The sequence below is a fragment of the Agelaius phoeniceus genome, chromosome 1 (genome assembly GCF_051311805.1).
Source record: "Agelaius phoeniceus isolate bAgePho1 chromosome 1, bAgePho1.hap1, whole genome shotgun sequence".
NCBI lineage: Eukaryota > Metazoa > Chordata > Aves > Passeriformes > Icteridae > Agelaius > Agelaius phoeniceus.
The window spans coordinates 116870218-117014396 of record NC_135265.1 but is presented as its reverse complement, the minus strand read 5'-3'; the positions used below and the strand labels follow the sequence as shown (position 1 = coordinate 117014396).

Sequence of the window (144179 nt, the reverse complement as noted above, 5' to 3'; positions counted from 1 at the left end):
ATGTCATCATAATTACTTAGCATAGAAAATGGTTGCAATTTGTGGCAGTGCCAAGCCCTCATCTCCATAAATCTTGTCTTGTATGTCGACAGTCCTCCCCTATTTACCTTTTTTTTTCCTTGCTATGTGTCTTGATCCTGTTTTCTTGATTTTCCTCAGAATGACTTTAATTTTGGTTCTGTAGTCAAAAATTACATGAAAATGGACAAAATGGCTTTCTGGGTAACAATTTCAGTCATGGTATTTTCTTCCCATGTTTTCAAAAGGTACAATTACCAGTCTTTTACAGAACTCAGAACTTCTTGGTGCTGTAGGAAAGAAGTGCACAGTATATCGTACTTTAGGAAGTATGAGCACAGAGTAGTCTACAGATTATGAAAAGTAATCTAGTGTTTCAGAAATAAACACCAAACCTCCTCCTTTTAGGAAATCAGCCATTTAACAACTGGCTAAGGCCATAAAACAATGGACTCAGCATGCTGCCTTATGTCCTGTAGGGATTGGGAGCCTACTCCTAGTACTCCTTGTAGTGGTTTTCTTTGACAGAGGCAGTAGGGGTATACAGGCAAGAGCCTAGATTAATTTTTCCACAATCAGCAGTTATGTGGAAATTTTCCATAGTTTTTCTTGCCATGCATATGAACCCAGCCACATGAAGGGGAAAAGCAGAGCTGTTCCTGACAAAAAGAGTGACCATGACCATACTTGATAAATTACTTCAGGAGTAGCAGTCAGGCCATAGCCATCCTCTCACCCCCTCTCATGTGTAACACAGAGTTAATTGGCTTTTATCTACTCAGTAAATGGGGTGCTGCCATGTTGCATCAGACTTACCATGCTGAAGGGATGCAATAAAATTCTGCCATGTCTTGGGAATGCAGCTTGTGTTGGCACAGAAAGGGATGAAACAGCCAACTTCCCCAGAAAGGTATGGCAGCACTAATCTAATTCGTGTGACTTGGACTTGGTAGAAATTAAAATATTTGTATCCTGATGACTCAAACCAAGGTATTAAAGCTGTTGCCTCAATTGAAAGCAATGAAAATGTGTAGTTCCTCTAATATAATGTCTGGTGAAGCAGAGAAAATGCATAGAAAGGCTTAGGACAATGATCATATTTATGGCAAATGTAAATGGAGAAAGTGATGCAATGCTCAGTTTAAGTATAATGTAATGTATAAAACAAAAACAACTGCTTTGGAAAAAAGATGTTGATTACACTAGACGCTGAAAGGAAGAAGAGAAGAAAAAGGAAAGGTAACTACAGATCAATTATACAAATGGGCTAGTTTCCAAAACAAAGGGGCCATACAGGGATTCACAGTCTTATTACCATTTCCCAGTAAATTATTGCCTAATTTGTCTGAATTAAGCCTGCTTCTTGTTCCACTTTTATTGGGAAAAAACTGTAATTGGGATCTTTTTGAACATTAACTGGATGGCTTACTGAATATTCCATTCATTCTGTGTCTCCTTCTTTCACATTTCATCTTAATAAGTTGATTTTTCTGTCAGTAATTTTCCTTCAAATTATGAAAAAATAATGAAGATTTTATCTGCATGTACTTTCTTAGATTAAAATTTTGCTGTAATAACAATGGGAAAGATTTATTTTATGTAAATCAGTTTGGAACATGGATTTGTCTCATTGTTTGGAATAGTTCAGTAGTTCAGCTTTACAAGCTCTAAGTTTGTGAATGTCTTAAACAGGCAAACATTTTATCCTACACCTCAGATACAGATCAAATAGGTTTGAACAGCAGATGTTTGACCTTATGTTCTGAGGTGAGTAGTTTCTATACATTTTTGTATAAAAAACTTGGGCTCTGCCTTTTCTGCAAAAGAGAATCACATGTCTAGCTGATGCTTAGTAATGTCTGTGACCTAGCTGAGATTTAGAGAAAAACAGACTTGAAGTGACAAACTGACCAGTAAGAAAGAGTACTTTGCTGAGCCTTACTTTAAAGTAATTACCCACAAATTCTCTACCCAACCTGTTTTGTGTAAATATATATGAAAATGCAACTCTTTGCAATTAAGGATCCATGACATGAGTTTTTCATGTTTATTATCTTTATTTATGGGAAAATATTTTCTTCCATCAGAAAAAAATAATATTCCTTATCCCACTCTTTTGAAAAAAACCCAGTTTTTTTGTTTCCATAAATCCTGAATCTAATTTTCAAACTATTTAATAACAGGTACTTTTTGCAGCATGTAATATTTGTACAATACTTTTTACAAACTGCTGCCTCTTCATGGAGGAAATAGTAAGTACTGCAGTAAAGATAAACTTAGCATCACAGAGGGTGCATTGAGGAGACCAAGGTGCGTGGACATTGTGAATTAAATGCCTTAAAAAGTAACCGAGGAGCATCAGCCCAAGGACTTCAGATTTCAGTTGCAGGTGATGAGCATGGCTCAGAGTGTATTTAGCATGTCTTGAACTTAGACTACTGACTAAGCATCTAAATCTGTCAAAGGAAATCAGGTAAGCCCATGGCAAATTTCCCCAGATGCTGAAGCAAAACCAGATTTTAGACTTGAGTAAAGCTGTTTGACTTCTTCACCAAACAATGGTCTTTACATTTGACTTTGACTAGGGATCCAGTGCTGAAAGAAAGGAGGTACAAGGGCAAACATAATCCCTCATCAGAGAAGGCTAACTTGTGGAAGCGCTGAATTAAAGGGGGAGTGAGCTCTCCAGAGCCCTCCTCCAGCAGTGGAACAAGGTCAGTGAGAGCTTCTCAGTCTTTTTTCCTCAAGACAGAACTGTGGAAGGGGAATGGAAGCCTGGTACAATACTTTTTGATATGAACGAGAAATGGAAAATAGGGAAGTAAGGAGGCTGTAAGAATCACTTAAGCTCATGAGAAATTGCAAATCCAAGAAAGAGCCTTTTTCTAGAGAGTTGCTAGTAACCACAGGAAAGAGGAGCTGCTGGAACCAGAGTGCAGAGGTCTGTTTTAGAGAATCTGCTTCTTAAGTAGCAGGCTTTAAGAAGATTTGAATATGGAAAAGATACTTCACTGAATAATTTATCTCCTTTAACCACATGGATTGTGGCAGCATGCAAACGCTTCCTAGAGCCGCAGTTACTCCAGGAAGGTTAAGAATAGGCTGTGGAGTAGTTTGCATATAGCAGCCTCCATTGAGAAACTGAGGATAAAAAGCTACTTAAAATTTACTAATAGTTCCTTTTTTTAAAATGGACTGAACATACCCTCAAGACTTCACTGATCCTGAAGGTTTACATGTCTTCTGTAATGACAGAACCATAAATTCTAAATGTTGGAACAGTCAAGTGTTCAGGGCAGCATAACACCTCTCTGAAGACACATTTTGGCTCATGTACTTTTCCTGGCATGTTAAGTGATCCTGGAGCTGGGAAGGAGGAATTCATGAGAGTTTAAATGGCAATAAACCTATCTGTGAACATCAGGGAAAAAACAGGCCTGTCTTTGCAAGTGCTGAAGAGTGATGTCTGTCTCCCAACTAACAGCTTCCTCGATGTATTGTTTTTTCAATTTGCAGTATCTTCTTTTCCAGTTAAATAATTTAAAAAATGTGTATTGAAGCACACATATATTCCCATAGTTATACTGCAAGGCATTTGAATTAAAAGAGACAAGAAATAGATAGTTTAGATTTATATAACTGAACTCAGGGATAAACATTGCAACTCCAACACCATTCAGGAAGCATGAATGTTTGAGAGGATCATATATGTGAATAATAGCTACATAAAATCTTTTAAGACTTTGTCTCTGTAAATAGCAGCTATAGTAACCCCGTCATTTAGTCTTCTGTGGAGATTATTCCTGCTTTACTGTAATTATTTTATTGCCAGTGAAAGTGATCTGAATAACATGATTGGCTTTTAAAACCTAACTTCACTGCTGTTGTTTCCTACCAGCTACCATTTCAGTCTTTGGATGCTCTTGCTAATGGCAAAAAGAAATTCTGAGATAACCATTAACAACGTCCCCAACACCACTACAATTAAATAACTATGGTGATTTGGTACTTCAGAACACAGATCTGCTTTTCCAAACCATGATTTACAGTTAATGTTGACAATGCCTCAGATAAGAAATCTTAAAACTGAAACAATTGATGTTTCATTTAACACAATATTGACATTTCATTGTTTCCATGGACCAACACTGACTGCTGACCACTGATTTTAAGGAGCTGTTTGTTTGTGTCCTCCTTCCCAAGTCCATAGAAATTATCAAGGTTATTTTGGTGCAGTTCTCTTTATAAATACAAGGACTGTTATGCATCTCAGAACAACAATGTTTAATCTTTGGTGCAGGTTAATTTAATTTCATCATACAAGTTGAAAGTTATTCTGAAGCACACTGTTTTGGCATTGTATTTCTGCTAGATATTTGGAGAATTTGCTTTGACTTATTTAGAAGAAACCTTGAGGAAGGTCAGCAGTCATGGCTGAACCATCACTTTCTTGAGTGACTGTCAAAATGAACAATTTAGGCTAGCATAGGTTATTGAAGTCAGTGTTTCTTTTGCAATATTCTATGCTCATTGAGAAGGCTACATTACAAAATCTGCTTTTATTATACAGAAAGAAGTGTCAAAATCATTCTTACCATGCCCCCAGTCACATCTTCTGGTTAAATAATGTAAAAACATTAAAGAAGCTTATAACTGACAGCCTGTCTTTCTCCAAAACTTCACATAAAAGTGGACTTATATTTATAGGATGGAGAGTTTAAATTCACTTAGGTCATATCATGGAAAGTTGTTTTAAGACCTGGGACATTAGCTTGTGATTTGAATTTACTGCTCTAACAGATCTGTTGTTTCCTTGGTAAAAATTATGGTTAGCACTTTCTTGCACACTTTCTCAAATATTGTCAAGATTATGGAAAACTCAGATATCGTCATGACAGGGGCAATACAAACATGTTAGCAACTTTAACCTCTTGCATCAATACTATGCCAATGAATCTCAAATCCCTTACATTAAGGGTGGATTTCAGGCCAGTTTCTGTTAAGCAGAGATTTCTTTGAAGAATCGCCAAGTTCCAGATGTTCTTATGATGGCTATAACACTTTTCTGACGTGTACCTCATAATAATCAGTTAAGGATAGGACAATAATAAAGCTGTTCCACACTGAAGTATGTATCTCAACCTGAAGTTTTGCATGCTATTTTTACCCACTGTTAGAATCTTCATGTATATTTACTCAACCAAACAGGACTTTTTTGCCTAAAGAAGATGGTGTTTTGTTCAACCATTAACCCTTAATCATAGGCTTTTTCTGGGTCTAAGGATGAGAAGCAAGATTTAGCTGCTGAAAGGCCTGTATTTGAGACATCTATTGCAGACTCTTATGTTTTTCTGCAGCTTCTGAGAGTCTGATTTTGGTATACTTTATCATTCTTTTTTGTTTTCCTTGATAATTTCATATATTAGGTAAGACATTATTAAGTCTTCTCTACTGGTTTGACAGGCCACTAGTCAAATTTCTCACATGCAGACTAGGGATCCATTTGTATCCATAGGGATCCACTTGAACATTCAAAAATGTTCGAGTACTCCCCTGTGACTATTTTCCAAGCCATTTTTCCATACATCTCCAATAAGTCTTCATCTTCAAAGCAGCTATTCTCTGTGTTGGTAATCCAAGACACAAATTCTTACTTTTTCCAGATAGATTCAATCTATATATGCTGAGTGTCCAGTAGAATTTTATATCTGTAAACTTGCCAGCAGTATTGCCTTTTTAAAGTAACAACCACATAATATTCAAAATCTTTAGGTTATTATGTTTAATTTTCTCTTCTTGAGTCAGGGAGCAGTAGCATTCCTCCAAAATATCGCTGTTAAATTTTCAGTAACCATGTCCAGTCCCTGCCACACTAGGGACTATTTCTGGGGAGACTTTTCTCTTTCCTTTTCAGTCTGTCTAAATTATCAGAATGTAATAATGTCCACAAGTGCTGGACTGATGAAGAACACATTCCACACTCTTAGGAAACTCAATTTTGATACAGTCATAGTACTTGCTGTTCTTTACTGTACTTTGTTTATAATTTCAGGAACATTGTAGCTATTGATCTAGTGCCAAGCCCAGTTGGGAACAACTATTTGCCAGCTCAGTAGCCATGGTGCTTAATTAAAATAAGATTTCCCTCTATACTTTTTTTTTAATATTTATGTCCCCTGACAGTCTGACACAGTTTCTTTACTCTCCAAACTTTCAAGGCATATCCATATAAAATAATCTTCCCATGGGCTCCAGTATCCCACAAACCCTCATCTTTCCCTCTTATATTTCCAACTAAATTAGTAATCCTAATTTATTCACAGTATTTTATGTGTCAGTGTTTTCTGCTTTGTGTCTGTTCACATGTTATTCTTCTTCATGGCATTTGGAATTAAACTACTCTGTAACCCAGTATCTCATGCACTGGTCCCAAATCCACCTTTCACAGAATTAACACTCACATTTTTTGGTTATCCAGGATACCCTGATCAAATCCAACCTTTATTAGGATAAACCAAACTGACTTATTTGTCCTTTTACAAGGAGCTGTAATTTTATAGTTGTTTATTTTATTTGATCTGGTTTTGACTGGTGACGGGCTTTCTTGGAACAGTACGTAAATTTTAGTTTTTCAATTTATTGTTTCTGAATTCTACCTTCTCTTTTTTACTCATATTGTAGTCAATTCCATTTTCTAGCTCTTCTTTAAGTAATTTAACATTTGATCATGTGAAAATATATTTTTGCTGTAATTCTATGCCACTTCTTTTCAGACTTCTCTAAATATTCATTCTTTAGCTAAGAGTTCTCCTATCCCTATGCAAAAATCTTTCCCTTAGTTACTTGCAAGTTTATACTTGCAAGTATCTAAGTCTTCTAGAGTAACTTCTCCTGGAGCAATTTGCAGCAAGTAAATGAGACTCTTAATAGTTCAGCTTCTCCTGCCAGGCCTGTTAAATGTTTCAAGTGTCAATTTAAAAAATAGAGGTATATTAACTTGAGGTGTGTAAAAACCCTTATACCATTGCTTGCATGGTACCTGTCTTGCCTGTCACATTTCCAAAATAAACCATGACTGCTTGCTCTCATTTATCTCTTTCTTTCAGTTCAAATTCTAAATAAAATATAATATTTGTAAATATAATTTAGTTTCCCCTTAGAACAGAAAGAATAGACTGGACTACTTCAGTTGGAAGTGGATCATCTTCAGTTGGAATCATTCCATCATTCCACTCATCTAGTCCAAATGCCTAAACAATTCAGGGCTGACCAAATTTTAAAGCATGATGTTATGGGCACTGTCCAAATGCCTCTTGCACACTGACAGGCTGGGGTCATCAACCACCTGTCTAGGAAGCCTCTTCTGGGGCTTGACCACCCTCTCAGTAAAGAAATGTTTCTTGATGTTCAGTCTAAACCTCTCCCAGCACAGCTTTGAACCATTCCCACATGTTCTATCACTGGATACCAAAACTGGAAGAGATCAGCACCTCCTTCTCCACTTCCCATCATCAGGAAGCTGGAGAGAATAAAGAGGTCACCCCTCAGCCTTGGTTCTCTCCAAACTAAACAATCTCAAAGTCTTCATTTGCTCCTTACAGGAAGTGTCTTCCAGCCCTCTCACCAGCTTTGCTGCTGTCCTCTGGATGCATCCAAAGATCTTCCACATTCTTCTTAAGCTGTGAGGCTCAGAACTGCACATAGCACTCAAGTTGAAACCGCATCAACACTGAATACAGCAGGGTAATTGCCTCTTTGGAGTGGCTGGTGATGCTGTGTTTGATGCACCCCAGAATGGCTTGGCTGCCAGGGCACACACACTGCTGGCTCCTGGTGAGCATCTTGTCAACCTGCATCCCCAGATCCCTTTCTGTAGGGTGTTTCCAGCCAGTCCTCTTCCAATTCATACTTGTGCCCAGTGTTACTCTGTTTTGGGTGCAGAATCCAGTGTTACAACTTGTTAAATTTTATCCCATTAATCAATGCCCAATGCTATAATCCATCTGCAAGGCCTCTTGTTTTTTAACAGAGTCAGCAGCATTTCCCGAATTGGAATCATCAAACTTGCTAATGCTGCATTCAGGTTCTAACTCCATGCTGTTGGTGAGTGTATTGAACAGACCTGGCCCTAAAATTGAGCCCCAAGGAACACCAGAGGTGAGCAGTCACTAGCCAGATGTAGCCTCATTCATACAACACTGTGAGCTCTGCCTTTCAGCCAGTTCTTCACCCTGTGAATCTCTCATCCTGCAGTTGGACAACTTGTCCAGAGGGATGTTGTGAAGACCTGTAGCTACTCCACTAGCCTCTTACAACATGGAACCTTTAAAATAAAATTGCATAGAAATGACTGAGGGAGCTGGGATTGTTTATCCTGGAGAAAAGGAGACTCAGAGGTGACCTTGTCAGAAGTGACTTCTACAACTCCCTGAAAGGTGTCTGTAGTCATGTGGGGGTGGGTCTCTTTCTCCAGACAGCAACTGACAGAACCAGAGGACACAGTCTTAAGCTGGACCAAAGGAAATTTAGGTTGGATGTTAGGAAAAAGTTTTTTACAGAAAGAGTGATAAAGTACTAGAACGGCCTGCCCGGGGAGGTGGTGGAGCCACCACACCTGGATGTGTTTAAAAAAAGGTTGGATGTGGCACTGGGTGCCATGGTTTGGTTGAGGTATTAGGGCTGGGTTGGACTCTATGATCTTGAAAGTCTCTTCCAACCTAGTCATTCTGTGATTCTTTGATGCCTCTTTTTCAAAAATTCTTGTTCTAAATTGGTCAGGACTTCACAGTGAGCCTACTGGCTGGGGACTTGACCCCTAAAGGGGGCTTGACCCCTAAAGGCCAAATTAAGGACCAGTAATTTGCTGCAACTGCAGTTCAGACATTGAAAATATAAATTTATTAGAAATTTCTCTCCAAATGGCATCCTCCTTTTCCTGCTTGCTATAATTCCATATACTATAAAGGCCATGTTTAAAAGGGAAGGACTGAATCAGGCTTTGTGCTAGTTTCTGGAAAAATACCCAAGACTGACCGAGTTATGTGGGGCAAAGTGACAGCAACAGTGACATCTGCAGAGCTAGTGCTGTCACTATCAGCAGCACAAATGTGTTCTTGCATCTTTTATGAGTTTAATTCATCAGAGGATAGAATGGATCTTTTGACAAATTCTGTGCTACAATTACAAGTCTGTTGCTCAAAGAAAAGACTTTCTCAACTGAGAAATCTGAGACTTTGGTCATCTGTAGTCTGAATTGCTACAGTAATTTAACACAGAAGCAAGAAACATATAATCCAATTATGGGGAGTAATATCTAAATCACTCTTATTTCTTTTTTTAATGGTTTGCTTTGGAATCCATTAGGACAAAAGGGTCTTTATGTACTTAAAATATTAATAAAGTGAAAAATTGAAGTGATCATACTTAGTTGTAAGTGAACAAAGTGCATTCATTTGTGTTCCCTCTAAGTCCTGTCATTCTTCTGCAGAATATGTTGTCATGGTATCCAATATGGCCATGTCAAAAAGTGGTAATGACAAACAATGATGGTTAGCAACATGTGGCAGATTACTTTTCCTGTTTGGTACCTAGCACGGGTAGAATGGGTAAAGATAAAGGTCTGTTTCAGATTCAGAGGTAACAGCATTCTGAGGCTAAACTCTGAAAAAGTGGGACCTAGCAATGGTGAACCCACATGATGTAGAACAAATGTTAGAAGGGATTTTGAGTATTTTTTTTGAGAAATGAAGAGGATTTAACTTATTGTTTAACCTTCCCTACATCTCAGCTTCTATAAAGCAGGTTGACATCTTTGAATTAATAACAGTTATTTAGTCAGATTATACAGGGCAAGATTCTGAGTCCCTCTCACTTAAGAAGGCCTTCAGATAAGGCCTTTGTTGTGTTTGAGGTCAAAAGAAAGCCCTTTGCAGCCTCTGACCAGAAACAGGCTGCTGTCCCAAGTTTGCCAACATGCAAAAGTACACTGATTTAATTTCAAATGTTACATTAAATTGGGTTAGTTCAGACTGTGATAAAGGACATGTTTATCAGAGCCTCCCAGTCTTTGCCTGGCCTGAGCCTCAAGACCAAATATTCTAGCCAATATTAAGGGTGTAGAATTTGAATGACATGAATGGAGAGATTAGTTGTCTTGAAAGAGTTATTTTTCTGTCCCAGACCTTTAGAAATGTTTTCTAGGGTGCTGGGAAATCAGTGGCTAGTCCAAAAGCAAGACAAAGGAACAGTTATAAATATCCTTCTCCTTCCAAATCCAGCAGAAAAGATGGCAAGATTAACATATATGTGCCTCCATAATTTTTTTCTGCTGTCAGTCACCCTTAATCCCTTCCTATCTTTGGGAGGCAGGAAAACACATGGATTTGAAGGGCCAATTCAAAGGGCAGGATGGCAATCCATTTTCCTTAACTGTACCACTGCAACTGTGAATGGAAAGAACATTCCAAAAATCTGCATATCACAATCTTAACATCATGACAATAGCAACCACCCCCTTGCCCAACTGACTCTTCCCTTGCTGTTTTCACAAGAAAGAAATCTCTGCCTTGTATATAAAAATGTTTAGCTGTTGTTGCCCCAATAACAAACTCAGATTTTAGCATAGTTACCTTGAGGCTATCCTAATTTGCATCAGAATCTTCCCCAAAACATGGAGCTTTTCCTTCTGTAGGTTTAGCCATCAGCTCTTCTAACTTCCCACTCTAGTCAAACAGACATCTTCAGAAAGCAAATCAGAGAGCTCCTTCTGATACCAGTTTAACCTGTCATGCTCTGTAAACTACATACAGAACCACAGTTTTTAGTTTGGGCAATGTGAAATCAACGTCCTTGTGTCTTGGCCTTTATTTTTGCAAGTAATAAGCAAATAATGGATCTGTGGTACTATCCAATAAAAGCTGAAAGTTTAATTTTTCTAAAACTTCTCCTGTAAATCTTCAATTATGGATTATGTTGAAGATGAAAGGAAAGGACCAAGTCTCATACACATAAATAGGCTGCATGTCTCCAACAATATCCACAATCATAACTCTGAATATAATCCTTGCCAACAAACAATGCCTGTCTGTGAAAGGCATTTTAGAATTTCTGAAGTAAATGGTCAATTCATAAAAGAACAATGTGATGGATTTTGTCCATGTACCCTAGATAAAAAAGGAACAACAGCTACTTAAAATGTTTTGCATTTATCATTTTTAGGAAGAAAAAAAAAAAGGAATTTGGAATCACTGTCCAATCCCAAGGGATACTTTTTCTGTGTCTAGTATGACCCTAATTATAATGATAATATAATGAAGAAATGTTCCCTCTCTTCCTGTAGCTGCACAGTGGCAATCTGCAGAAAATTGCCTTCAGCTGTAGATATATGAATATGTGTTTTCAAACAGTGAACTGTGTTCTGTGTTCTTGTAATAGCACTTTATTTTTTAAGGGATCACCTCATGAGCTACAATTAAAAAAGGAGAATGTTCATGTTATTAAAAAAGTACCAAGTAGCTCAAAGTCAAAACCAGATGGCAGCCTAATTTAATATAGCTGAATAAAAAAACCCAAACAAAAAAGCCCCACGAAATACAAGAGGGCACCAACACGGATAATAGTGTGAATTATAGATAATTGTGACTTTATTCCAAAGTAAAATATATAGCAAGCTTGCATACGCTGGTGCAGCAAGTCTGACTAACAATGCTTAAATATTTCCCCTGCTGGAAATATTTCCATGTATTAATCATTTCTAGAAACTTCCACTTGCCCCAGTTGCATTTTCTGATTCATAGGGGATTCTTTTGCACAAATTTCACAGAAGACTTCAGCTTTTTTTGTGTGTGTGTGTTTTTGTTTGTTTTTTTTTAGTCATGACTACTAAAGAAAGTTTCTTCCCATGATAATATACTTCAGGATGTGCTACAATCCCAGCACCAAAGCAGTAGGTAGTAAACAAGATGAAATTTGGCAAGGTAGGAGCTCTGTGCCCCCAAAAGTCATTTTGATTCCTTTGGTTTGCCTTTCTGTATATTGAAAACATCACAGAATTCCATAAGGGATTTTGAAAAAAACCCCAAACAACCCAGAGCCATGCAATTATATTAGTTCTTACTCTTGAAGCAGTGCTTTGTAGCTACAACCTTATAAATGACTAGCTGCTCAGTATGGTGAGATTTCTTAGCAACCCTTGTGTGAACAAGTATAAAAATCAAGGCTTGCTCCTCAATTAAAGGTATTTTTTTCAAATGCCTGAGAATATATTTTTCTACTTCTGGTTATCTGTGTTCTGGCAAAGAACATGAGGTCAGTTTTCATTCAGGTAACAAGCTCATTTTGTTTGGACTACAAAAGTTTAGGACCTATTTGAATATAAGCATATAGCACATGAAGTCCCTCCTTTGTGGACAGCAGGATGGAAGAGTATTGCAGATGTTTTCTCGCTCATTACCAGAAGCCTTGTTGTCAAAATCTCAGTGAAAGGAACCTGGCAAGCAGAGAAAATCATTATTCAGTCTATCTTCCTGTCTCTGAAGGACTGTAATATTTTTTGATTCTCAGGAAGAAATAAAGGCAATTTATAACCAAGAGTAGCAGATTAAATCAGTAGAGTATTGTCACCGAAGAATAAAAACTGGAAAGCAATATGTTGGCACAAGGCCAGCATAGCTACAACTGAAGAGCAGAAGACATATTTCCAGGCAGAAGAACAGGGAAGAGGGGTTATAAATTTTGCCCTCCTGTTTCAGCCACATTCATATGTCTAAGTCTGATGTTCCCTTGTCATTGTACTTGGGGTATTGGCACACCAGTATTTGTTATACAATATTCTTCGACTTCAACCATGCAAATGACAACTGGAATGCACCAAGGGCCAGCAGATTCCTTAGGGTACACACACTAGCTGAGCATGCTGTCAGACAGCCCCAAAATTTACCCCTTGTACACTGAAAACCAGGTGAAAAGTGTACAGTGAGGGTTGCTGAGGAGGTCAAGACCTTTCAAAGCTCAGTCATTGGGAGCCTGGGAGCCACTCCCTGCCTTTGCTGCCTACTTTTATTCCTTGTGGCTCCAGTTAGGGAGCTGTTGGTAGATTCTGCAATTTCACAGAATCATATAATGGACCAGGATGGAGGGGTACACCTCTGGTCCAACCTTCCTGTTCAAGGAGGGTTGTCCTAGAGCACATGGCAGAGAATTGTGTTCAGAAAATTCTTGAATATCTGCAGGGAGGGAGACTCCACAACTTCTCTGGACAAACTCTTCCAGTGCTTGGTCACCAGCACAGTAAAGAAGATTTCCTCATATTCCCACAGAGCTTCCTGTGTACCAGTTTCTCCCTAATGCCTCTTGTCCTATTGCTTAGCACCACTAAGGAGAGCCTGGATCCATCCTCTTGGCAGCCTCCCTTCAGATACTTACAGATATTGGGAAGGTTCCCTTTCAGGTATCTTTTGAGGCTGAACAGGCCCAAGTCCCTCAGCCTTTCCTCATTAAGAGAGATGATCCTGCCCTTTAATAATCTTTGTAGCCCCCTACTGGGCCAAATCCAGGAGCTCCATGTCTCTCTTGTTCTGAGGAGCTCAGAACTGACACAGCACTCCAGATATTACCTCACCAGGGCTGAGGAGAGGGGCAGGATCACCTCCCTCAACCTGCTGGCAATGTCCTTCCTAATGCAGGCCAGGACATCTTTGGCCTCTTGGCCACCAGGGAACTGCTGGCTCATGGACAGATGTTGTCCACCAGGACCCCCAGGTCTTTTTCCTCAAGGCTGCTTTCCAGCAGGTCAGCCCTCAGCCTGTGATGGTGTTCTTCTGCAGGTGCAGGACCTGGCATTTGCCTTTTCTGAACTTCAGACAGTTCTTCTCTACCCATCTCTCCAAAGGGTTGAGGTTCTTCTGAAGGGCTGGACAGCACTACGAGGTCATTTAACCCATTTCTTTCCAGTCAAGAGCTGCTGGACTATTAAAGCCTGCACTCTAATCTCCAGAAATGAGGAAAAGTGATTTGCTCTTGGTGATGGATCAGAAAGTAGAATCACAGTAATAAGTGTACTAAAGTTGCTGTGAGTGTTCCATGCTTCTGACTGGCCAAAATTTGATGGAAGCTTAGGGACATCAGTAACATAAAAATGAAAGCTCTACAGTTTCATAATTTATGTAATTTGCCTGTATTTTAGTTTTTCTGTAAGGAAGACTAAATACAAAAAAATGCATGTGCTAAGGTTTGTGCCACAGTTGACACTCGGGCACTGTAGAAGACAGTATTATATATATATATATATATATGTATATGTCCCATGATCACAAGGAAACTGTCTGGTCTGTCTTGAGTCTTACCTTGCAGGATGCTGTGTTTAGGTTGCCTAATCTAGCATTAAGAAATCTTTTGTGTGGATTAAGTACTATCCTTCTGCTTGGAAATATAATGCACTTTATAATACAGCTTTTGAAGGCTGTATGTTATCGGCATACAGGAAAAGATCTCCGTTAAGTCTCTTTCCTCCACTGCTGCTTGTTTGCTATCTGTTTAAGATAAGTCTTAGCCTCCTGCTGCTGTCTCAGTTTCCCCTCTGTGCAGCAGGGACGTGTCCCTGGTGCTGCTGTGGAGGCAGGGCAGTGTGCACGTGAGATGGTGTGCTGACTCAGAGATAGGGTACCCAAGTGAATCTACCTGCGTCTGCAGGGCTGGGTGCTGGGAGAGTCAGCCGGTACAGTGAGAAAATTAAACTGCAACTTCATCAGCAAAAGGGAATGTGATCTCCAATACTGGCAAATTGAGTTCTGGTAAGTGCACTGAACAAGTCAAGGCACCGTTTTGATGGTAATGTTATATGAGACCAAGTTTATAATGGTGATCTGTATTGAGTCAGGACGTGTGACCTCATTTGTTTGATGTGGGCTCTCAACTATAATCTATACCTTCATTATCTCAAGTGCAGGATAACTGTAACCCACTCTGGCTGTCAAGTCACAACTAAAAACTACTGTGAACTGAAGGTGACTTGAAATGCAGCCTTGCAATTATTAAGTAATGTGTCATGCAAGGAGCACAGTGCATTATACCAATTGCTTTGGAAGTGCACTTGTCGCCAGCAAGAACAGAGGTGAAATTCATACCCTCTGTTTTGACCTTTGTCTCCTGAAGTGGCTCAGGACCAGCCTACCTGAAGGGATTTTAAATTCTCTGTGCTGTGTGCTACAGTTGTGATTACAGGTTCTGGAGCTGCAGGCCAGAGCTGGTCTCAGTAGGTCTGAGATGTGAACTGTGTATTTTGTATAAGCACTTATTTTATGGGGGTTTTTTTTCAATATTTTTTTCTTCTAGGAGGCTGTTCTTTGTAAGCACAGGGAGGAGAATTATAGTGGTCCATGCATTTATGCAGGCTGGATGATTATATTAATCTGGTTAGATGAATATAATCTTTCTGTGTGGCAATGTTCCTTCTTTCCCACCGAATTCTTGCATTATGTACATACATGCACAAGTATGTGGTAACACCAGAATATGTGTTTTACTGTTTCATCCAGACTCAAAACAAGAACTTCAAGTGATTTGGAATTTCCTGTGCCCCACAATGAGCTGTTCAAAATGCTATTTTTTACTCTGGCACCTGGATGGGGCTGTTTTGTCAATGCTCTATGAGCAATTATGTTGCCTGCTCTAGAATTTTCTTTTAAATGTGGTTGTTGTTAATATTTGTGAAGGCTTTTAAGATTTACAAAAAAAAAAAAAGAATTTCACTCAACTACCAAACCCTCAATGAGTAAAATATCTGGGGCTGTTTCGTTCAAATGATTTTGTGGATACAGGTTGATTGTTGTAACTGGTTTTACTTTCATAGTTCTCTTGGTCTTTATGTTTTCCAAACCTATTATAAATATTTCAGTCACAGTGTGAAGTTTTATTTTGAAAAAATCTATTATATACCTTAAGTATTTATAAAATCTTAGGTAAGGAACTGTTTCTATTACTCTTTAAATGAATCAGAAGTGAAAAAGATGACATGAAAGGAACTATGATCCTTTGGAGCATTAAAACTGACTCCACTAGGTGGAGAACTTGCATCAAGTATGCAACTAAAAATGTTGGCACTAACTGAAATCATAGCAGTGCTGCAAAAGTTAAAACTCCTCATAACATAATACTTTATGTATCATGCTTCCTGTCTATCATTTCTGGTGATGAGCACTTCTAAATTTGTGGTATAGAAATTCTGTGGGGTTGTAGAACACTATATAAATTTATGTTAAAAAATTAGTAAAAGGATGAACATATATTTCTTGATACATTAGCTGAAGAAGTTGCTGTCTGTAGTTATCAACATCTCTGTGAAATGTACTCATTTGGAACATTTTTCTTCACCATCCAGCTCATTCTTATGACTTGCTGACAATGCAGACTGTCCAGAGATAGAAAGAATGAAAAAAAATTACCAAAACCAGATATTTAATTTTTAGAAGTCCTATTTGACTGGATCGCAGTTAAAATTAAACTAAAGAAATACTATATTTTATTAGTTTCCCTGGCTCTGTCAACATGACCAAGATTAAGATCCTCAGAACTAGGAAGAGGACAAATGCTGACAAAAGGGAATATTTTAATGTGTATTTTTGTGTTGGCTATAGGCCTCAACCAAAATTAGGGCTGGGATTGACTTTGAAATTTTAGCAGATTCAGAATTCTGTACCATTGCAGTAGGTCCTAGATGGCTGGGAGGAGAATAAAGACTAAAGGGGACATTTTTTCTTAATCTGCTGGGACTAATCTGTGGAGACAAATCTGCTAGGAATTTGTAATCTGCACATTTGTCTGCTGAAAATAATGAAAAAGTGATATATGGTTTGTGTATGAGTCAGAATATAAAGCTTCTAGGAACCACATGTTCAGAAGTGGAAAATTTTGAATGGATCATTGCTTGCTTGGGTGTGCAAACCAACACCAGGCTTCAAGGGGTAGATTTTGAGTTGGGCTTTGGGAGTGTTGGAAAGAATTGCAGAGATTTTTGGTTTTCTCAGGGGGCTGAAGAATCAAGAAGAAAGGGGTAAAAGCTCTATATCCTTCTTTACTATTTACATATGTTTAATTAATACAAGTATTATAACTGGGATTTGGGAATTCGAGTTTTCAGGATATTTGTTCACGTCTTTATGCTGGTGGTCTGACAGAGTTATGAAGAGGGCAGGTGATGACAGCATAGGAAATTGGATGTACTCTGTCATTATGCTCCAAGCCTTGCAAATAATTAACATCAGACATAGAGTTTGGAATTGGATTTTCAAGACTCCAGTTGATTCTCTGTGGCTTGCACAAGTTCAGAAGATGAGGTAACAGCTGCTGATAAAGGCAGATACTGTGTAATTTGGAGTCTGAATGCATACCAGGTTATAACTATGTTAGGGTTAGTGGTGGCATTAGGTTAAGGCTCTAGCTTGCTTTAAATTTAGGGCTGATGAATATTCTGTGTCGTCTTGTAGAGGTGAGATTTGCACCAATGCCATGACTACGGTAGGGAAGGGTTAGGAATAGGAAATCAGATCTCTGTTTTTCTCAGTTTATGGGTGGATATTCCAGAGACTAGGGAAACAGAAAGATGATGAGTTTCTCTATGGGAATATGCTTTCCTTTCACTTTCATTGATGTGATCACTGTTGGTGTTGATATTAATATTAGGATTGGAGTTAGGTTTATAGTTTTGGGTTTAGTACTGAAAGAGAACTTTTTTCATTCAAGAGGTCTAGATAAGTACAAATAGAGAAAACAGTTGCTTAGGCCAGTGCTTTATGCTCTCATTTATTTCTGGTCTTCCTTCAATTCATTCATATAATTAAATTTTGCATTGGGATTTGCACTTTGTGTGATTTATGAAGACAGACAGAATTCATATTTATTTATAGTAAAAATTAGTATAAAATAATAATCTTCAAGAATTATTACATAATATAGGGGACAGCAGTAGAAAGGACTCCAGCTAATAATTAGTTTTAGGTTCACAGTTGGAAGTAAATTTAGAGCTGAGAAATCTAAAGCTAAAACTACACTATATTTTCCTCTTTTGTTTACCTGCGTCTACTTGAGTTTAGGAAAGGCAATATCTTAAAGATATTACTGGCATTAGAGGCCATATCTTATTAAACATAATTAAGATTGGATGTAGGGCTGGAGTTATCATTTGAAAACTCAACAGAAGAAGACCTGCCTTTGCTGTGGCCTTTTGCAGGGCTCTTTGGGGTGGAAAAAGGGAATAGCTCATTGGGGGACCAGATTAATTTCTTCCCACTAATGAAAGGAAATTCCTGCCAAGAATCAGCCCATGTCTGCCCCTGGCTGGTGTGGTGGAATGGGATGGGACAGTCTCTGCCCTTCTTCCCCAGGGGTGTCCTGGGATTTTACCAGCCTGTGCGAGGGCTGCAAGACTTGATCTGAGAGAGAAGATGTGTGACAGCATTAGTGAAGACTAAGGTTTTCTCATAGAGTATGAATTTGCGTCGTAGGTATGATGAAGGCTCTCATTAGTGTTGGGGAATGTGAAAGTATTCCCAACCACTCTGTCTTGCTTGTTCTTTGTTTCCATTTCTGGCCCTCATTTTCTTTGATGAGCCACCATGTCCACCTCCATTCAGAAGATGACAATTATTTCACCCAAATTATAACCAAGCTCCATTGACTACTTGCTTTACAGTATCTCCCAGAACTTTGGCAGAGGGTTGCATTGAATCTTACTTTGTCTGCCAGGACATATGTCCTATACCTGCTTGTGTCAAAAAATCCCATTGTATTGTTCTGTAGGACACACTGCATAGCGCTGGTATTATACTGGTGGTCAGTGAGAAGGGCACTTTGAACTGAAAATAACTCCAAATACAGCAATTAGGTTCATGTGTTGAGTGGCAGTACCCACTGGAAGATGCAGGCCAAAGAGTCGTAAGGGTAATAGACATAAAGAAATGTGGACAAAAAGTTGGTCTGCCCTGATTGTGTGGGTAGTCAGATTTTCTGCTGGTGGATCCACAGCGTTGGTGCAGAGAGAGCAAAGGCTGCTGATCAAAGGCTCAAAGGCTTCACTTTTATTTGAAGAATCAATCAAAACTGTAGATTACCATGTCTGATGCAAATATAAACCTTGATTCATGTGCTGGACAATGGTGTGAAGCCTTTTCTTCACTTGATTTGCAATTCTCACAATATAAAAGATACCACAAAAATTAGGGAGGGTGGCATCTGTCCTTTGTCATGTATGTTAATGAATATCTCCAGCCATTTAATACTGTTTTTAGTTTGTTGCAACCTTTAGTGATTTGTATAATTTCCAATAATTATTTTCCCTCTTTTCCTTCTATGAATTGAAAAATCTTAACAGATTTTTACTTACAGAATCTGTCTAGTTTGTTGTTACCTTGGGAAAAGGTGAAAGGGTGACCTACAAACAACTGTTGTGAGGTGTGTGTTTGTCTTTTTTCCCAAGTAACAAGTGTTAGGACAAGAGGTAATGGCCTCCAATTATGCTAGAGGAGATTTGTTCTTAAGCACTGGAACAGGCTGCCCAGGGAAGTTGCAGAATCACCATCCCTGGACGTATTTCCAAGATGTGTAGGTGTGGCACTTAGGGACATGGTCTAGTGGTGGACTTAGAAGTACTGGATTCACAGTTGGATTAAGTCATCCTAAAATTCTTTTCCAAAGTAAATGATTTTATGATTTCATGGAATTCACAGGAGACTGTGCAGTTCTATTCAGTTCTGAAGGTCACTGAGCTGGCTGTTACAAAGGCAGGACACAAAAAGACCCCTCTTCAAGGTACAGAAGGCAAATTGAATATTTTATACTTCTTAAAATTTCCTTTTTGCCTGGTTGAATCAATTTAAGTTTCCTGGTAATAAACCCAAAGGATTCAGTTTTCTAAGGAAAGCTGAACGTCTTTGACTATAAAAGTGTTTTTGTTCTTTTGAGGAGGGGGATGTGTGTCATCACTACAGGAAAAAGATCAAGTTCAACCCATCAGTGTGTGTGGTAAGTGCAGATTGCTTCTCAGAAACCTAGATCACAGCAACTCTTCTGACTTCTGCATTGTACCAGTTTTGCACCTTCTGGTTTGGTGATAATGAAATACAGACTTTCAGCCTTTCCTTTTTGCTTTCTGAAAAAACCTCATCCTGTTTGTTTTCATAAGTGCTTCGAAATGTTCAGAAGTGTTTAAATGAGGCACATGTCAGCATACCAAATTAACCTGTTCGCCATAAGGAGTGCTACTGTATTTATATCTTACAAATAATTTCCACCCCCTTATTTGCTTTTTGGAAGAATAGTCTGTTCAAAGTTATAATTTAGTGAAATAGTAGCTGACAATTGATTTTTTTTTAAGATGTAGCATTGAAAAGGATTATTTGATCAGGAGAGCAAAATATTCTATCATTTCAACATAGGTAAGGAGGGCTTGATGATATATTTGCTATGTCCATGTTTGTGGTGTCTTGTTCGTGACAATGGTTTCGTCCTGTTCCATGGCATAGAAATGTAGAATCTTAGAATGGTTTAGGTTGGAAGGGACCTTAAAAATCATCTAGTTCTAACCCCTGGCCACGGACAGAGAGACCTTCCACTAGACCAGGTTGCTCAGGACTCCTCCAACCTGGCCTTGAACACTTCTAGGTATGGTGCATCCACAACTTCTCAGGGCAGCCTATTCCAGTGCCTCACCACACTGACAGTAAAGAATTTCTTCCAAATATCTGATCTAAATCTACCCTCTTTCAGTTTAAAACCACTCCTCCCTGTCCTTCCACTACATGCCCCTGTAAAACCTCCCTCTCTTGACTATTCACTGTAAATTCTGCTCTGCCAGCTCTTGTAACCACTGAAAGAGCCTGTGTGTGCCAGTACACTTAATTAAGGTAGAAACAAGAGATCAAGAGCCAAGATGTCCTGAGTCAAAGATAAAATCATGAGACATGAAGTTCAGGTGTGATGATGGAGCTTTTTTTTTTTTTAAAGTGTGACATCTTTAGAAAAATTGAGGACTCACAAGGGTGAAGGTTGGGAACTCTGTCTTTTCAGCAACAACAATGCACAGCATAATGAAATATGTAAGAAAAATCACTATCTTTTGGAAAGTGAAAACTTTATTTTGTGTTCAGAAGACAGTGATGTAAGCAACTTTTACCATAACCTGTCAATTCAAGTGCTTTCCAGCTGATATTTTTTGCTTATCTTGCAATTGTTTAGGAGAGTCTGCATGACTTATCACTTGTAAGGGAAATACTGATTTTCAATCCAGAAGTGCTTCATCAACTCCATGTTTTCATGAATGCAAGAACATTTGTACAAGTTCCAAAAGTATTCCTTCCCCAGGAAAATATTTTAACAGTCCACTTTCACACTGGCGTTATTATATCCCATTTAATCAATAAGATTAGTAACCTAGAGCTGCTGAGAGACAGAGAAGAATTCTGATTCCTCTTATTCTCTGTGTCTGTATTCTCCGTGTCTGTATTCTCCATCAGTTAAAGAATTTTCAGGGATCAGCTTTTCAGGATGGAGAAATCAATCATTAAGCAATCATAATATATGGAGAATGAGGTGTGCAAGAGTGGGGTCTATGGGAGCACACAATCGCAATTAGAAATCAAGTGAGCATTAGCCTTACTCCCTCAAAAAGCTAAGGCTCTCTTTCTCCCTCCTGGCAAAATTTGATGCCCTTTCTCAGAAATCCCTAAAGCAGGAGATCAACAGATCCAATACAATTTATTCAGTTTTGTGAAACACTCACTGTCACATTCTTCTGTCTTTGTAGGTGGCAGTGCAGGGAGAGTTAAGTGTGGGTTTTATAAATTCTTCTGATGAAACTTTTTCATGCTTTGTGAAGTAATTTATGGACTTAGACATTTTAAATCTCTACAGTCTCTGTACTCCTCTAGAATTACTGTATGTAGTGTGAGACAATTTAATAGGACTAATTGAGATAATTTCACTCCAGCTTATTTGAGACATGGTGAGAATATACTCCCTTGGGAAGTGGGCGAGGTAGTTCAAGTCCTCCCGAGAGTTAACCTTGAGTGTCATAGGCATATGAGGACAATAAAAGCTAGGGACAAAAGATACAATACTTTTTTTCCCTTAATTTTTTATAAGAAAAGGTTTGAGGATTATTTTTTTCTAAGAACACCAATCATGTATGGCCTCACAGAGGAGAAAGAAATGGTACTTCTATCATTTGGGAATTCCTTTGAGGACATAAGTATTCTGGGTGTGCTCCAGACTGAAATTTTATTTTATTTTTTTAGATAGCTGTAAACTTTAGACTTTTCTGGTGCAATGATCTGCTGAAAAGCTCCAGGTAGGTGACTTTTAGATTCATTGTGTAGATCCTGGGCTCTGATCTCTTTCTGAAACTAGCCTTACACTCCTGTCCTTGCTCTCAAGCTTCTGATGGCAGAATGAGAAAAGCCCTAAGGAGTGAGAACACTCCCTTTCTATAATTGCAGGGTGAAATCCAAACAAATGTCACAGTGCCCGTTGACTTCAGGTCATGCCAGAAATTCACATGTGGTTTTGGTTTTATTGTATGTCTTTCTCTTTTGTTCATGAGCATTGGCAGTGAACCTAACATAATGGGACTTACAGGAGTTCCCTGGACAATATTATTAAAAAGGAAAAAGGAAGCTGTCTAATGTATCCAATAATAACTGAATGATAGCAAACTATTCACATGGTTGTCTTTGCCAGCAGGGAATGTATTTAGTGACTAAATGGGAGGGAAGACTTTCAATCTTATATTCCTATGAAATATGCAAAGCCCTGAGCAACAAGGGATGACAGAAAATAAGCATGTCCAAGTCAAACAACAAAAGTGACCTTTTCTTGAAAAGATTTGGAAATAGTTAACTACAATTCCAAGTTATCACTTGGTAAACAAATAATGAGTTAGCGTACAGACTTCCAGTCATTACAATTCAGTCTGCATTTACACACAAAAATCATAAAAAACAATAAAAAAACATAAATCAGAGGTTTTTATATCCTAAGATATTGTATTTAATCAGCTCAGTCTGAACTTTTTTCCATCCTTCTGACTGCAAACAGACTTGTGTTGCTTGATCAGAAAAAAAAATGTTTGTGTCATTAGTCAGTTTTGTTCTCACTCCTTGAAATATTTCAAAATTGAATGTTGTGGCTACTATTATTAATAGTTTATGTTTTCTACTTGTTCTTCAGATTGTCGTGCCAGGATTTCTGTTCTTGCCATTATGTCTTTTACATTTCTTCCTTGTTTTGTAATTAAATGTCTTATTACTAAATATCATTACTAAATGTAATTGTTATCGCAAATTTGTTCCTGCCAGTTAGGACACAGATCATACAGGAAAAAATTCTACCACCTACCCATGTCTAATGGGATATTTTAAACTGTAGTTTTACTTCAAATTAAATGATTATTAATTGATTTTAGATTAACTCAATATAGTTATTAATTTTGTTCAATTTACATATGGCCTGCATTTTTGTTTGCCTACAGGCACTTCTCTGCTTTTAAACCCAAATTAGTTGTTTTGAGCAAATGTTTGTGTAATGTCCAGAGTGTTCTTCATAACAATGCTAATGAGAAAGTAATTGATTTACAAATTACCCTAAAATCTGTCTACTTTGGATAGTTCTCTGAGTTTGTAATGAAGAATAGTACAAATTAGGTCCTTTATTAGAGACTGCCTTGTCTATGGAGTTGGATTCTGTTTTGTATTCTTTTTCCCTTGCTTATTCCCTCATTTAGTACAGGAAATACAGAAAAGGCATTTTAGTCTGTGCTGTCACAGTGACCAAGATTTTGTTGCTGGATTTTGTTATGTGCACTGGTTTATTCTGAGTCCTATCCTTATGGAATAGATACACTTGCTTATAAAATTTACTTTAAAATATTTTTGCTTTTCATTTGCTTCTTTGTTTCCAGTGAACACAGCATCTGCTTATATCTCCAACACACTACTAAATATCTTTCTAGTTGCATCCCTCCATTGCTTTTAGTTGAATATTCATGCCTCTCTAGTTTTGCTAGAGTAATGTAATATGTTTCAATTGAGTCACACTTGCATGCTACTTACATTTAACTTTTCCTTTTTCTCTGCAATTGCATATATTTCAGTGAGATGTGTTAAAATCCCCATCTATTGCAAAGCACTCCATTTTATCCATGTGCTGGTATGTCTCCAGGCACTACTTCTGGAATCCCATGTATTGTCCTTTGCCAATGTCATTTCGGCCATGAGCAGGGCTTTCCTGAGGTTGGGAGAGGAAAAGGGTGTGCCTCCACAGACCCTTCTGCCTTCCTGCAGAGGTCACCTCCAGGAAGGTGATAAGAGCTGCTGGCACTTGCTATTGTTACACAGGACAGTTCTGGTTCTGAGTAGAAAAGTGTCTGGGCAAGACAGAGGATGTGGTGGCCTTTGTGCTGTTCCCTCCCTCTGAGCCACTGCATGCCAAAGCCTCTCCTCAGCACATGCTGGCATCTTTTGCACAGATACAATTATATGTAAATGTGTGGGACTCAGTTTCATAAATTGGATTCCAAACTGCTGCTAAAACCTTGCATGCTGAAATGTTAGTATTTCATAATTAAGAGTATTACACAGAAATTATGTTTTTATGTTATGTGTAGTTTTTCCCATTCATCGAATTTTAGATTGTATTTTACATTATTGTTTGGATGCATTTAAGCTTTTTGCATCCAACTTTGTTGAATAATAACTTATCTGTCATCTGTTAATGTCTGCTTGATAGCTAAACAGCCAAGTCCTGGCATCACAGCTCGAGATATTTGCTGGTTTAGTGCCGTTGCTTTGATATTCATTGTTTGTTCTGTAATGGCCCTTAAACATTTCCCATGCATATTTGAGCTAGAATGATTCTTTACATAATGCCTTAGAGGAAAACAAGGTTCTTCTAATAGCAATTAAAATTAGCAACGTTATTAGGCTAAGCATTTAAAATTACATATCACTTCTGTGCCAATTCCCTTTTATCATAAAAAAAAAATCAATTTTCAACAATGCTGTATACCTCATGCATTATACACAACTTCAGTGATTTACTTCTTGTTTTGGCACGGGCTCAGTTGAATGATATAAGAGCTAATTTTGTTTTTCTGCTGTAATAGCTTGTATTGTCTGCATAATGAATCCTTGCTGAGTTTCATCAGGAGAGTTATGATGTTTATATACTTCTGTTAGTGAAAATTTTTGTGCTTGTTCTCCAAGAAGTTTATCTTACCTGTAATCTGAAAGAACCATTCATGCAGGTATCAGCTATCACACACCATTCACAGCCATTCACTCAGGTGTCAGGAAGACACAAATCTAGAGATGGGTTTTGTTGTTAGGATGGTGGATATTTCCAGGTGAATGCAGGAAATAGAATTGGGGAAGAAAACATGGAAAGAAGTTCCCAGCTATGCTACACATTTTGATAAATGACACTGTGATGTTTCCATTGAATCATATAAGAAATTTTGTCATACTTGGAGAGACAGGCAAAGAGGCTTTTTGTAGCCAGAGAATGTCAAAGAAATTACAGTGAGGATGAGCAGATCAAGAATTTGAGATATCTGGACTTTTGCAATGTTAGTGTATTTGGAAATATTCCAGAAACTGAGCTCCTTTCCTTTTCCTCTCTAAAGAAACATCTCAAATCAATGAATGAGAGGGGAAGCTGGGAAAGAAGCTTTTAACCTACTCTCTCAAACATTTATTATAAAATAAATCAGGCAAATCAGAGCAAAGCAAGACTTACTAATAAAGATAAAGGAGTTCCAAAGATCCTAGAAAAAAGAACAAATTCTAAAAGGGCAGCTGGCAGCTGAAAGGCAGTAGAGCCACTGGAAGGCAGCAGAGGTAGGGAAAAGATCCTGTTGATGATGAGGCACTAGGCAGTGAGGAATGAGGGGATGTGTTTGTGTGTTAACTCAGGCCAACATACGGTGGTGATTTATTTTTATGTTTCTGAGAGGGAAGTGAGTATGTTTTTGTTTGCAAGTTATCTTAAACTGTGTAAGATTAATAATAATAATAATAGCAACAATGATAAAGATTTATAATAATAAATGTTTATGCTAAATCATTATATGTTAAGTGGATAAAATCTAGCTTAAAAATAAATATCTTTTAATTTAGAATGTCTTTGTAAGAATATTAAGTGGACAAAGATGTAGGAAATTTTTATTTTTTTCTTTGTAGTAATAAGTATGTCTGCCTAAATTTAAACTGAGTGTTTCAATCATGTATTTACTGTGAAAGACAGTCACAGAAGATAAACAGTGTCAACACTGAACACACGTGCTTTGCTTCACTTATTTGAAGCTTGTCATCTGGGCTATATAGATAGAAAAAAAAGTTATAAGTCTCATTGTATTCATTCCACTCTTACAGATGGGATTCCTAGAAGCTAGATTGCAGTGAATATCAACTGGAAATCAGTGGATAAAAGAACAAAAAGTGTTCTCTGAGTCCTGAGTTATGACATAGACACTCAAACAGTGCTTACAAAAGCTGAAGCCCATCTTTAAAGCTGAGATAAAGCAAAGCTTCTACTCTTTTTGAAATATTTCAAGAGAATTGATATAGACTGTGATGCCACACAATGTTTAGGCATTTTCTGTAAATCCCTAACAACTGTATCTATCTAAGCAGATTCCAGCTATGAGACTTAGGAGAATAAAACAGCATGAGGTGAAAGAAAAATTGGCTCATGATATTCTTGATTTTCATTCTCTTCTGGTTAGAGTCATTCACAGGTCTGCATCACAAACATTCTGTGAGAATAAACCTTGACCAGATATACTTTGGAGAATTTTTGTGGGTACTGACAGTGTTGATGCTGGTTTCTGCAGAGATTTCTTGATGAGAGGGTAGATGAAACACAGCAGGACTAAGTTCCAGCATGACAAATCCCATAATCTAATCTTGGTAGTCTTGCTATCAGCAGGTAATTTTTTCTATCTATAATAGTAGTTTGTCACTAATGTTCTGAGGGCATGTAGCAAAGATGGAGCAGTTCAAGTTAAGAGGACAAAGACAAATCAGGATGAGCCAAAGGGATTTTGCTTGCATGCATACTCTTTGAAAAGTACTTTTTGCATCAGCTAAAGATATAAAAGCAAACAAACAAAAACAAAAGCATAAGAGTACAAACCAATAAGGCAAGTAAGGAATAGTAAGGTTATGACAATTCTTCCTTTAGAGTCTGCATGCTTCTTAGCCCAGTGAGGAACTGAAATAACACAGAAACTCAATTATTCAGATGACCTGGCCAATCTGAACAAACATGCCTCCTAAAGGAATATTTGGCATGAAGAAATAGGTGGGCTGTGCTTTACTCAGTACTCAGAGCACTGTATCTCAGTGCCCACTGAAATTGAAAATTTCTGCGAATTCTGGGCTAGAGGAAGATGGATTTTTACATGCCCTCAACCTTAGAAATTATTCCTGGCCTCAGTATAGCCTCATTTTCTTCCTTGGGGTGTGCTGGAAAACATCTCTGTCCTTTACTCCTTTTGACGAGTTGAAGGAAGGGATGGAAATCAGGAATGAAAGGTTGGCCCATGAGTGGTGATTGCTGAAGTGATTGATCAGGTTCATATTAATTTATAATAAGGACAAAAGGTATACACTGAAATAAATATTTTAAAGGAAATCACACCACTTTGAATATCTTTCCTTGACTAAAGTTTTAGTGAGGTTGTGGCAAATGCTGCTGCCTCACCCTGAACTTTAGTGTGGAAATGTTTCCAATGTAGAAACTCAACCACAAAAAATAATCTCTTTTCCCAGATCTTACCTCCATTGCACAGGAACAGTGCAGTTTTCTCTGCTTTAGCAAGATAGAGCTTGTTTGCTATATTATGTGAGCCTTTGATGTATATCAGCTAAAGACAGTACAGCAACTAAATCATGAGTCATGATAGCTGGTGCTAATCAAATCATGAAATCATAGAAGAGTTTGGGTTCAGACCTTAAAGGTCTTGTTCCAATCCCCCTGCCATGGGCAGGGACACCTTCCACCAGACCCCGTTGCTCAAAGCCCCGTCCAGCCTGGCCTTGAACAGCTCCAGAATGGGGCATGCACCACCCCTCCAGGCAACCTGTTCTGTGCCTCACCATGCTCTAATCTGAATCTGCCTTCCTTAAGCTTAAAATCATTACCCCTTGTCTCATCACAACATGACCTTTTAAAAAAAAAATCTCTCTCCAGCCCTCTTGTAGATCTCCTTTTGGTACTGGAATTTTGGTATTTCAATTGGGACTTCAGTTTACTGTTTATCATGCCTTAGTTGGCATGCAAAGGTGGTAGATCATAAAGCAAATTGCCACTCTTTGGTAGAAATAAAAATTAAGTTCTAATATTATAGAGTTACTGTCTGTCCAGACTTGCAAAAAACAAGCAACCTGTATTATAGTTGAATATATGTTTGGGATACATTGTATTCATTTTCTTGATAGAATCACTTACCTCTTGGAATGACTTAAGAAGGGTGTTCTCTTGATGTACTATTCTTGATGTACAAGTATGATGGTTTAATAAACAGGCTCCAAAAAATCCTGTAAATATTCCTATTCATTTAATGAAAAAATAAATTAACCATATGGACAGACAAGAAAACAAAGTATGTCAAGTATTGTGTTAAAAATTACAGTACTTTTGAAAGTTGTTTAAGGGATCGTAATAAATCTAGGACCACTTTCAAACAGCTTAAACTCCAGTTAAATTTTTGAGTAGTAGTGCTCTCTATTAACAAGGCATCTATGAAGGTTGAGGGTTGGCCAATAGGAGACAAGAGCCACAGGGATTTCAGTAAAATGTACATCCATAAAGCAAATTTCAGAAAATGTTCTAAGAAGCAAATCCAATTGCAGTGTAAGCTACAGCTCAACAGATTATATGCCCTATGCTTCACTTTGAGAAAGTTGTCTGAAGAGCAAACATTTCGGGTGAGAGCAGAAGTTAAATGACTGATGCATATATGTATACATACATACACACACACACACACACACACACACACATATATATATATATATATATATATATGCTAAGGCTTTTGGGAAGCACATTTTGAATCCTTTTAATCCTTTTTTTTTCTTTGAAGATAAAATGTTGTTTTAAGATTTTGGACTAGGACTTTTTGATTATCTTAGTAAAATAAAAAAATAGTAATTAAAAGTGTTGTTTTTAAAATTATTTCAAATGTTTTGTTTAAAAGGTATAATAAAAATATTCAGTGCCTTCAAATAAGGAATTTCATTAAACAAAGAAATATGAAACTAAGGTATTATGACCTTTTAATTCTCCCTAGCCAGTCCCCATTTCTGGCTGAATTTATTAGTTGATTTGATTCAAAGTTCCCTAGTTCCAGTTCCCCCATAGTTAATTTACTCGACACCAAAGCTTATTTGCCCAGTTCTGAAGCCAGCCTTAAATCTCACCTCTTTTGTAACTACTCCTTGGAAGCAGATTAAATTTCTAAAACTTGCAAGACTCAGAGAAGGTAGTTTGGTAGAAGACTGTATTTTTCTCAAAGACCCATATTTTTCCTTTTAGAAAAAAATATTAATGCTGTGATGCCTGGTCAGTGTTGTATAGGCAGGGGTAGTTAGTCGGTACAGTTAATATGTTGTAATATATTATTTCATATCCTGACCTTTGAAAATTGCTGTCATATATATGCTACACATAGTAAATGTTTCACAAAGGTTGGAAGAGATTCTGAAACATTTTGTTCAATATTAATGTGTGTTTGAGCAAAATGGAGAGAGAGATTTTATGGAAAAGAATGATATTTTCTAGGAACACTTAATTTTTTTGGCTTTGATATTAAAAATATAATGTTTAAAGGGGCCTAATTTTTTTCCATTCCAAGAAGTGAAAAGCATTAAGGGACTGGAGCATCTCCTATGTGGAAAGGGAGTTGGGCCTGTTCAGCCTCAAGAAGAGACGACTGAGAGAAGACATCATCAATCTCTGTCAGAATCTGAAGGGAGGGTTTTGAGAGGATGGGTTCAGCCCCTTCTCAGTGGTGCCAAGCAATAGGACAAGAAGCAATGGGCAGAGAAACTGATGCACAGAAAGTCCCACCTGAGTATGAGGAAGAACTTCTTTACTGTGCAGGTGATCCAGCACTGGAACAGATTGCCCAGAGTAGTTGATAATTGCAGAAAATATTCATGAACCATCTGGACACAATCCTGTGCCATGTGCTCTAGGAACAACCCTACCTGAGCAGGGAGCCTGGACCAGATGACCCACTCTGGTCCCTTCCCTGGGAGTGGGGCATTACCCATTTTGTATGCCTGTGAATCACAGAATTCACAAAATCTCTGAATCTACATCTCCTCCAAGGGTTTTCACCCTTTGAGACTCAAAAAACAAAGCTAGATTTTACAGGATACTACAGACCATAATAACCCTAGACATAATTTCCCCACAGTGTTACAGCATTTGGGTTCCATTTAATAGAATGCACAACATTTGTGGCTATTACAACCATCATCCCCTTGCTGCAGGGCACTGAGCATGAGGACTGTGCTTTACACAAACAGCAAGGTCTCTGCCTGTCACCTGTAGCCCAGTCTGGAGTGATTCAGTCCAGAGAGTCTCCTCTTGTGTTAGGTAGGTCTTGGCTCAGTTTCCCTGTACACATCTGGTCATTTCTTTGCAGCTGATACATGCAAGGGAAACCAGGTAATCCCAATGCCATTGTGATTCCTGAAAACAGAGAGAAGGCAAAGCAAAACAGTGTTGTAGAAATGAGTTTTCAGGGATATAGTCTATCAGCTCATCCCTGAGGTGCCTTAGAGTCTCACTCTGCTCTCTGCTTTCAACAAATGTAACTGGATTATTATTTGTATTAATAATGATAGTATTAATATTTTTTATTATTTTGGCTATATGTGCACAATGTATTACATTTGATGATTTAAAAAGTCTTTTACCATCTTTTTCAGACTGAGAGAAATAATATTTGATTCCAAAATAACTGAAAGTGAGTTAGTGACAGCGGTACTACATGGAAATGTCACTGCAACGATCCTCACAGAGGGGAAGTTATAATTAAATGCCTTTCAAACACTAGGATCCTAGACTCAGAGTTGCTTAGTTTAAATGCTGCACCTCCTGAAGCCCACTATGAAGTATTTATAGGATAGAGACTGAAAGGTAGTCAAACTAAGCACTGACAGTCTAAAGTAAATGAAAATAATTAAAGGAAGCAGTATAGTGTATAGTACAATTTATAGAAAGTGAGGATAAAAATAGGTGAGGATCAATATATACACTAAATTACATACATTGGTGACTATTTAACATCTTGTGTCTGTCATGTATTTACTTTATTTACTGTGAAAGCTAGAAAGAAAAATGATCATAAAATATTTAAGAGTCAATGTAAATGGAAAAAATGTTTTCCCAAGGTAATGGACTCCTCCAGCCATTAGGCAATGAAGCAAAGTAGAAACATTTATTTTCCAGGCAGAAGGCAGTGCTTCTGAGATAAATGTCTCTGATAATGAACATAAGGCAGACATTCACTATAATGAATCCAGAGGTATCTGGTTTTACCCAGAGAGCTCAGAATGAGCAGGGATGGCTGCTCCGCACAGCCTGGCTGCGGTTCCCAAGCCCCATTTCCCACACCAGCCCTGCCAGAGCTCTGTGTGCTCAGTGTCCAGCTCCAGCAGCGTGTTGGCTCCTGGAGACTGGGGCTGGCTGAGAACATATGTTTCCTTTCTGACAGAAGTGATGTTTGTAGCATGAGGGACAGGCTCTGACAGACTGCTTTTTACTGCACAAATGTCCTTTATTTGCTTCCTGTGAATTTAAACCTTTGCAACATAAGAAACTCTAATGCTCTTTCCCAATGATTTTTGTAGGTGACATTGCTTTTCTCCCCAGTTATTTTTTAAGTGCTGCCCACCTGCCCATTTACTTCAGAGGAGTGTTTCCCCTCAACCTTCCAAACACCCCTTCAGACAGGCTTTTAATCCCCCTTGGGCATCTCCTGTGCTTTACTCTGGGCGCAATCAGCATTTCATTTTCCTGCTGACTTCTCACAGTTTAATTCTTAATATCTTGCAGTCTCAAATTTAATGTGTATTTGACAGTACAGAGCATTTGAAAAATTCCCTGACTTCCCTACCTTTCTTAGTACTTCCTCTTTCTTTAATATTTGTTCAAAATTTTAACATTACTTTTATGAATTATCATATTTAAACATGATCTTTGGCTAGGTTTTAATTTTTTTAAATATCTGAACATGTATTTCTTCATCAAGTTAAAAAATATTTGCTTTTGCCTTAGTAGTAATTCCTTTCTAATCCTTCAGGCAAACACTCACTAGCCTGAAAATGTAAATTGGTATATGTATTTTTGATTTTTTAAATAAATATATCATTGGGATATTGTCACTAGAATGCATTAGAAGTCAAATAAGTAAGGAAATGTAACCTCGTGATAATTTTAAATATATGAAGGATAAACCTCAGAAAATCAGAATTAAATAAAAGTTTTTGTCACTCTTAGCACTAGCTCAGATCAGGCTAGGCAGATCAGGCTCAACTTGTCAAAACTTCTCCTTGTGATTTGAAGTGTATGTATCTGATGCTTGGACTGTTTGATCTTAAAATGTCACTGAGGCTATTTGTGCTGGGTCATGTCACTTCAAACAAAGTATTTGTACTCTTCTCCCTCCTTTCCTCTTATCTGATAGGTGGATAGCTCTGCTAGTGCCTAATGTAAAACCACTAAACACCAGGGTTTTTTTATCTTCAATCACTGCTTTCCCAAATTGATACTATTATCTACCTTAAAAATGGATATTGTGGATACCTATATAATAATAGTAGTTCTAAACACTTCTAGACTTCCCCAAAGTGCTGTTAACACTTAACATTTTCATTACCATTGCTCTTTTTGTGGGCACAGTTAATAAATACAGAAACACTGGGGGACTCTCCCTACATCTGTGTTCCTCTTCTGTGTTTGATAACTATCACTCAAGTTATGTTAAAACATTTCATGACAATAACAGGACTCAGGCATCAGCTTAGGCAACTTTAGGTGTCAGCTTTTCAGTATTTTGTAATCAGATTTGTTTGATTTAATCTTGTTGGCAATGAGGAGATTTATGAGTGTTCACATGGCAGATGCAGGTACCTGACCTGGCTGTGCCCACCCCAGGGTCAGATCTTGGAGCACTGGGGAGCAGGGATGTAGAGGGAGCTGGGGTAGCTGCATGCAAGCCAGGTCATGCCTTGAGGAAGTGTGTGGCAGCTGTAGTGAGGGGAGTCTGGGCAATTTGCAGGTACTGGATGAGAAATCTGTTCAGCACTGCTGGTCATAGCGTGGGTTTGCCACCCATGGTCTCAGTGAAGCTGGGGACACAGTGCTGCTTGGTGAATTGTACTTGGTGCAGGCACTGAAACATGCAGGGCGGTAAACCAAGACAACAAGATCTCCATCCAGCTGAGGGCAATAAAAACAGTGCAGAAAGGTGAATGTTTTGGTAAACTGCTGCAGTCTGATCTAAAGCATGTTGCAACCCTAAAGTGCACACTATTCTTTCCCTTAAAAGTGGGGATTTACATGTGATTGTCTAATTTTGACTTTTAATTTAAATTGAACCTGTATTTTGCATACTTTCCTCTCCCATCATTTACAACTCATCCCTTTTAAACACAGTAATGTGTCCTTAGCTCTAGATGAAACCAACTTTCTTGACTGGCTGAAAATCAGAAGCATAATAAAGCAAATAATTTCTTAGATTATGATTAATATCTGTACAACAGAGAACTCAGTGAGTTGAATTCATCACAAAAATAACCAGAAAGATCATCACACAAATAAGCAGAAAGAGAAGGTCTCCATATGCATGCTATCTTCATTTAAGAAAAGGAAATCTAAACTACACTAGAGGTCACTGCAGGTGAACATTAGAAATTCAGAACCTCTGAATTAATTTACAGGAAGCTCAGGAAAACAAATGCAGACTGCTGTAGACACCTTTACCTGTTATTTCAAAATTTTCCCCCAGTTTAGGTAGGGGAAAAAAAAGGAAAAATCAATTCAGCTCTTGCAGACCTGTTATTGTCTGAAAATATTTCAAAAGCTGCACAGGCTGGTAATATCTACATGAGGGAGAGCAAAATTTAAAACCAGTCATTGTAGTCCCAGGGTAGAACTTCCTTTCCTGAGGGGCACAAAGGATAGCCATCAAAGGGCCCCCCAGATGACTGAATAAACACTGCTCTGCAGTTCCTCATGACTGTAGGGTTTTTGTTTTGTATTACTGTGCTTATTATTTCCATGGTGCCCAGGAGGCCTAAGCAATGGTGAAAATCCTATTCTGTACCTCTAAACAGCTACTTGGAAAGATAACTCCAGTTCCAGAGAACTTACTGAGAAGAGATTGTACTTAGAAGATGAGTAAGGTTGTTTTCAATAGTGATGGGTAAGCATACTCAAATAAACCCTCACAAATACACCATTATTCAACTCAAAAAGATTTTTTTCCAGGTAAATAAAGAAACTTGTATATTCATATAAATACAGGAAGGCATAAGTGTCTATCTCCTGCTTCTGAAAATTCAACTCTATGTACATGGAAGTGGAAAACAACAGCTGGGAGGGAGGGAATTTGGAGTACAAATGAACACCAGACCCAGCTGTAGATTTGCATTCTTTGACATCTGGTGCTGAGTAGACACTGGGGAATTCTGTGACAACATGAGATTTTTTGCATCTGTCAGCTAAATCTAGCAATTCTCTTTGGGACAATTGCATGGATGAAGTTGATCTCAGAGACCTGTTTTAAGCCAGAACAAAATAAAAGAAGAGGACTATATCTGGTTCAGACCCTCAATTCACAGAGCTGGCAGGTTGCATGAATTGGAATCACACATCTGTTCTACAAGAATTTGCAAGATAGCTTCCATAAAATACCAACATGTTTGATTTCAGGAGTGCTGTGACTTGGGGCCACTAAAGCCTTTTGGTGCATAATGAAAGGAGTTAAGAATGTGTGCATGTGTGTGTGTGTGTGTGTGTGTGTGTGTTTGTGTGCTCATGTATGTGGGTAATTCAATTAAAGGACAAAAACCTATACAGTTTAAAAAATGGACTTTCAACACTCCTCTGGAGGTAATTGGAAAATCCTACTAAATCCAGATACTTAAGGAAAGAAAGGGTTGTGACCATATAAAGTAATTCCCTGATCTGAAGTAATCCTTTCCTTACCTTTGTACTTTTACCTCATTCCAGTACAGCTCTTTTTTTTTTTTTTTTTTTTTTTTTTTTTTTTTTTTTTTTTTTTTTTTTTGATGAGAAAAAAAATCTTGTGCTTTTTGCCAAACCAGATTGTGGTTTATATGCAAACAAAGGAGTGAGAGTTTGAGTGAGCACCAAAGACATTTCACGTCATTACACATTGTAAATTCTCATGTGCTCTCTTTATCATTGACATTATATAGTGTTTGACACTACACATTGTAAAACATCACTGCCAAATGAAATCAGATCACTAATTAATGGAATCTTACTTTAATCTGTGCTTCACAGTAATTGCCATTCTTAAGAAGGGAGCTACTTAATTTAACGGGATTCTTCTTTGCGTGCCACCAGGATAAACACACACCTCCTATGAAAGCATTTAACCTCTCTTCCTCATAACTCTGGATAAGCAGGGGTGGGTATAGACAGGCCAGACAGAGGTGCTGTGAAGTCTGTGGCTGTGACCTTTCCACCTCAGCCATCTGAGAGCACACACTGCAGCACTGCTAATGAAAGTGCCCTTTCTCCATGAACTCACGCTTCACAGTCCCTGCCATGGTGTGTTGCATAATCTGGGATGATGTATAAACGATCTGCAGTGCAGAAGATGAAATAAGTCTCCTTCCTTCTTCCTTCCTCATCTTCCTCTCAGATAGGCTGCTTGAATTGCTTTTGTTTTGGGATGACCCTTGTTCCAAGTGATTTCTGCACCAGAAGGAAAGCAAAGAGCTTTATACAGCTGCTGCTTGTAGATCATGCGTGTGGACTCTTCAGATATAAATCAACAGGACCATTTCTATACTGTTGTCTAGTCCCCATACTAATCAAATTTATGTCATTTTCAGATACAGTGATTGAACAAGTTATTGTGTGAGAATGTTGCTCTTCTAATGACAAGTGCCACTGTGCTATTGCCATGAATATATGAAGAAATACTCTGAACTGCTTTAGTTCCCAGTTGTCTCTTTGCAAAGTAATCTTTGTGCTACACGTGGGGTGGTGAATGTTTCTGTAATACAGCCCCTGACTCCTTTAATTATGGCTTATTACCCTGTGAAGGAAAAAAAAGCAACTAAAGCTCTTAAATACCATATTAATGACAGCTATAAATGTAGATATTACCTTAGCAGTGCTGTAATGGAGTCTGGTATTGCTGAATAAAAGTCCACAATTTTCTAAAAATATACTGCTGTAACTATGAAAGAGACACAGGTGGGAGCTTACCAGGAGAAAATAGGCTTGGTTGACAACTTGTGGCTGACAAATGTTAAAACCCAGTTTCTGAGAAATTCTCAGTTATAAATCAAGCACGAGAGAAACTTTGCTCCCTAGAGACAACTGCCAAGTTTTTGCTCTGGATACAGATGCAGTTCCTTAAAGACAGAATGTATCTACAGCCTGTAAGACACCTGCTATGTTTAATAATGATTCTTAACAAGCTAACAAATATTTTTTGTTTATATTAGAAAGTGTTGGTATGTCTGTGTGGGTTTTTGTGTGTCCATGCCTGTGAATGTAACCTTTGCACATACTATGCAAGCTGTGGGGGCCAATTGCATTCAAGTCATGTAATTAATTAAGTCCAGGCCACCCTAAGGCACAAGTCCCAGGGTGTGCACCCTCAACCTTTCTAAAACTGGATCACTAGTTTACAGCACTGGCACGCCTAAGCAAGGGACTGACATTAACCTCGTGGTAGATTTAAATCATTCCAGGCAGTCTGTTTTGAATTTCCAAATGTGCCGTACTGTTCTAATGAGTTAATTCATTTGGTATCCATTTCCTCCTGTCAGCTGCTTTTGGAAAATAAATTGTGCATTGTTATCTTAGCCTTGTCTATCCTATTAATGGTTTAGGAAATGCAGCTGAAGATTATCTGTAGTTTTCTGTGGCAGAGTTTGACCTGTGACAATATAATGATCAATCACATCTTGAAGGAGTCAGAAACAGCGAAATCGTTATTCATTTTTTTTTTCTGTCTTCAGGGTAGTTTTAAAAAAAAATGTTTTCCACCATTTGTTTAGAGGAGTAAAAACAAAAGTGTTGTCCAGAATTTTTGAAAAACATCCATTTCAGTGTTTAAATGTCATCCACGCAATGAGGGTGGATATAGCAGTATACTACATATTCCACCTTTCCCAGCAGTACATTAGAAGTCTTCTCTCTTGCCTTCTTGTTTGGTGTTAGTGATTATATTGGAAATACCTGGATAGTTTCTGGTGTTTTGTGGTGCCTTGCTGGGCTGGGTGTGAGTGGGGATGGATGTAGTGCTCCCACCCCACAGCATCTGGCAGCACCAGACCCACAAAAGAGCGTTGTCCAGAAGGACCCTGGTGTTCCCCAAATGCTCATCTCCTTCCGCTCCATGGCACAGCCTTCACCTGTCAAATCCTGTCCCCTGCTTCCCAACACATGTTAAAGATGGCAGTACTTGTATCCTCTAATTCACTCTGGTGAGAGGCACTGCTTTTAACTGGTCCTGCCTGAGTTTAGAAAACAAAGCTACCCAGGGTGTCTCTGATTCCTGTTGAAGAGCTGGAAAAATTCCCACAAGAGACAATTCCTGTCTATTAATCTATTAGTTGGCAACAGCACCTTTCCCTGCTCTTTCTAATCCTACCATCACTTCCAAAAACTCACAGTTCTTCTTTACACATCTTCCTTCAATTTCAAATCTGCTATTCTATGATTATTCCAGCAACTAACTTTTAGAAATGCCTAGATACCTTTGCTCCCTGGTGTTCTGGCTGTGTTGCCCATGTCAGCCTTTTGCCCTGTGCTGTGTGCTAACAGCACTGCAGCACACAGCACAGTGTTACTCGTGCCCACACTCTCCCTTCTCTCCAACCACAATTAGATCATCTCAAAATATCTGTACTGCTCAGAGGCTCTAGATCTGATGTGAGGGTTCACAGATTAATTTAGCACAACTAGTTTACCTTGGGATTTAAACAAGCTACTATTTTAACAGCCCTGAATCTTTTTGGCTGTCCCTGTGCTGAAGTCCTATGCTTCCCATAGGATCTGTGGGAATAAAAAGTGTATAAAAAGAAAAAGAAGCACAAAACTCTTAGCCTTTCAGCCCTCCATTTCCCTGTGACTTTCAGGCAGTTCTGACTTGCACACTGGAGAGACTCAGAGTTATTTTTTTATGAGAAACAGATTGAATGCACAGGTTTTCATTGATCTCAGTGCAAGTGAAGTTCACCTCTCTGAAGAATCCTTAAAGAGTCTAACACACGGTGCCAGAAATAGTCAGGACCTTGTACTTGAGTCTGTTTTCTCCTGCACTTCCCCTCTCCTCAGCAGGTGGTGGAAAGACCTCTTTATTTTCCCTCATTATGCTTTTCATAGTTGCAAATGGCTTTGACCATTTTAGTCTTACTTTAACTTCAGCCACCGAAGTGGAGCCCTGAGTTGCCCTTTAATTCTGAACTGAGGGCTGAGTGGGAACAGAAGCTGCTTACACAGCAGTGAGGAAATCCATTCTCTGAGAAGGAATTCTCTGCAGCCTCACGTGGCATTGCCTGAGCACAATCCTCACCAGCACTGATGTGATCCACAAATCTGAGCTGGGCCAAACAACTTGCACCCTGTGCACATCTGAATTTCCATTTTCCCAGCATGTTCCACAGTGAGCATAAAAGACCCCTCCCCTGGAGGTGGTGGTGACTCTTGGATGGCTCTGTGTACCTTGTGTGGCCTGTATGTGCCTGGCTTTTTGCTGGTGTCTGGGGATAGCTCATACTTCCCTTGGTGTTGAAGAGCTGCAGCTGTGTGGCTGCACATCTGCATGATACCCCAGGGAGAAATGTTTGATGTTCATAAATAGCCTCTCAAATCCAATATCTGTGAAAGAAAATGCTGTTGATGCTTCTATTTCAATTTTATCCTTATTTTTACAGAATTACAACAATAATAAAAAATGTCCTGTGTTCTCTGTAACAAAAATTGGTGAAGTCTCAGTGGAGTCTGTGGAATTGCATCAAATATATCAGCAGAGAATTTGTCCCATGAAAGGAAAAGAAGTCTCAATAATGTTATACTCTAACATGAATATTTATTTTCCTTATTGCCAGTACCAAAAAATCATTTTCTCTCTTCAGAACTCTGACTGCAATTTTTACTATCAAGAATATAGCTTCTAATTAGAAAAAAAGAGTAAACTATGATAATTTACAATAACAATATTACTTGAGCCTTAATTTTCAAGTGAAAACATTACCAAACTAAATTTCAGATAGCGTTTTATTATGTGCAAACCACTGTTGATATAATAACTTCTATTTTAGGTTCCCAACAAAGAAAAGAACAATGTGACCCATTTAAAAACTGGCTCACACAAAAATATTAGCAAGCTATTTATTGATTCTATTTAATTTTGATAAGCACCTTTTGATAGAAACAATTCTTTGTTACAAAATCAACAGTGGCACATGATATATTTGACCATAACACATGTGCTTTGCAATGGTACTGAAAAATTGACTTTCTATTTGTTGCCAATTGTTTGGAAAAGAAATAAGAAAAGGGAACATTCTTACCTTTGAATTCTTCAGCAGATGGAGCCTGATTTTTGAAATCTCTGATTAAGAGGCAAATTATTCTCACACAGCTGGAGTGCTGCAATGGCTGGATACAGCTATACAAGAGCAAACCAAGAAGCCTCTAGAGTGCATTGATGAACAATAATGCAAAAATAGGATTACAAAGTTCCTAATAATAATAATAATAATAATAATAATAATAATAATAATAATAATAATAAAATTTCTGATACAGGTGACTGAGAAGGTGAAGAGACGAGACACTCTGCAGGATCTGATTTTCACAAACAGAGATGAACTGGTTGAGAATCACAGAATCACACAGAATCACTAGGTTGGAAGAGACCTTCAACATGATTGAGTCCAACCCATGCCCTAACACCTCAACTAAACCATGGCACTGAGTGCCACAATCAGTCTTTTTTTAAACACATCCAGGGATGGTGACTCCACCACCTCCCTGGGCAGACCATTCCAGAACATTATCACATCATATATAAAAAACCTTTCTGTAAAAAACTTTTTCCTAGTATTCAACCTGTATTTCCCTTGGCCCAGCTTAAGACTGTGTCCTCTGGTTCTGCCAGTTGCTGCCTGGAGAAAGAGACCAACCCCACCTGACTACAGCCACCCTTCAGGGAGTTGTAGGGAGTGACAAGGTCACCTCTGAGTCTCCTTTTCTCCAGGCTAAACACCCCCAGCTCCCTCAGTTGTTCCTCACAGGGTTTGTGTTCCAAGCCCCTCACCAGCCTTGTTGCCCTCCTCTGGACGTGCTCAAGCCTCTCAAAGTCCTTCCCAAACTGAGGGCCCAGAACTGGACACAGCACTCAAAGTGTGGGCTCACCAGTGCTGAGTACAGAGGGAGAGTGACCTCCCTGCTCCTGCTGGCCACACTGTTCCTGATACAGGCCAGGATGCCCTTGGCCTTCTTGGCCACCAGGGCACACTGCTGGCTCATGTTCAGTCAGCTCTTGACCAGTACCCCCAGGTCCCTTTCTGCCTGGGCACTGTCCAGCCACACCATGCCCAGCCTGTAGCACTGCAGGGGGTTGTTGTGGCCAAAATGCAGGACTCGGCACTTGGACTTGTTAAACTTCATCTTATTGGACTCTGCCCATCCATCCAACCATTCCATGTCCCTTTGCAGAGCCCTCCTACCCTCCAAAAGATTGGCACACACTCCCAGCTTAGTGTCATCTGCAGATTTACTGATGAAAGACTCAACACCTTCATCCATGTCATCAAAAAAAATATTGAACAGAACTGGCCCCAGCACAGACCCCTAAGTGTGAATGCCAGGAGCAGATGAAACTCAGGATCCTGAGAGAAGACAGCAATTTAACAACCCTGGGCATCAGGAAAGCAAACAATGCGACCTGCCTGGAAGAATCCCATGTGACACCTTCTTGCAGAAGAGAGGAGGAGTTCAGGAGGGCTGACTGATTTTCAAAGATCAGCTCTTCCAGACTCAAGAGTTGTCCATCTCCACCTGCAGGAAGTAAAACAGAGGTGGGAGGAGGCCTGCGTGGATGAACAGTAAGCTCAAAGATAAAAAAAAAGCATTCCAGAGGTGGAAGTAGTTAGATGTTATGGGAAGAATATAGATACACTGACTAAGCATGCAGGGATCAGGTTAGTAAAGTCAAAACCTACTTGGAGTTGAATCTAGCTATAGACATGAAGGGCAAAAAGGGAGGTTTCTACAGGTACATCAGCCACAAAAGGCAGACTGGGAAAAATGTTGGCCAGCTGCTGAACAGGGCAGGCCACCTGGTGACAGAGGACACAGAAAAGACCGGTGTACTCAGCGCTCTTTTCTCATTGGTCTCTGCTAGTAAAACCAACCTTCAGGGATTTCTGGGATCTCCCTGTTTCCTTAGAGACAGGGAAACATCTGGAATAAGCAAGAATTGCCATTACTGGAGAAGGACCAGATCAGGGGATCCTTACCCAGCTAGAATGAACACAAGTCAATCTGATGGTATGCAACCATGAGTGCTGAGGGGGCTAATGTCACTACAAGACCTTTCTTGAATTGCCATCAGGGAAGGGTCCTGAGGGCTTGGAAGTAAGCCAGTGTCACTCCTTTCTTCAAGAAGAAACTACAGATCAGTTGGAGCAGTGTATGTTGTTATCTTGAATTTAGCAAGGTTTTTGACACTGGCAGCTGTAACATCCTTCCTGGTAAATCAGTGATGCACAGACTAGATAACAGGACTGAGTTGGACTGAAAATTGCCTGAACTGCTGGGCTGAAAGGCCTATGATCAGCCACACAGTTATGTACACTGGAGATTGATATTGGGGCCAAAAGTGTTTAACATCTGTATAAGATAGCTGGACAGTGGGACAGAGTGCTTCCTCAGCAAGTTTACACATGATAGAAAACTGGAATGAGTGGCTGCTGTACCAAATGTTTGTGACTGGAGAAACACGCTGACAAAAAACCTCTTAAAGGTCAAAAAAGGAAAATAACTAGTCAAAGGAATGCATAGAACTGCAGGTACCCATAAAAGTTGTGGGGTCAATGAGCTGAAAAGCAGCTATAATACAAAGGACCTTCTGGGCTTCATTAGAAAGAGATTTGCCAGCAGGTCAAGGGAGGTGATCCTGCCCTCTACTCAGTGCTGTCGAGTCCACATCTGGAGTTCTGGGTCCTGCCCTGGGCTGTCCAAGACAAGAGAGATGTGGAGCTACTGGAGAGAGTCCAGCGCAGGGCCAAGAAAATGGTTAAGGAACTGGAGTGTGTCCCCTAACAGGAAAGGCTGAGATAGTGAGATAATTGGGGTGATTGAGCCATGAGATAAGGAAGCTCAGGAATCTCATCAGTGTGAAGAAATACCTGGAGGAGGTGATTGAAAAGGATGGAGTCAGGATCTTTTCAGTGGTGTCTAATGACAGGACAAGAGTCAATGGAGCAAATGAAACACAGGAAAATACACTTAAACATAAAAACCCAGTAATTTCTGTGAGAATGATTAAACATAGGCACAGCTTTCCCAGAGAGGTGGTGGATTCTCCATTCCTGGAGATATTCAAAACCCAATAAGACGTGACCTTGAACATCAGCTTTAAGTTGACCCTGCTTTGAGCAGGGGGTTTGGCCTAGTTGGTTTCTAGAGGTCCTTTCCAACCTCAGCCGTTCTGTGAAATTATTGCACATATAGTAGACCAAAAAGTGTTGGCTCTGTAGGAAGCCCCATGTCACAGTCTGGATGCAGTCATGCTCTTCTGCTGCTAATAATTTCTGTTAGAAAGAGTTCATGCATAAACCTGCAGGGTGTAAGTGCAGGTAGGATCCTGACATCCAGGGAGACAGCAGGGACCTTTTGGCACCTGATTCTGGAGGAGATGGGAGATGATTTGCTGCTCCTCACCAGCTGCCTTCCCTAGAGGCTGGGCTTTCCCATCCCCAGGTAGGGATCATGGTCAGCATGATGGAATTACAGGTAGGGATCATGGTCAGCATGATGACCTTGGTCTGTCAGTCTGCTGGGGAACAGCTGGCTCTGCTGGCATTGAGGCACCTGGGGAGCCCTTCTCTCAAGGAGAAGCTGCAGCTGATTTTTCCAGCCTACTTTCTAGACCTTTTGTGCTGATCTCACAAAGCACAAAGGGAATAGAGCAGGCCTGGGAATATGTGTGAAAAAATATTTCCCCCAGCCTTCTACATACTGAAGAGAAGGAGTATGTAACAGCATGACTTCTGTACCAGTTCCATAGAGATAAAACCACTTTGGAAAGCAGCTTTTTCATTGTTTAGGAAAAATAATTTTCTCCCCAGGTTTGAATTAGACAAAGTAATTTTAATTTCTCTCCAAGTTCCTCTTATTGATATGACTATTATCAACAATGAATTGTTTTGAACACCAAGAATAAGAAGAAAGATATACTTTTTTTTCCACATCATCCTTTTACCAGTAAATTTTGGCCTAGACCACTTACTCTGTTTAGGATTAATGCATTAATGAGTCTTATTTTCAGTAGCTATGAAGAAAAGACATTTTAAAGCAAATTGAGGTAGGTGACATCTTCTCTAATGCATTTTTAATGTATGAGACATTGTAAGGACCAGAAAAGCATTCTGTGCTCTGCAATACAATTTGACAACTAAAAAAAAAACCGAAAACCAACCCAATAAAGAAGAAAGTAAGATAAAAACAAGATAACAGAACATATGGGAGAGTAAAAGACACAGTCATGCTATTAGTGTCCAGTTAGCTAATTTTATTGGGATTTCCAACATATGAAAGATGAATATGATAACTGCTGGGGGTATGAAGATGTTGTGATATTAATAAGAATGTAATTCCCTAAGAAATTGTCTTGTGATTTATATCCAATAATATTACTGAAATGAGGCTAATGAAGGCAATCAATCCTATATAACACATTTTTGTGAATCTGATTCTCAAAGCATTTCTGATAGAAAGAGGATAGATTTGTCTTCTCCCAGGAATCCCTGCTGACATGAGAACTCCCACTGAAATCAATTGACAAGCAGACAGGGGAGTAAATAAACCTCTGTGGATGTACTTCTGCTCTGCCCTGCTTCTGTAGTTCCTCTCTCATGGCAATGTCCTTAGAGTCATGTTTTCTGTAAGAAAACTGCTCCAGTGCATCTGGAGTGCAGTCTCACACCTTACTGCTCTACTAATGAACTCTGCCTGCTATCAAAGTTGCCTCTGCTCTTGCTGTCTTGGGTACAGATCACAAAGTCATTTGCTGTGCTACGCCAGTCTCTCCAGACCTTTGGGTATCTATGCAATTAGCTGGTCTACACTGCACCCCACACTGCTTGGTTCTACTGATATTACACTAAAGGAAGGCAAGTTTCATTGTATTTACCCATTCTGTATGATGGGTAAATACAATGCAGTATGTTACTGCAGACTGCACTGCATGTTTCCCCACCCCAGCCTTCCTGAAATCAGCTTCAGTTGGATTTAGCAGATCCCTGAAAACATACAGACAGGCATTTATTTCCCTCCTTGTCCCCTTCCTTGTCTATTTCATTACCCATTTTCTTCGGAAAGGACAATGTGATTTATAATATGTATCTTTATAGCATTTGGAAGAACACCTGTTTCTTCAGAGAAATGTCATGGGATATATTTAAAACCACGGAAATTTCAGAAATCTGGGACTACTTTGCTTTGCTTGAAGTACAGACTCATAGTTCTCCTTTTAGGGGGATATCTACAATGAAATTACTAATCTTGTGAATAATTTTGTGGATGTTAAAGTATGACCTCTGTTCTGGGTAGACTTTAAAGACAAGCTCTCACACATATTTATCTCCTCATGCCCAACACCTTCCTCTTCAGGATTCTGGAAATGGAGACATTCTAGCAGAGGTTTCTGACTCTGTCACCATGCTAATTTAAGTCAATGGCAATAACCTTTTGATGTCAGTGAGGCAGGATAAAAGCTTGTGTAAATAGCCAGCACTCACATCTTTCGTCATCTCAAGAACCTTGCTGACATGGGACTTAACACCTTACATATCCACCTCACTCAAATACTTAAGTAAGCACAAATATGTGACAGCAAGGAGGTATAATGGTGAAGAAAAGGATGTGAATATAAGGTTGGATTAAAGGTGTGGTGCTATAGACAAGATCATATTTTTTTTTTTTTCTGTGAAAGTTTTGGGTTTTTTTTTTTTTTTAAATATCTCAGTCCAAGCAGCTGTTGAGGCAAGAAGCATGAAGCACAGGAGATTAGGGGCAAAAATAAATTTAAACCATCAGATGCTTGGAAAAACTGCAGTCTTATCTGAGCTTGGTGAGAAGAACCTGAGACTGGAGAAACACCAAGTGAATGGCTACTGGTTTAAAAAGAAAAAAGTTGATTATATTTTGTTAGAAAAGGAAAGATTTAGTCCTCACTGTTTTTTAGTGTTTGAGGTTACTTATGAAAACCACTTAGCACAGAGCAGATTAGATCCTGGCACTGTTGTGCTGTCATCACTGTAAATTCATTAATGTTTCACTGAACTGTTCTAATGCCATTAGACTGCCCCATATCACATGTGTTATGTCTATGAATGCTCTCTTTGTCTCTCTGTGTAGCAAGGAAGGTGAAAGGCACTGGAATTGAACTCATTTTTCAAGCCGAGAATCTTTGCAATCATAAATAAAGTCAGTCCCTTCAGCTTAACATTCATTGCCTCCTTTCTCATTTAAAAACAGATGTCAGCACAAGGAGAAGGCAGGTGCAGAGTGCCTCTTTCAGCTGCTTTTAAAGGAAAGCAGGAAGTGAATAAGTCACAGGGAGCTGTGCTGTTTGGATCTTTAGAAAGCATTTATAGCTTCTAGATACGTTCCAGCTAATGAGGGTGTGAGATGTCAGCTCTTTGGAAGTTAGAGCATGCACTGTTGCACTCTCATCAACTCTGATGGATGCAGTGTGTATGGGAATATAATTTAAACATGAGGATATGAGGAATGATTTATTAAGTTACCACAGAAAGTACTTAAGAAAAAAATGTCTGGTGTAGTTGAATGCTATATAAACTACAAAATTTGTTATAAACTGGAAAGCCCCACATGGATATTCTCCTTACACTGAAAATGCATATTAATATCCTGAATTGTAGCTGTAGAATATTACAATTTACAACAGCCAGGCTCCTAAACCTAATGAAGACCACAAACTGATTGTTGCCAATTGTACTACTGCTGTTAAAGCCAGCAGCAATATCTGAGAGCATGTTTGGGTGTGTGGTGAGAATCTGACTACTGCCATTTTCCCCCTTAGGCAATCCAACTTCCACACAGAATAGTGTCCTTTTTTAATGGGGGCAAGATCAGACATGATATGATCCATGGTCTCTACAAGATGCCAGACTGAGGTGAGCAGAAAAGAACAAACAGCACTATAGCCTCTCTCTCCTCTCTTTCCACATCTCTCAGGTTTGATGTGGGTGGAAACATGCTATTCTTTGTAAAGAGCTGGCACAATTTGCCCTCATTAGCAGAGCATGCCCGCTTTTTTGCCACTCTTGCTGTACCTTATTTGAAACACCACACTGCAGGGATTTTGCAGTGTCTGGAATTTGGACTATGAAAGGAGAAGTTTACAAGAAAAACGCCTGCAGCTTCCTGGGCTTGATGCACTGCATTGTCTGGCATGGATTTCACTTTCCCCGTGACACTGAAAAAGCACTGCCGCGGAACAACTTGCTTTGATGCCCTTTGCTAGCAAACAAGTTCTGTGATAAACAAGCTTTTAATCCTGTATTTCCACACTTTTACTAAGCAAATTGCAACTTGACAAAGCTACGTGCCAATGACTGTGCCAAAAGTTCAGCCCTGAACAGAGCTGGTAAAAGAGGGTAGGAGAGAAAGTGCTCACAGGAAGCACACAGAAGAATTGTACTTCAGAAGCTTTGTCAGTGCTTTGATTTAGTGCCATCAGTCCTACTGCAGCAGACCTTCTACTAAGTGCTAGTGTAGACAGTCCAGGAAAACTCCCAAGAAGAAATAAATGATGCTTGTGACCTGAAAAGTATCTTCTGCCTCCCTGAATTCTAAGGAGGGATCTGCCAAAGCAAGAAACGTGCCGGGACTCACGAGGAGCCTGCCCTTTCATGTGATAAGGTCTCTGTGGAAAGAACTGTGGTGTAATCAAAGTACATAAGTAGCCAAATCTCAGCATCAGGTTTTCAGGAAAAAGCCCTGCTGGTCCCTTCCATATGATGCCGATCCACATGTGTCACAGAGAACAGCTGGTGAAGAGCCATCTTCTGCCTGAGGGGAATACCCAGCACTAAAATGTATGTTAGCACACCCAAGACAGAGCTTTTCAGTGCCAAAATTAGCAGTTTGGGAAGCAGCACAGGAATGTAAGCAGCAGAGGATCTTTTCTGCTTACCTGAAAATCGTCTTGTTGCCTGAAATCTTCACAAAATCCTGAAGTATTGCGCTGTCTCCTGGTGCTACTTCTCTGTTCCTTTTTCAGATTAAGAGAGGCTGAGCTTATCTGCTTTGCTGATGCAGATACAACAAAGCACATTATGCTACCAACTAACTCCCTTCCTGTGGAAAAAACATTAGGAAGCAGCTGAAGAGATATTCAAGATTCCCATGTTTCAATATAAACCAGAAAATGCCTGTCTTCAGATTCTTAAACAGGAGGGTGCAGACTGTCATACAAAATCTAATCACTAGAATAAAAAGTCTGATATCAAACTCTTCTTTTTATTGAAGAAGTCTTCTCTGATGCTTTTCCCCTTCCCTTTTTCTACAAAACTGAAGTACACAGATGCATTGTAGGACATTGATAAAATATTAGAGCCACTGCATGGCTTTAAATTACTGCACAGAAATCTGGAGCATTTTTGAAAAATATTTCATATTCAGTGTGGGAAAGTATTTTTATTTTTAATGGTAGCTGTTTGAAGTTGTTCAGTGGCTTGGAAAGTTACCAGTTCCTTTTCATTTCTGAATACAAACATTTCTGTGTCTGTCCAAGGTCTCAGTTTTTTGAGGCTGTGGTTCTTTTTACCACACATCTAATCTAAGCAAAGTACTGCATTATTTTAGATTATATTATCACCCTGGAAGAATACTAATTCAGGAAATCAGTGTTAAATGTTTCTATACAAAACACTTAAATTAGAACAAAATCAGCTGCTTTTTCCTAGTTAGCTACATGACATATGATTAACGATTGGTAAAATATAAATCTGAATGGAAATATCTCCTCTTCCAAGGTTCCAATTGATCAGTTTTGAATTGCCAGACTGAGGATGTGAGCTAAGAGCCTCTAGCAGCATTACAGTGACACACTGTCTGTCATTTACTGCCTGCTCTCCTTTTAAGTACCTGTTCCTTCATAATTATTATCTGCAGTTGGCCACTGGACTTTGAAACTGCAAACTGCTTTCCATATCTTTTGTTACCTGTTGTATATACATTGAAATCACACGGTTTGTTATCTGTCACTAAGATTACAAGCAGCATGACTTAAAAGGAAAAAGGTAGAAAAATGTCAACGAAAATAGGGAGCTCTTTACTGACTATAAAATGTGACACATCTCTGTAACCAAAAATAGAGCAATAGTACTTGGAATCTAGTTCTGATTCAGTGGTGAATAGAAAAAATGAGTAGAAGTAAGTAGAAAAAGACTAAACAAATGTTGATATGTAGTAGAAATTTCAGGCTATAAAAATATATTGATGTACATTTCAAGAAAAATCAATAACCAGGTTTCACAAAGATTTGTGAATTTTTTAACTACATTAATTACAGAAGAAACTCTAAGTCATTACTGTCTGAGACTGTGCATTTTTTGATGGTGATAAAGAGATAAAATATTCATAAATATTTTAGGGGTTTTATTTATGGGGAGGAGTCTGATCCGCTTACATCATGAATGGTTAGAATTTTTCATTTTATTAATAACTAAGTGGTATTGTGCAATAACATAAAATCTGATTTAAATGTATGTACCTAGATAGGTATTTACCAAGTTCTCACAGAACCCTGGAGTTTTATAAAAACTGGCTGAGCAGATCCTCAGTCTGTTGTGTAAATTTTTAACAAATACAGGAAAATGTTATAAGGCATAAATAATGTTAATAGTATGTGAATATGAAAGAAAAAAAGAGAGAAATGAGAAAATGTAGGTAATTACTCTCTGGTTTGACAAAAGTAGCAGGAAAATTACAAAAGACATGGGACTACAGTTATAAAAACTTGATGTAGAGGACTAATGCTAGTGACAATAGTTTTACTAGAAGTGTGTCTTGTCAAAGAAACCTATAATGAGATTACAGATTTGTTGAGGCATATGATTTAGTAATGTACAAGATACTGATTAAAAAGGAAGACTAGGACTCATTCAAATGGATGGCATTTTAGGTCAACAAAACATAAAATGATAATGCAGTCTGTGTCCATATTCTGTAGACTGGCTCCTGGATACCCTGACTCACAAAGAGAATTTAATGTTTATACTAAATCGCGACAAACAAGAGAGCCAATATTTGATTTAACAGCGAAAAAAAAGACTAATGTGAATCCTGTATGTGCAGATAAAAAAGAAATAAATGAGTACATAGCGATGAAACAAGAGCTACTTGGGAGAATTCCAATGTCTGTATTTTTAATGTGGAAAATGGGAAAATGTACAGAAAAAACTAAACCCAAGATATCTTGGTCTTAACCCTGTAGTAAGTGTTAATGAGCTCCTTTTGTTTAAACCTCACAGAGGTGACCAGGCTAACACAGGTGAGTACATTAGAGAGAAAACACAAAGCAATAAAGGCTTTCCTGTCAAGGCAAACAAGCATAACGTGAACCAGTGGCTGAGAGTTAAAGCCAGAAAAATTCAAATTAGAATTGAATACCCATTAGTTAACACTGAAAGAGATTAACCACTGGAATGAGCTCTCAAAGTAATGAGTTCTTCATGTCTTGACGCCTTCAGGTCAGGCATTTCTGAAAAATGTGCTGTGGCTAAACACAAGTTATTATTTATTGATAGCCAAATAATTAACTTAATACATGAGCAATTGCATGAAATGTAATACCTTGTGATATAGAAAGAAGATTATGCTCTGAATGTATGATTTCATAGCTTTTCCAGAACAGGGCACATGAGCACTTTGCCAGCTATGGATGTTGGCACATTGATAAGTGAAACTTAGTAGAATGAATGATGAACTGACATTCCTTTCACCATCATTTTACAAACTCAAATATGTTATCTCCTTGCCACTTCATGCTGATCAGTGCTTCCTCTTTCTCACAAGCTTCCCAGCTGAAAAGCCAACACCTGTAAGCCAACACCTGCTTGTGCTCTTCTAGTGAAAAAGTGATCAGGCCTATTATTTAGCTCATCCTCTCCTTTTATTTAAAACTGTAGAAGGTATTATATCTTTCCCTGATTCAGTGGTTCCCTTTGAAACATGTAATTTGTAAGTGGTGGATTTAACATCTATCAGTTCCACTGACAAAGAGCCACTCCTTTTCAATAGCTATTAGATGAGATTCATAATCCTTCAAGAATGTCATATAATGTTAAAGATCTGAAATTATTACAGCTAGGTAAATACATATTTATCATCTCCTTATTGCAGATTTCCCCCCCTGAGTTTCCCATCTTCTTCCTTTAATTTGCATCTGGGTGTATCATTAGTTTTTCTTCCTTCCTAAAAAATAAAGAAATAGGAGTTTTGCCATGTCAGGGCCCTTGATTATCATTTGAATTCTGTGTTTTAGAGACATCTTATTTCATCCTTTAACTGCCTTTTCCTTTTAGCCCGGTAGCAGAAAAAAATCTCACTTCCCTTCTAGTCTTCTGTTTTCTTCAGGAATTCGCTTTACTTTTGTGCTTATTTTACTTCATCAGCAATTCCTATTGTATCTACCATTTTTTGTAATTCTTTACACATTTTTTTCCCAGGGCTTGATCCTTTTAGGGAAAGGAAATGCTCCAGCAGACTATATAGATTACTCTTTAAATTTTTTAATGTGCCCCTAAATACACTGTTCTTTATTATTCTTTCTTCTGTTCCTTTTTGATGGGAGTTTCTTCAGTCCTTAAAAATGACTTCTTATTACTTGTGTTTTCTTTAAAATCTTGACACTATCCCCCTGTAGTTTTAATGTTCTCAAGCTGTATGCCTAAATTCTCATGGAGAGCCAGAATACTCCTGTTTTACACATTTGAACACTGGAAGAATACACACCAATTATACCCATAGGTTTGTAGCTTATTCCCATTTTCTCATCACTTGTGCATGTAAAAGGTTTATAACTATACTGTAGAAAAATATCTGTACACACTTGCAGATCAGTGTGTTGATCTTTAAATTCCCCACCCAAACCATGTATATTGTAAAGTGAAACATGTGAAGTGTATTTAGGGCCAGTCTGCTGTCCTATTAGCTGGCAAAACCAGGAAGGACAAATTTACACTTACAGACCATAAATACACACAAGGCCATGGAAACCACCTCTTGGTGTAGATGTAAGGGGAAATTGGGATTCAGCTGACATATTTTTGCAATGTTTGCAGGATGGCATTTGCCAGTGTAAACCTGACTTGCAAAGATACAGTGTCTTTCACTGTGAATGGTTTATTTTTGCTATAAATGGCCCCTTTATTAGAAATGATCTCCCTTTACCTTTTAATCTTGGACTATTTGAACTAGCCAACCAAATTTTCCGTTCTGTAATGCATTACTGCAGATGAAGAAAATAAAAATAGGCAAATATTATAATTCCAGGAATACTGGAATATTATTCCTTCTAATGAACTAGTTCCTTTTAAAACGTGCAGAGATTTTCAATATTGGTACATATAAGGTTGTGCTTTAAAGTTCAAGTGCAGAAACTCTGTGCTTACACTTCTAAACTTGGAAAAGAATCAAATTTCTTTTAAAGCTTAATCTGGCATGAAATAAAGATAGAAACAAGACCACGTGGGAGATATTTGCTGGTCAACCTCATAGTCAACACAGGAAGAAAAATAGGAAGCCCTATTCACTGGAAAAACTAGATGCTCCAGGTGCCTTCAGCTGCTTGTCTTGCTGTATGGACATTGCCTTTTCTTTCAGGAAACCTTGGCAAGAAAGGAGATCTGGCTTGCAGAAGCATAAATAGACTCTAAATTACCCTAAATGGAATGCTTGATTATGACATAGAACAATTCTCTCCTTATCAAAATATTAAATCCTTCATGCCCTCACCTACTTCATGTTGGCAGCAACGTAATAAAGGAAAAAGTGGATAATACAGGAAATATGATCATCTCAGAGTCTGAATTTCTCATCTCTCGCACCAAGGAAATACCTGTCAGTTCTGTGGCTGCAAAGAATCATGCAGGTAGGAATGTAAAGTCTAAAATAACTTGTATGTAATTCTGCTTTTCTTTTTTCATATAGATTTATTAGTAACCCGTACAGTTCTCTGCACTGGACTCTCCCTTTTCAGAGTGGTGAAAGCAGTAAGTAAAGTTGTGGGCATGTAACCTCTTAAAAAAATGTTGCTAGTCATTAATGCGAATTGTCACGTACACATTTTTCAGCATTCAGATGGAAAATATTGGTTCAGGCTCAGTTTTCCCAGTATATACTTTTTAAGGTGTTTGGGGAAGATATATTTTCTGAAAAAAGAAAAAAAAATACTGTAGAACAAAAAAGCATAACTAGATATAGAAAACAGAAGAATAGTTGCTTGGGATCTCACCAGGATTAAGTATTATACTAACCATGTTTCAAAATGTCATTTCTTGTTTGACAAAAGGAATGTCAGAGACTACACTGCTTCTGAACTACTGTTGTGTGAGTTCAAAGAGGAACTATTAAGCCCTGGATCTGTGCCTGAGCTTTTTATTTCTGGTACTATCAAAGGGTGTGATCATTAATCCCAGTTAAACAAGAAGTCAGCATGTTCCACAGAATCAAAGGATGAGCCAGGATTCAGGAGAGAGATGTCCTGCTCCTGCTTCTGTTGATGAGGTGTTATGTCACTTATGAAGCTCCTGTTGGCTGAGCTTCTCCTTCTTTTTGCTCAACAATTTAATATTAGCTTGGCAACCATAACTATGCCTGTCTGTAGATTTTTCAGTGTGTTTAGCCAATGTAGCAAACATCACAGGCAATGCATTGTTACAGAATAAGAGTGCATTTATATGTATTACAGTTATATATTTAACATCTTTTCATTGTAAATTCAATTATTGGGAGCTTCTACACAAACTTAAACAATTTTACGTTTGCTTACATCATTCAAGGAGATCAAATCCCACTGATCTTGGACAAATCTTAGCTCATGCCACTATCTCCATCTGATTGTTTCAGCCCTTTTCTTTGAAGCTGGCTCCATAACGAAATGAGTTGGTTTGTGCAGAGGTCAATATGCGCATCCATCTTTATCCATTTTTGTAAGGTCAATATCCACATTTGTCATTGGAGTTTAATGTGAGGGCTCAGTCCCATGCTCCATTTCCTTGTGGAGAAGCAAACTCCTTTGTTACTTACATACCTCACCATTAAAGAAGTCCCAGGAATCTTCAGTGGAATCTAATTGATCAGTGAATCTAATTGATTCTCTAATCTATGCCTGAGAGATACTAAGGAAGAAACAGGATATTTGCACAAAAAGTACTCAGCAGAAATATGGGAATAAAGAAATGTCAATTAATCAGTAAGGATTTACCTGCTATGCCTAATTTTGAAGAGGGATATGGAAAGAATTGAAAGGTTAAAAGGAAGGGCAAAAAATATATGGCAAAGCCATGAAAAGTATTTATTGCAAGACAGGAACTCACAGGTCTGATAAAGTTGCCCCTCATAAGCATGAAATTCTAGAACAGACATCCCACAGGAAGGTTACTGCAGGAAAGGACTTAATAGAGACCATGAATGAATGAAATACTGTATTTCAAGGACTAAGGGAATGAACCCAGTCTCCTAGGACTGTTTGGTTCATTTCCAAAATATAAGACTCCTTTTTAAGAAGAATATGAATTTCCAGTCAGATGGACCAGAACAGATGATGATTTAGGGTAATGTTTGTTTTTTCCCCATGTGGTTGAACAATGATTCAAAGGAATCTGCATTAATAGAAGCAGCTGGTGTGTGTTTTAGAAGTGAGTAGATTATAAAACTTAACAACTTAATAAAGCCAGTTGGCTATGGGAGATGGGTATGCATATACAACATGATACCTCATTTGACTAAAATGCATGTTAAAAATTTTGGAGTTTTCTCTTAGTACTGATGTCAGGTGCTCAATATATGAAAAATGTCTGCTTGGGTTTTTTTCCTCAATAAACTGTATCATGTGGTAATTTGGGTAGTTTGATACTGCAGAAAGAAATCTGTGTTTCTTCTCTGCTCTTGAAAAAATCCAACCCAGTAAACTCTACTTCTTTTGCCCTATTTTCTTTTCACCTTGCATGCAGCTCATGAACCAGTACTCTCTTGCTTCATTAATGAAGTTTCATCTCAGTCCTTCTTTTTTCATCTCACACTCGCACTGATGATAATTTCTGCTCCCCTGTCAGTGCTGCACAGGAATCACAGGTACTGCTGCTGAGTTGGGGATCACTGAGCTCCACTGAGCACAATGAGCTCCACATTGAGATCAAACCTTATGGATCAACAGTACAGGATCAAGATGTTATCACCTTGGGATACCAGAATTCAGGGAGGTCTGGTCACTGTCTTTAAGTGGACTAGGATGGTAAGCAAAGGGCACTTCTTACCATTTTAGCAATGCTATTTTACTGCCTCTGTTACGTTTTCTGATTGCTGTCAGGGATTGCAGACTGTCAGTACTACATTCCCATTTCCCTTCCTGTCACTGATGCAAGTTTTTGGGCCACTGCCTAGAAGAGATCTCTATGACAGAGGTCCCTTCTGTCCTTTTTTCCCCTACCAGAATGAATATTCTCTAGTTCCATACACGGCTGTTTTCAAAGGAGAATGAAGAGTTCTTTCATAACCTTGAACTGAGGCATCTTCATCTTGGGGAGAGAATTTCCTCAAACCTTCTATTTTTGAATAATTTGCAGTAGGAATTGATGCCACACTTCTTCCTTTAGGACAGAAAGGGCAGAAGTGGGCTCCCTTCCTTATTCAGTGGCTTCCTTATCCTCATTGAGAGTTTTCATTCCTCCACAGAAGGGACACAGTGCTCAGTAGCGAGGAGTAAACACAGAATCACAGAACAGCCGATGTTGGAAGGAACTTCTGGACATCATCTTGTCCAAATCAACTGCTCAAGCAGGGCTGCCCACAAGGACTGTGTTCACATTAATTCCTTCATGTATGGAGACTCCTCAACCTCCTGGGGCAACCTGTGCCAGGGCTTACTCATTCTCACAGTTAAAATTGTTTTCTGATGTTCAAAAAAACCCTCCCATGTTTCAATTTGTGCCCCTCACCACTGGTCTTGTTACTGGGCCCCACTGAAAAGAGCCTGGCTCCACTCCCTTTGCATTTTCCCTTTGGGTATTTGTACACATTCATGAGATCCCATTGAGCCTGCCCTTCTCTAAGCTGAACAGTCCCAGCTCTCTCACCCTTTCCTCATAGGAGAGATGGTCCAGCACCTTAACCATGGTCATGACCATTTGTTGGACTCTCTCCAGTATGTTCATGTCTCTCTGTACTGGAGCAGCCCAGATCTGAACCCAACAGCCCAGGTGTGTCCTCATCAGTGCTGAGCAGAGGGGCAGGATCACCTCCCTTGACTTATTGGAATTGCTTTGCCTAATGCAGCCCAAGGTATCGTTCACCTTCTCTGCATCAAGGGCACACTGCTCGCTCGTGTCTTACCTGATGCCCACCAGGACCCCCAGTGGGTGGGACCCTTCCACCCAATGCCAAACTGCATTCCAGTCAGGTAGTCCCCCACCTGTCCCGGCGCCCGGATTGTTCCTCCCTAGTGGCCGGGCTTTGCCCTTCGCCTTTTAAAAGCCGCTCTCCCGGCGTGTCCCCGGGTGCACAGAGCGCCTGTGCCCGGCTGGAGGGGCAGCGGGAGCTGTGGAGACACGCACCCAGCCGGGCTAGGGGAGCAGCCTGCGGAGGAAGGCGCAGGGAGGCTCAGGAGCAGCGTCCCGCCGGGCACGCCCGCTGCCACCTCACCTCTGGCTCTCCGTGCCGCGCCGCTGGGACAGCGAGCGGCTCCCGGCGCTGCCCCGGCCCTGCCCCGGCCCCGGCGCTGCCCCGGCCCGGCCCCGGCGCTGCCGCCACCCGCGGGCGGGGGCGGAGGGCGGGGGGAGGTCCGGGCGCGGAGCCGAGCGCCGCCAGCCCGGCTCGCCCCGCACACGCTCGCACTCCGCGCCGCCCGCCCATGGCTGACAGGAGCCTGATCGAGGGCGCCGAGCCCCTGCCGCGCCGCGAGGAGCCTCCGGAGTGGGGCTACGAGGAAGGTGAGGAGCGGGCGGCGGCTCCGCCGGGGAGAAAGTTTGTCCGCTGCCGGGGGAAGAGGAGGCGGTGCGGGGATTTCAGTGGCGGGGTACAGCGGGGCTCGCTCCCCGGCCGTCCCGAGGCGCCGGGAGCGGGGAAGCGCCGTCCCGCAGCGGGTCCATCGCCGCTGGCGGGAGGGCAGCGCGGAGCCGCGGGGTCCGGCCGAGCAGCCCCTTCCCCGGCCGGGGACAGCGTCTGTGTGACCCGCAGCGCGGGGTGCCGGGTCCCCCCTGACCGCTTTTCCCTTGTGCCTCAGGAGTGGAGTGGGGGCTGATTTTCCCCGATGCTAACGGGGAGTACCAGTCGCCCATTAACTTGAACTCAAGAGAAGCTAAATACGACCCCTCGCTCCTGGAAGTGCGTTTGTCACCGAACTACGTGGTGTGTCGTGACTGCGAGGTGATCAACGACGGGCATTCCATTCAGATTGCCCTGAAGTCAAAATCAGGTATGCTGAAACATGGCCTTGATTTTCCCGGCTAAAGCTTGTGTTGCCTGAAGAGTCACTGCACTCGTGTCCCGGAGTGTAGGAAAAGCAGCCTTTCCCAGCTGGGAGCAGTTGTGCCCATTCCGCATGGACTATGCCCGGTGAGAGTGTTGCTGTTGACTTTGGTAGGAAGAGGAGCAAGTGTTGCAATGGGAGTTGCAGATTTTTATGCCAGACTGGATGGTCAGTGAGATTGCTTCAAAGCATGTCCAAAACTTCCTCTTGTGGTGGTGGTATCCAATCCACTAGCATTAACAACTGTCTGCACTCAGAAGCAGTACAAACTATTGCTAAGACAGTGTAGTGCCAAACTGTTCTGTACAGCTGGCAAGATTTGTTCATGGTTCAAAGACCATGTAAGTTAAAAGTGCTTTCTCCCATTAACTTAAGTGGGTTCTGAATACTACCTATAGAATTGGACAGCTTAAGATCGATACACCGGTTATACGTGCTCACGATATTGATGAGGACCAAGTAGAAGGCAGTCCTCATTTCTTAAAGGATCACATTTTTGGTGTCACTCATCAAATTCGATTTAGAAGAAAATAATAATTCCAACGTAAGTGAAGTTGCAATATCTTATCCAGACCTTTTGTCTGGGTAAACTGTTCTGTATGAAGGAGGCAAGAAAGTAGGGAGGAAAAAAAGTCCACTTTGCTTTCCAGCACTGCAATAGTTCTTGCCATGTTTTTGGAAGAGCCTCCATGTTATTCCAACCAATCTTAGCTAGTAACAGCCCTTTGGGGGCATTTAAACAGCTGGACATTGTCAAACCATGAGACATTCCAACTTCTGTTTCCTTCTGAGAACTCAGTAGTACTGGGAACTACAGCTGTGCTTAAGTGAGGGAGTCAGTTCAGTTTTACACAGTTTTTTAAAAAGGGAGGGTTTGTTATCTTGATAATGATGCTTTGATTTATAATTTCATTTCTGTGATAATTTCCATGTATTTTTGCAACACAGAACATTTCATTCCATGGAATTTTGCAGATTTGCAATAAAAGAGAAATTTTGTTTAACTGCCTTCATCAGAAGCAGAGCTCTTTTCCCAAGGGATAAGGTTCTCCCTGCAGGATCAAGAATTCTTGAATTCTCCTGTGGAGGAAATGAGAGTGACCACAAGTGACCTCATAATTCGTATGCCAAAATGCAACTCCTTCCATGCTACCTTTCCCAAGGGCAGTTTCTAACTTAGTAGTGATTAATAAGATGGAACCAACACACCTAAATGCCTTTGCAAAACCATTAAGAGAATTAGAAAAAAGGAAAGACTTCTGTTATACTTGAATGCAATGTGATGCCAGACAGATGAGTCTTGAATTATAAGAAAATGTGAAATAGAGAAAAAGTTTATGACTGAAGTATGCATTTACAATTTAGGAACTCTTGGTTTAGTTTCAGCTTTTTCTTAAATTTAATGTTACGTAATTAGCCATTTTTCCTTTGTAAACTGGGAATAGTTTGGGAGGGAGAGGACAACATTTATTAAACCTACCAAGAGGAGAAAAGAGTTAATAAGTTGTGATTGAACCTGGCCTAGTATTCTGGCCATTTTTCAGGGATTGCAGAAACTCCTGCAGTTTCTTTTCCTCACAGGAGATCTCTGATGACAAATCCATTCAAACGATTATTTTGTTGGGAACTATTGAGCACTGGATGCTTTTGAAACTCTGTCCAATTAATGTGCAAGAGATCCTCATGTGCTGTAATGTTAGCAAAGAAAAAGTTCTTTATGGAGGAAAGTAAACTGATTAAGATACATATTAAAAATAAATTTGTCATTACTTGTGAATGTTTTTATCCTTTAATTCAAGACATGCAGTCCATATGGAGTTCCCAAATCCTTCTCATTATTTAATTGCAAACATTTTCACAGCTGCTTGCATTTTGATAGTGGAATGTGTGTTGTGCATTAGGTAGAAGAACCATGACCAACTATGAAATAGTTTTATCATGGGATCAGTCTCTTAACTGAAGCCTTGGAAATAAACTCTTTGAAGCTCCTGGAGATCCAGAACTACGTCATATAGAGAACATTTGTTCTAGTTACAATTTTTCTCAGAGCAATGTTTTAAAACAGAGAAAATACTCAATTTTCCTAATTGAGATGATGATGATTACATTGTCCTAATTAAGCACTAATTGAGTATCATTATTCTTTTTGTTTGTCCAGATTTGTTAAATACTTCAATTGGTTGTTTCCTTGAGTGTTCACCAAATTTGTAGATTTTCCCTCTAGGGGATATAGCTATAGACAGAATATAGACAAAGCAAGGTTAAGAAGCAAATCTGAATCTGTAACTATATTTAGGACATTTCAGTTTAGAAAGTCTAATGACTGTTAGATTAGTTGTGAAGAATTATTAAAGGAGGATTAATTGGAATATTTGACTTTTTTTCCTCTAGTGTAATTTCTTATGAAAACCTTAATTTATCTGTTTTCTTTCATTTTTTTTACAGTTTCATACCTTTGGTTTTGTGTTTGTACAATTATAATATGATTCAATTTCTAACTTATGTTTTAGTATTACACCACCTCTTGTGCTCCAAGCTCAGATGGTATAGTTTGTGTGTCAAAATAGCTATATATTATGGAACTAATTCCCTAAGGCTATATTTCATGCAGTTAAATAATCCTTATCAATTATCAGAGATTGTAAAAGATTATTTTCAAGTCTATGAAATGTAAGCTAGAATTTAATTGGTTCTGGGGAAGACTGTGAATGCCCTTAAATAAAACTCAGCTCTGCCTAGAAGCCAATATTCAATGATTTTCGTGGGAAGTTACCTCCAGCTTGTGGTGTAATATTTGATCTAAAGCAGATTCAGAAGTCCCTGGGCAAAATGTTTCCATTGATTAATTCCATAGAAGGTTGGGCCTCACAATTCCTTGCTTTTGCTACTTGTGGTGGAAATCTCTATTAATGCAAAAGTACTGAGCAGCTATATACATTTTTTTGTGCATGTGTTGTGATTGTGGACAGATCCTTTTAAGAAATTCCAGATGTTTAAAAAACTGAAGTAAGAAAAACCCATGGCTGCCTAGAAGCTGTTTTTAAGTAAATGAGGTATGCTGGTTTTCTCCAGTGTGTAGGATTGATTATATTTCGATGTGGAGGCGTTCAGTATCTCAGAAGCCTGACAGGTGGTATATGAGTGAACGCCTTTACCCAGCAAAATATTTGCTATCTAAAGTTTTCTATCCATTTTTGTGACCCATAGTAAACATAGGTGATGGAAATTAAACATTTGGACAACTTGGAGGTTACTTCCCAGTTCAATTCAGAACCCGTGCCATCTGTTTAGAACACACATTAATGTCTTGATAAGACAAATAAACATTCCCTCTTCTGACTGGTAGAGGTACAATGCTTTTATTTGGTGTTCTGCATCATAAAACAAAGAGTTCAGTATGACAGCACTTTTACTGTTTTTCATAACTGCCTCAATTCATGTTCTGTACCTGCAAGGTTCTTCAGAAGTAAAGGTGACAAGTCTGTCAGTTTAACTCTTCTCCTCTCTGGTACCACTAATAATATAAAAGATTGCCACAGACTCCCTGTTGTCCGTGGAGAATATATTCAGTGGCTTGTCTGCTTTGAAAGGCAAGTTCTTTACCACTTATCTTCTTTCCCAGTGTTAATAGGGGGGCCATTACCTCGGGGACACGAGTTTGAACTGCACGATGTTCGGTTTCACTGGGGCAGAGAAAACCAGCGTGGTTCTGAGCACACAGTTAATTTTAAGGCCTTTCCCATGGAGGTAAGAGTGCTCTGCATTGTATAACACCCGTGAAATGCAAAAGATTTTATTTCATTGCCTGAATTCTTGATAGCCCAAAAGCAACTTCCTTTTAGCTCTGCATGCTTTATAGCTCAACCACAAAGCTGTCTTCCTGGGGTGTGCTTTAGTGCAGGTAGATTAGGATATGCATCTGGAATAGAATGCCTCCAGCACTCATCACACTGTATGATTAATTGGTCGTAAAGTTAACTTGCAGAATTATTAACTTCTTTCTTATTAGTGTTCTAACAAGATCTGCCATTTCAACACTTCCTATGTCACCTTGACTAATAGCTATAGATGGGGAGAACTAGCCACTGGAAATATTTCCATGGTGAGTAATAACAATTTAGGTCGATTTGGAGTAAGTGTAGAGCAATTTGTTCATGAAACAGCTTTACATACTTGAAAATTGAAGATTATGTGATAGTGCTCTGTATGTTCTCCAAGATCTGAAAACGTACAAGATTTTGAAATAAAAGCAAACTGATAATGAAGTCTTAAAAATTCAGCTCCTCATGGGGTTCATGTCATAGGCAACACAAAATGCTTGGTCCTGTTTCTCCTGCCCTCCAGCAGTGGTTTGTTTTCACTTCCCACTGTCCCATTGCTTACAGCTGTCAAGGAATGGCTTGGAGTATTCCTTAGCCCCTGGGCTGCAAGACTACTTTTAAAATATACAAACCCTGATGTTTGGTGACTTCAGCTTTGTATCCTTTATCTTTTATTTCTTTTGTTGTCCACTATTTGTTTTAAAGAAAATCAAGATTTTTTGGAGTTCTTTCATTTATTTTTGCCTTATTTATCTATCATAATCCCTCATGAGTCTGAAACTGTCTCTTTTATTCACTGTGCTCAGTGCTAGGAAATTTATTATTGTAATGTTCATGAGTGCCTGACTACTGGAATAGAACTGTCTTATGGAAAAGAATATAAAAATATTAAAGAATATTAAAGAAACTACTGCAGAAATAAGTGTAAAAATCTTGTGGACTTACATCATCCATCTAGTTCTTAGGGTTGTTCAAAAACTTTCTTTAAGAGTTGTGAGTCAGATTTTGGTCTCTGCTATTTGCTATTTTGAACTGGTCAATCACAACCTCCCATATATAAACTTAATCATTTGGAGTTTTCAGGTTGAATTGAGTCAGATCATAGAATCATTTATGTTGGAGAAGGCCTTTATGATCAACAAGTCCAATCATAAACCTAATACTGCCAAAGTCCTCCCCTAAACCATGTCCCTAAGTACCACATCTATGTGGAGGTCCCCTCTGCAGGTTGATTCCAGGCAGGTCTTGGAAATGCAAAATTGTTTGAATGGATAAGACTCATCAACCAAAGGGAAAACAAGGCATGACTTCTGCATCCTGATTACCTGGCACAATAGACACAGTGTGATTTATATGGGCAGTAAGACCTTCAGGATACTGCAGTGTTCCCCTGAGGCAGGAAGTAGCCAATTCATTATAGAATAGCTCTGCTTAGTGCTTTTCTTCAAGGCTGGTCCAGTATCTGGTGATTGAGAAATACTCATATGAACTATACTGAGAACTCTACTTGGGAATCTATCAGGGTTTCCTGTCTCTTTGTTAATTAAAGATCACTTTCAAACAGTCTTGGTGGTATGTGGGAACAGTTTATTGAGAATCTGCAGAAAACCTAGAGTTATCTACTCTAGATCAGTCCAGAGAAAAATATGCTTGACCCAGAGATATAAAACAACAAACTTAATAAGTCATGAAGGGATTTCATTCTTCACCTACTTTAAAAGCAGTACAGCAGCTGCACAAACAGAGTTCTGGCACAGTTGAAGAACATCACCTGGAGGTGAGCAAGCCAGAGTTTTTCTGTTTCCTGCATCTAAGCAGCTTTCAACTAAACTCTAACTTCCAAGAAATAATTACTGATGCAAAAATTCTCTAGCTAATACACTTTAAGTACAGTGTGAATGTTTCATTTTGTGAGCAGATAAATTCTTATGGCAGAAAATGGCCAGTTCATCACATCTGCCCCAAGCTGAAAGAAAGTGCAGGGTAGTTTTTTGACAGATGAACTGCATTTCCTTCTGCAATATGCACAAAGAGCTGTTATATTAATTCCCTCTCAAATTGTCCAAGTCAAATATTATACTTGAGCAATAATAAAATGGGTGCTTGTGGCCACTGTAATGTTTAGGTAGCACACTTGGGACTTCAGAATGGAATATTTGCTGTTTTGCATTCCAGGCATAGCCTTGTCTTTTTTTTTTTTAAACAATAGCTCAATAGCTTTGATCACGGACCAGGAAATCTTATTTTCTTAGCTTTTTACATTGGGATTGGTTTATACAGTTGTTGGAAATCATTAAATTCTGAATGTATATTTGCCTTGATTTCCACTGGGTTTCACAGATTGACAGAATATCCTGTCTTGGAAGGGGCCCACATGGATCATCCAGTCCAGCTCTTAAGTAAATGGCCCATGTGGGGATTGATCCCACAATCTTGGTCTTATAGGTACCATGCTCTAATCAGCTGAACTGAGTTTGTTGGTTACTGAGCATAAACAGCAATTGATGCCTATTTTGGCTACATCCAAGCAGTCTGCTGTGGTTTATGCTTTTGTACAAAATAAGCCTGCAGTTGCTTGTGCATCAGTGCATGCCTAGGAATATGTTGTGCACCAAGTGCATAAGTTTGGGTCTTTTTCAAGTGTAGCAAATCTAGTAGGTCATCTTCCTAAGGAACTAGAAATTATTTCCATGGCAAATGATAGGGATTCTCTTCTCTTTGTGAGAGGAAAACAAGGAGATAAGAGGTAATATGAAAATGGAAGTGCCTGGTTTAAGTGGGTACATTAACAACACAACAGGTTGGCCTAGATTGCACACTCTACTACTCTCTTTTAAAACCTGAATGGAGCAGTTCTAAAAAAATCAGCTTTTAGTTTGATGAGATCTGAGATGGCTATCTGAGACTAAGTATTGACTGGAGCAGCAGTCTGGTTTTTTTTAGGGCTGAAGAGTATACAGCTTTATTTTATTACACTGGACAAAATAGTTGTGAAACAGCTTCAGATTACCATGTAATGACCTTTGTAAAAGAGTTTGAAAAAGAGTGTAATTTTTCAAAGTTTGGAAGGCCAATCTTCAATTACTTCCTTACTCTCTTCCTCTTGGTACCATAATTTCTATAAAAGAAGTTAGGCAATATCCTGTATTATTTGGGTAATATCCCATGTTTCTCAGTGCAAAAGTCCATTACTTCTTACTACACAGCCGGGGCCTTTGCATGTGGTTAGGATATATAGTTTCATGGTGAAGTTGGGTAGATCACAAAGCTTGTGTAACCTCTGGAACAGCTTCTTGAGCTAATACATACTGTCCAAAAATGTTGTTCATGTGGCTTGGAGGCTGAGTTCTTTTTTTTTTTATTCTTATATAAGGTTCAGCAAAGATGTGTTTTCCACCTTCCTTGACTGAAGAAACCAGAATGTCGACAGTGATATGACAGTGTTTTCATTTTCACTGAAAAATCTGTGTTTGCAATAAGTCAGGAAAAGCAGGACAAACAAAAATATTTGTCAAAAGTAAACACGGTAACACCTCTTCTTAAACCAAGGAAAAGCAGAGGGTTGCATATACCAATACTCCTCCTTTTTTTTTCATGAAAAAAAGAGCATGAAGACTGCTCTTCCTTTGGGCAGGAATCAGAAGGAAACATTTGTGCAACTTTCTCTAGAAATTCTTCTCACCAACTACTTCTACTTTGTGTAAAAGGTTGCTACTTTGCCTTTTGGCCAAAGATGTGTTTGCCATGACATATGCTACATGTTGAGTAAGGGTCTTCACATTGAGACACTGTTTCATGCTAGCAAATGGAACAGGGTACCAAATATCTGTGCCTTAAAGTACAAATTTCCACAAAGCAGAGAAATCCACATTTACACATGTGATTTACCTGAAGCTGTTAGACATGTAGGAAGGAGAGGAGCTATTTGGCATCTTTATTCCTCTCCTTGATACCAAGAGTGTGGGTTGGAGAAGGAGCAAAAGCAAATGAATTACTAATGAAACTGACTCTTTCCCTTACCTCTGATGTATGACAGGGAGATAGAAGAGGATGGCAATTGCAAATTGCTGCTATTTATTTTTGTTAACAAAGTGAAATGGGAGCAGCTAAAAATGAGTTCCCATTGTATCTGATCTCTGTATGAACACAGCATATTATAGTGCTAGGCTGAATGAATTTACAGCCAAAAGAGAAATGAAATCCAGCAGGAGAAAGTAAATCACATGATAACATCAATGCAGGTTTATGGGAAAAAAATGTTTTCAGTACTTCTGAAATGAAGAGAAACAGGGAAAAATATAAGGGGGCCTGAAAGTTGTCTCTTCCTGTTAGTTAGTCAAATGGTGGTGTGACCAAAGGCACAGACTGACCATAAAGGCACAGTTGTTTCCAGGCTTCTGCTCTGAAATAAAACTGTATCAAGGAAAATAAAAAGGTTCCTTTCACCACTTGCAATATAACTAGGATAATTCCCTGTAATCCATCCTCTTTAAAATGTAGGATTACATTAGCTGCAAACCATGTGAAAGCTCTCAGTAGAAGTGGGTTGGCAGAAAATAATTTAAAAAATGTTTCCAAGATGTGCAGGAAGATTAAAAACTATTATTGTTCGTTCTACATTTTTTGAGTAGAACAGAAGAAAATACAGTTGCTGCAAGGACCAAAATCAGTTCTGGACAGGAATAAAAACTATTCCTTTCTGTTGGATAACAAAATGCAAACTAATTAATTCTGTAGACCCTTCCGGAGTAACTGAAATACCTGCTGCAATGAAGCCAACAGTGCAAAATATATATCCTACCCTCAATTTGATTTAAACCATAATGTTTTTCTTTGCTAACAAGAAATGGTGCCTGAAGTACTCATCTAACACAATTAAAACTTTAGGGCTTCAGGTGAAGCTGTTAACATTACGCTTACCTACTAAAGCCTTTACAGTCTTCAATGTGGGGTTTTCTCTGTGCCTAGCTCTGAAATCAGATATCTGCACACAGTGCCCTTTCTGGCATTTCTGGAGAGAAAAGTATCATGCTTTCAACACAGAAATTTATTTTTTGCCAACTTGTAATATTCTTTGCCAAGGCTATTTGACCTTGCTGTCTCTTTTAATAATTTTCCTATTACCTTATCTGGACTAAAAAATAAACCAGAGTATTTTTAATTGTAATAGAAGGCCTGGGAAACAGTGTGCTTGCCAGTGTGTCTCTCCCTCTTTATTCAGAGACTGACAAGCTGCAGAAGGACTGGGTAGGTATGAATGGCAAGCAGAATTCAAACCATGATGACAGTAGTTTCTTTTATTAGGACTATGATCCAAGTAATAAACTCTAAAAGATAAACCAAAGAGTAAATCCTGTTGCCTTAGTTGGTTGCATTGATTGCCTGCCTGTGAAAAAAATAATTAATTCCACTCATATTGGCAGCATAAGATGAAGGATATCTATGAATTTAACAGGAGGCAATCTAAGAACAGATTCCAGAAGAGTTTATGTAGCATCATGCTGAGGTCTGGAACTCTGCTCAGACACTGTCCAAGTTTTCTGGTGGAATATTAACTTGTTACTAAGAATCTTGGACAATCTTCTAAATTTTGGAATGATTGCAGGTGAACACTCTTAATTGTGATTAAACACAGTGTGCCTTATAAGGAAATTATGACATTCATGTAATAGCTAATATCCTTGTCAGGTTATGAATAAGACTAGTAATTGTTTAAAGTAGATATTTTCATTGGACAGTATCTAATTTTTGAGGACAGAATTGTGGAAAAAAAAAACCCAGGAAAATCATGCCAATATTTAAACAGATGTTTTCAGTTTTGTTTACTAAATCTCAGTGATTTCTACAAAAGCAATTTTTTACATGTTGTGTAGACATCATTTAGGAATGTAACAGTAACACTTAGATTTACACAGCATTCTGTGGGCAAAATTGGTCTTAGCAGAAATTTCAGGACTGTCAGTGAATCATGTTATGTGGGATCCTAGTCCCAAATGTGCAGGTGTTTAAGCATTTTTCTGCATTTTTTCTATGTATCATACATTCTGAAATCCCCTAATTGATGTGACTTCTCTTTGGATTTTTTTGTGGTGGGACAATGCTGTGAGGACTTTGTCTCTTCCCAGTGTACAGGGAAATATGAAACCAGCAACAAGATAAAGAAAAAAAATTTCTTTATTGTAAAAGCACACATGATCAGCTTATGACTTCTGAGATTGCTAGTGCTTTAAGTTCTTTCAGTGTTAAGTTTTTATTGTTGTTGAGGGTTAATTTGACCTAAGTTGGCACATGCAGTCTCTGGAGTATACTTTGTTTTTGGGTAATTTGCCAATATGGGCTTCAACTGGCCCTTGTTTTGCTGACTCACATACAGTTTTAATTTTTCAGGAATGCACCTGTGTGCTTTCTAATGTGAATTCCTGAAAGCAGGTGCAAAAACAGGCTGATTTACTTGCACAAATGTGCTTTTATCTTGTCTAACACCTGAAAAAAATTTAAATTAAGCCCTGTGGAAAAAGGTACACAACTTTAGAGGCAGCAAATATGCTACTCTTCTGTGCAAAATCTACAATATATTTATTGGATTGTGGAAGATGTATGAGCTGCCAGACACCAGGTCAAAGAGGAGTAGTGTTAATAGTGTTTACTGAAGCCTCTTTATCTTTTTGTCTGTTTTTTAATAGTCATTTGAGTTTTGTGTGGAGAAGCTCTGTGGCCCATATTCACCTAAACCACTTTTGAGGTGGTGGTTGCAATTATCTGTGATTAGTAACTTCTACCAGGATGGAGAATTTCAGTATTCATTGAAGAAATAAATAGTTCAAACTAAAAATGGCTGAGCAGAACAGGACAAACTAACAGAGAAAAATTTGCAAGAGGAGAAAAGCTGGGAGAAAAGAAGAAAATGAGGAGCACCTGAAGAGAGGAGCACCTCTCTGGGCTCCCCATTCCATCTAATCTCAGTCTTTTAGTCTATTAGCATCAGTTTAGTTCTGCCAGACAGTCTTTGTGTTTTGCCTGCATCAAATTTTCTTGCAGCCCTGCTGGGCTAAGGTGAGATGTTCAGTTGCAGCCTGTTTGGGGGCATTGCATCCTTGTGGAGGCAGGAGTGTAACCTTGGACAGAAGAGCTCTTAGCATACCCCTCCGTGGTAGCCGCAGTACAGCCTCTGACACTTTTAAAAATATGGAATTCTTTTCCATTTCTTGAGCAGATTTACAGCTTTGCCTTCTCCTTAGCTTGACTTTCTTACACAAGTGTCTTGCTGACAGTGCTTGGATTCATGGATATAGAGGTTGCTGTCAGACAACCCTTATAGAAAACTCTGTTCCCCAGCTCTAACAGAATGGCTACTTATGGAGCTGCTGGGGGAGAAGACATTCTGTAGTCTCTTAGCAGATGGGACTTCTGAAGAGGATTTAAACTTAGTTTGGAGCTCAGCAAGATTGCTGCTCAGGTCTTTGCCATTTTTCTTGGCTGTGTGCCCTTGCTGTGATTTGCTTCAGTTGTACATAATTTTCTAATTTCTGCCATGATCCTTGCTGGCACTCTGCATGTATTCTGCTTCAGTTTCCTGCTGCCTTGGTTTTCCTATTTAGTTTTCCTTGGCACTTTGCCCTAACCACTTGGCCTGTTTTACTATCTAAAACTTATCACTTGTTGAAGAAGGGGAAAGGAGATTCCTTATTTTATTGTTTTCCATGCTTCATGCTTGAGTCAGGACCAGTTCCAAGACTGGCCTCAATGCATAAGTAAGTACTCTAAAAACCAGAAGTAATAGCTTTTTGATGCTAGCCCCATTTTGTGTTATTTGTGCTAATGGTGCACTCATGGCCCTCAAGAGGTAAACGATGAAACGTGTAGATCACCTAAGATCTGAAAACCTTAGTAGGATTCCAGAAGTATTTGATGTTGTGCCTGAGTACATCATGAGCACAAATATTATAATCCTTAAAACATCAGTGCAAGGGACATGAGTTCTATTGCTATTGCCAAGGAACTGGTAGGAAACAAATTCAAAGGGATTAAATTGTTTGGCCATGGTCACACATGATGCCTTCTGTAGCAGTGGGGGAGAACTGACTCATGATTCCTAGATGCTTGGATTCTAGTAAGGGTTTCAGATACTGTAGTGTTGGAATACCAACTTGGGTTGTAAATCCTGTTTCAGTAATTTAATCACAGGGCTATCTGATGCCCTAGTCCATAGGCCACACTGTTGTTAATGAGAAAAAGTCATTCCTGATTTTTTACTGTCCCAGCATTAAGCCACATAATGAGCTGAATGGGGCAACAGCTAAAGCATAGCAAAATTTGTGGAGTTCATGGAACTATGGAAGAGAAAAGTATAGCATGCTATTACACAATCTGCAAACTTGAAATTCAAGAGAAAACTGTTGGAGAAGCATTACAAAGTTTATTATTTTAAAGGAAGCTTAGCCAGCATTACAGGAAAGCAAAACCCTGCCTGAGTTTCTTAGAGGAGTGTATTATGGAAGAACAACTGCTCCCTGGATAACAGTCAAGCTTATGACTTAAGAAGATAATATGCAGCTGCAGATTCTCATATCTTAAGACAGGCAATTACCTTTGAAACACAGAGAACTGTGGGATACAAATCAGTTATTAACAAAACATGGTAAATTAACACGGAAGGAGTGTTTTCTATTATGCCTTCATGAGAGAATCTACCATTGAAAATTAAATTGGTGATTTAAAACCTTCCACATATGAACAGTCTGGTTTTAAATCCAAGACAATGGATTGCAGGCAACACTTTGGAACTGAGTATGCTTTTATTAAATGCTTAGTCATATAAATAGCACTTCCAGAATTAAATGCTTAACCTATGGCTCTTTGTGTTTTCTGTCTTGATGATATTGCTAGTCTGTAATAGAATCAACTGTCCATCAAGGTCCAGTCTTTTTTCCAAGCTTCACCCTATCTAAGTATGGAGCTATAAAAGCACATGCAGACATGCACATGCACCCTCTCAGACAGGTAAGAACCCAGAGTGAAGGTAGGCTGGAGAATCTTGCAATAAAACCTTTGCTTTTTTCCTTCCTGACTTTCATATTTCAAAGGAAGGAAAAAAAAAGGCTTGAAAGTATATTTGTTTCTATTAGCATAGGTAAAGGCAGACCCAGGGCACTTCAGCCTGCATGTTTGCTGGGGCCAAACATAGTAGGGAACAATAAGCTGCTCTGTGGTGCTCCTTGCTTTGCACACTGAGCAGAAACTTGGCACAGTGAAGAGTCTGACCTATGAATCTGACAGTAATTACTGTGTAGCTGTTTAGTTTCTTACCATTAGGTTGATATTGAAAGTTGGCAGGACAGGGACATCTTCAGTCCTTTCATGACTTTTTCAGTCCTTTTCTTAGCCTGTATACTTACATTACAGTTAAAAAAAGTTAATTTTGATTAATTCCTGTTTTCTTTTAATCTCTTGTGACTGCCAGTAGACATAAGCTGTGCTTGTGATTTCGTGAAGAAAAAAAAAACCATACAGATGACAAATTTTGTATCCTTGGCTTCCCCTACACCCTATGATGTTTTTGCCAGTGATTTTCCTAAGAAACAGGCAAGCTAATGTTACGTGTCAGTGGCTTCTGTGGGCAAACAAAGACATAGGTAAAAACATCTATGTCGCAGTTGCATTAACCATGAAGATTCCTTTTTTTTCCCCCCACTTTTTTAGACCTTCTGGCTTCTTTTCCCAGAACAGAAAGAAGAGTGCTGGTTGGATTTTTATGGTTCTCATTGCTTTTCTTTGTAGCTTACCCTTTGTTGCTGTTGTGTTTTGAGTTTTTCCATGTACATCAGTACTTCCTGCTGTTAATTTCATTTTTTAAATGAACCAATAGTTCTTTGTGTAAAATGAAATGAGGATGCTGCATGTGATTAGACTTTTCAAAGAGAACAGAGATTCCTGTTTAATATTAGATGTTGCAATGTTTTTATTATTCTGTTATGTAGATACTTCTTTAGTGAGTTTGCCAAAAGAAACTTCAGTAGTGTTTCCTGAGATGCTGCAAATAATTCAATAGTCCCAGGATTCGTTACCTTTTTTGTGGCACATCTGAAGGTATGCCACTCAGTTGCTTAGACTACTTCTGCTTTCACTAGGCTGGCTTGTTTGGAAAGAGAATAGATTTTGAAAGGTATCTTTGCAGTCCTTGCTTCTATGATTCAACAAAAATAACGTTTTTTCCAGCTGTTCTTGTTTCAAAGATGTTCATGGAGAGGAGAGCAACAGTCAGCAAAGGTTCTGGAGTGGTGTCCCAGTCAAGCATACGTTCAGCATGTTTTAATTGTGAATTTAGCTTTTGACCTGAAACATGTAGTATCTCACTCTGTGATTGTGAAGTTGTTTGAACAGGATCTCCAGGATACCTTGTGCTCTGCTCCATCTTGATTTACGTGCACCTAATTTCTCTGATCTTAGATTACAGACTTCTTTGTTCAGGGAATGTCATCTTGTTCTGAACTCACTTGGAGCCTGACAAAGCGCAGACTAGATCTGCTCGATCTTTAACACTTTCAGTAAATTATAACAAGCAGAAGTTGAGCAGAAAGTGTGCTTTCTCCTATGTTATATTAATCGGGAGATTTTTAATACTAACAGTGTTGTCATCTGTGTTCATTGGAACTGCTTTCAATTATGTCTCTTAGTGGTAAACTTAGTGTTGCTTTCAAAGATAGGCAAAGAGTTCCCTTTATTTTTTCATTACATTCCCTAATTTTTTCATTACAATGATCCATGTATGGAATTTTAAAGAGCATTTAAATGATACTGCAATTTAGTGGCATTTTGGCACCTATCCACTACAGAAGCATTGAAAAATTCAAGTATAGAAGCATAAACCAAGTGCACTAATTTATAACCTATTGACATTCTCATCCTCCTCTTCATTTTGCCCAGAGTTCATGATCTACTAATTTGCTTCTATTTGCATTTGCATTTTCAAAGGAAGCATGTTTACGTTGACTGAACTATAGTGTTTAACCATGAAGACTTTATGGGTAATTGTTTCTTTGTTTTGTGGCATGATGTACACGTACTCCTACTTCTCCTAAGACATTTTCAAACAGTCTCTGTATCAGTTCCATTAACTTTATTTTCCTAAACCTCTCCTTCAGGCTGTTAATAACTAACTTTCTGGTTTTTTAATCACTTTTCTGGAAGCTGTGTGCCCTGGTCATATCCTTGGTTTGGTCCCCTTGTGAGGGTTTGGAACTTAATTACTGTATGTTATGGTCACTGCCAACAGCTTAGTCAATTGCTTCCTGAAACAATTCAGTGCCAAGTCAAGTATCAACTCATAAATTCTTGTGCACATGTAAAATAGCAAGACACAATTTTTCCACATTTTGTCCTCCTGAGATGTTGCTTACGCAATATTTGTGCTGTTGAAATTACACATCATTATTGTACAACTAGACTCTGTTGCCTTCCACTATTACTAGCTGAAATCCTGAGCTTCATTTCATCCCTCTCAATCCTGGAAAAAGCCTTCCTGCTGGCTGTAGTTATGTAGCCAGAGTTTGCCATTTTTACTGTTCCCTACTCCACTTTTATGGCATGTTGTGAATGAAACTGGAATGTACTGATCCCTGGCAAACTTGGGTGAGTCCAAGAGAACCTTTGATGTCTCTATAATCTTTAGCAGAGGAATTCTAAAGCTGCTTTAATTTACCTTAGAGATATAGATTTATCCCTGAGACCATGTTTATGGGATCAAAAGAGTATTTCAGCTACCGTCTTTCTCAGCAGTGACAGAAATATCACAAAACCCAGTCTGCTCAGAATTTCCAGACTGACATGTTTTTAGGTGCCCCTTTGATTAAGACATTGTGATGCAGTATTCCCCTATTATTATGTACAGCCTGTATACATTGAAATAAGGATTGGGAAGACATGAGAGCAATGACAAATCTCTCATCCTTGAGAGATCTATTGAGAGGTGCCTTCTATCCTGAAATACTCTTAGACTAAGCAGACTTTTCTGGAGCTTGTGACAGCTGGTGGCATAGCTAACAAGGAATAGCTGTATATCCTAGTTCTGAGCAAAGAACAAAGGTTACTAGAAGATTAATTTACACATGATGCAGCATGCAATGAAGAAAGAAGCTTTTGTAATAATTAGCTTCTCAATCAAGAGTGGAAAAATGCAATGGTTGATAGTGCCAGCTGCACAGTTTCAAGCTGGCACACTGATGATTGTGTCCCAATTCAGATGTTCCTATTGATCTAAAGAGGAATTATTTAAAATTTATGGTCCTCTACTGTGCATAGAGCACAAACAGGAGCCTGTTAAACAGAATAATCCCCCATGTCACAAGCTCTTGCAATATGGGTTATGGTTGCCAATTAAGTTGAGGCAGGACCTGCACCCAGGCTGGGCAGGTGTTTCTTATTGTCTCTTGCTGCCTGAGCTGCCAGTGGTTTTATCAGACCCCTGTAGAGCCTGGTTCTGGTGCCAGGGGGGTCAGGAGGATTTTTGCTGTTGGCACATTTCCTTTTGACTCCTATGGAGCACGAGCTTGGTGCTCTATTCCAAACTGCCTGACTTAACCAGTGGAAACACAGCACATTGAACAACAAATTAGAGTTTCAGTCATTTAGCAGTAAGTATTCATAAAGAAAGCAGAGTATTCATATAACATATGAGCTGCTTTTTATGGTAGCAGGATATTCCAGACTGTCAGGTTCATAGCAAATTTGGAACATTAGGGTCGTACCAGAGTGCAGAAATGCTGGTGCAGAGTTCTTCTTCTCCCTGTACCATTAATCAGATACCTCATACTAGATGATGAGCTGTGATTTATTTCAGGGTGTATTTTCCTGTAAGGAATTAGCGTGTGTCATTTTTGGTCTGACACTTGGGTGACACATGCACAGCAGTAGGTCACAGTAAGGGACAGAGCTAGTAGCAACTTTCCTGATGTTTTAAGAGTCGGGCAAGCTTAGTTGAAAGTAAGCTTGGGTGAAACATGGTCATTCAAACAAGTGGATGACTGAGGAGCTTTGAGAAAGAGGCATCATTCAGGAGTCAGTCATGAGACACTGATTTGGCAGTCACAGGCTCAGAGAATCCTGGGGAGTGCAAAAGAACAAGAGGCAAGGGAGACACAGGTTGCAACAGGAGACATTCTGATTAGGTAGAAGGAGAAATAAATTATGGGGAGGTCAAGCACAGAACAGGTTATCTAGAGAGGTTGTGAGACTTCTATCGTTGGAGATACGCAAAACTTAGTTGGACAAGGACCTGAAAAACCTGATCTGACTTTGAATTAGTAGCTAACTTTGAAGTTGGTGCTGCTGTGGAAGAGTTGAACTTCAGAGGTGACTTCCAACATAAATTATCCTATTGTTATATATTTTATCTGTGAGCTAGGAATGAAGTAAGGTCATCAGCAGAGCTTAAAAGATTGTTTTTGCTCTCAGTGAGCTTTAGACCCTGCAGAATTCCACAGAGCAGCCAGTACCCCAGACAGGGGAAAAATGTAGATTTTTCTAACTGTGTTTTTTATTGAGACACTGGTTTCCAGATCTGATGAACGTGATAGGTCATATACATTGACTCTGATACTTGCCAGAGTCTGTCATCCCAGGACTCCAAATTTGTGTAAAAATCTATCATGAAAGCCTTTTCATATTGACATAGAAGGTATTTCTGTGGTAGAGAAAGAAATAGGTTTAAGGGGCAGGGTTTTAATTTTATGAATGTTTATTGAATTTAAAGCCAGAATCTCAGGTCCTTACTCAGTTAAGAGAAAGTCTTGTTTTGAGACAGGCCCCCTGCTAATGTCTGTCAACTTTTGCTAAATAAGGATTGGGTTCAGTAGCCTTTTGGTTGAGTGGGGTCTGGATGAAAATGGAGAAGTTTCTCAGAATTTGTTCCATACAGAATAATCTTTCCAGGGGGTTTTCTCTGCTACCTGGAATGATTTCTTAATCTTCACTGTGTAGGAGAGCCTCTCCAGCTGTTCACTTCAGAGCAAATCAACTTTATCACCACTTTATTATTATTTGCCTTCATGAGTTTTCAGTTTATCTGATTCTAATGAAGCCTCTACTACAATTCTTTGATTTACAGCTGTAATATTAAAAGGCCCAAAATTATGGTTCTTTCAAGAGAAAAGTGGATTTTTTGAGTGCTAAGGATTTTCTGATAACTTTCTGATTATTTTGTAAAAATATACTGTCTGGCATGTCAAGCCAGTCCCGGATAATCAGTAATAGCATAGCTGACTCATTTTGGCTGTGTAGAACCATCAGAACTGCAAAGCATCAAAACATTACCTGACAAGGTGAGCAGAGCCTTTCCTGCCACACTGACACGTGTGGCTGCTTTGTACTCTGAATGAAAACCACACAATGGGAAGCTGCCAATGCACTGTAACTGATTGTTTAAAAAAAGCCCTGCATGGTTATGTTCACATCAGGGGCTGGCACCCCTTGTGACTGAGCACTTTTCAAACGGCTGTCTCAAATAGATTTAAAAATGAAGGTTACTAAAATACAGAACATTGTTAGCCTCTGTGATTATTCCTAGTTGTGAGGTACAGAGGCATGGATATGACGTTGTCCATGTGCGTGGGCATTATATCATTGTGACAGTTTCAAGATTTGTGAAAGCACTGTGGTCTTTCCTTTGTGCACATCTGATTCCCATAAATATTAACAAGAGTTATAGGCCATGGTTTTTGTGGTCTGTACTCTCAGGAGTTCAGATTTTGTAATGTTTGTAGACGTGTTGCCATCTTTTTTTTGGAAAACTGTTGTCTGATGTTTATATCTGGTGTTACATTACAAATAAAAAAGAACACACAAAAGTCAGTACAGCTCTAGAATGCAGGATGAAACATGATTTTAAAAACCCACAGGCTTTACGACAAGCATTTACTACTTCCTTGCTACCTCACTTTCTGAATTACTTTTTCATGTACTCACCCAGCCATGCTTTGAGCTACATTTTTCTTGCTTTGTAGAAGAAATAATTTGACTTCCATTTATTTAAGTGCATAACCTAATGTGTTTAATTATTTGACTGTGCATGCATGGTCTTATAGAGTTAAATGACACGTTGGCCTGATGTTTGGAAATATAATGGTATTAATTATTATTTTCCATTAGGTTGCCTTTCTAATTTCAGTTTGTAAATCACTAATGATAGAACATTTTCTGTGAAGAGCTAATTCTGAATATCACCTTGAGTCAGGACATGGGAAGGTAACAAATACACTGCAGTGTGTCCAGTGTGCTGTTGTTAGCACTACAAATAAGGGGTGCTATGTAGAAAGAACATATGAGCCTGACCACTTTTTTTGTTGCACTCCCCAGTCATCTACTGTCATGGGTTTAGGAGTGCTCTCTACCTGTTTTCTTTGGTGTTTATGACAGCAAGTTTGCAACCTGCTGTGTGCAAAATATATCACTAATCCACTGTAATTATGGCCACCTTTAACACTATTATGGCCATCTTTAAACACAGATCAGAAGTTCATTCTACGTTGGGTGTTAGCAGCCCAGTACAAAATGATGGATCTTGTTCCAAGGACCCTACCATGGAATTTAAACATCCTTGAGCAGAGCCTCAAAGTTACAGAAACCTTTAGACCAGAAAGTACTGATTGCCTATTTTTCAGTACCTTTAGTGATGTTGATTACTAAACCTGAACCCAGTCTGGAGGTGTCACCATTACCTTTACATATATACATACTGCTGCACAGACTAATTCTAGAGTTCTTAACATTTTATAGCATTACACAGAAGTTTTGGTGTCATTTTTCTAGGTGATGCAGCCTTATCATAGGGAAATCTGTGCCCTGATGAACCTGCTGCTTAAGATAAGACAGTGTGTTTCTGGATAAACTGGGGTCATTGCTTGAACAATTTGAAGTGCTTGTTCATTTTCCTCTTTCTGGGGTTCAGCATTTTCCTTTTGGATCTGTTTAGAGAAAACGTGCTGTTGTCAGAATGCAGACAGATTAGACTTCCCCTCCAAGGGAATGTAACACTGCCATCCCCACTGTAGTCACCACAAACAATTTTTCTTTCACATTTCCCTCTTAACATCAGGATTTTGGTGTGGACTGTGGGACTCCGTGATCCCCCTCTAGTGGGGAGCTGGTGTGAACACCAGGCTCTTCTGGAGAGACCTCAGAGACTGAAATCACATTATTTGATCCTCTGGCTTTAAAATCCAACGGCAAATCAAATGTGTAACAAAGCTTTTTAGTAGTGATAAAATGCACACAACCAAGTTAATCCATGGGCTTAGTTCTAACAGGGAGCATTTTTATGTCTAGAAGTTTTGTAGCTGTGGACAAATAGATTATTTATATTAGTGTTCTCATGTAAAAATGATTTATTGCATTTGCTAAGAAAAGTGTTTAGTTTTTTTGCCACGGCAGATGCCTTTGATCAAAATGAATAAAATTACTTGTGTGATAATCTGGAATTTAATTCAATTTAAAATATGTTCATTTAAAAGTTTGTATTTACTTTTGGAATAACAGTCATCAAGAGGAGTACCTAAAATTCATATTGGAAATGAATAAGTGGAGAGGGATTGCTTGAAAAACTGGTATTCTGAAATGCTGAGATGCCTGAATGAGCTCCTGTTGTGTAAAGGGCAATAAGCATTTCACAGAGGCTTTTTCTGCACAGAAATAAAAAAAAAGAATTGGAAGGTACACTGTTTTAAAAACTCATTTTGCTGAAGGTGGAAACAATGTTAGCTATAAAAATGACATTTTAACTTCTTAGACACATGACTGAACAAAACATTGAGCATAATTTTACAATGGAAATTAAGTCTAAGAGTTGGCAGATAAACTTCAAAGCAGCTGTGCTTAGGATATTGAAGCTCTACAGTGTTATCAGACCTAGGCACAGAGATTACATTTACATTTATTTCTGGAAAAACTCACATTCAAAATGCTCCTTCCCTTCCCTTCCCTTCCCTTCCCTTCCCTTCCCTTCCCTTCCCTTCCCTTCCCTTCCCTTCCCTTCCCTTCCCTTCCCTTCCCTTCCCTTCCCTTCCCTTCCCTTCCCTTCCCTTCCCTTCCCTTCCCTTCCCTTCCCTTCCCTTCCCTTCCCTTCCCTTCCCTTCCCTTCCCTTCCCTTCCCTTCCCTTCCCTTCCCTTCCCTTCCCTTCCCTTCCCTCCCTCTCCTTCCCAACTGTCACTGTTTTCCAGCACTTTTCTCTTCCCCCTCATCTCCCTCCCCTCCCTTCTTTCTTCCCTTTCCAACTTCCTGCTAGTCTGTCTTCCAGCACTTTTCTCAAACACTACTTCCCAGATGTTGTGACACTTCACCACAACAGACTTTGCATTTACTATCCAGCGTCCACTGCCTCCCATGTATTCCTGCATTAGCTCCTTTGCTCTTTACCACCTCTTTCTTTCATCCTTACCCCTAAGGTGATCCTCAAGCCACTTTTCTCTGCTTGACTTTTTCTGTGTTTAACCTTTTCTGAAATCACTTCTACTCTTACTACTGACATTTGAATGATTTGTCTTGGGAGGTAGCGTGTGAGACAAGTGGCATTGTGATAGTACAGTCAGTCAGTCTAATGTGTGTTTGGACAGCCTATGTCCATAATAATTCTCCTACCCTGAGAGAGAGCTGGCTGGCTGAGGGGCAATGTTGGTGGATTTCATTAGCTGACATTATTTCAGCATTCAGATTGAGAGAGTTGTTGAATCATCATTACTATAGCCATTCACACCTTTGATGTAGATTTTTGGTAACTGGCTGTACATCACTTTATTTGCAACTTTATCTTTTTTTTTCCCTTGGTGTTCCTGATATTTACAATATGTACTATCTTAAGTAAATCCACTTATCCCTGCATGCACAGCCATGAGCATGCACATATGTGTAGTCATGCATGTGCACACACAACATGCTTTGTTAATTGATGTTAATTGCTGGTGGTTTTAATTACAAAACATATTTCTCTATTGCTCTGTTTGCACTGCTTTGTTTCAGCTTCATCTCATGCACTGGAACTCCACACTGTACAGCAGCATTGATGAGGCAGTAGGGAAGAAGCACGGCATAGCTATTATTGCTTTGTTTGTGCAGGTAAGTTTCCTGTGTTACACTTGTTATGATGCACTGCCATTTGTCTGAGGATAATGAGGTCCTTTCCATGTTATTTAATTTTTAGTGATTTCATGAAAGAAAACAATGTATGACTGCCGGTATTCTATTTGCAAGATATTTTTCAGTCATGTCTCCTATATGTGTGCTAAGCAATCAGTTCTTGTTTGAACAGGATATTGGAAGTATGTTCATTAAAGAAGGGATAATAGATTGTTAGGTACCTTTTTGGGACTCTGACTATAAGCAGACATCCAATCTTCATTCCCTGAGAGCAGAATGAGGGCTGTCAGGAGGGACAAGTGCTTCACTATCTCTGTGATGTATTTCTCTTAATTCCTGGCTGGGTCTGCTGTTCAGGGGTTGAGGAAATAGACAGAGGAGAGGAGGAAAGATTGAAGAAAAGGCCTACAAAGCCATTGGCAGTGCTGAAAACTGGTAGTAAAATTGTGCTTTCCTGAACACAGGGACAAGTGTGTTTCTGCACACAGGACAAATGTGTGGTGGAGTTGTATCACTTCTCCAGAGACTGAGAGTGTTAACAAGACTTGCCAGAGACCCTCAGAAAAGCCTGCAATGAGGAGGCTTAAAGCTTCCTGGGGACAAGGTGTAATGAAATCTGGGAAGTTAGCACTATAATCTAATTGCTGTTGAAGGTTTTTCAAGGTCTGCACCCTATAAAGATTTTCAGTTTTAGTCCTCAAATACCAGATTCTCATCTTCCTCATGAGAAATGGCAAACTGTTTTATTTAAATGGGTTTGGAGGAAGAGGTTTAAAGTTCATCCTTAGATCAAATGGATTTTCTTGCACTGTGATATTATTAATTTGTCATATTTCATAACGAGTTTATGAGTGCCTTTGAGCTTTACCTCTGAATTTGAAGGTGCATTGGTTACCATCTCAACACTCAGATAGAACTGCTAAAAATGGAAGTTAGAAAGTCTTCAGCTTTGTGTCCTAGAGGGCTGTGTGATAATTGCTTATGTAAGTCACCTTCTCATTCCAGCAGAGGTAACCTTCGAGTCAGTTAGAAAGTTATATATAAGTTCTTAAATAAATTTGAAACTTCAATGATACATTTTCCATTTCTGGTCTGTCACCCATATCAGTGTTCATAAGCATTCCAAAAAGGCTTCTTCATTAGCCAAGAAAGGCATAATTACAACTGTCCAAGGAAAAATAATATTTAAGCTGTTTATTAACAAACAGGGAGAGGAAATTTGGTGACCATTTTTTTCTCGGTAAAGGCATGGAAAAATAATTTTGTACCATGGTTCTCAAAATACATTATTTTAAGGTCAATGAAAATATTTTCACTGATTTAGGTGACAGCCCTTGGGGATTATTAATTTAGAAGCAGCATCTTTGAAGTGATTTAAATATCTATTACGCACTTTGAAAAGTTTGAAATTGAAATTCCATTCTGAAACAAAAGAAAATGCTCTTAAATTCTTAGAAGTAACAAAGTACCTTTTGTTGACATTCAGCTGTTTCCTTCCAGTGGCTACTGTGTCATTCTATTAGAAGAGAAACAAAAAGCAAACAAATTTTTCAGGGTCTAGCTCTCCCATTCTCACTCATGCTGGTTTATTTCCTCACCTTGTATTTGTACGTGTTGGCAAAGAAATCAAGGGGAAGGCCATTCTGCCTCTCCTGATTTTGTTCTGAAGGTAAAACTAGGATCCTGGAATGGGTGATTTGAGTCAGAAGCAGCTGAGTTTAGTGTGCAGAGTGAGCAACATCCATATAAAATTAGAATCCCTCATCTCAGTGTGTTTCTTTAGAGCCTCACAGGCATTCAGTAGAGGCAGTGCTGCAGCCTGGCTTTCACTGGCACGATCCCAGAGATGCTGTGGGAGAGGGAATCTGCTGTTCTGTGCTCTGCAGGCAGGAAAAAACTCTACTGAGCTTCAGAGATACCTTGGGCCAGATTTGCAATGCTATGGGAACAAATTCAAAAATTTTCTGTTATGCTTGTTCACTCTGTTCCTTTCTGTGTACTTTTCTGACAAAAACTGGTAAAGGACAAACTGTATCCTTGGCATCTATATGCCACCATAGTGCATGATCTTGACTCCACATAGAGCAGGTTCTGCACATCAGGGTTAATAAAAACCCCACCAGACTTAATTATGACTCTTTCTCTTGTTCTGTGAGTTTGTCTCTGCTTTAAAGTTATTTAAGCCCTGTTTACTTTTGGCTGGTGGTTTTATAATGATTTAATTTTTTGGACTTGTCACGTATCAGTGTATTTGATTAAAACAAGGTTGTGTTGCTAAACTAAAAACAGCTATAGTACTTACTGTGCTGGTTGACCTGAGTATTGCCTCAGTTTCTGAAATACCAAGATACTGAAATTCACCTTTGCTTGCTGTATTTCAGATAGGAAAAGAGCATGTGGGCCTAAAGGCTGTAACTGAAATTCTTCAGGATATCCAGTACAAGGTAAGGCATTGTCTGAAGCAATCCTTCCTTTAAGGACCAGAGAGAAAGTAAGCAAAGGGTCTGTAGGGAGCCAAGAGAAAGATTTCAGATGTGTCTGTGGTAAAACCACATATAAAAGCCATCATTTGGTGGCCAGCATGAAAACCTCAGTGTTTTATTCATATAATATTATTCAGCTAATATGTATTTTTTGTACTTTCTTTTTCTGGTGGCCAGAAAGTTTGATCTATACCAGTAACTGCTTGCAAGTCCTACATTTTCAGTGATTTTCATGGAGTCAGTGTGAGTGCAAGCACTGCAACATGCTTAGTGAACACCAGCAGCCATGTCTCCAAACTTGCCTGGTTTTAATTTGCAGAGGAAAACTACTGATAAACTGAGCACCCATATTAGCTTGTAGGGAAATCAGCAAAAACACAATGCCAACTTGTCAAGTGGATTATGTCTGGGGATCCTGAAGGCCAGGTAGTAATCCTAGCAGGACTGAGGAGATTTGAGTGCTCTCCAAAATGTTGACACTATCTTAAATTACCTTGGGCAAGTTACTTTCAACTCTTTGCTTCATGATCTGTAACATAGAAATAATAATATATTCTTTTGATTTTAAAAGGATTTTGAGATGTATTGATGACACATATTTTTATTGGTCTGAAAAGATTACCATTCACTTCAGCAGATGCCGAAGTGTAGAAAAATTAGAAAGGAATTGCAATATTTTAGTCAAATAATATATGGTAAACTTCAGGCATGATGTTTAATATTATAAATTCCTTATTTATGAAAGTATCAGAGAAAACAATAGTGTATGGAACTCTAATTTCATTACTGAGACAACAGCCAAGCAGAGAAAGGTCATGAAAGGCCTCACCATTGTGTTACTGTGTTATAATGGTGCCTCCCAAAGGATCAGCATCAAACACACTTTGGCATACATAACATTTTTGTGTATTAAGAATATGGGACCAGCATTATTTTGTTAAGGTTATCCACATCAGTTAAGTAAAGCTCACTTTAGCCCTTGGTTTTTTATATGAAACCCCTGAATTTTGTGTAGAGAATTTCAAGGCTGGGACCTGAAAGAAGTCCAGGTGCTAAAGGCAGAAAGTTAACAAATTGCTGGAATAAGCTTAAAAATGAAATAAAAAATAGGATAAAAAAACATGTTTGTGTAGCTGAAAGGACAAATGCAATGATAACTAAATGGGTGCTCTTAGTGAGGTTGCTTTCCACAGGAATTCAAGGCTTACTGGTAAAAGAACACAGAATGTGTTTTACCTCGGTATTCATCAGCATTTTAATTAGAAGCTAGAGATGAGATTGACTTGTATTCATTTTTTCAGGGAAAGTCCAAAACAATACCCTGTTTTAATCCCAACTCTTTATTGCCAGGTAGGTGCCTTTGCTTACTTTTGTGTGTGTGGATTAGTAGCTGATAGCAGGGGCTGAGACAATCTTAATCTAAAGCCTAAACTGCAAGCCTGAGTGTGTCCCATAAGGTGGTAGTGCATTTTGGTGATGCACATCCTAACAGGGATGGTGGTGAATTCCCATTGGAATTTACTGTAAATCTGCACCTTTGCCATGTGAGTGGGATGCAATTCTGTAGTCTGTGCACTGCTGACAACACCCTGGCTAGCTTTGATGAGATTTATCCACCCATCCAGAGAGACAGCTGTGTGTATTCATTTCTCTGCTTGGGCATAAAATAGGAAGTGTAAGGCTACCCACTTAACAACGTAATTTTTTTGGCAGAATCAAAAGACAATGCCATTATGCAATGACAGTTGTACAGCAAAAAAGGAGAAGTAACAAAGGGAGGCAAATTCAAACTTACATAGCTAAAATTAGAGAGTAACAGTAAGAAATGTGACTTTAAAAAAACATTTCTAAAGAGAAATGTTTCTGCAAGGAATCCATTTGAGCTAAACTCTGCCATAGTGGCAAGATCTTTAATTTTTCAAAGTAGCCCAGGTCTACATTAAACGATAATAAGTATATTAAAAGAATATTGTCCAAGTTGCAAAGTCAAGTCTCAGCTATTAGGAATTGCAGGAATTAAGGCAGCCTGTGCCTCTCATGCATATCCATTATGAAACATCACCTGATTGCATGACCATAAGCTATTTTTTACAGGACCCCTGCCTCACAGTTCCTGTTTGATTCTGATCAAGCCACATAAACAAAAATGCTCACAAGTCATCTCTAACTATGTGTTCCTCATTTTCCAGGTGCCCGACTTGAGATCATGGGGTCTGATTTGCAGAAGTGCTGAGTGCTTACACCTCCAAGAGAAGTCAATGGGAGCAGTGCTCTGACTGTATTATGTGCTATAGAAAGTTAAATACTCTGAGAAATCAGGTTCTAAGCATGTCATATTGAACACCTCAAATGAATAGATGCATTTGACCTCATCTTCTCTACCTCAGTTCCCCAGCTGTAAAGTGAGGGGATAATCTATCCTTCCTGACCACTCAGGGGTATGGGAGGAAAATTTAATTCATTTAAGCTCTCAGGCACTGGAGAAATGAGTGTATTAGAAATATGAAAAATGAGAAAATATTCTAACAAGCAGGATTTCAATAGCATAGGATAAAGAATTCCAAATGCCTCGTATTGTACTGAGAATTCTAAACAATATTATGTACTTTTCAAAACAAAATCATCTGTCTTTGCAAGTAAACAATGAAAGGTTTTCCAGAAAAGACACACATGATCATGTGACAGCACTGTATTGTGATGCATGCACAGGATGGGCTGAATTAATTCTTGCAGTTCTTAACTTTTGAGTGTTTAATAATGCAACTTGCTGTCAATGGATTTGCTACATAATTTCCAAGCTGAGAAAGAAAATTGCACCAACAAAACAAAATCAATTTGCTGACAATCACAGGCTTCATTAGGAAAATTTAATTCTACTGATATTCCTCCGAGCTAGTAGTGAAATGACAGTAACAGGTTAGTTCCACCAAGCAGGTTTATTTGTTTCCAGTATCCCATTCTGTCCTTGTCAAGCTAGTCACAACCTTCCCCCTGGCTCTCCATGCCATGATTAACCACCCTTTTCTCCAGTTTCTCTCTAGGTTTAGTTTTTGAGAAACCCTCTTTTACAGTCAGGCAGTTTCCTCTCCTTTTTTAGGCAGTTTTCTCTTCTTTTTTTAGTACTTTTTAGGCTGTATGGCCTACCGCAGCAAAACGAAGCCCTGTGTTGTCTCATTTATGAAGTGTAGTGTGATTGAAATCTATGAGAAATTAAAATTAAAATCATGAAAATCAAATGTGTTTTATGTAGAGTAAAACTCTGCATGCACAAAATATTGTACATTTTCTTCAGTGACAACTGTTTATCCTAACAGTTATTTATAAACCTAATAATAAATATATAAACTTAAAGAATTATGTCATTATAAGGTAAACCTTGATGTTTTTCCCCCCTCTGAAATTCAACTCACTTTTGCAAAGGTAGGAAGCACCATTTCATCTCAAAAACTATGTCACCAGAATTGCAAAGTGAAAAGTTTTTCTTCAGCTGAATTTTCATTGATTTTTTTTTTCTAAAAAATGAAATAAAATTAGTTCTTGAGACATATCCTAAATGTAGAAGTCAGTTAAAATTCAATCACCACAGACCCTCTGCATTCAAAATACGTGTCTTTTTAGCTTTTGACATTAACAGGAATTCCTTTATTCCCATAATATTGCTTATTTGCTGTGTTAATTTAAAGAGCTCTGTGCACTTGTTATTTTTCACATCTACCAAGTGGCATTTCACATCTAAAATGCACATCTGCAGGGTTACTTACTGTAATATAATGACCAACAGCTCATATACATTCATATGAGGAAGTAGTGGGCAGTGCTTGGCAGGTTATAAATTCACACTTTAGCTTCTGCTTACTAACTCTGTCATGCGAGCGAGCCCACAGCTGTCATAAGCTGTCACTGAAAAACACCATTAACTTCCTAATAGTCATTAAAATTCCACATTTCTTATGGTTTCAGATCCTCTTCTGCGTGACTACTGGGTGTATGAGGGCTCTCTAACCATTCCACCCTGCAGTGAAGGTGTCACCTGGATATTATTTCGCTATCCTTTGACTGTGTCCCAAGTGCAGGTAACAGCTGTGCTTAAATTGACCTTGGAATATGGTTATGAGCTAAAGGTTATAGCGTGCAAATGTATATATCAAAATGTTATGTCTGTTCTCCTTAAAGATCCCATTAGATCAGTACATGGCTTTTCAAGTAAAGGTTAAACCTTTTGAGTCACTGGAAGCAACGCAAAGGTCAGAGATGAAAAACCTTGTTATCATATATCATCTGCATTTAAAATAATTCTTATATTTTAGTCAACAAAAAAGAAAAAAGGGACTCAATGGGCAAAAGAAATTCAATTCTTTGTAATTGTATGCTTTCAAATATCACTGCTTTTTAATGTTAAAGGGAAAAAAAAAAGCACAGGGAGGCACTACATCCTGAAGAATGAAAAACGCTAATGTAGTACAGATTGGCTAGATTGCATTGAACTGTATTTAATTTATCTGGCTCTTTTTAAATTCAGTTTTATAATAAATGTCAAATGGAAGCTACCTATTTAAATTTGATTTCACACGTATGTATTTTAAAATGTTTGGGGTTTTTTCCTTAAATTAAATCTACCAGTTCTGAGCCTTTCTATGTACAATTTTTCAAATCTGTCTACAAATAATCCCAGTAAAAACAATGAAAGCTCCTGATGAATATTCTCCCACAGTCTGTGAATCCCGACTGGAAGAGTGTGCATTTAATTTAAGTGAACATATCTAGAACCCCTGAAGCTGAATGCATTCATTTTCATTGCCTGCTCTGAAGCATGTGAAAAAAGTATAAAAGGTGATAAATTCAGATTTCAATTATTTCAGCTTTAATAATTTAAAATTTTGCTAGTGATGCCAGCACAATTTTTAACATCTTTAAGAATTTAAAATTGGCAGCATTTCTTGTTTTATGGAAACTGAATTCTGGGTCTAATCATAGGATAAAAGCAATAGCTCCCAATAAGTTATTTGTCTGCTAGCTGCAACTTAAATGCATCCCATCATGAATCTGTTATTTGTTTATGAAAAGCTAAGACTTGCTTACTACTGAGTAAATGCATTACTTACTACTGAGTAAACAGCATTCTGTTGGCATTATTAGATTCAGAATAACTTTTAAAGACAGAGTGCATCTTGTAACTTGTCAGCTAATTGCCCTGATGGGATATTGATAAATAAGGGGACTTAATCAGATGCACAAAGTTCAGCTATTACAGCTGAGACATAGTAAGATATTACAGCTATTACACTGAGACATAGTATGATATTTCTAGTTGCAGATTTTGTGGTCTCTATTCCTTTTTAATCCAGTGAGTGCACAGAGAGCTGAGTTTAAACCATCCACATGTAGTGGGAGACATCAAGAGGGTGAACAAAAGAGGAATTAAGAGGAGAAATACAACTTTAGTTAGTATTGCTGTGTACTAATTTACTACAAGAAAGCAGGATGTTGGAATGTTGTGTGAAGGGGATAAGACTCCTGAAAAGAATATTGTGCCTGGGGAAAAGAGTGACCTGTAGTGCCTGGGGCAGAGACCAAGAGTCACAGCCATGGCCTTTGTTAGGTGAGGGGTGGCTGGTTTGTGTTCCTGCATTACTGTGATAGCTGCAAACCCGAGCCAAAAACGGTGCAGTGATGAAGGGCATGCAAGTCATGGAGGGGCTTTTCCCTCCCACTGGCACTGTACATGGGTGAGAGGTGGCACTGGAGTACAGTGATGGATTGGAGCAAACTCATGCTAGGATGATCCACTATTCTTGTCACAGATAAGCATCAATTAGAAAAACATTCCTCTGTGATATTTATGGTTGCAGCATTAAAGTTAAGGTTGTGCAGGAAAGATAATTATTAAGAACTTGAAAGGCTTTTGCCAAGGTGGGATAAAAAAAATATATTTCATCAGATATTGCTTTCAGATGTCAATGAAAAATAAATATGTCATTAAAATAAATACGTCAGTGAAAAATAAATATGGGGTAATTGAGAGGAGATGATTCTGGGATTTGTAAACTGAAAGGTATTGTGAGGTCTCCATGATGCCCAAATTAAGATTTTGTTGGTTCTAGAATATTTTGCTATAGCTAAAATTCCAAGATTTTAAATTGTAATTAGCATTTTGTCTGCAGTGAACTATCTGGCCTCTTTTGTGCATGTGGGCATGAGTGCCTATGAGAGATTTCATTTAATCACAGAACCACAGAATGATTGGGGTTGGAAGGGACCTCTGGAGAGCATCTATTCCAAAAGCCCTGCTAAAGCAGGTTCATCTACAGCAAGTTGCCCAGGAGAGATTAGAAATGCAAGGGCTTTTGTCTGTGGAAAATAAGAGGATGTAGTATAGGATAAACCATTTTGAATCTTCCATGGAAGGCTGGTAGAGGTATTTAATTTTATTAAGCCAGCTTGTAGTATTAAATCATAGGTTTCAGTGCAAATGCATTTCTAATAGGTTTAAGTACATTATTTTTACATTTGTCATTACCTTGTGGAAATTTCTTCTTTTGGATACTAATGAAATGTCAACTGCTTTATGTAAATACTAGTAGCATCTGTGGTTATAGCCAGTGAGAGACAAATTCAAGGCTATTTTCATTTTTCAGGCCATGAAATAATCAAGTTTTGAGTGTCAATAACAAGTAAATAAAGAATTACATAATATAATATGGAATAAGTTTTATTTCTTTCCTCTGATCAAACTAGTTCATATATTGGAGACAATATGCTAATTTTCTGCAATTAACACAGCAATATTGATCAGCTTAACAAACTGCAGGTCATAAGGGCAAAAAATGAATAAAATTGCCACTCTGTTTCAAGGTCACACTCATAAAATATTTTCACATTTTGTTATTTTGAAACAATGAAGTAACTATTTTGACATAGGCACAATAGGCTGACCATTGCAAAGTAGAGAAACCTTTTTTTACCTGAAGACATTTTCAGATAGTAAAGTTCAGCTGATGAGTTGATATGCTACTAATCTAAGTCCAAGTTAAGTGAAAGGAGATCTGAGTATGCTGATTATACAAACAGCAAAAGAGCAATTCAGGAATGCAGCATCAGGATATGCTTTCCTGGAATCATGAGGAATGCTGTTTCCTCATTGGAAGTAATTTTCTTTGTCATGAGACTTCACTTCCATCAAAAAGTCCTTCATGGGTCATTCTGTGCATATTCCTGTCCTCCTATTGTGATTTTTTTTTCATCCTCGCTTGACTTATGTTGAAATGCACAGCCCAGAAAGAACTGTGTTGATTATTTTTGTGAGATACCTCACACATGCATGTACACTGCTGAAATTCAGTGGGAGAAAACTCCTATTAGGCCAGTAAAAACAGGAAATAATTGAAAAAGACTTAGTCATGCTTCTTTCCACTATATTAAAAAAAATGGGACATTTGTGAATAATGTGCTTTATGGGTCACTGAAGCTCAGAACAAGTGCATTGTCTAAGCCACTCAGAGTAGGGATTTTAAACAATAATGCAGAAGGAGCTCTTGTTTGCTGTATTCATTGTCAGAGTTAACTAGTCTTTTATTGAATGGTATGGTCTCTAGTCCTTTTGTCTACCTCAGTGAGAATGAAAAACTACCAAAGGACAGAAAGAGTAACTAGCATATGGAGCTGTAGTGGGAATTGTGTAAAATTTACGTAAACTAAAATAAAGCACTCAGAGCTTCATGGTATTTTAGGTGCTGGGAAGTAGGTCCATGTTCTTGGAAGGTGTCATGGAGACATGTAAAATTTTCATACAGAAGGATAATTCTTCTATACCTCATATTAAAGAAATGTTTATAGAAAACATGCAAATCCTTAGTATTGTGTGCTCTATTCTTCAGCAAATGTGTAAGTGAAACAGAAGAATGCTCAGGATTTGAATACAATGAGTGGTAAAAAAAATTCTACACAACATGAACAGTTTTACTCAGTAGAAATGACAATCCCAGTGGCAATGTGGATTTCCCTTCTACATTGGCTAGAACTTAATCCCAAATTTCAGTGTGAACAGGCTTAGGTCATTCTTAATGTCTTCTGGGCAGGAGAAGAACTTTTTAAAGTAGCTATTCCTGGTAAAAGTATATGACTATCCAAGGGTGCTTAGCTGTGTTCCTGTAAAACACCTGTTTCATTGGCAGTCCTGCAGAGTGTACTCCACAGCCCTGACTTATGAGGGGCTGGGAGGACGTGGTGAGCAGTGGAACAGGATGAGCAGGGCACACACATGATTGGCTTTGAAAAGACAGGTGTGTGCTAAGGAAGGCATGAGCCTCCCCTGAAATGGAAAATGTAAACTCCCTCCCTCCAAATCACAGTTTTGAAATTAAGGGGCTCTCAGACAAAGATATGGAAATAGGAATAACAGTTCTTTACTAGGAAAATTTTAAAATTACTAATGCAATAGTACAAAAAAAGAAAAATATAATATTGACAGAGTCAGAATACAACCTGACACCCTATTGGTCAGGGTGTTGGTAGCAGTCTGACTGAACAGTGGCTGCAGTCCTCCTGGAGTGTCAGGTGTGGTTCTGTTGAGGCAGGGATCCTGTAGAAGGGTGGAGTTTTCCTCTGAAGGTCCTGTGGTGGTATAGATGAACCTGGTCTTCCTCTGCAAATCCAGTGGGGAAAGGCTGACTGTGATGTTCCAAATCTCAGATTATATCCAGGTAGGGATGCTTGGCTCCTCCCCCTGGGCAGAGCTTCTCACAATGGGATGATGTAATTTTATCAGCCATGCAGTGATACTCAATGGCCCAGTAACAGAAGCTATTTCCTGGAGGGAGGATTGGTTGTGGAAGAGAGAAAAAAAACCTGCCCAATTAACAGAAGATAACTGCCACACCTCTAACAGATGGGAATAGAATACACATCCAGCTACCTTTCAACCTGAGACAACATGTTACCTTGCCACATGGAAATTTAACAGGGAAAGTAGTGTTGGCACAGCTAATGTCCTTTTCTGACAAGTTCTTCTCATGAGTAGAGCAAACCACCATGTGTGTAGTCCTTTTGTCCACCTCATTTGAAGGTTCACACGGCAGTGTGAACCATGGAAGGAACAACTAAACAAGGAGGGTGTTGATTGCAGAAGAAATTCCCCCTTGGAGCAGAGCTACAATTCTTGACTTCCGTAAAGACTAAAGAGCAGGCACAGAGATCAGGTCAGTTCTACTCTCCTGACTGAAGAAACTGGAAGCTGCTTTGTGTGGAGTTACCTCCTGGAGAAAGATTTCACTGTGGGAACTGGGATGGAGCATTTGTAGTTTCAGTAGGAGACAGCTCACAAATGCTCGCTTTGCAGAGAGCCTGCTCTTCCCTCTCCTTCATCTGTCTTTGTTTGAAGTATCTCATTCTCACAAGATCAAACAAAAGCCACATTTTTGTAAAGTGCTCCTTCCTAAACTGCAATTATCTCAGACTTTCCAGAGTTGATTCAGATGGTGAAAAAGTATGCTTTTACAAAGCTCCTTCAGTCATTTACCAGCCCTTGAGTTCTGAAGACTTTTTCAATTCCAAGCTGGTAGTGGGTTTGTTTTCAGTTTCCTTTAAGTAAACAATAACAACAAAAATCTTCCATAACAGGATTCTGCCTCTAAAAGCACCTTCAAGGAGCTTTTTTCATTTTTGCAGTCTAAGCTGTTGCCTTATATCTCAGCTGCCACAAGCTGAGTGTTGATTTCCAAGCACACTGTTTTTTTGAGGAAAATTAAGCAGAGAAGAGCTAGCCTCTAAATCAAGTAAATAAATCTGTATCAGTACTGCTGTAGAGTGGAAAAGAACAATGAGGGCACTTGTGTTCCAGGTTGCAGTAAGAAAGTATTCTCTGTAGGCAGGATAAGAATAAAAACGCCATTACCTGCTGTTTAGTACCTCATTTAATTTAATTCTGGAATCATGCTTACATTCTCCCTGCAATATTTCCTAGGGTGTTTTTCATGGAGAAATTAACTCTATAATGTCTTAGATGTTAAAATGATTGTATACTCCAGGCTCCATTTTACTTTCTGTGTATCTTCAGTTTCAAGTTAGAGATCAACTGCGTAGTGAAGTGTCACAGGGTCAGTACAAGTACAAAGGCTGGGGCTTTGTAGTACAAAGGGGAGTCAGCCATCAAGTACATTTGCTGCATCCAGCTAAGACAGCTTGTGAATATGTCAAAGAAAAAATATTTTTCTAGTAGTTGTAACTATTTAAAATATCAGGCTCCTAAAACCAGCATAGGTGAATGGTAAGGTAAAGTGTTTTATCATGCAGCACTTGATGCTAGTACCAGGGATGGAGATGGAAGCTGCTCATATTCTTCTGTACACCAGATGAGATTTAGAAAAATGTAAAAAGAGTCTATAAGCAAGAAACATATTTGTTTTGGCTCAATTGAAATATTTCATATTTATTTTTTACTGTATTTGACTTTCTGAGTATCTACACCTACAGATCTTTTGAAGCAGTATTTTGTTTTGATGACAAAGACTCTATTTTTTCATATAAAATGTCAACAGACATCCTCTAAAGCTAAGAATCTGTTCAGTATTCTTCTGGTTTAGAAGATAACAGTTTCAGGAAGTGAATAAATCACTAAGAGAATTTCAAAACACTTTATAGTCAAGCAAGTTATTCCTGAAATGCACTTGTTTGAAGAAGACCAGAATTGCTACTCTAAACACATGACAGTAAGGCTGATTCATAGGATGTAATCTGCAATGGCCAAGATGGTTATAGATCTTAAAAGAAGTTGTGAAAAGGCAAAGGAGAAGTTTGCCAAACCACATGCTTAAGAGTTGATTTTCTCTATATCGCAAATATTTTGACAGTGCTGATAACTATTTTAAAATGTTATTAATGTATATGGACCTTACTATATGGCACCTGAACACTCCAATCTTCAAAGCTGCAGAATTGGCTGGACAGGGCGGGTTTTGATCATTAGTCCCATGGTGAAGAATGTATCTCAGCTTCCTGATTTCTGTTTTTCTGTCTTCCAGATAGAGGAATTTCGAAGACTGAGGACTCATGTTAAAGGTGCTGAACTTTTAGAGGGCTCTGATGGAATCCTAGGAGATAACTTCAGACCAACTCAGCCACTTAGTGATAGAGTCATCAGGGCTGCATTTCAGTAGCAGAGGAAGAACAATGATGAATCTTCAGTCAGGTAAGCAAAAACTTAGCAGAAAAATCAAAATTTTGAAATAATTTAGCTAAAGTAGAAAATGCACTTAATTTTAGCTAATGTTATGATATGTTGTCACAATTTTAAATTCTGACACTGTAATTTCTATTTCATCCTGTGCGTAATAGTTTGGTTATGTCATGATTTACCTCCAGCTGGCAACCAAGCCCCCTGAGCTGCTCAGTCACTTTCACGTGGTGGGATGGGGGAGAGAATCAGAAGGGTAAAAGTGAGAGAATTTCTGGGCTGAGGCAAAGACAGTTTAATAGGTAAAGCAAAAGCATGTGTGCAAGCAAAGCAATGGAAAACAAGAAAGTCATTCACCACCCTCCAGACAGTGAATCACAATGCCATTTACATCACAATTACTTCTTGTAGCTTTTATTTCCTCATACTGCAGTGAAGAAAAGCACAGCATACCTTGGTTATGTGGTATATTTCCCCAGCTACTGAGTTTTACAGGTAGATTTCTTTCCATGATGTCTTGATGTCTTCTGGAAGACCAGCCATTGGTGGATCTTTTCACACTGTTAAAAAAAAAATACAGCTTCATTTTAGAATTAAAGGCCTCCTTCCAGAACTACTACTCTTCTTTTTTTTTTTTTACAATGCTGTTCTTCCCCAACAAGACTGAATTTTGAGCAACTCCAACAAAAGTACAAAACGCAACAAATTAAATTCTGTCTGTGAAAAAATTACTATTTTTTCATATTTCATTCATCAAAGTAGTTGCTGCTTCTTTTCCACCTTCATTGACTCCCAGAGCAAGAGTTTGAGGATGACACATGAGAAATACACATATGAACCTGCATTAATCCTGCTTCAGTTATTAAAACTTCTCATGTTATGTTCCCCCAGCCTCTATCTATTTTATATATAAAATAAATCCCCTCAATGTTCAACAGTTACTCCTAATCCTCATTATACTTAGTTAATGGATGTTTTGCTATAACGAAAAACCTTGCAAAGAGATTCAAAGAGAGTTGAAGTCCAGGGAAGTGGCTGAGTCACCATTTCTGAAGGTATTTAAGATGTTAGATGCAATTTAAGGGATATGGTTTAGTGGTAGGCCTGGCAATGCTGGGTTAGTAGTTGGACATGATGATCTTAAAGGCCTTTTCTAACTTAACAATTCTATTATACTAAGACAAATTATTGCCTTGAAAGTAATGAGTCAGGGCACCAGCTTTATGGTTGATTTTGAAATGAAGTGATCCTGCTTTAATACAGGACCCTATTTACTGTTGAAATACATAATATAAAAGCCTCAGATTTTCTATCTTCTCATTTCTTCAAAGCTACAAAATAACAGATTCATCTGGGGTTTAATCTGGAAAGAATGCTGCTTAAAGGGTTTTGATAAACTGTTTTGGGTAAGGATATTTATTTTTTAATTTATACTTTAATACTTTAAATTCTTGCCTTCTCTAGTTTATGTCAGGCTCTGTAGTGGAGTTAAGCCCATTCAGAGCATGCTCTGGATCCAGACCCCAGTTTCATGTGAAGTAACAAATGATCAGGCAGCAGATAACCCATAAAAGACTGATAATTCTGTGCTTCCAAAAGATCCATTAAAACAAAGTGAGAAGATTATCGTCCCTCTTGCATATGATAGAAATTATTAAATTGGGTAGGGCAATGACCAACAATTTCATGGTCTTTCCATATAGCACAAGCATTTGATATAGTTATGCATCTAAACATGGCTGAAGTAAGAGTTTATTTGTATTTTATAACCCTATTCAATATCTGCATCCCAGAAGTTGAACAAAAAACCCAAAACATTTGTCCCTTTTTTAATATTATTTTCTCATTCCCATATTTAATTTTGGGCATATCCCTAAGATGAATTTGCAATTACACGGTTCTCTGCGGTAACCAAATGTTGTCACTTTAATCTTGAAATGGATGTTTCAAATTCATCCCAGCTTCTGCATAAAAATTACTTGGGAAAATCGTAGCAATATTAAAGTACAATTTTTCTCAGAGAGTGAATAATGCCCTCAGGCCAGTGCAGGTAATTCAACTCTGTAACAGTGAAATTACTTGACACACTGAGTTTGAATTTGAAGCATGAAAGAGTTTCCTTTACAATGATGGAATTGAAATATAAAAATTTCCCTTTTGCTTTCATGTTTGAAATTTTATTACATTTGTCAATACTTACAAAGATTTTTTTCTATGTAATAAGATTTATCTCCGCTTTGCTTCAAAAAATAATCTTTAATTCTCAAATGTTGGAATTTTTAATGCAAAATAATAGTCCTCACTGTCGGGCCATACTAATTATGGACACTCAAGCACTGAGGAAGAGCTATGACTCCTAGCACAGTGTAGTTCAGAGATGAAATAAAACTTGTTTCTCTACACCTGATTGAATTATTTATCAGAAATTCATTTGGTCAGGTCTTTTCAGTTTTTTGTGCATCAGCCCAAGTAGCACTGAACTAATCAAGGTTTCCTTATAATATCTTTGCTATCGAGTTTAGGGAGCTGAAAAAAATGAAATGTAAAAAGAAATCACATGGCTTTGTTCACATTTCTTCTATGCAAAGGGATAAAAAGGGAAGGAAACAATCCTATTTAACTTGCAGTGATTTCCTCACACCTCTCCAAGAGGAAAATGTTGAGGAACAGTAGCTTCTCACACAGACCTCAGAACTCCGCAGAAAGATTCCTTCCTTCACAGGAACAAGGGAAGTCCCTTAAGCTGGGACTGCTGGCATCAGCTGAATATTGCTGTGAGGACTCAGCATTAGATGGGGAAGTAATACTTTTCAGGGCAGTATCATCCTAGTGATTCAAGAGGAGCAGTTCTTCTTTTCAAAGAGCAGATTACTTTTTATTTTAAGGCTCTGGTACGTCTTTAACATTACAATTACAAACACAATGGTTGACTTATTTTCTTACACTTTGCCCCTCTGTCAAGGCTGCTGGAACTCCCATCAGTAAAGTTTTCAATATTTTTTTTTCATTCCAAGCCAGTGTGGCACAGCCACCTGAAGAACCTTGGGGAATGTTAGTTTGCCATGACCTTGTTACTCTGCCGGGGAAAGAAGGAGACAAATGTTTCTGTAAGTGTGTCCATAGGAGTAGAAAGAGGTTGTTTGAAAGGTCTAATTAACTTTAACTGAATCAGAATACAGGCTCTTTGCACATCATGCTCCCAAAGCTTCAGAACATCTGTTCTTCAGCCTTGATTTAAACCTTGACAAAACTGAACCCTTTGTGGCTTATGATCAAATGGCATATGTTGATCTTTGATGTAATTTGTTCTAATTTGTTGAGTAAGAAGCAGAGTTGACACAAACATTGAATATCATGCTGTGTAATACCAGGGAAAGAACTATTTTTTTTTTTAATGTTCTTCCATCATGGAAAAGCCCAGATGCCAAATATTCCTCTCCAGTTCTAAGACAAAGTTTGGCCAGGCTCTAAAGGGGGCCTTCAGGATGACAAAACAGATAGAACTCTGTAGCTTCTCTGCTCTCTTTAACCCAGTAGGTTTTAGAATAAGTTTGCTGCTTTCTAATTGACCTCTCCTGGCTCTGCTTCTTTTCTGCTGAAAATGTATCTCTCTCAGCTATAGCTTGGGGTTAATGAGTTTTTGAATTCTATTTTGGTAGGGTTTTTGACATGCATCCAAACTACATCCCATTAAATGACCTTTTCATCCTCCTTCTCCTGCCATTGCTGAAGTTTTCAAATACATTTCTTTTGAAAAAAACATTTAAAAATTTCTAACCTCTTTAAATCATATCCAATAGTGAAAGAACCAGTCAGGTGTTAAGGAGTTTGGAGTAAAATCTCAGTACAGATTTGCTTTCAGACATGGAAGGTTAAAAAACTGAGTTCAGATTTAGAGAGTGAAGAACAATAGAATAACAGAGTAGTTGTAATTGAAAAGTGCCTCTGAAGATCTATTAGTTTGATCGTCTGCTCAAAGCAGTGTTAAGTGCTTAACACTGAGCCTAACACTTAAGGAGTGGGTTGCTCACAGCCATGTCCAGCTGGAATTTGAATATCATAAGGATGAAGACTCCTTAACCTCTCCTAGCAATTTGTACCTGTGCACTCCTGCAGGGAAAAAGGTTTTTCTTAATTTTAAATTAAATTTCCTGTATTTCAGTTGGTTTTGTCATCTTATTATAAAGCTCTCATACCTTCTTGGTGATTTTTCACAGGCAGCTCTAACGCCTTCTTCTTTGCAGGAGAATCAACAAACCCCAACTCCCTTCTCAACCACCTAACCCACTCTTTTGTAGCACTCGTCTTCTTATTGGACACAGCTGTGGCCTATTAAGGGCAGGCCTGTTCCTAATCTTTGGTGATTAGTACAGCTGCCACTCCTCAGGGGTGAGATTGCCTTCTGCACTATTCTCTTACATTTTATCCCTCCAAAAGCTGGTACCCGTTGACTCTTCTCCTTTCACTGGATGCAGCTGAAGATGCAGTCTGGTGTGGTCTTCTCTACTTGTTGTCATAAACTGTTTATACACGTTGATAAAATCCCCGTTGAAACACCTTTTCTGGAGGCTGGGCAGTTTCAGCTCTCTCAGCCATCCTTTAATGGCAGGTGCTCCAATCCTTTACCATGCTTGTAGCCTGTTGCTGCTCTCCTGTATGTCTGTGTTTCTTCTGAGCTGGGGAACCCAGGACTGGGCCCAGTGCTACAGATGTTCTGTCAGTGTTGAATTCTGTCATTTCCCACCACCTGCTGGCAATGCTTTTCCTGGTGCAGCCTTGGAAGCTGCAGAACTTCATTGTTGCCTTGGGTGCATTACTGACTTAGCTTGAACTTGATGTTTGCCAGGACTCCCAAGTCCTTTTCTGAAGGAAAAGAGAAAGGACAACATTGTGGCTTCCTCAGTGTTAATGCTAGTTTCTTTTTTACTTTCTGCTTGACTCAGAACCCTTGCTATGGGCATTGAGCTATTTCTTGATAATTTCAGATGACCTTGGAATAAGACTTATAGTTACTATTGTTATACAGCAAAGCCTAACAATGAGGAAAACAAATGCTACCACTCTTAGGAATCAAACAACAAAAAACTTAAATCTTCCATTTCACTAAAGGGTATTTATTTGACAGTTGTAGGCTTGACACACTATTTCTCAATATGTGAATTGTGACTATTCCAGAAGGCTTGCCACCTTTTCTAATGGATAAGTACTTTTCCAGTACCGTGTTCTTCACTGAAGACAGCATTATTTTTGGTTTCCAATGGATTTATCACCTCCTCTTTAGTTCTTGTCACTTTACATGTAGCTGATTTGATAGACATGCCTTTCCCCTCTTTTACATCAGTGGAACAGCTTTATCTGTGAATGAGCAAGACTTCTGATTTCAAACACTGGAGTATCAACTTGAATTTTTAATGATAGTGAACTCAGTATGGCATGCCAACGTGTCTTCATCCCTTTATACACCAGGGTGTATACACATGATTCCATGCATAGAGTAGGTAAATGGCATTGCTCCTGTTAACTAAGAGGAGGTCAAATAGGTGCCTGTTATAGAGGTCATTGAAATCCACAAGACTCTCAGTAGAAGACTGTAAGAGCTTGTTCTAAAAAACAATTTTTTTAAAAGAATATTTTCTTTTTAGAGTGATAAACTTTAATTTGCTTTCCTCTGAGAATAATTAATAAAATAAAGAATTTGATCTCCAGTGTGTTGCCTCAAAACTCTGCCTCTCAGACACAATTTACTTTGTATTCATGAACAATTATCCTCCAAGTGTGATGATGTCTTATACCCACTCCATCTACATACATACATTACTCAAGTTCTCCTGAACATTTTTTCATTTGTGACTGATTCAGAAATTGCCGAGAAAGCATCAATTTTTATATGCACAAGTGCATATACATACTCATACATACACATACATCTGTGGTAGGCTCAGACTGCAAGTAGCTGCAAGTTTATCCAATGTCCTGTAAATTATGATAGCAGAAATTAATTCAGATTAAAAACATGCTTAATATAATTACTATTTTCCTAGTTGTAAATTCAAGATTAGAGAAAACAATTACATGACATCATTAAAATAGCAAGGTTTTGCTAGGCCTGAGGAACAGGAAGGTGTAATTTAGGGTGGGAGGAACAGAGACTGCATTTCTGATGCTGCAGACACTCTCTGCTTGATACTGAGAGGTCTGAGCAGACAAGAAGAAGCTGGCACAGCATTAGTTTCACAGCAACGGGAGAGGGTGATGTGGTGACTATCTGGTGTGTTTTGTGACTGGAAAGTGCAAATTCCTTGCTTTTGAAGCTGCTGAGCAGCTCTTGCAGCAACAAAACTATGTTGCCCTTTCCCCAGGATATTGAACAGAGGATCTGGTGTTACCAGTGGGAATGAACTAGTGCTGAACAGCTGGTGGTGCACTCTCCTCTTAATGGAATTGTGAATTATATGATAATAGATTGTAGAATACAAAAAACATTCAAATTCAGAGTGAGCCATGGAGCTGCACCTTGCCTTTTAGAAATGGGAAGGGTGATGCAATGCTATGGACTGTATTTCTGTGAAATTTATATTTTAATGGACATTTACATTAGCAATCCACGTGTCTTTACTCTCAGTTTACTAGTAGCATTTGCAAGTCATGAAGTTCACAAACAAGTTGCTCTGCAGAAGTTCTAGCACTTGGGGATTTTATCCTTTCCTGTTGTGTAGGTCCAGAGCTGGAATAAGCTGTCAGCAGCCATGCATCATTAGGCTACTACAACTGTTCTTATCATTTTCCTGTTTGAAAAAACCTGAGTCAACCTGACACAAATATTATCAACACTAGTTCTTTAGAAATGCAAACACCAATTTCCTAGATTTGTTGGAATATAAGTATTTATACGTGTTCTAAGTGAGTGATTTTTTTATTAGTTATTGTTTGTCTTCATGAATTTAGAGTTTGTGCTTAAAAGGTGATTGGTTTAATTGCTAAGTTTCAGTCTTTTAAAGAAACTGAACTTCATGTTATCAGGAAAACTGACTCTTGTTCTTCTGTATTTAACATCTAATGTCCAATGCCCAGCCCTCTGCTGCCACTTCAGAGTTCTTGAGAATGTGCTTACACTCGAGTGCATGACTGTAGGAGAGAGGGCCAAACACATTTGCCTTGTGAGTCATACACCATAACCAGAGCCCTTCTGGAAACAAAATTTTTGGAGCCTTTAGGCAACCAAAAGCTCCAGGAATGGCTGAAAAAGTGTGCCTTTTGAGGCTGTTTTACACTACTTTGTTGTAATAGCAGGGGGTAGTGCACTGAGATTGCAAGTGAACCCTATAATATCTGCATGAATTTTTTTCCCCACTGCTGATGATTCAAATAAGTGACTAGAAAAACTCTTTTGTTACTTATGTGACATAGCTCTGACATGGGGGCCAGAATGTAGGGACTTGGTCGCCAGAGGCAGCCAAGAGTTGGTTGTGGTAGGTATTTATGTCCTTGTTGTGGTAAGTATTTATGTGTCCAGGCTAGAGCATCAGTATAGCAGGTGATCAAACCTGCTAAATGAGAAAGAAAACCATTTTGAGTTTTCAGAGTTAGTATCATAGTGGAATTGTACTTGTTCAATTCTTTACTGAGCTCTTGTTGGAAATAGATGAATTGTGGAGGAATGGAAAATGTTCAAAATCCCTTAGCATGTAAAGAAGCAAGGAGGAAAGATTGCTGTGCTTTTCAAAACTAAAAATGTCACAAGGTAGTCTAGGAATCAGATCCCTGCTTATGCTTCAAATAAGATACTTCATGCTGACAAGCGCTCCTAAATTTTGTGACCTGTGAGTTTCTACCAGCATCATACAGTCTTTCTGATTCATAATTCACTGTTATCATCAGCTTTTCATAAAAAGAGTTTTGAGAGTATAATTCCCAGCAGCTTACCATAAACCATGTATGGGTTGTAGACTGCTGCTTGGGAAATGATAATGCAGCCAGGAGCCCAGAGTGCCTGTCATAGAAAACACCCTCACAATGTGTTTATTAACAATCACAACACACAAGTTAGAGTCTGAACACGCACTGAAACTCTGCCATGGTATTTTCACTTATGGGGAAAATGCTGCAAATTAGTGGTGAGTCAAAATAGTGGGAAGCTTAAATCATCACTGATAAAGCTACACACATTTTTTAAAAAAAAGAGAGTGGTTAATATAAAATACAATGTAATAGGCTCTCAATTATCAAAGATACTAGAAGGACACACAGGTACAGATGTCTGTACAATACAGAGAAGAAAGCCTGCAGTATGCTTTCCTCCTTCACCAATGTTGTGGAAGTGCACTCTGTTTCACCTGGATGAAATCACACAGATTTAAGCAGAACATTATTACTCCATTGAAACTGAAGATCCAGGTTGGCCCAGATCCTTACTCTTATTGGAACTTTTTAATTCTGATTATTTTGTATGGATAAAGGCAATGCAATGAAAAATATGCAAACTCTTGCTAAGCAAACAGACGTGATTTGTAAATAAATAGCAAATGAAAGCTTTCAAGTTATTTGGATTACTGAAAATGTTTTTGCCACTGATACTTGCCACTCAAGAAACGGAATGCCAGCACTAACTGCTGTTAGCAATGTTTTATGGATAAGACCAGAGTTTATGACAGAGCAGTGCTACACAACAAAAGTTTCTTTAAAAACATTTATGCATCCCTGTAGCTCAAGACAAACAAAGGTGTATTTTAGTTAGCCACATGTAGCTAAATGCCCACACAACTTGATTTTGATTCAATAAATTGTAACCTTTTCTTGGAAGGAATGCAAAGTGTTTCCAGAATGATAAAGTTTGATAAGGTACTCAGTCCTCTTTTCTGAGACTCTCTGAATCCACACCTGGCTGTACTTTCAGGTGCTGTTTTTAGGAAGGTGTAGGATAAAGGTAATGTTTTGTCAGTATTATACTGGTTTTGCTACCTATGTATTTTGCTTTTTTTTTAAAACTCCTAAACTTTTTGATTCATCATAATGTTAAGGAGGAGAAGGCAAGAAGATCCTTCTATGAAGAAAAAGGGCATTGTGTGAGACAATGGGGGGAAGGAGTATGGTAAGACAAAAGAAGTGAAAAAGCTCTCCAGGAAAGAGATTGGCTCCTTTTAAGCAGCAGAATAAAGGTTTTGATCTTGTATATTGATCTTGACGTAAAACTGCTGCAGTGGGACATCTTACTTCCTCCATATCAGATGGAAAGACAGCTTATTGTGGACATCCTATCTAATTTCTCCCTGCTCTTTTATTTGCACTTTCTCAGCACTTTTGGGAGACTTTGAAAAATAATCCTTTTCACTGAACTTTTCTCCTTTCTTCTCTTTTAAATATTTTCTTCCTATTGCTATAGGAACATTGGAACCTTTGGTTCTTAAAAATATCCTAGCTTTGCTCCTTATCTTTGCTCCTACTTCTGCTCCTTGTTTCTGAGATAAAATTTATACTGTTCCATTTGTCCCAGTTTTGTGCAAGAAAACTTTCTCTGTGAAGAATATAGGTGCATAAAATTTTGTATATGAAAGAATTAGATATAAATCTTCTTGGGAAAAGTGATTTTTTTACATTCTGAGGTTGAATTCTGAGCTTTGATTAACCTTGTTAATAATTTTTTTTTCTAACCATGGGCATTGTGAAGAACTCCCAGATTTTGCAGGTATTTACACTTTATGGCACTGATCTTGGAAGGTTTTCTTTGAGAATAATTATGTGATCTGTAGAGGACTTCACCAAAAAGTAGGAAAGTTATTACTAAACAAGAATAAACAAGGATGAACATTGATAATAACAAACATAATAACAAACAAGGACAAACATGGATAATTACACTACCAATATATACAATCAGTCTTTTTTCAGACAATACATTAAGTATTTCTGCAACAAACACAGCTGAAATCTTCAGACTGGCTCATAATTCCCTTCAAAAAGAAATTCGTTAATACAATAGGTACCAAATCCCCGTTCAACTTAATTTCACTGACTTTTGGACTAAAAGCATTAAGCTCGAACTAGCTAAAAATGTACAAAATGTGCATTCCATTAAAGAGTAATTAGATACTCAATCACCCTTACATCACACTAGGGATTATCCAAGAAAGAAGAGAGGTACTACTCGCTGCAGTGTGTAAAACAATTTTCTTAATTAGTTTAAGCACTAATTGAGATTGAGGGAGTGTCACTGTGTCACAGCATTAGTTTACCTAAATGGAACCTTAAAACCACAAAGGTTTTGGCTTCTTTTGAATTGTCTCACTTGAATTGTTCTGTTTTGTTCACTGATCCAGTACCTCTGGCCACAAAAATGGAAACTTTCTGTTCAATTCAGGGAGGAGGTTGGTTGGTCCCTGCACGCTTGTATCAATAGGCAACTGAAAAACATGCCAAGACTTTTTCCAGAGATGGAGAATAACTTATTATTACTTGGTTGTTGTTTTGGCTTTTTTATGCTACACCTACATATACCAAGCCCCAGGAAGAGCTGGGAATCCTCTGTGCTGTTATGTGGAGTGTAAAACCCTTTCACTGCTTACAGCCTGCCTTAGGAGGCAGCTGGTGGAAAGCTCTTCAAGGGGACCATCAAATGGTGCTGCTGCCAGACAACGTGGCTGTCATGGTTTGATGCTGACACAATGCCAGTGTCCCCATGAAAATACCTTTTCTCTGGTGTCTACTGTGAGATGGGATCAGGAATAGAGCAAAGCAGGCTCCAGCTTAGGAATAGAAAGACAAAAACTTTATTAACTTACAATATATAAAAGAAACATGCAGAACTCAGGAAAACCTTCCAAACATTTCTCCTCCCCCCAGCCAAGTTCCCAATACATCACAGTAAGACAGAACCTTAGACTCTCAATTAAGTTGCCACCCCTCAGATCACCAACTCTCGGTCCATCGCCACCCTCCAGACAATCAATTCTCAGTTCATCAAGAGGAGAGGAGTCCTTCTTGTGCCATCAGCTTCCCCAGGAAACACAGCTGAAGCCTCGTGTGTTTCCATGTCACTCGTGGCACTGCCTGGAGAACATTTGCCATCATGACCTCTTCTTTCCATGTCCAGTGCTCTCACCACTGCACATGGACCAGAGCTGCTTCTAGGGTTTTCCTTTTAAGGGTGCTTTGTCCAGTTCCAAAAAGAGCACAGTCTCTCACCTTTGGGACACCTGTCCCCCCCAAATTTCACCCCCTGGGGCCGAGGGGTCTCAACACTGAACCCTCTTGGCTCTGAGCCATTACCTCCAAGACTCGTGTCCAGAGGCTGTGAGGGTTAGCCCCCCTCATCATTCCTTGGTCGATGACAGGATCATGTGAGAAGGATCCCAAATGCCTTGCTTCAGTGCCATCCAGAATTGTAGCCTCGCCTGCAGCATCCCAGAGATGGCTTCGGGGGAGTATTGAGTGATAACCAGGGAGTATGTGGAAATCACAGATTGTCTCGAGGGTAGGCGCTGCCTTCTTGGCAGCACTGCTGGTTACTGACAACCTCTACACCCCCTTCCCCTGTCAGGACCAGAGCAGGAATTCTTTGGAATGAGTTGACTCTTCCTGCAAGCAGTTGTAGCCCCAGGTGACCATTTGCACACGAGCACTTTCAGATTGTTTGTGTGTACACACTGAGCTATTGTTAGCACTATAATAACCCCAAGAAAACAAAAAGGAAATTATTATTACAACAGAATGAAGCAGTCAGACATTCTCGTGCCCACTGCTTCTGAACTGAGAGCACTAGGGCAACTTGAGCACCTGGATTCTTAAGGTTATGCCAAAGCACATGAATATGTGTTTGCATGAAATCAAGTACTGATTAATGCTGCTAATGAATATTACTGCTGTTGGGAGGAATTGAGTGACTGCTTTCTATCCTTTGAGCCCACCTGACTCCCATGAGAGCTGGTACTCAGCACTTCCCTTAGTAAGGCCCCGAAAATAGTAAATGGTAAAAAGTTTGCTGTTACCAGTATATTTTTCTTTCTAGTTTACTACTCATGAGCACCAGATTATAATCAATTACCAGACTGATTCAGAAAGCCAGTTTTAAAACTTTGTGTTAAATTAATAATTTTACCACTGCATTTAACTTTGCATTTTTACTGCCATTTCCTCCATTGCTAGTAAATCTTGCAGCACTGGCTTTACCCTAAAAGAGAAGAATTAGTACCATTATGTCACTGAAGTATATACCCTGAAACTGCTCCCACCTGCTGTCATGAAATCCCAGCTTTTAGTTTTCCCTGTCTTCCTGGCTGGATATAAACAGTCTTTCAGACCCACTGCAGAGGAATTTCAGTAACATAATTGTTCCATTCTCTTTTCAGAGAGGGGGAAGACAATGCTCCCACAGTGCCCACAGATGAGAAATGGAAACTTTTGAGACTGCTGCTTCAGTTGAACCACAGAGCCTGTATTGTTTGTCTTCATCTAATTCAGCCTTGATAGACAGCTGTGACAGTTGGTCTGTCCACGTGGTCCAGGGAAATTCTGGGAATGGGCTGTACATTAAAAGATGAAAACATATTAAATCTTCCAATTCACACTGTTAACTATTTTCAAATTGTCGTTATCGTTGCTTTTATTGCTACTTTGGCATAGCATTCAATAGTCATCTGTGATCCAAATAGTACTGATTTTAAACTTGGTATGAATGCTAATATGTAGAAATACTTATTATTGTTTTGAATGTTAGATTTGCTTTTATTCCATATCATCTCTTGTGCTGTCAGTAGCCATTTTTTCTGTAGAAGGGAGATGCATTCTACAAAGGTAATGAAAACACTGTTTGTTCACAAAGAGCATTATACAAATTCAGAATTAATTTTTTGGCAGAAAGGAGAACTTCTCTGCTAGACATATGCCCTTGACATGATTTATCTGAATAAAGCTGAATTACATTTGCATTACTAGGAACCTTACTGAGAAGAAGGACAGTTTGGAACTGAGTAAAATTAACCAATATAACAATAAACAGAATTGTCTGGATTATTTTCTACTTGATGAGCCATAGAACTTTGCGATATGGTGTTCATTTGAGGCAGAAAATTTTCAGTCTTTGTTCTCCTGTGAATTATGACAGTTCTGTTTGTTTTGTACACTGCTGAGGATGGTGGTCTGGGCACTTACTCTGCATGTCCTGAGCTGGCTGCTCAGCATGGAGATTGCCATGCTGGACCACACATGACTTACCTGATGGAGAAGATAAGGCAAGGGTAGTCTGAACCAGCTAGTCAATCTCATAGCTTCTAATTCCTGAAACACCAAGAAAACACCAAGCTCTGAAGGACAGAGTCACTAATGTGGGAGGCAATAACTCTGATCACCATAGCTATTAGTGAGGTCCCCTGTCCTAGCATGAGGGACATTGCAGAGATCTGTGTCTCAGTGGAAGAACCCCAGAGACGCAGATGGCAACTTCCAGTCTGGGGCACAAGGAAGGTGCAAACTGAGGGCTCACAAAGGGGAGGCCACTCCCTTGGAGCAGATCAATCACCACTCACAAAGTCACTCCCAGGCAATGGTAAATGCAGAGTCAGAAGGCGCCCTTAATCCCCCTTGTCAAGGGTTATGGGCAGAGCTACTGCTGAATGACGAGTTATGAGCTCTCTGAGTAATTTATGTGTATATTAGGGGCAGCAGAAGCAACAGGGCAAACCAACACAGTGCATGTGAGCTGGGTGAAGGGAATCAGATACTGCTGACCACCTAAGTGTTTGTAACTGGGTGTTCTGCAGAAACACATGCTTCCTTTGGAGATAAGTCTTGGTGCATTGCAATAAATACATAGAAAATGTAAAGCAGGCAGCCCACCATGAGGTCATTTGTTCATCTGGGCTTAGCAGAGTAACAATCAGCATGTTGTTCCTTGGGTTTAGAGAAACTTATATTTCCTAGGGTTATCTCCATCTCCTGCCCACACTTAATGAAGTATAACCCCCTTGTCTATATAATGGGTTCAAGATTTCAGTGCTGACCAAAACCACACTTTCCACCTGCAGTGTCTGCAACACGTGTGTGTAGCAGCTTCACTGGCTGCTGCCTCTCTTCCTTCAGCAGTTAACCCCAGGCAGCTGCAGCCAGAGCCCAACCCCAACACCTGATTATCAGACCCTGGCTTCCCAATGATCTGCATCATACCACAGGGCAGGAGAAATCTCTGCTGCAATGGCCTGGCTGGACTGTCTGTAGTTTTTGACAGGAGCCTGATAATTTGTCTTAGTCGTCAGGTTTGGTACTAAAATCTTGGGAAAATAAAACAAAATCTGTGAGGTGGAAGTCAGCTGTTTTCTGCCAAGTGAAGGTCTGTTCTTGTCTCCTTGCACCCAGCAAGGAATGAACACTCCAAAAGTGGAGTGACCCATGTTGCTGACCTGACAGTTCTCAGGTTATATACACAGCTCATTCAGATCTTCTCCCTTTGCATAGAACATACTATTAACTACTGAGTGTTAACTGACAGGAACTGCAGTAGTAATATGGCAAATATTGACATTATGATGAAATCTGAACTAGATTTATTCTCTAAATAAACATGTTCCTTATCTTGGAGCTGGCTGATATTCTTGTGGCTGTGAAATACAGATACGTTGCAAAGCAAATGATGTAATGTCTCCACCAAATAGTCCATTATTTCCTTTTCCTGTGCTCCCTTCCTGTGTTTGCTGTTCTTTCAAGCATTGCCTTGTGCAGTGAAATTCTAGTCATATAAATACTACTACTGAGGAATTGAAGTTAGTAAATTTGTCTCAACACTTGTCAGACTTTTTTTTTCCTAGGCTTGGCTTTGAAAGAAAAATAAAACCCACTGGTAAAAATACTTATAGCAGTTTTGTGTCTTAAAAACTGGATCTAATTATAACAACAAATTCATTCACAAAACACACCCATTACAGATTGATCAACCCACATTTGTTGTGTGTTGGGAAAAGTTAAATTAGTCTTTCTGGTTTTGGTAGGAATCCACATGGAGGAATGTTCAGGAAGGGCTCTTGGTGTATTATTTCAGTTACACTGTACCCATCAGAGGTTTTATTGAGTGTGGAAAGGCTCTGCTGCTCTCCAATTGGAGTTCCACATGCCTACCTCTGTATTAATATTTTTAAGAAATCATAAAAACTGATAAGGGGGTTCTGAGAGTAGTGTAAGACTGTAAATTAATAATTTCCTCTTCAGGCCTACAGCTACTAAAATTTTGAATCAGTTTGCTCTCTGGAAGTATTTTTAAAGGTAAATGTTAATGGACATAATGCTTCATGTAATTTTAGAGATTTATTAGAAATGTGAATTATAAGTTTCCAAAAGATGTTGAGCAGTTGCACACTTGCTGGTCACAAAAACAATGACATAATACTTAAAAACAACTTTGTGCTTCATCAGGCAAAAGCTGGCTCCACAGGCTTCTGATAAACTGTAAGAAGGCATTGGGAATAGGAGGAAATCCAGCTCTTGAGAGAAGAAGGGTGAATTGGGGCAGATGCCTGCTGTTGGTGATCATCCATCTGCCGGTGATGTGTTCTTCAGTTTCCTCTGTAGTTTCTGGAGCTCTCAGAAAAATTTAGAGCCTTTAAACTCTTAGTTTAACTTATAACCATGGTATGATGTGCTTTGCACTTTGGCTGGGATTCTGGGCTTCCACTTCCTCAAATTAGAGGAGCTTCTTAGAAAGCACTGTGCCTCCCTAACACTGCCTTTTGCCCTGCCTCCCACCTTTTCTTTGTGTGAAAATTAAGTCATAGATAGGCAAACCAGTAAATTCTAGGCCTGATCCCAAAATACACCTGGGAGGTAAACAGGAATAAATTGGTGTGAGTTAAAGGATAGGCTTGATCCCAGACATTGCACTGGCAAGTCTGGGGTAGTGGCTGTGCATGGAAACAGATGTGAGGTAGAACATGAGTCTAAGAGGAAATAAGAGTGGTCTCTGGTCAGCATCCTGGTTTGTATCCTAAAGGCTGACTCATCTGTGTTCCTGACTCTCAGAGGGTAATTGAAGACTACTGTTGCTGAGGAGATAAAAGTGCTTAACAGCCAGGTAACATAAAGAAAAAATAATTTTACTGAGAAATTTCAGCTGAATTTTGCTGAGATTGCAGAAGGAACAAGGAGAGGAGATCCACGCACATGCAGCTTCACAAGAAGTCACACCAATCAGCATTTTCCAGACCCTGCCAGGGTGCAGCTGCCATAAAAGCACAGACTCTCCAATTGAGTTTGACTGGTGGGCACAGCACTTAGTGCAGTCATGGCCTTGGGCAAATTATTCCTTTCATGGTTGTCACATCCACTCCAGTGAGAATGGAGGGAAACTTCCTTTCTTGTAGAAATGGGGGGAGTCCCATGGGGAATGATTGTTGTAGAGAAAAAGGGGAAAACCCTCCAGGGGTTGAGAACTGTGGAAGGAGTGTAGATTTTGGCCTGGTTTTTCTTTGTTGGGTTTCATGATGGCATCACCAGCCATGGAGTTTGCTTTGAGATGTGTTTTTCCTTTATACACCAGTGCTGCCTGCTGAAATGTCATCTAGGTGGAGAACCATCCACTACACCTTCTGAGGCTAGACCATGCAGGACATGTTTGGAAGTGTTCATGTGCACATTTATTTATGAAACTGTAGCTGCCATTGTAAGCACACCTATGTGTGTGTATTTATCTCTGCATAATACTACACATTAAAAACTATTTTAAAAACAAAAGCAATTCAAATTGAATTTTAGAAGTTCTAATTAAAGTTAATATATTTCAGTATGAAGACTATATGCCTAGCATCAGTTCACCAGCCCTTTTGGTACTTGTATGATTTGTTTTCTCCCTTTGCTTAATGAATTTGTGTTGAAGTCCTATTTTTTTTTCCTTTTTCCCCATTATTCATTTTACAGCCCCAGGTCATTTCTATCGAATGCTATTTAAGACTTGCTCTGAAGACATTATTCACTTTCTCATGAGCCTTTCTCTTACAGTACTTGTTTGAATGCTTTAGATGTATTAAAACTTATCTTTCACTCCCTTTGTATATGGCTTCTCCTCTCTATCATGTGAGGACTCCTCTTTGATCACAGATTATCTGTAGGATGCCAGGTATAAGAAAAAGACATCACAATCCACCATGTCATACGTAGTCCTTGTGCAGGAGAACTTGTTGTACCTTAACTTAGTCTTCTTTGCAAATTACAAACCCAGCATTGACTCAGTAGTCAGATCACCTCTGAAGTCTTCTCCCTGATTTGCTGGGATAATTACTTCTAATGCAAGGTTTGCTTTTCAGGGCTGGGTAATTTTTTGTGATTCTTCCATTCAGTATCTTCAAATGCTTCACACCAGTGCTCTTCTCATGCTGTTCTTCCATGCTGTTTACAGAGATAGTGGCTACTTGGCCCTCCCCTCCCCAAATATCAGAGAAGAAACTGAAGATGGGGTAAAAGAAGGAAAATATTAGATAAACTTGGAAAGAACTTGCCCTATAAAGTACACAATGAGCTGTTTAAGCCTTGAATAACAAAGAAAAATAAAGTATAAAGATAACAAAGCAAAAACAGCATAAAGAAACTTCCTTAAGTGTCCTTTTCACTAGCAGGGATGTGGTTGGAAATATTCCTTTTCTATTTCCATCTCAACTTGCTTGTGTTGGAAGTGATCCATTCTGGGTTGTGTAACACCAGCTGACTAACCCACAGCCAACTCCCAAACCAGTGATCAGAAACCACATCCAGCCAGCCTTATTCCCTGAGACTGCTTCTCTCCTGCACCTTTCCCACCAGTGATAGGGAATTGGCTGCTTGTCCTTGGACAGCAAACCTTATCCAAAACCCTGGCTGTCCACCACATTCCCTGTCTTGGGTTACCTTCCCACCCCACTGCATCTCCTGAGATGGAAGACAGTAAAGAACTAAAGTCAAAACACAACCTCCATTCTTTTATAAAGTAAAGCACTCGAGAAGGCTGGAGCTTCAAGCACATAAGCAACTCCAGTGCTTATTATTAAAGGTGATGTTTGTGTCTGAGATGGAGACAAAAACAACATGATCTTACATAGACATAAACTCTTTTCCTCCCTTAGGCTTTAGTACAAATATACACTACAAACAGTGCTTTCTGAAGTGCCTCCCATGTAAACATCTGACAGTGGTGGGCATGAAACAGATGAAAGCTACAATAAGTCATGAACACATAACAGCTGAGTATGATACACCATGTCAGCAATATTTTAAATAGCAGGTATAAAAGCAGTTCTAGAAAATGTGCGTTTAGCCTCATGTTGTGAAGATACCAGAGTTTTTCTTGTTGGCGCACTGTAGGTCTGTATGAAGTGAGTTTCATTATCTGGGACCATAAGTTGACAATGGCTTGGTCTCGTTAGCTGAGTAATCATGAATGCGGACAAGCAAAAAGCAAAAAAAACCGCAAACCAAAGGTAGCTGAAAGATTTATTCATGGCTTAGAAACATGTAGTAGTTCATACAGATAAGGAGATGTGTACTCAAGAGAAAAATAGAAAACAAACACAAAAGGGTCTGAGAGCTGTGTGCTTTTGGCAGGGAAGCTGCTAATGATTACCAAGAGCACGAGTCTCAGTGTGAAATTACAGGCTGCGATTAAGTGGATGTGCTGCAGCATTTGGAATCTTCCTGATTTTACATTTTGACCACCCCAGTTCCACGTTGTCATTATATTACAAGAGTTCTATTATCTTTACATTGCAAGGGTTCCATATTGCTAGTTTTGTATCTCCTTGATGTTTCTCATAGGCAGCTCCTTGAGGCACTGACTCTTCCTTGTCCTCACAGCAGCCAACTGACTCCAGTTCCCTCAACCCACCAATCCACTCTTTTATAACACTCTCCTGACTGGCTACAGATGTGGCCTGTTAAAATCAGGCCTGCTCCTAATCTTTAATAATTAACCCAGCTACAACTCTTTAGGGGGTAAGATTACTTTTTATACTACCTTTATTTACTTATGTTCTATCCCCCTACACTTCCCCACAATTTAAAATGGAATCCCAGAAACACATGAGGCCAGTGTATCTCAAAATACCCGTGACTAGGGCTGTAATGAATGAAAAAAAGTTCTTGCAGAGCCAAAGAATCTGTTTTCAGCAGGACCCAAGGCATCAGGCCTTCAGAGGATGAAAGGATGGCACAGAACTTTTACAGGTGTCCTGTAAAGATGTGTTAATTGCATTATATTATCCAGCCACTAGATGTCTGCATACTATAGCTTCAGGCAGGGTTTGTTCCCCAACGTAAAAAGCAAACAAAGAAAATGTTTATGTACAAATGTCTCTCACTGTATCATAATTTGGCATCTGTTTTTTTCTGATCTATGCCCCTCGTCCAAGGAAGGATCTGTGGGCAAAGATATACTCTGCAAGAAAAATTATATGAATGAAAGTGGCTGGTTTCTGTTTAAACTGGAAAGTAAACAATAGATTAAGCCAAATTTCAAGATCACATCTATTCAGATAAAATTCAAAAATACCAGAAATTAAATACAGCAGGGCCACCAGTGACTTTAGGAGCACCATAAGTCCCAGTGCTGGTTTGACTCCAGTCTTTCAGGAAGTTCCACTGTTTTTTGTTGCTTATAATTTGCAAAATGGAGCATCATCTGTTTGATTTCAGTGGAATCAGAGCTGTTAGGAAGTGGAAGGTGAGCTGTGAGCACTGCGAGCCCACAGATATTCCCCCAAGTTCTTGCTTTGTAGTAACAGTGTTAAAACAAGGACACATCTTTCCCAAACTTTAGGACAGCCCAGACTAAACATGCTCTGCATGGGCAGTTGTTTACAGACTTGTTTGGCATAAAGACTTTTCTACCTTCCTAGGTGCTTGCTGTGCTGAAATGACAAGAATAGGAAAAGAAATCCCTGTGCTTTCAGGGCCTTTGCTACTGCCAGGAAAGCAGATACTGCTTGAGTTTAGATACCCAGCTTCAAAGGCCACTCTTATCTGAGTTAATGGGAATAAGTGAAGGCTGTGAAGTTTTGCAAAAATTACTGTTTTACACAAGGCAGCCCCTGCAGTGTCTCAAGTGACCACCACTACAGAGGCAGATTAACTGGGTCCTATAACCCTTGAATTGGAACTCTTCCTCCTTTCTCCAAAGGCCTCCTCACATTTTTAGCAAGTTGCTTTTATTTGTTGCTTCAAAATTCACCTTCCTCTTGCTTCTCCTGATCTGCCACCCTTCTTTGCTGTTGTGAATTCTTTCCCAAACACACTTAGTAGTGGTGGCTGCAGACCACAGACATTTCTTGTGTGCTACTTGATATTACAGTATTCATCCTTTCCCAAAAAGTCTTAGTGTTCAAGACTTTCCATGCTTTACACCTCTAGGCTAGTTAATAAATTAACAGTTCCTAAATTCAGTTTCTTATTAACAAAGTTGAATCTAATATTAAGGATTCATTCTCATTTTAGAGTTGATTACCATAATTGTGGTTAGTGTTACATCACAATTAACTTTGTTTTTAATCACTAAAAGGCTAACAAGCTCATTTCACAGCACTTTAATTTAGGTCCATAAAAGCAAAAAAGGAAGATCTGATAGGTATCCTGCATTTACAAACTGCAGAAATTTTCTTTCATTGTCCCAAACAGTGAAAATTTGTGAAGCTTAGGAACAGGTTTATGAGGAATTTTTTCTCTTTTTAAGAAGTAGAGGAATCAATAAAATGTCGTTGCTATTTTTTTTTTTTTTTGAAGTCGAGCAAAATTGTGTTGGTGTTTATGGGAATGCTAAACTGTGCAGTTCTACACTGTTTTTTTTTTTAATTCACAAAGTCCCTGAAATGATTTTGTGAAGATCATTTGTCTTGAGACAAATGTGTGCTGAACCTTAGGGTCTCAAAAGTAAGGATTCAATGAAGCCCTTGGAAGATGTGTCTTTGTTCCATGTGCAAGAAAAGGAAGTGCCCTTCTTGACATTTTTAGAACTTTTCTGAATTGAAATGAAGTTTTAATTAAGTTAGAATATGCTAAGTTACTGAAATTTTAAATTCCAATCAGTTTTAGCAATGTTTTTTAGGGCTTCTGTTATATTAGCTAAATGTCTCTTTTTATTGAGCCTCCAGCTCCTGTATAGACCAACCTGCATTCTACATTTGTTTTGTTGTGTAATTGTTTTTATTTCTCAAAGAGAGAGAAAAGAAAAAGGGATGCTTTTTGAGAAAGTATCTGTCAGTTGTCCTGTAAATGAAGAGAGTGATAAAATGTGGTTACATTACCAGCTCTTAATAGGAGAGACTTTGTGATCCCAAATACACACCTTCTCTTGCTAATTAGCCAGTTAAAAAAGGGCAATCTGGTATTACTTGAAATATTTTCATATAGAAAGAAATTTAGTTTGGTGTAGATGAGATTGATTTTGTGGTTTTTTTAAATAATGCTTCTTTCTTATCAATTTCTAAGAAGGAAGAACCAAAATATATTCAGTTTTGGGCAACAAGAGACCAGGTGAAGAGACACCCCTCTTCCCCTCACTTTCCTTTTGCCTGTTCCTTTTCCCTGGTAGCCAGAAGAATGAGAGAAAAGAATCAAAACACGGTGTCCTTTCCAGCAAAAAATTCCAGCTGACATTTTAGCTGTAGTGGATATCTACATGCAGGGATAGGACTGTTGTCACCCAAATCAAAGAAGTTGTACCTGTAAAAGGAAAACATTTGTCTAGAGCAAGGAAAGAATTAGAGTCAAGTCTAAATCTGCTCTTGAGGGCTTTTCAATTGGTAATTTAATGAGATCATGTGTGGTTTTATATCTCCTTGTCTTTCATTAGATTTTAATTAGATATTTTTCCACTTCTCCAGACAGAGTCCTCCCATTTTGTTGTTACATCCTTGTTTGTACCCAGCAGCATATCCTTGCCTTCAGAGCTGTGGCAAAAATACACTCAAGTCTGTATGTGCAATCCAGACTGTACCACCACAGGGACTGGCAATTACTTATGATCAACCAATATTAAAGTGGAAAGGTTCACTCTATTAGGCTTGGTCTTTATAAAAGAGACCACAGAAATTCACCCAGCAATTCCTTCATCAAGTTGAGAAGCTTGCACTGACCTTCTGCCTCATCTTGAGTTGCCTTTTATGTGTGTTCTCAATGCTTTATACCTGGCACTATGTGTAACCATATTTGGACTACCTGCAGTGCTTGTGTGGTTTTCAAATATTTTGTTCCGCATGCTATGTTTATTTATTTATTTATGTATTTATTTCCCCTTCAAGTCACATCTCTTTTTTTTTTTTTGCTCATCAGCTTTCCTCCAGCTTTTCTACTTTTTACTTTTCTCCTAGATTCGTTCTGTCACATACCATTTCTGTCAACAGGCCTCACGTGGGCTGTGCTTCCACTGTATAAGATCTGTGTGCTCCTGGATCAGCCTGTGGTACAAATCCAATCTGAATGAGGCACGGGCACATTTCTGATGAATTAGCCAGAGTACAGTATATGGATATATGCCAGACTTTATCCCAACTATGGGTAAACAGATGATGTGTATTCGGCATAAAATTAGAGTGGGCAGGATGAGCTAAAAACTGATCTGTCAAGACAGATTGAAGTTGTACTAAGAATTCAAAATATTTGGAACAAATTTGAACTGACAGACTGAAGTTGTTTTAGTGCTTTGTGTCATATGGCCACAGGGTTTCTGATCTTGTAATAGGGATCTTAAAACAGGTTTAACATCTTGTCTATTTACAGACTCAGTAACACTAATGCCAGCAAAGTAATGAACTTCCTGCTATTAAGACCAGAAAGAGTCCTTTGGGTAATTTCACCTGATCCTTGAGTGACCCAGACAATAAAATTTCCTTCATTAACCCACTATGTGTTCGATATCCTTCTGTCATTCTGTAATATCAAGGCCCCATGGTGGAAAATATGTGAAGCATCCAGTAATACAATGTTGTTTGGACAATACAGTCAACACATCATCGGGGAAGCACCTGTCTGAGATTTGTACATGGAGTCACATTTTCACACAGAACCTTGGCAAACCTCTTAGCTTAGAAACAGCCATCTTCAGCCTGGGTCTTGGCTTGAGTCCCTGAGGAGTAAGGCACCAGCCATGGATAAGAGACAGCTGCGGCTGGTGGTTGCCACATTAGCTAACGCCATTGCCTGCTGCTTGCCAGCTGAAATCAGCATTTGGCCACTGGAGTCAGAGCGTGCTTGAGAAGGGTTTACAGGCTTGGCACATCCAGGGCTTATGTCTCGGGCAGACACAGGATGGAGATGGATGGAGATGCAGTCTAAGAGAGCACCACCGACCCCTACGGCTGCAAAAGAGAGCAACCTAAGGAAAAGCTCCTCCATTGCCACCAGGGGAAATCCAGGACTGAACTCTGAACTTTATGAGATGAAAGTTTTTTCTGTTCATTTGTGTACCTGCAGATCAGGTATACAACTTGGGAGGGGAGGGGGGGGAGTTGAGTGAAAAAATAAGAAGGGACACAGATGCACAAATTGATGAAAATAAATCCAGAATCTTTCCTGACACTGAAATCAGATGACAGGTCTTAAGTGAAGAGCCAAACAAGACTGCTTCCTATAGGGACACAGGAATCTTTTTGCAGATGAACTGAGATCTTTTTACTTTAAAAAGTTTTTAATAAATAGATAATAGGGAGGACTAAAACATAGAGCATATGGACTTACTGGGAAAAACATTTATCACCCACTTTATTGCATAAGATTCAGTGTATCTCACATTAGAATGACTTGATTTGGCCAAAGTGTTTATGCTTTTCTCCAAAAGTGACAAAGTCACATTTTTGATCTAGTAAACAACCTCCCTTTGTGCATGTTCAAATATCACCTTCCAGAAATAAGTTTCCTGTTTTTTTTCACTCCTGTTAGTCCTTCAGCTCCAGCTACAGGACAAATGTGTCTATTCTCTTCTCCTGACTCACAGATCTTCAGAATGTGTGTTTTTTTACTGCAAAAAATATATTTCTTTGATGTTTTTTAGGTACTGGACAAGCAGTAGGGATGGTCCAAATATTTCATGTCTTCAGAGCTCTGTTAAATATTTCATGTCTTCAAAGCTCTTTACCCTACATACCACTTCAGCCAAGTCATTCTGAGCAGTAAGAGATGGCCTGGAAGTTATTTATTGCCTGTTTGTCATGTTTGTTTTATACTTGCACAAGTTTCCAGGGCTGTACTAAGGTATCCTAGTACCCAGAGTACCTAATAGTTTCCCCTTTTAATAATGCAGCTTGAATAAGTATAGAATCGTAGAATGGCTTGGGTTGGAAGGGACCTTAAAGGTTATCTTGTTCCAACTCCCCTGCAGTGGCACCTTTCACTAGACCAGGTGTTTCAGGGGCCCATCCAGCCTGGCTTTGAACATTTACAAGGATGGGACATCTACAACTCCCCTGGGCAACCTGTTCCAGTGCCTCACCACCCTTACAGTGAAAAATTTCTGCCTAATATCTAATCTCAATCTACTCTCAGTTTAAAGCCATTATGCCTTGTTCTATCACTCCATGCTCTTGTAAATAGTCTCTCTCCGTCTTTCTTATAGGCTTCCTTCAGGTAATGGAAGATGCAATTAGGTCACCCTGAAGTCTTCTCTTCAGGCTAAATAATGCCAACTCTCTCAGCCTTTCCACACAGGACAGGTCCCCCATCCCTCAAATCATTTTGTTGGCCTCTTCTAGACTTGCTCCACCAGGTCATTGTCCTTCCTGTGCTGGGGACCCCAGACCTGGAATCAGTACTCAAGGTGGGGGTCTCACAAAGATAGAGACAGAATCACCTCATCTAACCCGTTGGCCATGCTGATTTTGATGCAGCTCAGCATACAAGTGGCATTGATATTTTTCCAAATACTTAAATTCTCAAATAAATAATTCAGTATTAGAGTTGCAGACACTAAATATTGATTATTCACAGAAAGTTACTACAAAATAGAATTGCTTCTGCCTAACTGTGTTGTCAGTCTCTTAAAAACAGGACTGATGGTATGGCTGGGCCTCAAGGGTACCTGCAGTGAGATCACATTGCTTTGGGAGACAAAGGCAGAGCCACCCCAGTGGCCTTGGCAGAGGTCTGAAGTTTCACTGCTGAATCCAGGTGCTCAGGTCTTGAGCTGGAAGGACTTAATGAAACTGGTTGGTCCTTCCTGATTCACTGAAGGAGAGATGTAAAGGGATAGCCAAAATGAAGCTTAATCCACCCTGCTATGTGCCCTACTTGGGTGAAGCTCCACGAGGCGCCTTGAAGCAGGCTCGGCAGGAGCATACACTCCCAGAAGTCTCCCCTTGCTGTGCACAAGCCTGTTGGTGCTGTAAGAACACAGGGATGTTGAGCTGCCATGTCTTGTCCTATCCCAGCACTGAGGCAAGAGTGGCTGATGGGTGTAGGTAGAACTTGCTTTAGAGACCTCCCCAGGTGATCCCTCCCCATCTCCTTGGAAAGCTTTTCCTCCAGGCTAACTGCACTCAGCTGCAGTGACTATGTCCCCCTGCCTCGTCCCCATCCCTCATGGGTTCTTCAGGGTATGACAATGCAGTAGGGAACTCCATGAGAGCTGGGGGCTCCCTGGGGTGGCAGGGCTGGGCCTGGCAGGTGCTCCTGTCCCACCACCTCATCCAGGAGCAGCCAGGGGCACTGGGGCACACTGTATCAGGCACCTCCCTGGGGAGGGACAGCCCTGAAGTGCCCTCAGGCAATGACACAGAAATTGTTCTGTGCCTAACAGCCTTTTACCTGCCTTAAAGCTGTGTGTTGCATCTGTGGACAGTCCTGTCCTCTGAGAAAAGCCTGGTGCCCATCTCCACTATTTTCTGCACCAGAAATTTTTCTTAGTTTTGTTGTGACTGTCATCTCTGCAATGCAGAGAAGCCACCATCCCACCTGAGTATTGTGATGCAGGTGACCACCAGATGTTACTGATTCTGCTGGTATCACCTCCTGGTGGTTGCTGAAGTTCCTCTTTCCTGACCTCTATGGCTCACTCATGGGGCTTACCTCGGCAGACAGATATTTGACATTGGCATTGTGAACTCTGCTGAATCATAAAATCTGCACAACTTAATTTCATGGGTCTCATCTTGGTACTAAAGCAGCTGATTAAACAGTAACTAATCCCTTTTTGTTGTTGAAGGGAAAAGTAGAACAGTAAAACATCTTGCATGTTGCCCATCTCCTGAAGGTAAAAGGGTGAAAACGAAGAAAAGTAAACAACTAAGCTTTGGATAAAACAGAAAACCTCCTGATCAGAAAAGGAGTGATTTCACATGCTCCTCAAATGATCATGTGATAACTAATTTCAGATCAATATAATTTCACACCTGTTTCATAGGTCTTTCTTCATTCCTTGTGTACATTATTAATCCATAAGTGACATCAAGCAGCTCACTGGCTTCTAGTGGTGAGGAGGAGTTTTACTTGAGCAGTCTGGGAAGAAGAAGCCAAGAGAGAGGTGAGAGGACCTCATGGTGCTGGTTCTCAAAGGCTAGGCACTCCTTTTCTACTCAGTCAGGCTCATCTGTCCTGGTGGAAACTCCTTCAATAGTCCTGTATTAAACACAGAGAGTCACCTGTACTTTCCTCCTTGGCATGGGGTCTGAGTGCCAGTGCTTCAAAAGGGCTGCTGCAGTTTCCTTGGGCATGAAAAACCCCCACCACACCAATCTCTTCCATAATTTTGCTTCTGCTCCATAAAAACAACAGCTTGAGGTACCAGGATGGCCTGGAGGGGTGAAAAAGATGATGATCATGCCGTGAGCCCTCTGAACTCTTGTGGTGAACAGCTCTGTGACCCCATCCTGGGATGAAGGTGGCCTGCTCTTCAGCAGCTCCTCCTGAACACTCTTGCCCACTGTGTTTCCTCTGCCTAAAGAGGGAAAAAGCAGCTCTAATACACAAAGGCAGAAAGTGGAGTCAGCTTTTTTGCACACCTGACTGATGTTTCCAAGTGTTGCCACCAGAGGATGTACCAAGCACATTTTTTGCTGTATCAACACATAAACATACAAACAGATTAAAATAGCCAGATTTACCAGCAGAGGTAGCATAACTTCTGTATCAACACAGGAGGAATCAGTGTAAACAACAGTTCTTGAAAAAGAGAACAGAGAGAGGGGTAAGGAAGTTACACTGTATTTTCTGATGCAATTATCCCAGCTCTGTAGTATTTAGCATATTAAATGGTAATGCATTTCTGATTTCTTTAATGCATAGCTAATACTGGGAATGTCTAGCCTAGGCCACTCAGTATTTAACAGAGTTTCTATCAAGGACAGCAGCCATTTTGATGTTTGAATGCTTTTCATTGCAGAAATTCATCTTCTAGATCTGGGGTAGTCAGCAATTTAGACACCAGACAGAACAAAGTGCTCAAAGAGACAATGGCTACTGGATGAGGCACTGACTCAAAAGCCATTTGAAAAATGGTTGCTATAAAAAGGAATGGTAAGAGGATCAGCTGTAGATAATTAGCCGTTAAAACTGGTGTTTTAAATGTAATCTTCTCAAAGACAATTGTCAAAGATTTCTTAGTAGTTACACTCTGTGTCAACAAGAAAGTATACACTTTTAACTGAAAAAAACCAAGTTGATCTCACCCTGGCATTTCCCCCCTTATTACAGGCACTGGCTACTTCTAGGAAGCCACAGATATACTTCAAAATGTACATTCTAAAAGTGTATAATGTTGTGAAACATTCAGGAAGAGTCACCCTGCATTAACTGTTTTGAGACTTCATTAATGGTTTGACTCTGATCATTCAGCATCTGGTCCAGTGACAGAACACCCCATTTAGTGGAAGGGAATCAAGCCTTGAAAAATAGATATTAAAATTATTTGCCATCATAATCTGAAATAAAGATAATGCTTTACAGGAGTTTTGTCTTTTGTGGATAAACTGAGTCATGTAGTCCTGGTCCCATCCTGGAAACAACTCATTTATGTCTCTGTGTTTGTTTAGGCACCAAGTCTCAAAAAATAACTCAGGAGTTATTAACTTTCTATAACAACCTGTTTACTCAGCACATGACCCCTCTGTATTATGATAAACAAACATGAAAACAGATGGATTAAGGAAAGATTCACTGCTCTCTGTTGAAGGCTTCTGAGAAGAATTATTCTGGATACATGGTAAATCGCAGTTATTGTTTATTTGAATGGGGCTTGTCAGTATAAAAATTAGCAGAATAATTTCTCTCGAGTTACTGTGTTTGCAACATCTGCAATTGCTGCATTAGAGAGCCTTGAATGAACAGATTCATCTTTCATATTGTAAATACGATCATGTATTTTCAGCTGTCAGTGTACTAGGGTTCATTTTTTGACTAATCATACACCTTTTTCAGTTATTATCACTAGTCACTTAATCCTGTCCGTTTGAACTCCACTTGCAAGTGCTGGGAAGCTTGAATGTTGTAGTAAATTTGTTTATTGATCATCCAATTATAAGACAAGTATTTTTTATTTCTTCCTAGTGGCAAACAAGCAAATTCTGAGGAGTGTTTCATACTCTTGTATTCTCATGGCCACTGTTAAGTATCTGAACATGACTGCTAGAGGCCCTGGCAGACCTGTAACACATCAGGTGCCTCATGACTTCTTCTGAAAGTGGGAAGTCACTCCTCCCCCATCTCTGTGAAAGCAAACAGGGAATTTGTAGCCCTTGGCAGCCCAAGTTCCTGCTTACACTTTGGCCCATGCAGTACACAATACATCATCTGAAGGTTCTCACAATACATTCTTTGAAATCCCTTAGTTCTAAGAAGTTAGGATATAACATTCCTACTCTTGACTGCCTTTGAATTTTCTGTTTCCTTTATTTCAATAGCACAAAAGAAAATCAAACACACCATAGAGATCATATACACAACTGAACAAACAAAACCCAATCAACATCTAAGGCATAGAGGAACAGTTCAAATATTAGTGTATTTTTTGTTAGAGCCTGACTGACTGACTCCTCAGTGCCCTTTCACTCACCATCTCCAGCGTCCTGGGGTGGGGAGGAAGGCATCCTCTGGATACAGGATCCTCTGAACCCAGCTGTGTTCCAAGGCAGTCATTACAGCTAGAAACACCACGTAAACAGACACTAGGGGCTCCACAGGGCAGACTGGGGAAGAAGTTGCTTCTGAGAGCCCTTTTTATGGAGAGGCTGGAGATCCAGGCATGCCTGGTCTAGTCAAGCCATTCCTTGAGATGAAGTCATTGCTGCTACCATGGACCCAGCTGTGCAGTCCCACACCTCTGGAGTCTGCACCTGAGCCTCAAAGAAGCACAACCTCCAGAGGAGCCTTCGAGCAGGGGTCAGGACTCTTGCAGCCCCCTCCTCTCTCCTGCTGAACTGTCCCTACACTCTAAATAGGATCCAATTCCCTGTCCCCAGGAGCACCTGGCACATGCAGTATTTTGCTCTTTTGTTTTTAGCACGGTGTCTGCCATCGCCTATGACATCAGGTGTTGTCACTTGCGCAGCTGAAGAGTGGGCAACCGCCCAAGATGCAACAGGTAGGACAATGCCTAAGAAACTCCATTACTCGGTGAACAGTGCCAGATAGGGCTGGTTAGAGCAGCCTTTAGTCCTGGCAACACTCTTAGCTCTGGTATGTGCATATATGCCCCTAAAACTGAATTTTTTTCACGGCTGTAATGTCAGAAATCTCAAAGGCATTTTTGATTAGCTTGTTGTGGGAGATTTCAACTGTACTTCACATGATCTTCTCCTCTGTAGTGGACAAATCTGGAGCCAATTTCTGGGATGTAACTTCATCCAAACCTCACTGTAGTTACTAGAGCTTCTGAGACTTCTCAGATGGGTGGCTGACAGGAAGCTGCCTGGTTACATGAGTTTTAACACATCTTTCAGCTAACTCTGAGACTCAAATGCAACATCTGCTAGAACACACAAGGATGTCATGTGGATTTATGATATTCGCTTGAGGATTCTGGAGCCATAAACCAATGAATGGACTACAATGAGATAAATACAGTATTTCTTGTCTGTCAAAGGCAATTCTGTCCCAATACTTTTCAATGCATTATTTAATTGAAAGCAGTTCCCATTTTGCTCAACCTAGTGATTTAAAAGTTTAAAAGATAAGCTACATTTCTTTGTTTGACTATACTGTCAAATGCATTTGAAAATGAAATTCTCAATCATGATAATGTTAAGACTGGTCTTTATGTTTGTGGGTTTAAAATGTTAAACCTAATAATACTCCTTTTTTGAAAGTGGGCCAATGCTACTTCACTTGAAGTCAATGGGAATTTTGCCAATGACTTAAATGAAAGTAAAGTTGGGGACTATATATTAGCTTTAGGCTTTAGGACTCCACGGGAGCCCAGTACTTCCACTTTGTGAAAATTAAATATTTCCAACTGCACTGATCTCTCTGACTTTAATTTGCTACTGCATCTCCAAAAATGCATTAAAATGAACACTGACAAAGAGGGAAATATTTCGTTATATTGCTGCCAGATTCTAAAGTTTTAAAGCAACAATATACCCTTGCTTTTTTTTTTCTTCTTTCTCCCCTCCCCGAAACATTTGCATTTCTCAAAGGCATGAGACACAGTGCCAATCCTCCAGGCAATTCTCCACACAAGGAGAATTGTGAAGCCCAGGTAATGTCTGCAAGTCTTCAACAAGCCTGTGCACAGCCTGGGAGCCCACCTACACACAGTGACTGAGTAGCTATAGCTGCTGTAGAGACTCCACAGGTTTTTTGAAGATTGTTGTCTTTTAAAAGATTATTTAAAATATTGATGTGTTTTTCTAGTACTCATCTGTCTTGTCATAATGGCTCAAAAGGAAGGGTAAGAAAAGTTTAAACATTCTGTGGCCAATTCTAACCAAATTAATTAAATAAGCTCTTTTTCAGTTATTATGAAATCCTAATGAACTCAGTAGGCAGATGAAAGGTGGACCAGATAAGTTTAACCTGATGTAGAGAATGAATAGTCCTTTCAGCACTCAGTCTTTGGAATGAACACTTGATATATCTCACAGAAAATAGTTTCTGCGTTTGGACCAGTACTTTATGAACCCCAAGTTATCGCACCAATTATGGCCTGAGAATGCAAGTAAAAATGAAGAAAAGCAAAAAGGCGACAGGAAAAAACTCACTACCTTACTTACACATCAAATTTGAGATGTCAGTCTCCCCATACACCAAATTAATCACCTGGTTTTGGAGAGGCTTCCTTCCTCTCCTCATTTGGTGATCAGATATCTCAGAGGTGAGCACTGCAGCTCAGCTACAAGCCAGGTGGCTCAGTGACACAGAGTCACTGTCCCTGCTTGCCTGATTTCTTGTCATTTGTCTTTGGAGAATTACTGAAGGTTTATCTGCAAAGGAATTAAAAAAAAAGTGTGAATACACTTCTGAAATCATAGAATCATGAAATGGGTTAAGTTGAAAGGGACTTTTAAAATTCAACGAGGTCAACACATAAATATCATAAAAATTGTATTTTTATGATATTTATGTATGATTTCTTTTTCATATATCATTTCAGCACAGAGGAATACTAAGAGTCATATTGCTGTGTCATACCAGAAGACATGGTCTGTCTCCCTCTGCCCAGCAATTTTGAGGAACTAGTTTATCCACCCCTTGAAAAAAATCCCAGTACTTTATAAGTAACTGAATAGCTCTACATACTTTGCAGGAAAACACGCAGAATTCATCCTCTCCTTTCTTCTGCCTGATTTAGATTCTCAGAATATCTACAGGATCCGACAGACTCTGAGCACTTTTGAACAGCAATGCTTCCTGAAAACCAAAATGTCTGCATGAGTTTTTTCCACAGCAGGGTGTTCATTTGCAAGTTCAACCTGAGGCATATTAAAAGTGTGTTATTATGTCTTTCTATAAATTATATGTATGTGGTAATCATTCCTTCCTACTCTGGATGGATAATGACAGATTCGTTTTATTTATCTGAGAAAGATGGAGTTTGGGGTACAATGTAGTGGTTAAATAATTGCCAAGTCACCATAAAGACATTACTCCATCTAATGTGCACAATCTCACATTCAGTCAACTGATGATACAAGCCAAGCAGAACTAATCAAAACATTGAAGGTGGATGCTTGCTGCCAGCATCTCTCCCGCATTTACCAGACAAGCTATTTACAAACCTAGAATGTGAGCTACTTAACTGTGAGTGAATTGAGTTTTGAAAGTAAAATGTAGCTAAAATTAAATAAAAATGTTCACTTAGAAGAGCTGGGGAGTTGCAGGCTGGCTGCAGATTAGATTTTCAGTAGTCATATCATTCACCAGTGATGATATCTTCACTTCTAGGCTTTCACTGACCTTCTGAAACGATTGTTTCATAGAAATGGATGTTGGCACTAGATTTCCCAAAATCTTAGGAAACACAGCTGAAAACAAGCTCCAGAGATCCCTTTTTCACCTCTTCAAAGGGATCAGCTGTCCTAAACCTTTCCTAAGGGAAGTTTATGCAGCCTGTTATAATTTTTCTAATATTGTAGCCTGAGACCCTGTGATCTGACACAGATCTCTTCTGCTGATTCCTCCAAGCTGGCACTGGGGCTTGTCCTGTTAGGTGATTGAGTATTTCAAGTGTACAAACATGTTTTTTTCTCTGTGTTATATCATGACCAAAGGAAAAGAAAAAAAGGTAAAGGAAATCAATTAGTGAAACTCACCAGACTAGATGGAGGATTATCAGGCTTAGTTAGATCTACTGACCTATTTTGCTTTTTGTGACAACCTGTTGCCCTTTCAGTTTTAGGAGCAACCTTGGTTTGTTGCCACCAGATGCCAGCCAGGCTGCTTGATCACCTCTCCCTCCTCAGCAGGGGCAGAAAAAGTCCATAGGATGAGATAAGGAGAGGGAGATCACTCTCCATTTACTGCCTTGTGCAAAACATAGTTGACTTTGCGAAATAATATGATTTACTAAGAAGTAATAACAGAACAGGATAAAACCAAAAGTAAGCCCAGTTTTCACCTGCGTCCCCCTTCTTACCCTACCATCTTCCCAGTCCCAATTTCACACACAATTCTTCTGCCTGTTTCTGCCCCCTGAGTGGAACTGGAGGATTGAGAACAGGGATTGCCATCACTTCAAAAGTCGTCTTCTTCTTTGTTGCTCCTTCTTATACCCTTCCCATCCAACATAGGGACCCTTCCCTGGGATGGAGTCTAATCACCAATGGGATACTGTCTTCCACCAGCTTCTCCAATATGCTTCCATTCCATACACTGCTGTCTTTCAAGAAGCACTCCAGAATGAGTCCTTTCCACTGGGTAAGATCTTTCAGTAATGGACTGCTCTAGTGTAAAAATGGGATAAATAAAATGGGTAAATGGGTAAAAAGTAAAAATGGGATATGAATAAAGTAGTGCAAGCTATGACTTGATTACTAGAAAACCTGGATTCCAAAATATACATGAAAATATCAAAATTTTAATATTCATAAAAATATGGACATTTTCTTTCCCAAAGTCTTTTGGTATCTTAAAATATGAATGGAAGACTTTTTAAAAAAATTGCATTGTGTTCATCAGGCACATTAAAATCACTGTTTTAAAATTGAATATTATGCGCTTATGTGTTTAATTGTAATGAATGGACCCAGAACCACTGCTTAGTAGACTTAATTTCAGAATTTTCTAATTTCTGAGTATTTGAAATGGAATTTATTATTCCATTGTCTTATTTTTTATCCAGGAATATATATTTCCAGTTACAGACAATATTTAAATATTCGTTTAATGCTAAGAGTTAGAAAAAGAGCTTTATCTAGTTGAAAAAAATGTCAAGAAAAATCGCTGTGGAATGTATATACGGCATTTTTCCAATATCACTACATAGATAGGCTTCATAAAGCTGCTAACAATTTGTGTATAAATCTTGACATTTGGTTTCATTATTTGTTTGCTTTTTATTTATATTCCTCAGTGAGCTTATAGATGTTCTCTAGTGTGTACTTTCATCAGCTTTCTTCCTAACCTGTAAAAGCTCATTTTGATTCTCCTAGACAAAGCATCTTCATCTGATATCAGCCTTCTCATATCAGTAATTCTATTTCCTTCTGTGAAAGGTCTGATGATCTGACTGCCTGGTAGCTACCACGATTATCTGACACACACTATATCTGTACTGCTACTTCATTGCTTCCCACCATTAAACTGGAGGGGAAAGTGATGTCAGGAGACAAGAGGATGAGCGAATTATTTTGCATTAATAAAGCCCACAGCCATGACTGACTGATAAGGAACTAAGTGGTGATCGTGGAAGTACAGCTTCACTCTCTTGATGGATGGAATAACGAAGGTATGTCTAAAAGTCATCACAGGAACTGCAATGGTCTTAATCAGGCATATCAGTACCTGATAAGTGAACGGCTTAGTGAAATGCTGAGTGAGGAATCTAAATTGTCAACATGTGCCTTGTTAATTTCACTGCATGGTGACAAGCATTTCAGAAAGACAAGCACTGAAAGACCCTATTTATCTCTTTGGTTTGGATGTTGCTGTCTCCTTAAAGAGAGGCTGAAAATAATAAGAACTACATTTTTAACAAAAATGAGTAAGCCAAATATTGGCCATATGAGAGGAAGAGGTGCAGGATCCTACAGGTTTCTGATAGGCAAGGGAAGACTTTTTGGATAACTGCTGCAAGGAGAGACATATATCCTTTTTGTTTCATATCACCTATAGCAAGATTACCTTTATATAAGAACAGGAAGCTGCTTGATAATAAAATATTAGGTTTTATTTCTATTCATATTAAAACCATAAATAAGCTTCACAAAATAGAAATTTTGACCACTCTGGCTTACGATCATGACTAGAGGTTTGACGTTCACACATTCTGTACCTAAATTGGGAACACCAGGACTGTTTTCAGGCTCACGGGCAAGTGTGTGAGTCTAGACTGTGTCCTAAATTCAACTAACTCAGCAAAGATGAAGACGAGCACATAGACTGCCAACAACCAATGCTCTGGTTAGGTCTCCAAGCTAGAGACCCACATTCATGTGTGCCCTTCTGACTTCTGCCAGATACAACCACTGGTGTGAATCCACCAATACTCATGCTTTTACTCAGATTTAAAAGTTAAGTAATTTTGGCTGTATGAGTGAGCCAAAAATTTCTTCTGGTGGTATGCCACCTTTCTGTAGCTTAAATTTGTAACAAGAGTTTAAAGCAATACCCACAATATTTTCTGATCTATTTCCCTGCAGACTTACCTTTATATTCACCATCTACTCAATTAATTTATGTTTCTTTAGAGATTGCACTAGGTATTGCATTACTCAATGGATGTCCTATAATGAATACTAAACTGGTAATTTGGGCAGTCTCTGCTGAGTCTTGGTGAGAGCAGACCAATTTTCCCCAGGAAAAAACAGGAAGTAATGAGTAAGTATTTACCTAAGAATAGCATCTAGAATGTAGAAGTTTTTAGGTGAGAAAAGCAAAGAAGGAATCTAAAATACATTGTCACAATAAATCTAGCGTTCTCATCTGTTCCTGCTTTAGCATTTTCACTTGACAGATTAACAGAGATGTGTAGCATATGGATTGCTGTGCTATGAATTATTGCATGTAATATTCAGGCCTAAACTACATAACTCTTTTACAATGATCTACAATGGAAAATTGTAAGTAAATTTTTCCTACTTGGATCAATGCCAGTATTAGTGATGGGAAAACCAATTTAAGAATCAGCTAAACCCCGAAGTTCCTTGACATTCATAACTATATGGCTAATTTTATTAAATATTTTGTTTTCTCATTTCTGGTGTTGCTGGTTATAGCTCACACCAAAACAATCAAACAAAAAACAGCCCGACCCCGCCCAAAGAAAACATACCCCAACCCCCCCCACAAGGACCCCACCAAAAAACCCCAAAAGCTACAGAAACCATGCCCCAGCCCCCCAGTCCCTCAAGAAAGACTTTCCACATACTGTTTATGGCTAAAATCTCGATGAAATTAAATTCAATTAGACACAGATGTATACTGACAACACTATGATGATAGTTCAATTACCGTAATGCATTCAACACAGAATGCACTTGAGAATTGTGACATGCTTTTTTCTTAAATGACCCTACTGAGTAGTTCCATAATTTTTAGCAACGTTTAAACAAGGCTCTGAATAGCTTTTGCTACTGGTTTTAGACACAATGAGTAAAACCCAGGCCTTGTGAAGTAAATGCAATTTTATTATGTAGGTAGTGAGTCTCTGCATATTCAGCTTACTGGATGTCTGCTGAAAATGCAGTACCAAATAGAGAAAACAGTCCAGGAAGTTCTGGTGTGTACAGAAGAGATTTTTCTGACACAGCTGTAGAGGCATCCAGCTAGGAGAGGTGCTCACTGGACCTGCTTTTTGTGAACAGAGAAGGTGATGTGATTATTGGAGGCCATCGGGTGCACAGTGGTTGTGAAATTATCGAGTTTTTGCTTCTTGGAGAAGTAAGCAGAGGTGTCAGCAGAATTGTCACCTTGGACTTCCAGAGTTGGGACTGTTTAGGAGACGTATTAAGGGAGTTTCTTGGGAGGCAGTCATGAAGGACAAAGAAGTCTAGAAAGGCTGGACATTTTCCATGAAGGAAATCCTGAAGGTGAAGGAACCCGCTGTCCCCATGTGCCAAAAGATGGCAGGGAAGAAGAAATCCTGGCTGAACAGATTTGTCTGCAATTCAGAGTAAAAAGGAGGGTTCATGATATTTGGAAGCAGGGACAGCAACTCAGGTTGTGAAGTTATGCAGGGAGTACATTAGAAGGTCCAAAGCCCAGCTAGAATTTAATCTGTATAGTGCTGCAAAAGACACTAAAGAATGCTTCCATACATTACATACAATACATCCACAACAAAGGGAGGGCTGAAGAGAATCTCCATTCTTTTTTGGATGTGGTGGGGGGACATGATGACAAAGGATAAGACAAAGGCTGAGATACTGAATGGTTTCTTTGCCTCAGTCTTGAATAATACCAGAAATAAGACCAGTTAGGAAGACCAGTTTTTCTCTGATTGCCCAGCTCCCTGAGCTGAAATACACGTATGGGGAGCAGGATGAAGGCCTCATAATCCAATGGGAAATGGTCAGTGACCTGCTACAACACTTTATACACCCACAAGGCTGCATCAGAATGGGTGGGATTCACCCAAGGATACTGAGGGAGCTGGTGTCTCACTGAGCCAGCAGTTCCGGTTAATCAGGGAGGTCCCAGGTGACAGGAGGTGACACCCATCTACAAGAAATGCAGAAGGAGTAGCTGGGGCACTACAGGCCTGTCAGCCTGACCTTTGTGCTTGATAAGGTCAGGAAGGATGGAACAGATTATCTTGAGGGCCATCCCACAACATGTGTGGAACAACCAGGAGATCAGGCCCAAAAAACATGGTTTAGGAAAGTCATGTCCTGTTTGACCAACCTTCTATGACAGTGTGACCCATCAAGTGGATAAGGGAAAGGTTGGGTGTTGTTCATCTGGACTTTTACAAAGCCTTTTGCACTGACTCCCACAGAATTTTCCAGGAGAAACCAGCTGCCCATGGCTTGGATGGGTGTTACCTCCACTGGGTAAAAATCTGGCTGGATGGTAAAACTCAGGCCCAGAAAGTGATGGTGAATGGAATTGTATCCAGCTGGTCACAAGTGGAGCTCCCCAGGGCTCAGTACTGGGGCCAGTCCTGTTATATGTCTTTACTAATGATCTGGAGAAGGGGATTGAGTGTACCCTCAGTCAGTTTGCAGGCACCACCAGCTGAGGTGGGAGTGTTGATCTTCTGGAGTACAAGAAGGCTCTGCAGAGGGATCTGGATAGGCTGGATAGATGGGCCAAGGCCAACTGCATGAGGTTCAGCAAGGCTAGGTGCTACAGGCTGAGGCAGAGTGGTTGGAAAGCTGCCCTGTGGAAAAGGACCTGGAGGTGCTGGTCAGCAGCCAGCTGGACATGACCCAGTTTGTGCCCAGGGGACTGAGGAGGCCACTGGCTTCCTGGCCCGTGTCAGAAATAGCCAGCAGGACCAGGACAGGGATTGAGGCGATGAAGCTGTGTTCAGTTTTGGTCTCCTCTAAAAAGACGCTGAGGTGCTGAAGCATGTCCACTTGATGATCTTGAAAGACTTTTGCAACCTATATAATTCAGTGATTCTATATTCAGATTCTCTTTCCGCTACAGGCTGTAAAGTGAGATGCTATGAATTCATGCGATTGTCAAGGAATGTTCCTGGCACAATCCAGAGAGTCCTTCACACTGGATTACCAGTGCTGTGGTCTTGTACCTTATATCATACTCTCTTTAATGACTAAAAAAAAAAAATCTTTATTTGAACTCTCAGGGGAGTCTCGTCTTTCAGCATTACCCTTCCATTTTACTAATTTCTAAATTTCATTTCACTATGTTTATTTTAAACCGAAAACTAATAAAAGCTATTGAGTGGGTAGTCAGGGTTGTGTTACGAGAATTTTCCAACTAAAGTCTATGTTTAAAATGAAGTATGTGTAATTCAGTTAAAAAGAATAAATTTCACAGTCTTATAAAAAAAAATTGTTTTTGATATGACTCTTGACCATGAAGGCAATTCCTGTCATCAGATGTACTTTGAACAGATATGGCTTTATATCTAAAATCACTGCCATTTTTATCTGCTAAAAAAAAAATTTAATAGTAGTAATAATAATAATAAAAATAATAATAATAACAACTGTGAAAACATAAAAGCTCTCCCATTTACATCTGGGATTTTTTTAATTAAAAAAAAAGAGAATGAAAATGGTATTATATTGATACATACTGTGTTTTAAAAACTGTTTGAATATCAGGACAGATCTAAGGGTGTGTGTTGCTGGACCATTTAATTTTTTACATGGTGAGTCCATATTGGCTTATTATAAGACATGGGGTCTATAAAACTTCATTCATGTGCAGCATCTGTCTATTGAGAAAATGCATGTAGACTGCTCTTACAAAGCCTTAGATACATTAATATCTCTATCCAAGTAAAGGTGAGTCTGTTACATGAATGAGAATTGTGTGAATGTAAAAAAAAAGTATGGTTAATTTTGCATTCTAATAATTCAGGGATTTTCATTTAGTACTTTCTTATGAACATTTAAGTTTAGTATCTGCTTCTTAAGCCTAATATCTTCAGATAATAATATCTGAAAAAAATTGCTTTTTGGAGTATACAGCAATAACAAAAAGGATTATCTCAAGTCAACACTGGTTATTTGAAGTGCTTCTTGAAGTGCAGTACCACATGCCAATATTGTGTTCATCTATTGGATCTGAAGTGTGCTACAAACTTTGGAAATCACATTGCCTCAACCATACAAAGCATTTACTCTTCCTTCCTGCAAAGCAAATAACTCAAATAGCTTCTTTAATAATGTTTTTCTTCATTAAGGAAGGAAAATTTGGTATATTTCTTGCCACTACTGATACTCGCCATTTATAAAATGTTGCCTGGCTTTCTACAAATTCTTTTCACAGGCTTCATTGCTCCTCTCTGGATAGACATGTTGCCCATTTCTGACAACAACAGATGCAATGCTTTCAGACTCTACAGAAAGTAATGGTGCCTGACATTTCTAGGGTGAAAGTCTCTCTATGCTTTTAGTGCTAATGGAAACAGACTTTTATTCTTCTTGAAAATCCTAAGCCAGAATGTAAATGGCTATATAGTAAACTGAACAGATTCTTTTTTAATCACAGAAAATAAAGAAACCCTCTTATTGTAAAGTTATAGAAGGTTTGAAACAACCCAAGACTTTTTATCCAGAATTTGTTTTCTTTAGTACCTATTAGATAACATACTGAACATCTACCAATATTTATATTTTATACATAAGGGGATTTGACAAGAGTTTGCATGATATCAGTGGCACGTATTTACAAATGAGAACAAATCTCAGCCAGATTGGCTATAGAGATTCACAGAACCATTTTAAGTTAGGATGGTGTGTTCAGATGGCTTATACTAAATGAAAATCTCAGTTACTTTGAATTAGTCCTATAGCAGTTCTGAAGTAGATTCTCTACTTAGCAAAAGACACTTGATAAATAATATTTTGTTTCTTTTCAGAGGAGCTAAGGATCCAGTGTAAAGAATTCTCTATGGTCCAAAACAGGAAGAGAAATTCAAAAATATTTTAGAGGATAATTTGAAGGGCAGGGAGTATTTATAATGGCTGTTTTCCTACCAGTGGTAAATGTATAGGCTTAGCATCTGGGAAGTGATATTTCGTGAATAATTAGTACTGAACAACAGTCCTTGGATATCATCTAATATCATCTAATTCTTCTAATAATATATTTTCAGTGTTTAGGGCAGCCTCTTTTGAGTTCTTGCTTCAGGTCTGAAAATCTGTGATACTCTGTGTTTGACTACCATCATATTTATGTCAGGCTGAAAGGGGTTGCTACAAAAGTGCTAAAGCCTCAACACCCCTACACACGTGTCCATTCTGACACACCTGTGTGATGTATGTGCAACTGTACACGATGGGATTCATGCACGCTTGGTGCTAACTGAATACTTCACACTTTGTCACACAGTGACCTAAGTCCTTGAAAGTCATCCATGGCCAAAGTTTCAAGCTGAGCACAGTCTTGAGTTTGCAGAGGTACTAGATTTTTGTGTGATGCACTCAGTATTGTGTGACTGGGCCTTTGCCCAACATTGTTAGCTTTGCTGTACAGGCTTTTGGAAAAAAGTACTTCTGCAGAGGCCAGTTCTCAGACACAAGAAACTCTTAATGTAAAATGAAATCAGGCCAATGTCAAGAAGTTTTCAAATAAGATGTTGTAGGTTCCATAGTTCAGTGAAATGTTTTAATCTGGGCAAAGCAATCTGCAATGATTCTCAATGGGGTTGGAAGACATAAAATCTAATTGAAACAGCCCCCTGAAACATATTAATTTACAAAAACTGCATGATCCATCAGAAAATTGTTCTGATGGAAAAAAATCTGTGCTGGTCTCTTTGAAACTTTGCTTCAGGTAATATACAAAATATTTCCTTCCAGCTTTTGGCCTCTTAAGAAGCCACATATTGGTGTCTTAAATCAGAGTGCCACTGATATCAGGGCAATAGTTTGGTACCATCAGCAATTGTTCAGAGATGTAATTATACAGTCATTAAAGAGGCAGATTCTGAACTGATTTCTTTTTAGTTGTGCTCTCCTGGAAGGTCCAAAACCACATGAGTTCATTACGTATTCTTCATTTGAAAGCTAGGAGTGAAACATCTTATTTTAATTTTTTTTTTCACTTAAGTTTTCTCTGGTTTTGTTTCACTTAGGCTGTTTCCTTCTGACATCTCCTGTGATCATCGCAAAACATTGAGTCCATGATCATCTAAGTCTTCTTGGCCTGTGGAATGACTCTTTAAAAATCTGTGTCTTTTAATGCCATGTCTGATGCTATTTGGAGTAATTTTAGAAGATCATGGTCCACCTCCCTAGATATAGAAAAGAATTGGCCCAGGTATTAACCAGATGCTGAGCCTCTCTCCTGCCTTTATGTCCCCCATTCACTTGACTGTAGAAATCAATTTTTTCTGGTAGCCTTGATTATGTCAACAAAGTAAAGAGTTAATCTCAGATGTGTAACTTATACAGATATCCACACACAGAGTCTGCAGCAGCAGAAGAACAGGAAAGTTACACAGATAGAAAGTCATCAAACTCCTGAACACTGTCATTAATGCAGAATTTTGTCACCCAGAGAAGTTTTGGTTTTGATCTGAGTTACAATGGCCATTTCAGGTCTCAGTCTTTTTGGTCTTATCAGATTGTACATGGCAGTTTATTGGTTTCCATGGACTTGGAAAGTTTCCATTGGGGAGTTTTACACTGTACTTTTTTGTTTGTTTGTTGTGGTGGTTTTTTAATTTTTAATTTTTTTATTTTTATAATGTTCTGATAAAATTTCAGCAAGAAATTTCATACTTCAGTTTTCTCTTGTCATCTGAGCACAGAACTCTTCAAAGTTAACAACCACCAGCAGAACACAGTTACATCAGAGCTCACCAGGAACAGTGAGTCAGAAGGTGTCAAGTTCTTGCTCTAAAATGAACACTCAAAACTGAATTAAAGGTTAAAACTAGACAAGAGCTTACCAGAAAAAATGGGATATATATATTAACACATATGTATTCCACAAATGTTCACATTACTTTAGTTCAACCTGGATCAATGGAACTCATGACATCAATCCAAACAAAATTTTGTGAAAAGAACATTTTCTCCAAAACCAGACAAGATTTTCTTTTGAATGAAATGACATCAAGTGATCCCCCCAGAGTCATGTGAGTACTAAACATTCAAGCATTTCAGTACTTTCAGGGGAAGAGAAAGGTATTTACTGAGGCAAAACTCCACAAAATAGAGTGACTAGGAGTTAAAACAACTCAAAGTAGAAATACAGCAGTACTTTTTTAACAATGAGGTAATTTATGATACAGGTTACAAAAGAGAAATGTGAAATTTTTTAAGGAAGATTTTGTTTCTTTCCAGTCAAAATTTAGTATCAATCTCTCGAAGAACCCTCACTCAAGCACAGGAATGCAGAAAGCATCCTGTGCTTGATCCAGGAGCCAATCCAGGAGTATCCAGTGCCACCTGAGATGCTCTAGGAGATGTGATCTGGTTTCCAGACACTGTGCCACTACAGGTCTCTCTTAAGAGCAGTGTCACAGCTGTTTGTCCTGGATGTGTGTCTGGTACCCAGTGGCATCTAAACTGGCTCCAGGTATTTGTGTGTGAGCAGCTTGTACAAGAGGAAATGGAGCTTATTTGCTAATAGTTATCTTTCCTGCATTATTTCTTATCATTTTCATATGAAAACGGAAACTAGATTAATTTTTCTGTTTTGTAACATCAAACTTGTGAATCCATGAAGATAATCCAGTAACCTTAATTCTGGAAATTTACAAGAAGGTATATGAGCTCTTAATGGGTTTATTCTGTGCTGTCTCATAACAAAAGTAAATTTCAAAAGAACATGCATTGTGAAACTGTTTGAATTTAGCCTTCATTTTCTGTCTTCCAGGACAGTTCAAAAATCCTTAACTCACTAGCTATCTAAATACATAACTGACTAAAGATTGAGAAATGGACACTTTATTTTCCTGTTGCATTTCTTATCTGGATTCAATATTCATTTCTGAGTAATGCTATTCATCCAGGAGAGCTCTGTGAAAATGTAAGTGTAAATGCTACACAATGTGAGCCAGGGATAAAGAGAGAAGCAGTGGATTCAAGGCTTTTGGGCTATAATGTGCTGCTTTCTAGATAATGGTCTCTTGGTGTTATAAAGAAAAGCAAACATATCATTAAGAAAGAGCTCCATAAAAACTGCCTGTCAAATATCTTAAGCTTCATTAGTTTAGATTAATGACTCACTTGATCTACATGACAATAGGTGAAGCAAATCTTTGTTTATTTATTGACAATTCAATGTAACTGTGACATGCATAAACAGGCTTCCTCCTGATTAGTTCCATGTTTTAAAGTAACTTTGTGTTATAAAACTTGTTAACTACAGTATCATTTTATTGAACTCTGCTCTGTGAATGATGTGATCTACATTGAAAGGCGTCAATATTGCAGCCATTCCTGGCAGGCATTGGAGCATTATGTACACAGATTGGAGTAGATATCTCATTGTACAAATCCACGGACCCAGAAAATGTCCAGTTATTGAGACTGCACTGAAAGGACAATGTTTTATTCATAGGATCTGTGGTGCAAGGTCAGAGAATGAAACCTGAACTAAGTGTAAGGTTCAGATTAGCTTCACGGTTTTGCAGAAGACCTCCCTGAAAGTTTGGTCTCTGAAAGCACCAGTCCTTTCCCAAATATCCATGGCAAGAGTTTGTAGCACACAGCATAGCATTTGTATGAACAAGTTGTTGGGGAGTGATTTCCAGTGTGAGGCTCCTGTAAATCTCTGCAAGAGGGAGACAGAGTAGCAGAAAGTAAGTTATATAAGCCTTTAATAACAACTTTTCCAGAAAATGCTTGTGGAGTACTGGTATGAGGATGTTGAATTTTGTCATGGGTTTTTGTTTGTATGAAATAATTTGTATTTTGTTTCATTTACAGCTTAGAAGCGATAGTACCATTGACACCCAGTGATTCTCCCTTACCCATGCTCCTGAAAGCACATAGCTGAAAGTGATTTTCTTTAGCAGTAGCTATTTTAGGCAGAACAGGTCATGTTGTCTCTTATGCCACTTTCATGCTTTCAATTATAAAGGTGTGTTTTCACTGACTTGTAAATTTGCCAACTTGCTTGGGCTGATATTCTATAGATTTGATGTTGACTTCAGGTTGCAACTCTTGGAAAAAGCCAACCAAAACCTTTCAAATAAGCTGATATAAGGATCAAGGTCAAGGCAGAGAAGAGGTCAGAGAAGGGAGCAATGAGAAAAAAAAGGCTTTGCTCAATTTGCACATGGCTGGGTGAACACAAGTGTCCTGAGTCTCACTATTGTTCTGCTCCTGGTAAAAATGACAAAGTAATGGCAAACTGTTATCTCAGGGTTCTGCAGCTGATCTGCAAGAACTACTTTGCTGCTATCTGCTCTCTGATAAAGCCTCCAAAGTTCTTCTCCACCTCTTTTATTTGTTGTCACAGGAAAGAATTTCTTCCATTTTCTTCTTTTGAAAACACTCAAGAGGTCACATGTAAAAACACACGTGAGAAAAGCTAATAGGGTAAAAATATTAAAACAATTTTTCCTCCTAAATTGTGAGGAAAATGTCTTCAGTAAAATATGTAGGTCCAACAGTTAATCAAATTATAAAAGGGACACTCACTAAGGTGAGGTTATTGGAGAAAATAATCTCAAAATTAATTCCTTTGTTCAACATTTAGTGCAGAAGAGGCCAGAGAGATTCCTACTCCAGAGCTACATAAGCTCACAGGACTGCTTTCATCAGGAATTCTTAAGCAACAGAAATAAACAACTACTAAACTATTTTCTGTGAATAATAGTCTGTCATTTAAATGGCATGGCTCGTGTTACCTGAAGAACAGAAAGTGGCAAATACCTCACCAAAATTTTAAAAGATTTTCTAGATTAACTCAGACAACTACAAACCAATAAATTATATTTATGTAAGAGCAAATCTGTAGGAATATTCCATTTCACAGACTGAGTAATAAAAGAGAAAAACATGATATACTAGGAAAAAGCCAACCTAGCCTTTGCAAGGAGAAGTCATGACTCATGTATCAGTCATCTTCAGAGGAGCCACTGAGCATATGGTTCAGGTGAAAGTATAAGAAACAGATGGTAGGAGTGGGTAGCTGGTTTTCAGAAAGAAAAGAGCTCAAACAAATTCTACATGTGAAAAATGTGCCATTCGACATATTCATAAATGGGTATTGCTTGAATGATAAGGAGAGAAATATCCGAAAATGATCTAGAATTATTTAGGATAATCTAAAGCTGATTGTGAAGAGTTGTCAAGGAGCTCAAACTTACAAGTAGATGATAAACAGTTGGATGAAATCATATGTTAAGAAGTGGAATTTAAAGCCTAAGAAAGAAAGAACCCACAAGTATTAGTAAAGGATGGCCATCAGTGTAATTACTACCATTCCAGAAAGAGATTTTGTAGCAGCAAACTGTTCTTCAAAACAACAGCTTAGAATTCAGCAGTGTCTATAAATATAACTAGAATCTGAAGAATAATTAGGAAAATAATTAGGAGCATAACAGAATACGTAATCGTGTCCCAGTGTATATTACATAGCTAATAATATTTCAAGATTTCCTTATTATAAATTTAAGGACTCTGGGGTTCTGGAAATGCCTGAGCAAAAGGAAAAGGTATAATATTACCAAAGATTCAGACAAAGACAACAAAAATAAGCAGAGATGTGGATTGTCTTTTGTGAAGTTAGAAAGCAAATACAAATAAAAATAGAAATAAAAATAATTTGGAAAAATAGGTTATAGCACAAGTGATATTTGTAGAATGGAGATGATCAATAGCAAACAACTGACAGTGCAAGTAGTACCACCAAATGAAATTGCCAGAGTGGACTTTGAAAAACACAAAAGATGTACTTCTCATGCACAAAATGTATGGTTTTTAAAACAAATTTAGAAGGGGACCACAGAAATTCAGGCAGGGTAGATCCACTGCTGGCCACCACACATGATGAGCTGTCACATCCAGAATAAGTCAGTCAGGTCTTGTGGGAGGCTGGCTCACTCGCTGCACAAAGGAGAGTGAGTCTGGGCTCACCTTCAATGCCACCCCTTCTGCCTACACTAACATTCAACAGTCAGAAACGAGAAAACTGGAAAACTAAATTTCTCTGTGCAGCTCTTATTGAAAATTCCTTTTTGAATACATATTGTGACATAAGTATTTATTACTCTTTCTTATTATTGTTTTGCCCTTTTCATCTCCTGCAACACTCTCCCATTCCTGGTGGCCCTGGCAGAATATATTTTCACCAGTTGCAGTTGCCTGGTGACTGTCACAGGGAACTTCAAGGAAATTGCTGATCAAATGAAGTCAAAATCCCTTGAATACAGCCTGCAGAACCCTCTTCTAGCATACCTTAGCCTGTGTGCCAAGGATGTCTTGCAGGCAGATACTCCTGCCTTTGAACTGCATAGCATCAGCACTGTAGTTATAGCCAACCTATGGTGTTAGCTGGAGACATGTTTTCCATACTCTGCTCCCTCCTTGGGATCTCTTCTTAAAAAGGGACTTAACTCCAGTCAGTTTGGTGGAATTCAAACTCCCAACCAAGAGGACATACACCCATAAAACATTAGGAAGTCACATCAGATTGGAGTTTTTACAGCTCATCACAAATTTTTACTATAGTACCAGGGAACCTGATAAAGGAAAGTACTATGATCTTGCAATTTCAGCTAAAGTCAATAAGATTATGTAAGCTGCTGTATGGTGTTAAGTGCTGTGAGAGGTCTGATTTTCCTGTGTCTCAAATTCTGCTTGCTAATCACTGGAGAGATTTGTTTTCACATATGCGTTAACCACTCTGGCTACTGCATATTGTTCATGCCACTCTTCAGCTCATAAAAGAATGGTGAAAATTATTAATTAATATTTATGTGTCACTCAGTTGTGGACATAGTAAGTGTCACTGAAAAGAAAAATGTATTCTTGTGTCTTTAAATCTATGTTTTAGCAACAGATATGGCAAGATGTTGCAGAATGAAGCAGAAAAACAAACCCAGAATATTGACTAAATTATTCTTAAGACCATTTTGCACATTGAATGAGGTAGGTTGCATGTAAGGAATTGTTTTGTTATACAAGACAACAGTAAAAGACAATAATAAAAATATATGCACACAGCCATACAATGGCAATCTTAATTCTGACATTTCCTAGCTACTGAGAGCTTGCATTGAAAACCTGCTTTTTTAGATGTGTGATGTGTGTGTAATTTAAATAATGAGCTTTATATCAGCACTGATTGTTAGAAATTTTATATATATATATCTCCATCTGACACTTTCAGTGTAACATTTTTATATTAATTGAAAATAAACGTATTCTAAGGCAATTTTCAGGACAGTCACATTTTATGGTTTAGCCTGTCCAGAGTAGTGCTAGATTTATGCATAATAATGTCATCACATTCAAAGGAAATAGAGAGTTCAGTGGTGGATGGGTTATTGCAGATCAGTGAGAACAAAAAGATTGCTTTTCCTCTTCATATAAGGTCTATATTTAGCAGAGTGTGACCATGTCATGACACCACACAGAAAAAGTCATAAAAGCAAGGCTGTACAACCAGACTGCTTTTCTTGAAAATAATTCACTTTCTATTATACCAAAGTGGTGAGAATATTGTTGTCTAGGAATTTTTAATATTTCTAGACCATGCTTCCATTTCCAGTGTCATGGGCAGCAGAAGCACATACTCTGTTTCAACAGGTAGAGTCTGAATAATTTTATTTGTAATTAAAAAAAAAATGACATGTACTAAAACAGTCACAATAGCCCAGGGCAGAATTAAAAAATCTGATTTTAATTTTAATTCACCATTAAATGGTGATTTCAACTCACCATTCTCCTGAAGAAATTGGCTTTCTTCTACGTCATCATAGAAGATTCTATGTATCCTGAGATTAGGACAGAAAAATTAAATAATTCTTCAGTTCCAAGATGTGATGAGAAGAGTGGTCATTTGCTGCCTTTACTTCTTTCATGGGTGTTGGTCTGAAGGAAATTGTATTCTCAACACTTCTTCAGTTTCTTAGGAAGCATAAAAACATAAAATCCATATTCTTCTGTCCTTCAGATGGCAATCCTAGAGGAAAGTGGTTTATCTCTGTAGGAGGTTGTTAATGGGCTTGATGGCGGAGTGAACACAATTTTTTAATGTTTTGTGTGTATTTTTTCCCTTTAAATTAATAGCTGCTATCTATTCTTTCTTTCTCTAGTCATCTTTTATGTGGTAGCTAGCTACTTTGTATCACAAACATCTGGAAGAGAAATTTTCGGAGCATGAAACGTTCCTTTCATCCTCTATCCATGCTGAAGATCATACATCCAGGCCAATGTTAACATAATTTGTATGTAGAGTCAGGGAAGCAATCAGAAGGAACTGCTTGCAGGTCAGGAAAAGATATGTGGAATTTTCCTTGAAATTTGTGTATGGTGAAGGGTTTCAGCTATGCGGGCTGTGCACAGAGGTTCCACCCGTGTATTCTTGCCTCTTCTGAATTGCACCTCTTCTGAATTTGGGTACTGCCCAAACCCAATGTGCTGTGCTGTTTGCCTGTTAGCCATCCTCTGAGGCAACATTCGAGCTCTTGGTATTGCTCTCAGTAGGTACCAGCACCAGCAGGAAGGCACAGAGCTGCCTACATGGCAGGGGCACAGCATCTCTGTTCAGAAGAAAACAGCTTTTTCCAGCTCCAGCAGATACACAGTTGCTCATCTCAGAAGCAGTAAGGTTTATACCCCTTCCTAACTTAAAACAAATCCTGTTTAACTGAATTTAAAGCACACTTACTGCCAGTATAAATGCATGATCCTTTTCAAATCCTACTAAATCACTGGTCTCAGTGATTTCTCTGGCAAGGAAAAGCCAACGGAAGCATGGTGCAGATTAGGATGTGGATCCTGCCTGTGAAAGAATGGTCTCATGGACCAGACAATAGAGACAGGAGTACATTAAAAGGTCCAAGTCCTCTCTCTGTCTGGTTTGGGAATATTCCCATTCCAGGATGGCACAGGGGAAGAGATTGAGATATAGTTAGATGCCTAAGACTTACCTGTTGAGTTGTCTGTAGACAAATATTTTGCTCTACATGGCCCAATTCCAGGCAAATAAAACATTTTTCTTCAACTTGATAACCCCATATGTCAGGACATCCATGAATATCCTTTACTTTAAAGGGAAGTGAAGATTGGAAAGCTCAGCCATATGCAAATGTATGTGTGCAGGGGAAGTTTTTAAGGCCAACTCTTCATCTGTTTAAATTAGCATGGCATCGCTGACTCCAAGAAAACAATGCCAATTTACCATAGCTAAGGGTTCATTATCTAGAGCTGTATTGAAATGAATTTTTTCTCCCACAACTCAGGTGTATAAGTCAGCTATCAAACTAGGAAAAAGGAATGCCTTCTTCTTAAAGGGTGGCTCTGAATGTAAACCTGACCTTGCTGTGCCAGACTTTTGCCCAATGGATCCTATTCCTGTCCCTTTGTCAGATCTCAGGGGACCTACTCCAGTTTGTGGGATATAGCAGGCACCTAAAACCAAGGGCATCAATTTATCCCATAATGAAGGTTTTTGAGTGGAAATTATGTTAAAGCATCTCTTTGGTCAAAAAATGTAAAAATATGCATTAGCCAAAGCGAGACCCGATCTCATAGTCTCTCATCACATGAATAATCATGCTGAAACCTGCACAGTTCTGTAAAATGGCCTACTGGATAAAAGCCATTATATTTAATAAAATTTATACATGGGGTTTTTTTCCCATTGAGAAAGAACAATAGAATACACCTAATTCATTTCAGTTTTAAATAGAAGAATGACTCAGAAGCCACAGACTGATTAGCAAACAGGAAATGGAGAAAGACCTCTGAGTTGTTGCTTTGAGGCAATATTCTACTGTAATATCTTTCAAAAATAATGGAAACACACTTTAATATTAACCTGCCATTGCACTGTAAAAAGATGTAAGCAGTATCAATGAAATTAATCTAATAGCATTTTATTGTTTCCACAAACTAGAAATTCAGAAATTCAGCCAACAAAAGAAAAATATTCTAGAATTTCTTACTAAATGATGCAGTTGCAACAATTTTTTAGATTATATTATCAGGTAAAAAAAAAAAGTTCGTTTTCAAAATTAAAAGCTCAATTTTCATAAGAGCTCTGCTTATTTTGGTTTTGTGAACTTGCCTTGCTGCAAGAATGAATTTCAGCAGTGACCTTGTCAAGCAGGATGCATAATAATTTTCACTGTGCGGTTAAAACTCCGTACCACTACAACACAGACATGTAAGAATTGTAAGTTAGGATTGAATCCAAAGCTTTTAAGCCCTACCTTAGATTAAGTTTGTCTTTATTGAAATACAACATTTGTTTTATAAAACAACAATTAGCGGTCTAATGTAATTTAAATTGCTGCCTCCAAATAAGATGCTAAAAGAAAAAGATATTGTTCCATTGAGACAGTAAATAAAAAAGAAATCTCAAAATAAGAACAAATGGAGGTATTATCCCATGAGGAAGAGCCTTCTGAATCGATCTATTATTTCGCAGCTTGAAATGTGCCACTATTGTACTTCCACTTGATTATGAGTCTTGTTATCACTTCCTCCAGTTGATCCAAATTGAGTGCTTCTGACATTTGCAAAGTTACTCGCATATATTCCACTGCACAGCAGGGAAAACCTTGCTAATGACGAAATAACAAGCAGAAGAAGTGAATAAATATTTAGCTGATAGTAAAGAGTTACATTTGCTGGTATGTAAATCCTGAAAATAAAAACAAACCAAAACCAAACAACTCAAGCCATAGTAACATGCTTGTTCATGTCCTCTAAAAAAGGGTGCTAGTGGTGTTTTTCTCTGTGCCACAGGGCACTTTCATTTCCTGATTCTATTATACACTAAGTGGCCACCTGAACCTGCCAATGAACTTGTTCTGTTGTGTTTTTCTATTTTTAATCCAAAAGGAGTAAACACATTTCTCATCAGATGTGTCACACACTGCTCTACATTGGTGAGATTTATGAAGGTGTCACCGAGTTATTACAGAGCCATTCAT

The 144179-nt window shown here is 38.9% G+C and overlaps 1 protein-coding gene and 2 long non-coding RNA genes across 3 annotated transcripts; 1 reads left to right on the top strand and 2 right to left on the bottom strand.

Moving 5' to 3' along the window:
* Nucleotides 1-29315: 29315 nt before the first annotated feature.
* Nucleotides 29316-47914, bottom strand: LOC143696092 (uncharacterized). The gene is made up of 3 exons (XR_013185512.1): nucleotides 47747-47914; nucleotides 39867-39990; nucleotides 29316-30765 (listed from the first exon to the last, which is right to left on the bottom strand). It is a non-coding gene; the product is annotated as an uncharacterized LOC143696092 (long non-coding RNA).
* An 8409-nt stretch (nucleotides 47915-56323) lies between these two features.
* CA8 (carbonic anhydrase 8) lies at nucleotides 56324-107729 on the top strand. Its single transcript, XM_054639669.2, has 9 exons — nucleotides 56324-56765; nucleotides 57059-57250; nucleotides 60927-61051; nucleotides 79130-79225; nucleotides 81628-81690; nucleotides 83031-83079; nucleotides 85690-85802; nucleotides 92745-92911; nucleotides 105238-107729. The coding sequence occupies exons 1-8, from the start codon at nucleotides 56687-56689 to the stop codon at nucleotides 92877-92879; spliced, it is 852 nt and encodes a 283-aa protein (XP_054495644.1). The 5' UTR covers nucleotides 56324-56686; the 3' UTR covers nucleotides 92880-92911; nucleotides 105238-107729.
* A 10777-nt stretch (nucleotides 107730-118506) lies between these two features.
* LOC143696086 (uncharacterized) lies at nucleotides 118507-124661 on the bottom strand. Its single transcript, XR_013185511.1, has 3 exons — nucleotides 124550-124661; nucleotides 124070-124233; nucleotides 118507-119753 (listed from the first exon to the last, which is right to left on the bottom strand). It is a non-coding gene; the product is annotated as an uncharacterized LOC143696086 (long non-coding RNA).
* Between the last annotated feature and the right edge of the window lie 19518 nt (nucleotides 124662-144179).

Coding starts and splice junctions, on each gene's coding strand:
- CA8 (XM_054639669.2), top strand. CDS start 56,687: ATGGCTGACAGGAGCCTGATCGAGGGCGCCGAGCCCCTGCCGCGCCGC. Junction 81,691..83,030: donor TTCAGGATATCCAGTACAAG/GTAAGGCATTGT, acceptor TCATTTTTTCAG/GGAAAGTCCAAAACAATACC. Junction 83,080..85,689: donor TCCCAACTCTTTATTGCCAG/GTAGGTGCCTTT, acceptor TTATGGTTTCAG/ATCCTCTTCTGCGTGACTAC.